The sequence below is a fragment of the Atractosteus spatula genome, chromosome 12, assembly GCF_055471065.1.
Source record: "Atractosteus spatula isolate fAtrSpa1 chromosome 12, fAtrSpa1.hap1, whole genome shotgun sequence".
Lineage (NCBI taxonomy): Eukaryota > Metazoa > Chordata > Actinopteri > Semionotiformes > Lepisosteidae > Atractosteus > Atractosteus spatula.
The window spans coordinates 29,678,826-29,823,004 of NC_142717.1; the positions used below are offsets into that span (position 1 = coordinate 29,678,826).

General features: G+C 37.2%; 3 protein-coding genes across 4 annotated transcripts; 2 read left to right on the plus strand and 1 right to left on the minus strand.

Moving 5' to 3' along the window:
• Window positions 1-893: 893 nt before the first annotated feature.
• LOC148822866 (androgen-dependent TFPI-regulating protein) lies at window positions 894-19,449 on the minus strand. The gene is made up of 6 exons (XM_088929782.1): window positions 19,232-19,449; window positions 15,083-15,214; window positions 11,664-11,765; window positions 6,313-6,428; window positions 5,105-5,256; window positions 894-925 (listed from the first exon to the last, which is right to left on the minus strand). Exons 1-6 carry the CDS (start codon window positions 19,382-19,384, stop codon window positions 894-896), a joined length of 687 nt encoding a protein of 228 aa, XP_088785908.1. The 5' UTR covers window positions 19,385-19,449.
• Window positions 19,450-29,731: 10,282 nt separating this feature from the next.
• hivep1 (HIVEP zinc finger 1) lies at window positions 29,732-112,028 on the plus strand. Of its 2 annotated transcripts, none has more exons than XM_088929255.1 (9): window positions 29,732-29,830; window positions 33,031-33,204; window positions 77,034-77,087; window positions 88,992-95,041; window positions 95,597-95,730; window positions 97,324-97,499; window positions 102,004-102,105; window positions 108,132-108,631; window positions 110,239-112,028. In XM_088929255.1, exons 2-9 carry the CDS (start codon window positions 33,165-33,167, stop codon window positions 111,436-111,438), a joined length of 8,256 nt encoding a protein of 2,751 aa, XP_088785381.1. In that variant the 5' UTR covers window positions 29,732-29,830; window positions 33,031-33,164; the 3' UTR covers window positions 111,439-112,028. The 2 variants fall into 2 exon arrangements, with proteins under 2 accessions (XP_088785381.1, XP_088785382.1); XM_088929256.1 differs by having other exon boundaries at window positions 108,132-108,613.
• A 9,631-nt stretch (window positions 112,029-121,659) lies between these two features.
• edn1 (endothelin 1) lies at window positions 121,660-126,823 on the plus strand. The gene is made up of 5 exons (XM_088929201.1): window positions 121,660-122,070; window positions 122,643-122,790; window positions 123,204-123,359; window positions 123,959-124,066; window positions 124,884-126,823. The coding sequence occupies exons 1-5, from the start codon at window positions 122,010-122,012 to the stop codon at window positions 125,011-125,013; spliced, it is 603 nt and encodes a 200-aa protein (XP_088785327.1). The 5' UTR covers window positions 121,660-122,009; the 3' UTR covers window positions 125,014-126,823.
• Window positions 126,824-144,179: the final 17,356 nt, after the last annotated feature.

The following is a 144,179-nucleotide window of genomic DNA, read 5'->3' on the forward strand; positions in this document are numbered from 1 at the left end:
GACTGATTACACTAGACTGTTACACTAAACTGATACGACAGACTTTACCTGTGTTTGTTAGGAATTTTAATATTATATGGAGTATTTGGTTGATTTTTTTTTTTGGTACAGCCCTGTAGTTTATGCTCTCTGAGCACACACATACTGTAACACAGTTTCACACACAAATATACAAATACATAGTTACACATATGAAGAAATAGAGGTGAGTGGAGAACAAATAGAAGTTTTTTTATATTTTTGCTTTTACTCTTATGCAAGATGAGTATAAAAAGTCTTTCTCCCACTGATACATTTAATATGAGAAATTACTTTTCGAAAAGCAGAGATTTGGAAACCCTATTACACTTAACAGAATCTCAAAGGACATACTAATTACAGTAATCTTTGGTGTTTCACTCTATATCATATGTCGATTAGCTAATCCAGTTTTACAAATAGTATTCCAATTTGGACGACTTGCATCTTTTCATTTATACAAGGAGGAATGTGGGACAGCATGCCTGGTATGTAAAGGGAGTTTATTTCTCATTTTTATAGGCTAGGATTCTCAAAAAACAAAAATGAAACTAATTCCAATATACAGTACAGTACGATGTTTGGACCACAGAGAACACAGAGCCTGGAAATGTGGAGAAATGTAACAAATCTTATTAGTACCAATGTGTTTGATCATTACTGTAAATAACCCGCTTTATAAGCAATGTTCCAGTGTTGCAGCTTGATCTTTGCATTTAGTAGAACCAATGAGAACTGATGAAGGACACATAAAGTGTTTGTGGTACAATGCACCAGGTCTTTTGGAATGATCATGGCTCCCTTGGCAGTACACAGGCCTCTCAGTCTGTACCAGTGACTTCACGGGGCTCTCTCAGAAAGTGTGGAGGAAGCATTCATGTCCTTTTCACCTTGTAATGGGGTTGGCCTGTCCACAAAACAAAATGTCCAAAAATACAGCTTAGTGTTTATTAATTAAATTTACTCTGTTGGTAAAATACAAAAACAAAACCCGCTAGCAATGGCCATAGCTATGAGGAAGCACAGCCTCCAGTCTGTAGTAATCATCTTACACAGCCACTGAGAGCTTTTCCTTGCTGACCAACATTGCAAGTGTCTCCTTAGAAATGTTTACAACAACAACAAAAGATTAAAAACATTAATACAGAGAACATGAGAGTTCAATTGTTCATTATTATTTATTGTATCTGCAATTCTTTTGTAATTTGCCTTGTGCAAATGAGGTTCTTTTCATGAAACGACACCATTAACGAGCAAGATGGCTTTGGAGACCAATTCCTTGGCTTTAAAAGTGTGCTGTTTAAGAGAGTAGACCCACCTACTTTTTTAATGGATGTTTGAAATACAAAGCAAATTACCTTGAGTCAGTTCCATCTCACAACTAGTGTATAGAGAATGTGAGACCTCTCTCATCTGAAATAAAATGTGGAGAGGACCTTTCACGTGTGAATCTGTCATTGTGAATTACTGCTAAGAAGTTATGTGATAATTGCCAGGAATTCTTTTTAGTTGCATATTTGGAGCATAAATCAAATTTCATAAAGGAGCCCTCATTACTGGAACAAAGAAAGAAGTACTATCAACCTGTTTGGCTTCAAATTAAACCCACAGCAATCAGTGAGTGCCTAGCCTTGAACAAGTAATGGATCCTTAATTTTTTAGAATCATCTACCAGAAGAATTAACTGCATTTTTAAAGAGCCATTTGTCATTCAGTAATATAGGTCCTGAGCATAAGACTAAGCATGAGAGAACACTATTATTGAGAAAGTCCACACTGTGTTAAATTACATCACATGGATGACACCAGCATCTTTCTTTTGCCTTTTGTTCAGTTGTTACTGAACTAGTTTTCTTAGCTCTGAAGGTTTTTGCTTGTGATACTTCAAACACCACTCTTGCAGGTGAAATTATGACAGTTGAGTTAGATGGCAAATTCTGCAGCAGATAATGTTACCAAATAGAGGATACCATAGGTCTTGACCCTGACTTGAAACGTGAATAAAAAAGCTTGCGAGCTGTGGTTTGTACCAACTTGCTTTTGTATCTGGTATGAAGAATTAGAAGATCACACCCATCAGGCATAACGTTTGTTATATTCTCTTGTGGAAAACTTATTTGTTCAATCCCAATAATCGCAATAAGGAGGTGAGAGCAAATGCAGCTTTCTTTAATTTGCTAGGAACATACAGTATGTCCACACAACATAACTTTAACATTCTTTTTAAACTTTCCTATAGTCATTTTCCATAAAGTATGGCAAGTTGCCATAACAACACTGAGTTAGTTCTGTTAGGTTTTCTTGTAAATCGTGTAAAGGAGAGGATAAGACTTACAGACCACTGTTGCCTTATAACCAGTAAGTTTTCTTTGAATTTTTCTTTCCTCTTTCTAAAAAAAAGATTTCTTAAAATCTTCTAATGAGTGATTTTAAGATATTTAACCTCATCGAGTTGACATTTTTTGGGGTCTTTCTGTTATTTCTGGTCAACACCAGTTGCAGCAATACTGGGCTTTGTAATTCTAGGCCTGGCACAGTAATGACTGCCATCACTGTCTAAGGGTGGTATAGTGCATTATTCAGCTAGTAATTGACATCTGCTGTAAATTTTCATAAGTCTAACTCGTTTAAATGATCATGTGATGGATGCATTCTTTGCACTTTACTTTCAACCTGCAGTTTGGAAGAACCAGTTGTTAATCAATTTGCTTTTACTTTTTGACCATTGTATGAGCATTTCCTAGTGGAGGGTTGAATGCATACATTGTCTGTTTTTCATAGAAATCTCATCCATTAGATCTTATCTTTGATTTTTCATAACTTAATGAAGCAGAGATTGAACTGAATAAAGGCTGCAATGGCTGAAAAGCTGATTGACAGTTACAATATGGCCTTCTTTTGTGTGGAATACGGATGACAATATTTAGATTTCTTTTAGTCAGAAGGTCAGAAGCTAAGGAAGAAAAAAAAATAACAGTAGCTTATCCGATAAATGCACAGATTGGTGCCAATCATGGAAGTTTACACTCCTGAACACTTAAAAGCTGGACTGTCAATAATTTGTGCTATACAAATCTGTTAGATGTTACTTATCAGTATGACCTGGCTCCTTAATGGAGTCTCAGTTTAGATATGTGGATCAGAGGTTCTGGATTCCATTTCTTCTTAGTGATGGCAGAATGCTCAGCAATAGTTTGGTGCATTTATTTAGTGTGTTCAGCTAAACAGGGACCCATACTTGGAAGAGAGCAGCTTCTGAGTCTTGATTTCTTAAGTGTTGAACATGTACCTGACCCAAAAAAATAAATGCTCTCAAGAAAAACTAGATTCTCAAGGAATTTTCCTCTGTCTTGCAATGCCCTCGGCATCCTCCATCTTCATGATTTTTATCTAATATTACAATATCTCTTTGATAACACATTTGTATCCTGGATAAAAATGGTAAATGACAAGCATCTGAGGAGAAACAGAGTAAAACATGCTAACAGTATCAAACTTCTCAAACTGGTCTGAATCACTAGTAGGACTGCCTTACAACAGATGTTTTTTTATGTATCGGGATTTTAACGTAGGAGGAAACAAAGCTATTGATATACTATTGGAATTGCAAAATATAAGCCACAACACAAACTGAGTTTCTTTTACTATATTGTAAACTATATTGCAGTGTAATTTAAATGAAAGTTGTTTTCTTAAGTGAAGGCAAACACAAACTCCAGTAATAAAAAACTGATCTGCATATGGTCCAATTTTCACATTTTTAAAAGATTGCAATAAGTTTGTCATCAAATATTTGGGCCATTTATTCATGAAATATTGAACAGCAAAATGAAGTAATCAAACTAATCAAGTAACCGTCTGTTGGTTGTATGAGAATATTATATGATTATATACAGTATTATACAAATGGGATGTTTTAATAAACAAACTCATCTTGAAATAGTATTTGATACTTTGATACTTAAATCCTTCTTTTTTCTGGTGATGGCTATTGCTAGGTACAGTTAAAAGGGAAAGGCCATCCCCTTTGATGCAAACAAGCAAAATTATGCACTTAAAGAATATATAATCTTTATTAATTATGGTCCTCTTTATTAAATGTTGTCTACTTTGCCTCATCTGAGTGTGACGCAGTCTGGTTGAGGGTCAGCACCTCCAAATCTGAGGTCGTGGATCTCTTTTGGAAAAGAGTGGCTTGTCCTGTCCAGGTGAGGGGGGCACTGCTGCCCCATGTGGTGGACTTGAAGTACCCCTGGGGTTTTGCTCATAATTGGGGGTAGAGTATTTCACGAGACTGACCAGTGGATTGGTGCATGCTGACAGTGTATTGAAACATGGTGGTGAAGCGGTAGCAGAGCTCTCAGACGAAGCTCTCAGTTTTCCTGTCGATCTACTGTATGTCCCTTCATAATTGGTCACGAGCTTTCAGAAGTGACTGAAAGAATGAGATGATGGGTACAAGCAGCGGAAATGAGGTTTCTCATGGGGCTGCTGGGCTTACTCTCTGTGACAGGGTGAGGAGTGAACAACACCTTATTTTCCATTCATTTTCATTCATAGCTAGTGAGTACAAACGCCTACTTTAGATATGCTAAAAGCCCTTGAGTTATCAAGGAAGTTTGAGTCACTGTCATTATTCCGTACATAAAATAGTCTTTCAGATGAAAGATATGACAAAACAGGTATGCTGGAGGTGTGCCTCCTGTCTTCTGAAATGCCACACAGAAGGAGAATTCAAAGCCAGAATTGTGATTGCAAAGCATATACAGAGGTCATTTTAAATGACAAGGCCTGTGAGTAATTTAAGGTCAGGCTATAAACAATAAGATTTGAAACACAGAACACAGAGCCATCATATTGGCAGGATGTAGACCTTAAAATGTTTTTGTGAGTTTGGTGTTCAAGGAAATCCATTGCTATACCAATAACAGTTTGCCAAATTATTGGTCACCTCCTAATACCACATAAAATATGATTTCATTATTACAATTTAGTGCACAAGAAAAAACAAAAATTAACCTTCCCTTTATGAGATTAAACTACTTATATCTACTATATGTGGAACACAATTACAACTGGAACTTACCCCAGATGTAGCAGTTTAGTGTTTCTCCAAATAGATACAGAGCTTCCACAACGCTCATGTTGAAAAGGAAGAAGTAGGCAAGGCCAGCCGGGGTGAACTTACCAAGGACTGGGTACACCCAAACCCCAACAGTGAGGTATATCCAAATGACCCTGTGAAGGAAGTCAGGAGGGAAGCTGTCTTACCATGACAATGGCTGGAAAGAGCAGAAACAGGTTCACAACTTCTTGTTATTGATTGTCATTGCAATTATTCTTTGGAGAATTTTGTAAACCTAAACTGCAATATTACTGTTCTTGATTATTCCATCCATTCTTTCCCTTACTTTTTCTTCCAATTCAGGGTTGTGGGGGAGACAGAGCCTATTCTGACGAGGAACAGGCATAAAGTGGGGTACACCCCAGATGGGGTGCTAGTCCGTCACAGTGCAGACACACAGACATACTTCTAAATAGACAGACACTCACACCAGGGCTATTTTTACAAGAAGTTAATCAACCCACCAGTATGTTTTTGGACTGTGGGAGGAAACTGAAGCATCTGGAAGAAACCCATACGAACACAAGGAGAACATCCATAGCCACAGTGCCACCATTCTTGATTATTAAACTGTATTTTATTAATATGTGCATGAAATATATTAACATTTACTCAAAAAATCTTAAAACTTCAAAAAGAGTGCAAACACTATAGAAACTGAGCTCAAAATACATAAACGCATTCACAGCATTACAGCATTCACACAGAAATTGCAGCAGTTTAATGTTTTCCATTACACCTCATAGGGTATAAATATAGTTATTTACATTTTACCTTCACCTGGTAGCTATTGATGTTTGTTTGTATGTGAGAGAAGCTGACAAGAGCATGAAACAAAACACCTTAACTGTTAGCCAGCTGACTAGCCCAGAGAAACTCGATTACTGGCTCTGTGAGTGACAGACCACGTCCTGGAGGACAGAGGTCTACTCACTGGCTCTTGATCACTCAAGGTCATGACATCTGTCTGACCATCTGCCGAATGTAATGGTTGTACCACTAGTGTTTCCAAGAAGAAACAAAGCTCACATCAGCAAAGTTTTGGTTGCTGCTTAACAGAAGAGGCGATTTCTTTGAAGATGGGGTGTTCAGCAACGTATTTACTAATGACCCCACTGAAAAGCGATACAGTGTTCATAACATTTACTGAACATCTCCTTATTTCTTACCAGGTCAAGTAGCCCACCCCAATAATTCCAAGAGTAGCTAGTCCATTCTGTTTCTTCGGATAAGCATGAGGATGGAGAACAATTTCAACTGCTAACAGAGGCAGAACAGCTGTGTGCTAAAAAAACACATAGAGAAAACCATGGGTCCCAATGACTTTACAGGAGACAAATTTTCATTAAGCAGCACTTAAAGAAAAGACTCTGTTTCGGGACAGCCTTACTGTTCTCTTGTATTTGTCCTAGATTAAGTTCTCAATTCACTATACTTGGCTCACTCAGATGTATTTCTGAATGTCCTTTATATCTGATGGCTGTTAAAGGATGTACTGTATTTGATTTTGTGCAGTGCGCTCCAGTTTCAGTCCTAGAGGTCAATATGCATTTAGGTTTTCTAAGTCTCTTTAAAGCAGCAGCACCTGCAGAGCCTGAAGAACCAATTGAGCCAATGAAGAGCCAATTTAGGACATTAAGGGTTGAAGTGGAATAGAACTCTGTAGACATGCCAAAACTATGAAATCAGGATTTGACTATTACTGTATGTAGAGAATAAAACTAAATAAATAAACAATTTTAAGATATTTACCCTGAACAACAAATAAATATCATGTGATGGGTCCATAATGGCATGGAGAACACAAGAAAACAAGATGTCAGCATAGTGGTGTCATCATCAAATTTGCTTCCATAAAAACAAAACATATTATATCATGTCATGTCATTTGCCAAACCGCTTTATACCATACAGTGTCGCGGGAAGCTGGAGCCTACCCAGCAAGCAATGAGCTCAAGGCAGGGTACACCCTGGACAGTGCTCCAGTTAATCGAAGGGCAAGTGCAAGCCAATCATACACGGGGACAATTTGGAGGCCACGGTAAAGGTGTAGCGGAGCTAGTTTGGATACGGTGACATAGTTGCCCTCCCTGCGCATAGCAGGGACCTCAGCCGCCTGGGCTGGGGGAGGTCTCCTTTAGCTCATGCGGCTGGTTCCCTGTTGCGTTACGCCGGAGACCCGGGTTCGTGCCCCAGGTGTTGCGGGACGAAACGGGCAGGGTGGAGCAGCGGAGGGCACGAGCCCGTGTGGAACCGCAACGGTCACAAAGGCTGAGGGGGGAAATTTGGCCCGGACACCGAGATAACTCCCTTCTTTTATCATGAAACGCCCAGGGATCTTTAATGACCACTGAGAGTCAGGACCTCGGTTTAACATCTCATCCAAAAGACAGTGTTCCCTACAGTATAGTGTCCCTGCCACTATACTGGGGCATTAGACCCACACAGACCGCAGGGTGGGTGCCCCCCGCTGGTCCCACAAAACATATTATACAATCCCAAAAAAATCTCCCAGCAAAAAACATGTTGCACAGCAATTAATTAGAATAAACTTTCATTTAAAGTGTTTTACGAAACTATACAGTACCTTGTTCAAGGGTATAACATCAGTGTCCCACACGTGACTGAAACTTGTAACCTTCCAGGTAAGCATTTACAGCCCTAACCAGTACTCCACACCACTCCCCTTGATAGGCAGTTCATGGAGTATCCTCTCCAAGATAGAGTTTGTAACGAACGTTCAGGAGGGATAACAACAACCATGTTCAATCAGACTTGGCTGGTAGTAATTAGCAATCGCTCCTGATGTGATTTCCTCTCCTAAAACACTATAAAGACTTACATGATCCCCTTCACTTCCTTGCATACATCTTTTGCAACCCACCTTCACCCCATCTCCACCTTTGCAGCTGCCCCTTAGTCACTCCTCAATCTACATGGTAGTTCAAGCCTCCTCATCCTACAGCCTGGAGTTTAGCCCTCAACCAAGTGGGTTAAGCCAAATTTTCACTAAACGCTCCATAATCCTTTCAGGACACTTTATTCTTGGTTGTTGTTATTCCTAGTGAAATGCACATTTTGAAGAATATGACACAAAAAATGCAAAGCACTGCTGCAGAAAGGCATAGAAGAAATCTAAATGGTAAATCTAGAAACATAGGAGATGTAACAGGATCATGGCATCGAGATTTTCTGATATTAAAGCAGGACCCTCCTGTGGTGTGACTGACAGAGCCCACAAACAGATTTTTTGCAGCCCGGCTACAGTCTGATTACAAAAGATCTGACATGAAAAATCACAAACCCCGTGAGCGGAAGGAGGCTGATGTTAAATTCTAGGAACCTGCAAATATTACTGAAACAAATTGCGAAATGTGGGTGTCAGACAGATGCTTACTGCAGTCCAAATCAAATGCAATCTTTTATTTCTGCTGTAAATACAGATGGTTTTATTCTATGTATGTGTCCATTTTTTTTACTGTTAGCAGAAATATGTATTAGAATCCTTGTATTTTGGTACAGGATTTGAAAGCAGAATGAGGTAGGATTATGTAATGTTTTATCTATCAATTTTCTAACCGCTTTATCCAATACAGGGTCGTGAGGGAGCAGGAACGTATCCCAGCAAGCAATGGGCACAAAGCACAAATACATACACTCACACCAAGGCCAATTTTCCCAGAAGCCAATTAACCCAACAGTCCGGCTTTGGACTGAGAGTGGAAACTGGAGCACCCGAAAGAAACCCAGGCAAACACAGCGAGAACATACAAACTCCATAGATAGCATCCTGGGACTTTAACAAAGGACCACAGCACTGCGAGGCAGCAGTGCTTACATCTGTGCCATGACACTGCCCCTGAACGTCTTTTAATTCTTACAGTAATTTCATAACAGTTCCTGAAACTTTCTCCATAGCAATTATTGTATGTGGTAAATTGTGGCTAAAAAGTGACGCCAATTTTCAAATGCTAAGTTGTAGAGAAAATTACATTTCAATACAGTTGATATCTGTTCAAACACACAGGACAGTACTGCAGTAAGAGTGCAAAGTGATAAGATAATCAGCAGTCAGGAAATGAAACATGTTTTTTAAAAGAGAGCATGCCTCATTGCAGACTAGAAACCCTCTAATTTAACCTTTTGGTAAAGAGCTATTTCCTTAATCTCTAATTTAACCTTTTGGTAACTTCAAAGTTTTCTAAGTCTGTTAGCTGTACTGTATATAACCTCGAAATCTGTAAAAACTCCAGAGTATAAACATAGCTGTACTTGACTTTATTTACTAGTTGTACAGCTAGATCTTGTATATCATAGATATTATCTTACTGATATGCAATATGATTTTTGTTATTTTGCCTTGAACACTCCAGAAGGTATTGAACCTTATTGTTCAGTGTAATCCATTTTTTGTAAAGTGACTACTTAAACAATATTTCTCATATGTGGCAAATAGGTGAGTAAGAAATACAGTTTTACTATTCTTAAATAAGATCTTGCACTAAACCCTTTATCAGGAGACATTTCTGCAAATGAAAATATCACAATAGTCTTTTAGGATGCTATGAATATCCTTGGTCTGTATTGATAAAATGGGAGAAATCCTTTTTTGATAAGAGAATATAGTCCATGCATGGACTGTGTATATGTCTATATTAAAACCTTTGCAATAGGCATATAAATTATTATGAAATGGATCTGCACTGTGGGGAAAAAATCAGAATCATTTCAAAACTCACATTTGCCTTTACCACTCATTTCTGTATTTAGATGATAATTTGTTTCATATTACACACATCTGCCTTATGTTCAGAGCTAGTTCCTGATCCATTTTCTCAAAATGTTTTTGAGAGAAGTGGGACAGTTGGTAGAGGACTGCAAACAACAGCTGATATTAAGCCACCACCCAGCAGGTGGTGCCACTTGTTCCTGTGGGTTCCTGAAGGTCTTGTCCTGACAAGGATGTCTTTGTCAGCTTTGTTGGCCATTACTGTCACTAAAATGTATTTTACTTTCAGTTGCAATGTTCATGGATTCAGAGCTCAGTTAGTGAATTTAATTTTCTTTGTCCTGAGTCTAGATATTCTAAGAATATGAAAAGTGATGTAAAGAAAATAAACACACCATGAGCACATGAACTTAGACCAGGTGAGCAGTATGCAAGAGTGGTTGGGGTTCTGGGCTTATAACTAGAAAGTTGTGTGTGCAAAATGTAAGATGCTTTAGAAAGTAATTATTGATAGAACTTAATAATTATTGATAGAACAAACAAATCCATCATCAGTGACGTTGGACATTTCTTTAATCTATATTTCACTCACAAGCTAAAATATTAGAAATCCCAGTGTACTGCATGATTCACTGATTCCAGCAGTTTTTATTAGAAATGCTATCTGGGACAGTGAACAGAGAATACCTCACATACCTCATGCCAGCCATACATTAAACATACATTCACTACTGCTAATTTTGAATTACTTCACTATAAAATAGCAGATGAAAAATTACTGTGTTTTGGGCATTGATTTCTCTCACTGCTAAAATCTGCTTGTTAACCAAAACATATACAGAGTGTATATACTACACTATGTAGTATAAGATATTCCACAGTGTTTAAGCGTTGTGTAATTAAATATTTACTGTACCTGTTGTCTGCTGTTGTTCAGATGAACCTCTGAGCACATTAATTAAGAAGTGTCCTCAATTGTCCCTAACTATTAGAGGATGGTGTATAAATTAATTATCTGTTTACTCGTCAGCTCCGTTCGTACAGCTTAATTTGTGTTTTTAAGTTGCTTAGGTTGTGATAGTACACTTGTAAGTATAGTGGTTCATACAGCACATACTGTACCTGTGCATAAAGTATTGCACAAACACTACCTCAGAAACTCAAGATTAGGAGAACTACAGTATTTAAGCTGGACCTGTTCTAGAAATTAGAGTTAGGCTGTTGTGTGATCTCGATCATAAATCATGTCCTATGTGTGCTGTCTAACAGTTCAAGACACAATAAAAAAATCAGTTTTATACACTGATCGGCATTTAGACAATATTATTCCAATATTGAATTTTTTATTTCTTTCTCCTGGAGTTATAAAATGTTATGGCATTTTTCAAATTGAAATGCATATCTTGTTTCTCAGTACACACAATAGATTCAGACAAATTAATGCATTTAGTAATATATGATGATTAATGTGGCTTGCATGTCTAATTCAGAAAGATTGATCTATGATGAACAACCTTACCATTTATTTTTAATCTTCACAGAATAGATGACTGATCTGACTGAAATTGAGTGCTGCACCTTCTCCTAATTTTTCATCTGCAGACATTTTTAATAATCATTTTATTTCAATTTAACGTAGAGGGCAAAACAGACAGACAACACTAAAAGGAAAATTAAAGTTTAGGTCATTGAATGATTAAAAACCAGCAGGAGAGAAAATTATATTTTGGCCGCGCTTTTTAAAATGCTGTTATTGTGTGAATATAAAAAATAAAAATTAGGTTGACTTACCATAGCATGGTTAATCCAGGGAGGAAAAAAACCGTCGAGGTTATCGGGGTACACCAGTTGCCGATCATACATAAACATTCCCCAAAAAACCATGACCACAAACTGAAAAGGACATAAAATGCAAATGTTAATAACAGCCTGTATATGGTTCCTAAGTCATTTTTGCCTGTTTACATCTGTAAAATGATAGTCCTTTGATGACTGTTAAACATTAACAAGAAGGCATGTCCAAGCTGAGCTCCTGAGAGCTGGTCTTTCTTCATATTTTCATGGTCTTTTAAAGCAGCAGCAGCTGAAGAACTGGGTGAGACAGTTGAATGTGTCCAGTTAAGCCACTAACCAGCTGATTAACTTCGATAAGGGCTGAGACGGAATGAAAGCCTGCAGACAAACTGATCCTCCAGGACCAGGACTGACTCCCCTGCTCTAGACATACTGATCCTCCAGGACCAGGACTAGACTCTCCTGCGCTAGACACACTGATCCTCCAGGACTGGACTCTCCTGCTCCAGACACACTGATCCTCCAGGACTGGACTTTCCTGCTCCATACACACTGACCCTATAGGACCAGAACTGGAATCCCCTGCTTTAAACCCTTATTAAAAAACACATAACTACTCAAATGGTTGTAGGTGACTGCAAAGCAAGTCTTTGAAAGCAACAAACACTGCAATGTCATTTTATACTTGAGCTTGGTCCCCCTGTTACAAAAGCCTAGGAAATGTATCATTTTTTACTGTATATACAAATCGCATAGCTAGCATCAACCAATTACAGGTACATGCATTATCAGTGAGTGCTGTGGCAGATTGCCCCAGCAAGGAAGGGTAAAAGCTATTGAGGTACAGAAGCAGTTACAATGAGTCAGGCACTAGAGGTCGCAGGCAGAGTGTGCAAAGAGTGTTGCAGGGCTGTCTGGAACTCTAGAGGGAAATTAGCAGTCTCGTAGGTTAATTACATCTGAAAAAGAACGGGAGGCAGGACTCTCTATATGTTTTTTGAATCCATGCAGAGTGATGTACTGTAAGTGTGGGTAGAGCTTGTGTACTTTAGTGCAAGACACAATAAACCAAATTTACAAGAGCAAATTACCTTTATAAGGTCAGGAGCAAGAAAGTCAGCCCTTTGCCTTGGCTGATCCTGCAAGGGATCCTTTATTAAATAGAATAAGAGAACTTGCAACAAAGAGATAGACCCTGAGAAATTGAGCATATTTCAGTACGATGCCACAATACTAAGGCTCTGAATCTTCCACAGTAGAGCCAGTATATCCACAAAGGCTGTACACTGTTCTCTCACACACGTGTAACCAAGAGTAAACATCAATCAGCAAATACAATTATTTTTGCTTCCCTTTATTTTTATTATTTTATGCAGTTACAAAACAATATAAGGGTTAAAGTTTACAGGGACAAATCAATCCTGTATCAGTAATAGAACATTCTCTGCTATACGGAAAAAGTGATGTAGTGAGTGTAGCACAAAACAATTTTTGTTGTGTTGCTGCTGTACGAGGTTATTTCATTTATCAAACCTTGTGTACAGAATCAACCTTCCATACACTTTGTTTTTACAGATTTCCAAAACTAGCAGGGTTTTTGTCACACTTTTACTTTCACTCTTGGGACAAAAACATTTCTTCCTGAGCAATTTTTTTTTCCTTTTTATTACTTGCCAATACCCTTCTTCCTTCTTGAGTATGTTGCCGGTGAACTGCGCAAGACATTTGGAAAAAAATGGATGTGTTGTGGAAGGAGTCCAGACATAAATATTTAGGTAGTTTTTTTTCATTTCCACAGAGCCAAGCATTTCCAAAACTATTAAGCCCACAGTCTGCAGGGAACTGTTGAAGTAAAATGCTTATGTGTTTGTCTTTGATGAATGCACCAAAACAGCTGAAGCACAGTGGAAACAGTGCATAGCTACTGTAATGTTTCTGCAATGCAGCTGCTGAGTGGACAACAATAAACAGAAAGGACATTTCTTTCCAGAATATCTTGGCTCCATCTTGTACAGACACGTTTCAAAATCCTGTTATTATAATTTAAGTTGAAGATGTTCAGTTCATTTGAGGACAACTAAGATGACCTGTTTGTTCCAAACCACAAAATACATTTTATTTTACCAAAATGATTGAGGTCTCTTCCACAAGTGTGAAACACAAAATCAGTTGGACAGCAGTGAAAAAATGGTAGATAGCATCCCAAGCAACTCTCAGATACTGTACCAATAGCTGGATAAAGCTTTTAGTCTGGTTGAAGATATAGTAATATAAGACAAACAGATCTTCAAAGTATAATGGTCGTCAACCAATTCTACTTAAGAAAACAAGATATGTTATTCAGAGGCCATTAAAGAAGCTCTTCCAGCAATCAATCAAAACAGAGCAATTAACTTGAATACAGTTAATATAGCACCTCTTCATAAAAAAGAGAGACAAAAGACCAACATCTTGGTTTTATTATTGTACATGTGAGATATTCCAGGAACATGGAAAATGCTATACTGTTTTCACTTCTGAAAGGGAAAAATCAAAGGAACAACATTGGATTTATGGAGTTGGATTTACCATCAAGAAAGATATAATCAACAACCTTCTTGATTTTCCAGCTGCAATGAATAAATTCCTTTGTTTGTCACTACTCTAGATTCAGAAGGCAAAACCAAGGAAACTATCTATGAAATTCTTCCAGAATATTTTTGGATACTAGAAGGACTACAGATTTATTCTTGGAGACTTCAATTTTAAAGTTGGAAAATAGCTCTGGAATGGAACCATTAGCGAGGAAGGAGTTAGAAATGTAAATTTCCATGACATTTTTCTTTAATTACTCAGAGCATGGATTCATCATTGCTAACACCTTGTTTCACCAAAAAATATGTTCAGAACATTCTGGCAATGTCTACAGTTCCAGCACTTGCACATGATTAATTTCATTGTCTGTAAATGATAATGAAGGATAATGAAGATGCTAACATCATCAAAGTAATAAAAGAAGATGATGACAACTGCTGGAATGATTGCTTTTTTATATGCTTCATTATGACAACTGGCTCTCAAGAATACCTGCAGATGAAGCAATATCCACAAAACCACCAAAGCCAAGGAATTTTGAATCCAACCAAAAGAGCATTCTTCAAAGTCAAAATCACCTGTAAAGCTAGTCTATATGATTACACCTCTCCAGGGTGTGCTTCAACAGAAAGCACAGCTGTAGACCCCTACTCCATGGTCCTGTTTTAAGTAAGCTTACCACTAAAAAGGGGATTATTGTTTTAGTAGTGTGTGCACGGGGTGACGTAAGGGGCCTCTCAAAAAAAACAAATTCATAGGTAGTTGTTTTGGCAATACTCAGTTTCAGTTGTTAAATATACAAAATTCTTTAAAAAGAGTAAGAGGAAAGTCAGTATACTTACTGAGCCCACAGGGAATGCCAGCACAGAGAATAGGAGGTCTTTCCAAAGGTGAAGTTTTTTTGCTTTGCCTTTCATATATGGAAGCTGAAAATCACTCAGGGCTGCCAAGCCAAAGAACACCATCTGTAAAACCTGAAATGCAATCATTTTTTCATAATTGGTCCTAGCCTCTTGCTTGGCAGTAGGACAAACACCACACTAAATTCAGATAACTGGCTTAAAAAAAACATTGTGACTGAGCTATGGTAGACCATGGCTCAATCAAGAGTTGAAAAGGAAAGAGCAAGTAACTCCATGAGCTGTGAGCATCTACTGTAACAGGGCTCAGTGCACAGGGTGAGTTACAGAAGTGATGTCACCCCCCCCCTCCCCCCCACCTTCCCAAAATTTAGACAGTATGAAATGCTGCCAAAGAAGACAACACAGTGTTTTAGCATCATGGAACCTGCAAGTGACCCAGAATCGAATCCTGGCAGCAGCAGGGAGAGCTACAAGCATCACACGACCCTGGAACACTGCAATCAACCCACCCCTATCATACTGTATAAAAATATATATCTACAGGAACTGAATTTGACATATGCTCCTTATGTTTTTCCTCCTCATTTGTCATTTTTATTTTGCATTACAAACTATTTTAACTGTATTATTCAAGATTTGCAGATCTTATTTGCTCATGCGTCGGGAAATGAGAAATGAGAAAAGAAACTTGCTAGGTGGCAGACACAGGAGGTAGCATGTTCATGAACACACTTGTCTGTAGTGGACTCTTTCAGTTTTGATCTGCCTAAGTCTGGCAGGTCCTGATATGCTAACTTTATTACTTAACATTGTGCAGACAGACAAGAAATATTCTTTATTCATGCTTGACTGCATAACACAATGAGTATGTGTAGATCACAAAGGATCATAAAATGCTTTGAATATATCCAGGTGGCAACAGTAGCTATGAATCACTGTGACCATTTACATGTTATGAAAATTTCAAGAACAAATCAACAACATTAAGAGTCAATATGAACATTGTAACATAGTAAAGATTTCTAAAAAACTGAATAATGCAATAATATAACTGAATAAATTATGATGATACGTTTATTTGGAAACATACTTCACTGCCATACTCCACTACATCATTTTTAGAACTCAGGCTCGTTGTAGCTTCAAGCTTACAAATGAATACAAGAGTGCAATCATTGAATTTGAGAAAGCAAATTTGTTTGTTGTCTGACGGAACAGGAATGTGAATATATGTGATTCTATTAATAAAAATGGAGTTACTTACAATGAAGGGCTCAAAATTGATTAATTAAATTGAAGCTATTGTCTTCTTACTTACGAAGTATTAATATTCCACATGATCCTAAATTCTTCAGAATTAACTCATTTTAATGCTAAGATATATAGCATTTGCCTTACCATCCTCCTGGTCACCATTCAATCCATGAGCCTGGAGGCTTCTGTAGGCATTTATCTAGATATTTATCCTTGTTACTGGAATACAGTCAGCTCTTGCAATGGCAAATGGGTAGAAATTCCAAAATAGTTTGAACACATGCTCTTGAACAAAAAATGACATTTTCAACCACAAATAAAGGGATGGAAACAATATTCCTTTTCATCAGATCTGAACTACTATTTAACAGAGCTGTTATTACAATCTTAATAGTAACTGTAACTTTAATAAGCTATTAAACATAATTAGGGATGTAGAGTAGTGGGCTAATATTTTATAGAATGAAATTTCAATGCTGTGTTTTCTTCCATCTTCAGCAGAAAACTTTGTATTTCCATTTTGAGGTATGCACATATGCACACTCGTTCTGAAGAACACATAATTTCTGGTATTGCTGCTGTTCCGCTTACATAATGCTTATATAATATGATGTACTGTATATATACTCAATTATTCTGGAAATTCACATGTATTAGATAATAAATAAGAAAGAAGACATGTTAAAGGTATTCATAAGACAATCACATTCTAATCTTATTATGTTGTAGTCTAATTGGTCATGCTGCAACTTTTGTTTATGCCACAAATTTTATCATGGTAGCTATACCAATACAAGGGAGAACTGACTTGCGGCATGCACAAAATGATTTCTGACACAAATAGAACAGTCTTATTTCTGACTTCAAATAAAGCAGCCAGTCAGTCATGAAGACCAAACATGAGAATGTCAATGTGAGTCCTTTTGCACAGGGTTTGAGAAGCTGAATGTTGTTATGGCAACAGCCTCAGTTATGTAACTCAATATGCAACTGCATGAACAAGCAGCTTGGGCCCTGCCAAACCGTACTTTGATCTGAAACACAGTTTGAGATTTTTTACTTTGTGTCTGTTTATTTAGAAATGGATTACTCTCTCTTTTATAAGTTGGTTTAACCACGGTGCTGCTGGCCATGTTACAGATACCGTATGGGGGTAAGATTTTCACCATGAAACCTGATTTAAAAAATGAAGCGGAAATGGTTTTCCTCATTCATTTCCTGCTTTGTAGTGTAGTCTATTGGCCTTTTCACCCTTTGATACCACTCTATTATAATTGCCAATTGTTATTCATACAATCTGACTACTGCATCCAGCACTGATCTAGATCAAAGGCACTCAGGGGTGTCTTTTCAGACATCAGCTGTCAGGCATTCTTGTCTGCTGATTTTATTGCGAATCCAGAATAGAAATAGCAGTCATAATCCATAATGCTGCACCTCTCAAATAATTTATTATAATACATATCAATTTTCTCCTATAAGCTTATTTATTTTTACATATTGGCTTTCACTTGGCCAAATATTTTGTGCCAAGGATCAAATATTAATGATTTATGCATAGACCTATGTGTCTATCGCAAGAAATGAAATTGAAATAACATTGTTGCTGCTAAGAAGGCATAATCATAATCATGATGTCAATTTTGCTCTGGGCTGCAAAGTCTCAGCCAGTAGTTCAAGACTGGAAGTGACCCGAAGATTACTGCTGCTGGAGTTGTGTCTACAGTATGACCGCACAAAATGACATCCTACCTCACTAGTTCACCATGGGGTTAATACACTTTTCCTCTTTGGCCACTAGCTCTCTAGTGACATCATTAGTCATTCACATCTGTTAATTTTAAAATGGATATTTACTTGGAGTTATAAGTATGGGGATTCACCCAATGGGAAAGGGAAATATTGCTTTTATTGCATGGGAAGGGGGGTCCCTTCAGTTCTTTTTAAATGGATGTGTGAACCATCCCAGTTAACGATGCACATCCTTTAAAACTAAGGATGTACTAAGAAAAACAAAGTCTTAGTATTTGTTATAGGTATACTATAAAATAGAGAAGGGCAGCTCCAATCTCTCAGGTCCTGCAGGTTTTGCATGTACTTCTCAATTAGCAAAACTAATTAAGAAATTAACAAGCACAATTTGGTTATTTATGATTGTATGGGGACTGGAGTTGTTCACTCCTGTTATTTGTTGCCTGAAATGTAACAGCATCCAAATATTACTGAGTAGTGTTTGGTTTATTTCCAAGGAAATTAGATTATGTTTACTAAAATTCTTTTGTTTTGTTTAACACTCCTCATGTTTACTGTTTTACTCTCTTAACAGTCTGTTGTATACATCATATAATCATTAGGTAGTCTTAGATGAAAGCAGCTAAAGAGCTAGGCTTACTGACAGCAAAATGATATCAACAGCTGTCAATTAATGTATTAAATAATTTCAGTTATATTATTAGTAATTTCAGTTTTTTAGGAGCATGTCTTTTATTTTATAGAAAAATAAACCAATACAAGAACATGACATAATATTTTTTCTGTACACTTTCACAGTAAGTGTTCAAGACAGGCTTTTGCCTAATATAAATAGTAAGACAAGTTGTTTCCTATTTTTCATAATTATTGAAGAAATTACAAAAAATGTCAAAAATCAGCTTCAAATGACAGTTTCTGTGTTTAGCTTTTGATAATTCTTTAGTCAGCATCAAGCAAAAAACTCAAACAAAAACTATTAAATTAACCTTTTTAAGGGAAAACTAAAGAAATGACACAGCACTACACTAATCTGATTTAAATTATAAATGTGCATATTTAAACTCTCACGAGAATGTTATTCTGTACATTATAGAATTAATAGAATAAAAGGAAAATGCTCACCAAATTTAGGAAAGTCAGATATTTCCATGGTCCACCGTATACAAAAAGTCCTTGGGGCAGTTCTTTAGGGTCCTTAGAGAGAAGTATTGAAGTTAGGAATGTATACCACACAAAGGTACTAATGTGATAAGTTTTGCTTATAACTGTTCTCATAGTTGCCCCGGTGGTAACTGCTTCTCAGTACTCTTCAGTCAGTTCACTAGTTTCTCTAAATCTACCTAATGTCTGAAGTGTCTCAAATGTTAACATATATCTAAAGTTTAAATAGTAAAAATGGCATGGGGATTCTAATTACAAAACCTGTAGGCAGAGTGTTTTCCTCATAGTACAGCACCAAAGAAAGGCTTCTATTGAACGATTTAAAAAGATCAGGCAAGCTAATTATGGAATTAGCTAAGGAGGTTAGGTAAATACTTGTATATACAATGAAGTCACTGTTTCTTCTTATGTAAATGTCATAATACCATAAATGCCAATGTTATACTGTAACAGCAAAGGATTTTGGGAAAGGAGATGAATGCCATTTTCATTCCTATGATATACAGTAATTATTGCGTAAAGCTCCTTTATTCCACAGAAACACAACACTGAACTTTCAGAATAATTCTACAAAAGCATGATGTAGTGATGGTACACAATTCTGACAAAATTAAACTACATCATGTTTTGAAAGGTGCCAAACATTGCCTCTTTGGCAAGACATAATGTAGCAGTTAAATTGTTATGGTGTAACAGAAGTAATCTCATTTATATATGTTATTTCCAAGAAATGCTGCAAATAGATCTCAGCTTCAGCTTAGTTTAAAATCCTGCATCTGGCACAAGATAATGTAACTGTCTTTTAATTTAAGAGCTGATTATACAGTATTTTAAAAAATGGTAACTTAAAGGTTCACTAATCTTAATTATAAAAGAACCCAGCTGTTATAAAACAAATCCAGAAGACAGAGGGGCACTCAGGACAGTAATTACTGTTCTAGCATCTTGGTACATTAATTCAATAATGGGATTTAATAATAAAGATATGTTCTGCAAGCCTAAAGGCATTATAAACCTGGGCTACAAGCTTTTATCATGTGCAAGCAATAAAACTGAAGTAATATAGAAAATAATACAGCTATCTTATAACATCACAGCACACTGTAAGTACAACATATCTGGTACTACGGTACAGGTATGTGGTTATATAAAGTGAATGAATATCCTGAATGCTGAAATGAATTCCCTGGGAAAATTTGATACACAAGCCTCTTTACAAAAAGAATTGTGTTGTGTTAGATGTAACCAATGTTCTCTCTTTGCTTTAAAACATCAGGGATAATAGATATTTGGAAATACAGTACAAAGCTGGGGGCATAGCACACAACTATAATAAGGAATAAACTGGTCAAATGAGCTCAGGGTCTAAGCATGTGGTCGACTTAAGAGGTCTAAACAGAAGAAATTTTTGTTTGCCTATTTATTATGCTAAATCAGTAGTTTAATTTTAGATAATAACACATACAGCAGAATAACCTATTATCATTAATAATATAATAATAAACTTTATTTTATATAGCGCCTTTAAAGGTGGCTTCTCAAAGCGCTTTACAGGATGACAATAACAATAAATAAGAAGAATACAACAATAAATAAGAAGAATACACAAGATAAGACATAATTACAATATACAATTACAACAATACAACAATAACAAAAGAGGAGACCGTGGATGGTGGTACTAAGAAGAGCAGAGGGGTGAAGAATGGAACCAGTTAAGTAAAGGCTCTTCTGAAAAAAAGGGTTTTGAGTCTGTATTTGAAGGAGTTTAGAGAAGGTGACTCTCTGATATCCTTGGGCAAAGAGTTCCAGAGCTTGGGGGCATAACAGGAGAAGGCCCTGTCACCCATACAATGTAGACGGGCTTGGGGGACAGTAAGGAGGGCAGAATTTGAAGAGCGGAGGTTGCAAGGTGGGGAGTAGGGCGATAATAGTGCAGACAGGTACTGAGTTGCCAAGCCATACAGAGCCTTATAGGTGAGCATGAGGATTTTAAAGTCTGCACGGAATTTGACCGAAAGCCAGTGCAAGGACTCCAGGATAGGAGTAATGTGAACACTTGCACTAGACCTGGTCAGGATTCTGGCTGCTGAATTTTGGACATGCTGCAGTTTGTTCAGAAACTATTATTATTTGTTACATTCACATATCTCTTTTCTGGACACTCCACATGATTTACAGGTAATGGGGGCTCCCCTCCTCCACTTGTGTACAGTATAGAACCTACCTGCATGATGCCAAAGTGTGCTAGTATGCTCACCACACATCAGTTATCACTGGGCAGGAAAACAGAGTGAATGTACGTCTCATCTAAAGGATGGAACCTTTTTTACAGTATACCTGTAGTGTCCCTATCACAATACTGGTACATTTGACCACAGTGTAAGTGCTCCCTATTTGTCCCACTAACACCTCTTACAGCAACAACTTTCCCAGGAGGTCTCTCACCCAGGTACTAGCCAGGCCCACATCTGCTTAGCTTCAGTTGGTTGCTAGTTGAGAGTTGCAGGGTGAAATACAGTACCTGCTGGCATGAACTATCCATTTTAAAAGGAACATGAGAAACTGTGCTTTACAGTATATCTGAAGGAAAGTGGGAGCACCACTGGTGCTGTGTTTTATTTGGACTGGCCTAAAATTTATATTTATATTTAAATATATCAGAAAAACTATTTTCTGATACATTTAAACAAGGCATCACACTGAAGCCATAACATGGACATGAAGCAATATGATTAAGTACAATAAATCATTTTTGTTTTATAGAAAAGTATGCAGTACATACAGTAGTGCAATGGTTTCTGTTCCTTTAGAGAGATCTGTACTTTTTCTCTGGTAGCAATTCATAAAGACAGGTCCATTGGTATTTCTTCCTGCATCCTCATCTCTTGTCTCTAACATGCTGTTCCTTGCAGGCATGATTCTGGAAAATATCAATACTTTGAAAATTACAGGAGGTCATTGTCAAGATACTACAAGGATTTTTGAGCTGTTATACAGTATATCAGATACTGATAACTAAAGACATTTCTCCAGGAATAAAATTTTCAATTGATAAAAAGGCGCTAAAGCACTAAAACACTAAGGAAACATGATGCAGTGACTGAAGTGCATGTTCCTGAACAAGTCCCATCTTTCCCACAGTACTGTGCTTTCCTGCAGTCTATTCTGTAGATTAAATAGAAGTGGAATTGAAAGTGGCTGAAGCAGCATACAGTACAACAGTTAGTTCAGTGCCTTGTTTCTGTAACATACAGTACTTTGCATTAAGAAATCTGCTATTTTCTGCATATTTTATCATTGTTTGTGGGTTTATAGGTTTAAAAGGGGAGTGCCTTGACATTTAGCAAAGTTACCAATAAAATAGCATTGAATTAAAGCAAATAATTTTTTAAAATAAGGTAAGGCTTTCCACATTATCTGAAATATTTGTGGAGAATATTTGGCTTTTTTTATCCAAAAACCATTAATCTTTTATTTTAAAAAAGTTGGGCATAAAAGGAACGTATTACTTAATATAAAGATTTACAAAACATCAGACATATTTCTGTTGAAAGATTATTTTTATTCAAAATACAGACGTGTTTTTGTTCAATAACTATACAAGTTTAAATAAAAAGTTGTTTGAAAGATTTGTAACAATCTAGAAAACATAAGTGTTTTAATTCTGTTTGTTGTTTATGTGGGATCTGTATGGAACTACTTCAATCTACTGCTATGTGGAACAACCAATCCATATTCTTACTTTCTTTGATTTAACTCATTAAAAAACAACCAGATTACTTAACTTTCTGGTGTGGAAGAATATTAAATAATGGACACAGTTTCTTAGTACAGTACATTAGAATTTAGTAGAATTTACAACCATCAATCGAAGTCTATGCCACTTCAAATTGAAGGGTATACCACACTGTGCAAATTTAGTAATTATGTCAGGTAATGCTTTTAGCCTGGATTATTATGTATGGACATAAGTATACAGTATGTTTACTGTGTCATTATTATCATACATAAACTTCGTCAAAGAAATCGAATCACACATGTCGCTGCTCTCTCACTTCCGCTATTATACTATAAATAGCCGTTCTGCTAAGGAGTGTTCTGAGCTACTGCGCGAAAACACTCTGAGCTATTTATGCCTTCGCTATTATTTACCAGCAGCGTGCTAAAGCACTAATTAAAAGAGCAGTGTATCAACACTTTTCCAGTTTGAATGGAAAACTTTTTCATTGATTTTTAAAGACATTACGTGTTAACTAATAAGTGCAAGGATCTAAGTGGAGTATATTATGCTGACTTCCATTTTATAATATACCTAATTCTTCGTAATCTGACCTCAAATCATTCATTAACTTTTGGTGTCTTGCTATGTTTTCTAATTTTATGTACATTTTTTAATATGCAATTCAGCTCCTGCTTTTTAATTATTAAGAAAGCTCCCTAGGCTTCATTATGCATTAGGCTTCTTTATTCTTTCTATAGGACGTCTAATAATTTCACGCAGAACGTAAACAAAAAGTTACATAGAGCTGTCACGCGCCGTACCTCTCGTAAAATACTTCTAATACGCAATAATTAACATGGCAAACCAAAAGGAATTAAGGAGTAATTTTTTTTCTTATTACTAGGTTAATTAGGTAGATTAAATTTGGTAAATATGGACTCAATTGCAGGAACACTAGCAGGTGAGTCTCCAGTGCCAGGGCTGGAATCCGCCCGTTTGTAAAATAAAGTATCTTAACAGAGATGTCAATCAAAATAACGCTGCATCTCTCAGTGACACAGTGGCCACTGGGGTGCTTGTAGACAGGACGTGCTGACTGTGCGGGCTACGCCTCCCGCGTCCCGTCCCGCAGGTGCCACCTGTGGGGGTGTTGAAAGGGGAGTGGCTGGACGGTGGGCGTGTCAGAGGAGTCGGCCTGCGCTTCCGCATTCTCCCACGTGTGTAGTCATGGGTGCTGTGAGTTTAGACGTGAGAAGCGCGTAATAGGCCGTTCCAAATTGGGCGTGTGTGAGTCTGGTGATTTTGCTCTTTAAAAATGCCCCCGCTGAAAAAATTTAAGCCACTCTGGCAAAAAGCACAAGGCATATAGATTTGTAATAACGATGGCAAACCTACATACATGTGAAGGAGTCAGCCCTTTTCACGTTTTAGCCTCGGATGGAATATCAAACCTCAACTCAACAAACAGAAACTTCTACCAAGTAATGCCAGCACTTGAGTAGTCTGGTATTTAGAATCAGGTACATTAGATGTTGGGGCACAATCTCAATTTGGACTTCAAGCTCAACAACTCCCTTCTTAGCTCCTAAGCTCACAGCTGCATTACAGACCATGCTGCAAAAATCTCAAAGCATACAGACACTAAGTTCCGGACACAGAATTAATACAAGTAGCCTCGTTTGTATTCATTAAATGGTTTCTGTTTAAGACTGCAGATTTCTAATTAGATGCCTAGTTCAGCTGAGCCTTTTCAATTTCATATTGCAAATAATCCCCTGAGAATGCCCTTTCTTTCCTTATCTCCAGTAACTCACTCATCCATGAAAGAATTATATTAAATAACTACCATATATCAAATTAAACCAAGTCAGTGTTACAGTGTTAAGGCTGCTCTTAGGATGGAGAATTGTCCCTACTCACTGAATCTCTCCCCCATTTTCCACTTGTACCACAGCTAACAGAATCTTAATGTCCACACATTGGCTCATTGATATTAGTTATGCTTTTGTCTTGACGTCTATTTGCTTTTGTGGTTTAATTCTAAAAATGTAGAATTCTTTGGTCAGTTCTGTAATGTCTCAGATTCCAATGCAACTAATAATCCACATCTGGCTGTTCACATTATGTTATTAGAGGTGACAAGCAAGTACCCTTCCTAGTAAACACAGATATCTATCACTCTTCAAACACATCATTGAACAACACCCTTATTAACTCACATGTTAATACTGTACATTCTGACCCATTTAATGTAATTCCATAAGCCACAGGTCATCAGACTTACTCCTGCAGATCTTCACCCCAGCAGGGTTTGTGGGGTACCCTTAAAATCCTTAGACTTCAGAAAAACAGGCAAAAAAAAAGCCTTGAAATATATTGTCTCTTATATCTGTTATTATTTAGCCTACACATTCTACCTTCAAAAAATGTAAAGTAATTATTCAGGAGTGAAGGTTCAAACTTATTCAAATATCTAAGTAGTTAAGTTACTAATGTCTGTGTTGACCTACGATATGTTATAATTTTTGTAACAAATATATTCAACAAATGTGTATTATGCACACATTTGAGAGGTTTATTTAGAGTTTGATTGTTTTTTTATTATTGCCATTTTGACTTATGTATACGAAATGAGTGATACAGTAAAGGCACAGAAACTGACAGCTGAGTTTACCCGAATAGAATGTAAGATAATTTATCCTTTATTTATGGCAGGGCTACCCTACCTACAGATACATCTGTTTAATGCCAAAACCCTAACCAGCTTATAGCATAGAAGTCACTCAGTTACTGTACAGTATATACAAAAAACTAAAAAGATACATCAGATTTTAAAAAGATTTTATATTGTAATGTTATGCAAAGAAAGTTATTTACAATTAATTTGATTTGTCCTAAAAAAAAACTTCTTCAACAGCATTGTTCAACACACATTAGAGAAATGATTTTGTGCTTGTGGTGCACATAGGGTCTTAGATATAAAGTATAAAGTGTGCAGGGCCTATTAAATCTCTAAAACACAACATGAAAAACTGGATATTACTGTATATACTGAAATCTCTCATGCACTACCTCGATAAAGGACTTACAATATATACATACTGAAATCGCATACCACACTATGAAAACATAAATGATATACTGAAATCACACCCTTAAAATTATATAAGCAATGGATTTTAAAAAATGTACTTTTTTCTTTAAGTCATCAGCAAAAACAATATGATTTTGAATCATGTTCAGAATGAACATGAACAGAATTTAAAAATCACCTATTGAATACAGGTGGGAGAAACTACACAATACAGCAGCACCGTGTAACAGCACAAAAAGAAATTTATGGGATGACCGGGTGTAGCCAGGATGGAGTTGCCTTGAGTGAGTAAGGGTGTCTTTGAATAGCAGATAACAGTGACCCCGGAGACTCATCAGGGCTCCTGTGAAGTCTGCTGCACTGTCAGTCTTCCGTTGGGTACATGTTTGCCTTGAGGGCTGTTAACCTCACAGTGCAGTGGGGGTCTTGAAGGTGGACCTTTGGCAGGAAACATACAGCCACCCTCCTCATCCCTGCTTTGCTGGTATGGGAAGTGAACCAAGCTGTCTGACAGTCAGATTCCCGGATGAGGCAAAACTAAATTCCAACTCTTGGGACAGCTGGATGACTCAAACTTTGGACCAAATTGATACAACTAATCAAAAAGACACCGTCTTCTCTCTAATTGCATTGAAGTAAGTATACCCCAATACTCCTGCTACTACTATCACAATAGAAATGTAGTGGAAAATTGTCCCTTCTGGGATTACAGAAGCCCTTCCTGGCAGGAACAATCCTGACAGATTCTAAGATAAAAGTCTTAATTATATGCTTCAGTCTGCAGCTGCTGACAGAGAATGGCTTTTCTTGGTAAGGTACTCTTTAGTAGAGTACTTGGTACTCTACTTAAAACACTTTGAAGACGTTTCCATAGTTCCTCTTGCGCCTATGCCTTTTGCTAATATAGTATATATTTGTATAATTCTGGCCTGGTAGTTCCTAAAATTGTATTTAAAAGTTATTTAAAACAAGCCTGTTTCAAACATTCTCAGCACAACAACACTCAGAACTAGAAATAAGTATGTTTATTTATTTTATTGCGCTCGTTTTTTTCTTTCTTTTCCACTTAGACACGGTGATGTCATATTGTGTCTAGAACATATAATAAATACACAGCACTAATCAATTTGTAATAAATATATTGATATAATTTAATACATAAATATTTAGTTTTCTGTCTCTTATGTATGATGTGGTTATAGTTTAGCTGCTATAATACTATTTTATTCATTTCATGGTTATTAGTGAATGTGCTTTGAAGAATGAGAAAAGCCAAAGACAGAGTGAAAATATTACAGCTATCATTAACAGGAGCCTTCCATCTTGCTGGAATGTATCTTATAACAGATTCTCTATTTATCTGACTAACACTTTTATCTAGTGAAACTTATATTGGCACCAATGTCCTCAGTTATGTATTTTACCAGAACTATATCTATATCTATATCGTATATATCGCTCAGATTTAGATATTAGATTTGAACTGACAACGTAGCAGTTACAAGGCTAGAACCCTAACCATTGTTCGACTCTGTTGCCTATTTCTTTTTTCATTGTTCGTTTCTAACTGAAATGGTTTCAAAGTTCTGTTTTGAACATGAATATCCAAACCCATCAGGTGTTCTGTTTTTTTTATGTCTGAATAAATAAGCAACACAAGTGCCATCTTAACCACAGCTGAACATGCCTAAGGTGCCCGTGTGAGAGCAGTCACTCCGTGAGCAGTGGGGTGCTGTCAGTCTGCAGTGACACAAACATTTAGGAGCCTGTTAACATTTCCTCTGGAGTGACAGCATCTCTGCAGCACTGTGAAGAACTTGAAGGGTGATTCTGGTCAAGCTCAATACAGAAGATCACTGCGAGAATGCATGACAGTATAAGAAAAACACCAATATCACATTAATGATTTGCATTCCTACAGTAGTGTGCTGCATATAATGTTCCTACATTACGTCCTCTTCATTGTCAGCTAACAAGCGCATTGTTAAGTAACAGAAGGATTCCATGCAAATAAAACTATTAAAAATGGAACTCTAATCCTCACAAATGTTGATCTGCTAAAAGTTCTTTAAACTGACAGAGCTAATAAAATGAGAATTTTACAGAAAGCTTTTTACAGACCATATGTGAACAAAACACACCAAACGCACAGAAAGAGTATTATATTTTCAACCATTGTTTTCACGATAAAAACATCTTTGGACAATACCCAAATATGAAGACAACTTCTGCGTGGAGGTAGAACGTTCACACTGCACTGTTTTCTCCCACCGCTCTAAAACAGACTGATTAGGTTAATTGGTATCTCTGCGTCATTTCCGCGCACTTGTATGAGTGACTATTCACAAATTTAATTCAGATGAACAGCCCCACCGGCATTGAGATCTGTGAAGTTGCTCCCCTACAAACATCACTACCTATGACTCCCACCGCATGTAAGAATGTTAGGAGCAGCTTCGCGGAGCTCTGACTTTGGGGTCTGGTTCTGGAAATCATATTTCTATTTTGCAAGACGTATGATGTTTGCAAAGACAAAGTTATTGGTGACCGCAGATCTATAACAACCTGTATTTTCAACAAAATCATTTAAAAAAACGTGCACATTCGCACGAAATGGAGTTCATTGTCATCATCAAGTCATAATATTAATGTTTATTATCTATGGCAAAATTAAGTTAGTAAAAAACTTTATATCATAATTGCATTTGATGGATTCGTTTTCATTAGATGTACGTAGCGTGCAAAGTGCATTTTTAATATTTACAGTAAGTGTTGATCATTTCAATGTTTAATAAAAATGTGCAGCATTATTCACAAGCGTAATATTTTAAAAATGTATCAGTCATTTAAACTTGGAAGATCCAAGACTGCATGAATCTCGTGAGAATTTGTAGAACAGTAAATACTGTGATTTATATCATTCTCGCAATGCTTTGCAACTCCGTATTTCATGTAAGACGATAATCTTACTACCTTCCTCATTCATGAAAAAAACAGCCGATGTCGTAAAACCAATAAGAGCTTTGCAACCTGACGCTGTAAAATATCCAAGACAAAGCGTGATATCTGACAAACGATGAAAATTAACAAAAAAACAATCTTTGACCTTTGGTTTGGAGCGCACATTAATCTGCTTAATTCATTCTGGTGATCGGTGATGTGTTGTGCAACAGAAGGAAAATGGTTTCTATATCAGAGGATATTTTTAATGAAAGCGAAGTGGAGCGTAACAACGTTGCACAGCAAAGGGTTGGATTAAGGGAGATCTGAATGGGAAAGCCCAGTCTGCAGTGAGGGACACAACGTGACCTGACAACAAGGAACCTCCGGGATAACCGTCAGTGCAAAACTATGTGCAAAAGGGATGCATCGAGGGGGGACGGCGGTACACGACACGGGAGGAAATTCAATAATTTGCGTTCTGAGAAGGCAAACAAAAAAAAATCCCTTGAGTCGAGATGTAACATGGTTTTCAAAAAGAAGGGAAGATGAGTTTACCCAAAGAAGCGCGTCTAAACACTGTTTCAATAAAGTTGTGGTGCGGCCGTCGCGGGCCCCCTCCTTTAGACTTTCTGCAGTTGAGAGGCGGTTACGGGACCCCCGATGACGTCAGTGGGCCTGCCTGTTTCCTGCAATAGAAAGTGAGAGAGGAGGTAAAGGGGAAAGCGGACCTTTCTCAATTTTACCGTAAAGGTTCGCCGTAAAACAAAACAAAGCCCCGAGATTCATAAAGCTCACGCTCGTAAGTATGAATCCTTAAGGTTTGTAAGCGTTGCCATTTTCGTTAAAAGAAGCGCCGTGTTGCGATTCGGATGCGGGGGTGCAGTTTTGGATGCCCGTGCTGTTACAGCGACGCTGTACACAAGGTTCAAGTCGGGCGCAGACGCGCGTCGGGTTTTTTTTTTCTGCTCTGCGAGAAATAACTATCGTGTTTTTGTAACCTTGGGCTAATAGGCATGGCACGATCCGAGACCTGAGCATGCTCGGCTCAGGGGTGCCGTAGGTGGACAGGGGACACGCCGGTAGTGTGCAGCCTAGCGCAGCGCACAGTCCGACAAGGTGCGTTGTTTTGGTGCCGAGACTCCCTGCAGCATTTCCTCCAGCGCAAGGAGGGGGGGGGGGGGGACTTCTGTCTTTAGCCTGTCACGCTGGGTAAACGGGGTGGGCTCAGGCAGAGTTTGGGTTTTTCATTCCGGATGGGGTGCGGGGCAGCCTTGTTGCTGCGAATTGGCGAGCCGTGTCGCGTTTGACGAACTGGGAAGCGCCTGTTCGTAGTCCCTGATACGGAGGGGTTTTCCCCGGCTCCTCCCCTTAACCGCTTTCCGTGCGCGCCTGGTGACATGCACGGAGGACGTCTGCGCTGTGCCCGGCTCTGCGCAGCTCTCCGGGCATGTGGTGGAGAGAGGCGGGGAGGGCAGACTCGTGTGCCCCGGTCATTCAGACACCACGCCAAAACGAGTCTAATTCAACATTAAAAAAAAAGAAAAAAATAACATTGGGCGACTGCTATGCCTCCAGTGTCGCGCACTACCACCCCCCTGTGCGACTGCTGCAGGGGCAGGTGCGTCCTGCACAGCTGCCCCTGTGCCAAAACGGGCTCTGCCCGCCCCCATCGTAGCTCTAGGATTTGGGGGGGGGGGGGGTGGTGGAAATTGCACACAGCGCCGACAAACCGACAAAGGAAGCGCCCCTCTTTCATGTCTTTTCAAAAAATAGAAATACATTTTTTTGTGTGTGTTTTATATCGGTATGTTAAACAGCTGAAAGGAAAATGCCTCATCACTCCAGTCATGTCCATTGCCATAATGGGCTTCCCTTGTTATTGTTGTTTTAGCAGCGGTAGTAGTAGCATCTGCTGTATTAATTCAGTGGGATTATTTTCTAACTGTAGGAGATGCTTTTGCAAAATAAAAGTGAATCAGTGTGAATCAGAATTATTAACGGTTTGCGCAAGTTTAATAACCTCTCTTCACATGCTTTGTTGCTTCAACATTTCTCATTTGGCGTGTGTATTTCGAAAATCATTTAATGTGTTTCTTGCCCTTTATATTTATGAATAAGATATCCGATCACTCCATTTTTCGCTTTGGTGGTTCTGTCAGCGTTCACTCAACATTCAGCTATTTCAATTCGGTTATCAATATTTGTTTTAAAATGAAAGCATTGCAATAAATCATTGCTTTAAAAATAAAAGCATTTCCCAAAATGCCCATTTGTTTTATCTTCCGGTACAATTTTAGTTTACACTGGTAATTTTAGATGGGATGTAATTTTCCATTAAAAACAGTTGCATCTGCTTGTGTTGTTTAGACTTCAACGTTTTCTGTAAAACCCCTGGCCTTCCAGCAGCGCTGTTTCCCTAGTGAAATGATGTCATTGCTGCGGCTTACAAATATTAAAGCAAGCAAAAAAAAAATCTTCTCTCCTGTCTGCCATGTAAACTAAAATTATTTTCAGCTCGCGTTTTATGCATTGGTTTGTTTATGACTATTTTTAGTTTTCAGTTTTATTCGGCTCATTGTCATTCGAGGTTAATGTTCATGGCTCATTCGAAAACTATTAGAAAGGTTGCAAGGAAGCTGGCACAGTTCAGTACTATTGTCTGATGTTTGTACAGACGCTATAAATTGTATCTAAGGAGGGAATAAGAACGGCCCACAATTAAAAGGTTGGAGTTCAGATCCATTGTGTTGCAAAACTGAGTGTATTTTTAGGAGTGTACATTAGGCACAGTAGAAGGTGTGCAGCTTGTAGTAAATACATCAGATTCCTTTAACTGCGGCATTAGTTTTGCAAAAGCTGCATGGGTTAGATTTACAGTATGTCACACACAGGGCGTGTTACTGTATTTGCAATTACTGTATAATGTACTGTAAACTGTACACCCACCCAGCCCCATCTGATAAGAAATTCCCTCATTCTCCCTGCATTCTGTGTAGCCTTGATGCCGTTGCCCATCATTGTTCTTTTAATATTTTATATGAGAGGGCCTGCTTGTATTACCTTTCCTGCCAAGAGATTTTCAGAGGACTACAGAACCTGTTTTTTTTTTCGCTGAGTGCTGAAGTGGGAACACAGGTCAAGACTGAGAGCTTATCTTTCAGACAGTTATAGTAAATGCCCTGTGTAAGTCCCTGCCTAAGTAACAGTTATATAAACACTGGAGTTTCTTGGTTCATTAACGTTTACGAGTCTAGACAAGGTCACTGTAGTTAGCCGCGTTTACTCCAATGCAAATTAAGTCTGCATTGAACACTTCTTGTTTAAAACTGCTGTAAGAAGTGTGTTCTTTCAGTTATTTAGTTATTTTAGGAAGAGCAAACAGGTTTAGTCGACAGGCCTTAATTTAATTCACAGTGGGATCTTCTGTTTGACTGCAGCATTCAATAGATAATGGATTCAATGGATCTCCGTCTCTGCTGCACATGGCTGTGGATGAAAATTTGCACACATATATGCAAATAGTATTGGGACAGAATCATTATTTTCACATGGTGAAGTCACAGGCCCAGCTCTGATTCACATGAAGCATTAGCTCCAGGCCCCATAAAATAAAACCGGTGCAGAAATTTTAATGTTCATGTTTTAAGTGGGAAGAAATAAGAAGACTTAGCTGTGTCTAGGGATTTCATTATTAGGGTTATTTTCTGTGTGAAGAGAATAATGACCTTATGTTACTGGGGCCGCAAAATGAACCAGCTTTTCACTGTGCAAGCTATTAAATCCATACATTAGGGATCTAAATGTCTTCATTTTTGAGTCACCTCAACTATAAAATGGACTGTTTAACCATTTATTTGTTTCTGATCAATGCTGTATGCTTTTGTGCATTTGTACACTTTGGAAAGAACATGTGGCATGTTCTGGTGAAAAAGACCACTACAGGATGAGGGTGTTTCATCGATGAGGTGCTTATCGGATTGCTTCTTCTCTTCCCACCAGACAAGCCGACATTGACCCGACAGTGACCCGGGGCGGCGGGGGAGGTGGGAGCTAGGGGCTTCACTCTTCCTCAGCCGAAAATTCGCAAGCAAGGCAATGACGCACCCGTATCTGCGCCTGTGACCAGAGGAATCATGCCACGAACAAAACAGAATCATCCCAAAAACCTGAAGGGTAAGTGGGTGTCGTACACCTCCTCTACTTATTAAAGGGTCCATTGAATGTTTTCCAGCTGAAAACGTCCAGCGTGCCAGATCTGTCACTCTTTCAGCAACAGCGTTTGAAACTCTGACTGTGCTCAACGTACACATATTCAGATTATTCAAATAATTAAACATAGCAAAGACTGAGCCTACCACAGTTCTGGGTTTCTGGATTAACAATGATTGCAGTGCTGTAACTGGACATTGTATAGATATTTTTTGGATTTGTTTTAAAATGTTGTTTATTTCACGATTCTCGCATCATTGCTTTGAAATATTTAACGTGTACTGTATATGCAAAATTATAACTGACAGCATTAATCTCCTTTTTGTTTTGAGAAGTTGCAACATAGATTTAAATATAAAAAAAAATATTTAAGAACTCATTTACATGCATGAATTTGATGGCCTTTATGTGTGGTTTTGCTTCCACTTTTTTAGTAAGAAAGGAGTGTCATTCGCAGGTCTTATGGTTCTCAAATTAGTTGTTTCAGGAATAACAGTGAATTATGTTGCAGTTTAGCAAAACCTGTACATTTAGAAGGTCAAATTAAGGTCTGCAGTTCTGGAAAATACTCATGTTTTGTTACTGTATTGGGAAAGACAGTTGTACTAATTCTTTGTTCAACTAGTAATAATGAGCTGACAAATGCTAGTTCATGATAGTTAAGTACAGTTTTACCATTAATTAGTGTTACTGCCTCCCTATAAAAGACACTGAGTGAATTGTAATCTTAACAGTGAAATTTATATAGTGTAGAGTAAAAAAATATATCATTCATTGTAATACACTTGGTATAACTTCATTAAACTACTCTAAAAAGAGCTGCTTAATATAATTAAAGAGTTGCAGCTGAAGGGGTGCAACAGTGCATGTTTTCAATAATAACTTTGCAAAGGAGAGTGGAAAAGCTACAGATGGTCCCTGTGGTGTTCCAGCCCGGGTCAGCTGAGAGCCTGCGGAGTGTGTTTTGGTTGTGAAGTTTAGTTGTCCTGTTTGGAATGTTCCATGACGCATTTGCGGACAGGAGGAAGTTGGGAGTCTCCTCTGTTGCAGCACTGGAGGTTCTGTTTACATTCTGACTAACTTGTCTTGTTATTGTCCCACTGCAGTTACTGTACTTCCCCATTTCATTCCTTAACTTACCTTAAAGTGTCCAAAGCATGGAGCGTGACTCCAATTGAGCGTGCGCAGATAAGAATGAGGATTTTATTTTTTTTTGGTAATGCTCTTTTGTTCCAAAATCCAAAGCAGTAATGCCTGCTGATGCAGTGAAGTACAACGACATAGAACATTAACAGAAAATGTGCAGTTTGAAAGCCTATGAAGCATGTGAAAAAAAAAAGTTTTTCTGAAATGTATTCACATTAAGTGTATTCTTTAAACATGCTTTCTTCCTTGTTTAAAAATGCCCAATTCTCAAAACATGTAATTATACACACATATTTAGAAATATTTTACAACCTCAGTATAAAATACTGAAATATACTTGTGCCAAGGATCAAACATGTTGAGTGAAATTAAATCATTTGCTTATTTCAAATACTCTCTGACTTATGCTGGTGTTTGGTTATGCTAATAGAATTTGAGAATATAATGTGTGTTTTGCTGAAATTTACATTATTTTTAATACAGCCTAATGTCTTTACCCAGAAGCTTTCAAAGTTTATACTTTGTTGCTATATATAGAAACAAAAAACAACATTTCAAGCAATACATGATTAAGTACAGTAATTCATGCATGTTAGTGTTTTGCAGTCCATTCTAAGTATCATAGTTGAAATTTAGTAAGACCCTATTACTTGTAACAGGTGCATGGTAAAGGTTCAATAAAACTGGATACTTAATTTTAAAATACAGTATATGTTGAGCAAAGCAGATGATGTATTAAAGCTATACTTTAATATAAGCACATATACAGTACTGTAAATGTTAAAATATCTAAAATTTTCATCATTTATCTATAAGTGCTTAGCTTATTCTTCCCAGTTAAAATGTTGATACTTTCAGTATCTTTTATATTAAGGAGTACTAAGTTTTTTACATTTGTATAGTGTCTTTTATTCTTATGGATCCTTAAGCAGTGGGGTAGAGGAGTAACTTCTTCACCAGCTAAATTAATTAGAAACACGAGGAAGACGAACCTGTAGAAGACCAGAATGGATTTGACTAAGACTGGATCATTTTATTCCTGACACCCATGACCCATAGTGTAAAAAAGTGCATGCAATTGTTAGAATGGCTTGTAGATTAATAAATACATTTTTCAGTTTTATGAAACCTTAGAAAAAACAGAACTAACAATAGTCATACAGACTTTTCTGTACCAAGGAGGCTTTCATCACCATATAAGACAGACACACATCTGGAGTCAAACAGTGGGCACTGGGTACATTTCACCCATAAAACTCAGAAGCCATGTCAGCAACTAAACTTGAAACACAGCAAATGAAACCGTTTATTTTGTGACAGGTTACAACGCAAGCAATGAATGAGCTTTTGAAAAAAAAACCAACACAAATAACACAACAGACTTGCTTTGAAAGGTAAAGAAAGTCCTATTCTAAAATGATAATCACAGGCATTATTAGATAACTGATCAATAAATCATTTTAGGGGAAAACACTATTAACGAAAGCAATGGAAATGTAAAATCTTATAGGATTTTTGACATTAGATGTGTCCCACAAGTAGCAAGGAAGTATAGGGCACATATATAAACACACAGGAGCTTTGCTGTGTTTCTCCATCCTGCTTCTGACAAAGATTTCTAGTTGTTTTTTTTTTCCTGTTGAGCTTAAGAGCTTCAGCCTTTGTCTTGTGTCATGATACAAACTGTGAAATGATGATTTTGTAGAATACACATATTGGCCAACAAAACTGAGCTGAAAGCGCCTCTCTTCTGACAGCACCCTTAACCATTTCAGTCAAGTTGATGTGTACCTACAGTACATTAATGTCAGAAATAAAAATTGTCCCCAGATTTCACCAAAGTGCTTTTCTGACACAGCAACATTTAATGTATACTGTATCTTTTAACATTGATACAATTATCATGTCAAATACTGACATAGTAGTCATGTGAAAATTGCATAAAATATTAAACTTTTCCCATTGACAGGCTTATGTGGTTATTGCCAGCACTTGAGTATGTAAAAGCCATTTACCATCATCATTTTGTAATGAATTACCTTCAGTGTATGCAAATGAAGGAAAGAGGCATTCTGACAATATTGCCTTCTGTAATGGTAATGCAATGATCATGTCAGTAAACCAGTTTAATGAATCAGAAAAAAATAAAACCATGTAACAGTAGCAGCCTTTACTGCTGTTGTAACACAATAGATTTTACAAGTAACCCTCAGTGTACCCACAGCAAGTCAGTGCATCTGAGTACTTAATTCCAAATGTAATTGCTTTGAGACCAGCTTGATGTAATTTAAATCAAGAGGAAATAAACAAAGATACCAGGGAGCTTTTACCTGGGACAACATAATGGCTCATCACCTTGTTGAATGTAACCCAAAGTATGCTCTCCTGAAGGTGGAATCCAAATCTTAACTGGCAAGCTCAAAAGATTAATGACCAATTGGGAATGTTTGCATATTCAGGTTGAGTGAGCTTTTGATGTACTACTCAATTGAGAAGTGACCTTTAAAGTGTAATAAAGGTTGTAATTTTAATGCACAGGCTTTGCAAAAGGCTGGCATGAAGCAGTTGATTAGGGAAGCATAATGCTGATGACGATTGCTGGAAGTTCATTTCGGTCGATACCATTGCTCCCTTGTGCAAACAAGGTATAAAACGGTTCACAGATGATGGGAGGCCATTTGTACTGTTGTAGTTATTTTAAGATTTTTAAGCCAAATTTCGCATTCAGCTGTTTCTCGATGGATGCCTATGAATCGTGGTTCAACCATGATGTAGACATGTGCAACTCCCAGATCCCCTGAGCTGAGCTTTAGTGAGCAGGCTCAGGACCCTGCTACAGAAGCTCATCATCTGGACTCAGGATTCCAGGAAGCCAAAACCCAGGAACTGACCTAATCCATATGTCCAACTGAAAAAAACCCAAGCATTTCTGAAAAGCGTCTCTGTGCCTAGTTTAAAACAATTTCTAAATGTTTATTTTATTAAAATTTTAATGTCTCTGTGTTGCTGAACATAAATATAGCCTACTCTTTTTTGACAAATAATTGCAAAATATCTTACCTGTGTTAAAGCAATATATTTGCCTGTTTCCATGTTTGTATTTGTTTGTATGACCTAAAGTTTGTTCTTGACTTTTATTAACATTTTTCTTGTTTTTAAACTATGCACTATAACGAGGTTTAGTAAATTAAAACAAACTATAAAGACTAAAAACAAACTATATGCACTATAAGGAGCTTTTTTAACTGTCGTATAAGCTTATAATCTAATACTTCAGCATTAAAACCATATTGATTTTAGAAGAAATATATTTCAATGAAAATAATTTAATCTTACAATATTTGTATGCACCTTTAAACCATGAGAACTTCTTGAGTTTAATTTAGCTTTGTTCAGTTTTGTGTTCCAGTCTCTTATTATGGAATATTTTCATGTAGTTTGACAATTAGATATGAGTATATTTATTTGCAAAATTGTTCACAGTGCATTTTATAGTTGTATTATTCCTTTTGCTGTAGCAATTGGACACTTTAAATTCAGTGAATTGTGTATGTATAGAAATTACAAAAAACATGAGAGGAACAATATAGCATCATTTCCTGTATGACAGTGATTCAAAAGTAGCATGCCAGTGATTTGTTTTGTATTAATTTGTTTGCACTTCATATTAAATGTGTCACAAGCACATTGTCAGTGGATCTGTTGGTTTGGTTGTTGATTAGAAAGACAAAATCATAAGGATGAACCCTGAATGTACTTGTAACAGTGAGTAGTCCTTCTTTATTTTCTATAAACAAAACAAAATACTACTTATAACTTTAATCAAACTCACTCTGAAAAATGAATATGTAGCAAATGTTTAGTTTTTCGTCTTCTCTACTGTTCATATTGATATTGGCAGGTGAACTGAAGCACAGTATGCCTTTTGTGTCTTCTCTGAATAAGGCATAATTTGAACCCTGTGCTCCCAGCTGCTTATCTTATCTTTCATAAGCAGGAGAAATTACAGATTCATACAACTCAAGTACCATTTCATTCTCATGCTTGCTTTAGCTTGGGCTCTAGTTAGTGCTTCACCTTCCAAATGGCTTATTTCACCTTTGTTGGAGTGTTTGAATCAAAGCCATTCCTGGATATTTCATAGGGGAAGGAACAGATAAATGCACTGTAGAAACACCTTGCTAATTACTCTTAAAATGGTTTCTAAACATGCAATTTATAAACAGATTTCAGTGTAGATTTTCTACTACTAAGCAGTATAATACAAGCAAATATACATATGAGTCATTCTGTGCATTAATGTGCTTTTGGATTCTGTTATGACGGCTATATTCCATGTTGCCTACAAAATACACTCTACAGTATGTAATAGGAGAGAATACGGTTTCTGATTGGTCAGTCTGGGACCAAACATATTATGTAATCCTCTTGGCATGACGTCATGTATCAAGTTCCATCAAAGTCTTTTGTATTAGGATCTGTTTTATGTGGGATAAAGGGATACTCAGCTATACACTATCCCAGCACAATACACACCCTGTTCTGCATTGTTTCTGCAGTTAAGTAGTATACAATTTTTTCTTTTTATCCAGAGCAGCTTAAATGAATGGAGGAGAGCTTTGCCAAAATACAGAAGTTTATGGATAGTTCCATTTAAGCCATGGTATTCACTTAAGTGTTTCAGCTGAAATAGTGTTATGATTTTTAAATCACACACCTCAGTTCTTGTCTGCCTCTGGTCTTTTCAAAAGCTAGCAAATCAGTGAGAACTACCATTAGTGAGAACTTTGGGGAATACTTCACATATTAAACAGTTAATGTTTGCAGGAGAACAAAACAATATTTAGTTCTAAATATATTATTTTTTTTCTAACATAATGAAATTGCTTAACTGAAAATTGCACCGATCTGTCAGTAACAGGAAAAATGTTGAATTAGAAAAATATTTCCCAAAGGTGCTTATGGTTGCTATCATGATCTATCTGTTTCTGTTGTGACATCAAAATGTTGCAGGAAATTGAATCAAGATAACCAGATAACTGATGAGCTAATCAAAATAATTAATCTTATTTTAGATTAGCTGAGGTTGGAAGAGGACAGACATTATTAATTGTACAATTTAAAATGGCAGCCCATTATTTTTTTTGAATAACAAAACATATTATAACATTTTTCACCAGATTGTGTTAACAGAGCTTTCTAATTGCATATCCTGCAAATCAAGGGGGATTGTATAATATATATGTTCAAGTAAGGTGAATAAATCACTTGAGAAAAATTGGAAAAAACTTTTTGGTATGCTGCTGTTAATATTAATCAAAACTTTTAACAGTAATAACCATATTATGTAAGCATGTATCTGTTATTTTATTGATGTCAGAAAACTGGCATTACCCACACAGCTAGTTTGTAATTGTGCATGTAAAGTATTTGAGCAGAAGTGGGATCACATTTCTCACATTATAGGGAAAAAAATCAACATCAGTCAGAATTCTAAAAAAATAGAATTCTGTCTGATTAAAAAATAAACTCTTGCTTTATTGTAAGCTTTCAAAGTCTGAAAAATTGGGTTTGTATAGTAACTTTTTGACTGCTTGTTCTTTATCAGCATTATTATTTGAATAATAATAAACTATATATACTGTTACTTTATGCTTTCTTTACATTGGTTATGTATGCTTAGAATAAAGGTCATTGGGAGAGCTCATTTTTTAAACACAAAGATTATTATAATAAGAAAATGAAAATGTAATCGCTTCTTTAAAGAAAGCATTTTTAAACTAATAAAGTAACACGGTACTTAACAAGTTATGAGTGAAATTTTGAATGTTGTAGTGCGGTATTTAAAACATAGCCTTCCAAGATGATTCTAATGACTGCTGGATTCCTGAAAGGTGCTAGCAGAATTCCCAATGTTTATCTTGGGAATGAAATGTTGAATGATATGCCAGCTCAGACTACGCTAGGGCTGTTTGTGAACTGTGATCAGACTCTTGCACTCTGGGGCTTACACCTCAGTTTCTTCAGGCTGTGTTTTACACAAGCCCACACTGAGCTGATCTAAATATTTGACTAAGTGAAGTAAAGTAGTTGTGGTGTCAAAGCCTGGAAAACATTCTTAGGAAAACGTCTGAGGAAATCTTAAACATCCAATGTAGCTTCACATTTTCTGAAACATGTTAACTGAGGCCTGTGATTGGCACTGCAAAAACACTTTGCCCATGCAGGTCACACTGGGACTGGACCAGTTCCTGTCAGTACTCCCTGAATTTGTTTTGTTAGTCCATAGCTTTCTTAACTTATGCCTTTTCTTTTTCACAGTGTACTGCACAGATAGAATGTCAGAATATTAACTGCTAGCTTTTGTAATCTTTAACTGGAAGCAAATGAGCATGCATGTCTTCAAATAAAATAGATGGTTAAATTTTCCCCTTAAGGGTTTTTAGAGGAATGACCTTGTCTTATTTCATCCACCAGCTCAGTGCAGCTGTTTCACTGCCTTGGAAGCCATCATGATTTGCTGGAATTCCTGATTTTAAAAAACAGTGCTAGTGACTTAAGATCAGACCTCCCGAATTGTATACAAAGGGGAGTTTGTTTTTATTTATTTATAGACTTAGGTTGTGGAATATCAATGTATTGTAGAAAAACAACATTGTTAAAGGCTATTTCACTTTAACTAAAGGCCAGGACTAATAAATAAAAAGTGGAATGGGAATCTTCAAACACACATACACAATAAGAACATAAGAACTGTTCCAAATGGGACAAGTCCATATAGCTTATCTAGCCCGTTTGGTAGTTAGCAACTAATTGATCTGAGAATCTCATCCAGCCATTTCTTCAAAGAAGCCAACTTATAGGCTTCAACAACATGACCAGGTTGTTTATTCCAGACTCCCACAACTCAAATCACACACATCATTTATACTTGATTCAGGTGATGAAGGTTCAGCTGAGTGCTACAGTATGAAAAGTCTTCCATAAAGAATTTTAGGTTATTTCTAACAGCAGTTTTGAACTAATCTAGTATACTAATATTATTGCTGCAGACAATTTAAACCACAGTAAGTGGGGATCCAGCAACAGTCTTTAATTTTTATCTTAATTGGATCAATTAAACGCTTTTCAAAGGTTTTTGGCTGCTCATGATTTAAGAAGACCCAGGAAACCTTTGGGGATGAAGCTGTGCACCTGGTGTCAAGTGTTGCTTTTTATCTTTGGTTTAGCTCTTAAAAAACTCAAATTTCTCAGATTAAACAAAGGTTGTGGGAAAAAAGAGAAATTCTGTAGTCTTCACTGAAAAATCCAGTTCTGATCCCATTGGGTTGGTATGGCTGAAAATAAAGACAACTTGTAGCCATGCAGTTGTAGTTGAAATCGTAAGGCAGGTGCAATCGAAGAACAGAAGAATAAACCCTGAGACAGATTCACATATTAATACACTCACACCTGAAGATAGCTCAAAGATAGCTCAAGCCAAAATGTGTATCTTCTCTTTAGTGTAGATTTAACTTTTAATTTTTCCTTTGTAGCTAATGCACCATGACACAACTCACTTGCACTTAATTTGCATATTTGTGGTACAGTATAAGAAATACCAACACTGGTATCAGGATACAATAAAAAATCTCTAATTAGTCCCTTACTGCTGTTAAGCTTTCTTGTGCAAATGTAGGATTTACAGTACAATGACATTTCCTGGACAGGCTGCTTGGCAGAAAGAATTAACATTGCAGCTTGAGGAGTTTTACTTGTAGTTTCATGTTATTCACCAAACCTGCATTTCTTGAGAACTGTACTTTGAACCTCAAGCATCTGAAACCAGTATAATAAGCACAAAGGGAACTTCTGTCCCTCGGGCACAACAGCAAAAAGATTTAGCAACAGTAACTACAACAAATTCTAAAACAGAAACTGGTTCAGTAACATCTGTTTATTGGCAAATATTGGAAACTTTCACTTTACATCTATATAAATCTTGTTATCTGACATTTACATAAATGTATATTTATATACTCCCTTGTTATAATGGTCCTTTTCTGTTCTTTACTTCCTGTATAGAGTGAATTGGCATTCTTTGTTTAATGCTCTAATAGTGAAAATTCATAAGCAACGAAACATACTGTATAAATTGATGTGATTATTTCAGTTTCATATTGAAAGATAAAAAAAACATATGCCACAACACTACATTGCACAGTACCGGTCAGGGCATTATAAAAATATATTGCTGGTCTAGAATCAGACCAAAGAGCAACTAGGTATGTCCTGCTTGGAATGACTAAAATAACCTAATCATTTCAGTCTTGAACAGGAAACAATAGAAGACCTGATTCAAGTATGCTAAATCCTTAAAGGTAAATTAAAATAATAGTTCATACATATACTGTATACCTTCTGTGCTTTATTCTTAATTCTCCACATCAGTTCTCAGCATCTATTCTTCAAAGAAACTATTAGCTTGTTGTGAAAGAAAGTCTTTAATCTGGTTGCATTTAGTTATTGTGCATGTTTAGAACAAGTCAGTTCTGACTTTAGGTGTTTAGAATTGTCCAGTGTTATGCCAGCTCTGCTTCCAAGAAAACTACAAAGACTTAATGGTGAGCCGAACTGGCATGTTGAGTTGTAGAGTCATTTTATGTTTCCTTCTTGTTTCTTCATGTCTGCTGTGATATTAATTCTACTTCCTTTTCTTAAGCTAAGTAAAATTATTAAATGATAGCCCACATGGAAATGTAAAGTACATCTAATTGAGGTGGATTCCTTCTTGCAAAGCCGTCGCTTGGTCCGAAGATCCTCTCCAGCCAATGCAGCCAATCTCTGTACCTCTGGAGCTCTGGCCTGAGGTCCCAACTGTCCTCAGTCCAAGAATCTGAACTGATGGGTCTCTATTAAGGTGGTCTCTATTAAGTATGAATACATATTATTTGAAAAAGCAGCAGCAGCAAATGAAACACGTGTAGGCAGTCCTAATTAGTTAATCTGGTGAAGACCTTCATCCTGAGCATGTGGAGATCTCACATCCTGGGAAGTGCTGGGTTAGTTCAGCCAGGAATTCCAGAAGCAGTGCAGCAGAGCAGGGAATTGTTAAAGGATCATGGGGATTATAGTGGGTAGAGGTAGCTGGCTGTTCTTTGCCAGTTTAGAGGATAGAAGTGCCGGTGGCAGACCAGATGGCATTATGCCAGAGTGGTGTACAGTTACTGGAACCTTACTGTAGCTCTGCTGTCTCCGTTGGCATTTATCAAACAGGTAGCCAGTATAAGATTGTGTGGATTTATTGCTACATGGACATTTTAATGTTTCCGAAGAAATTGAAACCAGAGGCCAAAAAAAAAAAGAAAAAGTGCATGAGTGCAAAAAGGACAATGAAACAGGAATACATAATAAGAATTATTTACTGATGGCTTAAACATGCTGTTGCTTTACTTTGGCTCAGCTTCTGCTTAGGACAACATATAAGTGAAACAGTTTCTGTTTATGCACTTGTTACCATTGAATATTTCAGCAGGATCTGGTGGATATTTACAGACCAAGTAACACAAATGGAAAAGCACTATGTGAAATCATATCCATCTTCAGAAAGTTTTTTTTTACTGCAAAGGAAGAAAAGACAATTAAAATGCCATCCAGCTTTTGAATTTGGTTTTCTAACTCACTCTAAAATTATGATGTCATTTTTTCAGATTTTCTTCTGAATCTGTGAATGTATTTTGTAAGTCTCTGCAAACCCTAAAGGCAATTGAGATAATAAGTTAGAATACGTACCGTATAATGTCATTGTTGTTTTTAAGTGGGCTTCTTTGAGTTTACTTTGGATCATCCCGCCAAAATATGTGGATGCACTACTAAATAGTTCAGGCATATTTACTCTGCAGCATTACAATGACACATAACTCAATAAAAACATTTCCAATTTTGTTGGTTCGTGTTCAGAATCGAATTGAAAAAGGAAAGAAATATGAACATCCCACCTCAGTTGTGAATTTATGTTTAGAGCCACTTGGTTAATTAGTGAGCGTTTAACATTTAACTGTAAATTACAGTCATGTGCAGGCAGACATAGAGCCCCTGCCTTTGAAGATCCCTTAGACCCAAATGTGCTTTCTGGAGGAATGCAGCAAGCATCTTCAGGAGAAGACAAGCCCAGTCCTGCAGGCTAATATGCGTCAGTAGATACCACGGAAACTCCTATAACACTCCTGGCGTGGTTGAGATGGGTGTCTTAGGGCAGCTGTAGTTTTAATATGCCATTTCTGTTCTGTTCTTATATTTCTGAAAAGCATAAAACTGAAATGGCTCAAGGTGGGTGAGAGAGCTATTATGAGGTTTGAAAGGGGTCCATTGTGTTTGTAATTGCTAGTATATTGGGATTAGATGTTAATTTTTAAATAGATCACTAAAACTGTTGGATTTCTACGGTGGAAGCTTTTTAAGCTCATAATTGTACGAAGCATCTTCCTCATGCGTTCCAGGGGGTTCCAATCAACAACATGAATGGACAGTTAGTTCTAAATAAATTTGACTTTGTTAAAACCTGATAGGTAATTTTCATTTGTGTTTGTGTCTCTAGCTTTAACAAATGAAAAACAAAGCAGTGTCTGGAATCTTATACAGTACCTGTTAGCACTGAATAGCTCTTGTGCAGAGGCCCTGTCATTCTGCAGCATACTGTGATATACTGTATATGGGAGGATGTTCAAACTGTTTATGAGTCAATGAAAAGTAAGGTGTTGTGAATGGTGGGAATTCCTTGCTTTTATACATGTGATTTGAAAACAACAGGAGAGAGGAACTCTTTCCTGTATTTTGTTTGCTTGAATCTAGAAATGTTTTTTGTGTATTTATGCAGCTTCATGTGCAAGTGGATAAATACTTCTGGAATTTCATCTGAATTTCTGGTGTTGGCAAAGGGTTGTCTCTTTGTGCATGTGTATTAATTGTTCACCACAACTTTAAATGGCAAAGACCACCTTTCAAATGTCCGCAAACACTATGGACAAAGAAGATGGTGTAGAGAACAATATTGTTCATTTGTTTTCACTCTAGTCATTAGGTTCACTCTGATCTCTGTACCTCTGGAGCTCTGGCCTGAGGTCCCACCTGTCCTCAGTCCAAGAGACTGAGCTGATGGGTTGATTGATGGGACAGTGACTACCATCAAGTTCAATCAAACCTCAATATTTTTACTCCAGGCGCCTTTGTAGATTTGCAGATTATGTTCACTTTCAAGATACATACTTTATTCTAAATATAGAATTGTAAGGTGAATTCAGTATATGTGTCAAACCTGAGTAACAATTTTCTTTTTGAAAACAAGAATGAGATCTTATCTTTATTTGGCTTTAGAAAACACGCTTATTTACTGATTTAGTGACTTACGTGGAAAGTATGATCAGTCTGCTGTTGACTGTAGCTCACATGACTTAGGCTTGTTACTAATAGAACTCACATTTGTCCCTTGTACTACCATGAGGTCTGGAAGACCTTCTGAAGCCTTATTATAAAACAGTTCTTTCTCTCCCGGCCATTCATTTTTTGTCTTCATTTGGCTTCCCTCAGTCATGTTTCTCTATACAGTGTTTACAGAGAATTGTTCAAATTTGTGATTTATAAAGAGATACAGTACATGAATCTTGTGAGAAACGGAAAGATATGTAGCGCTAAATTTAATTTGATCAAATTTAATCTAAATTCTGTTTTCATTGCCTATCTCATTGTATCACATGCTAGATTTGCACATCAAGAGGTTTCTCATTACTTTAAGAAAATGGTGAACAAATGTTGCTCTGGATTCTCCTATACATGTTGTAAATCTCATACAGATCAACACTTCATTTTACAGTGTCATTTTTAGTGGTGCCACAGACAGTATATTGGAATATCTGTGTATATTATTTTTGTACGTAAATATAGCAGCTTTTACTTGTTCATAAACATGCAGTTACCTGTAAGTTTATAGTAGTTTCCATACTATGGACTCCGCAGGTTTAAAAAATCTTGTAAGTCAAGCAAAGCTTAAGCAACCGAAAACACCAGGAGAGCTAATGGAAAATGAAGTTTATTGCTGCAGAAATCTTTCCACAGACCTTTTTAGTTCGGTCTTCGGATGTGATTTTTTTTCCCATATCCAGTGTTCGTAAGTGCCAAGAATTCTCCAGTTCAAGAGCCAACCATTTCAGCTCTGGCTGTTTGAACAAGCAGGTTATCTTCTGAGACTCTGTTAATTCCAGATTTTCAGGTTCGTAAAAGTAAAAGCTCTAACTTGCATTTGTCCCTTTGGTTTTTTTCAAAGCATGTTCTTACAGATGCTTCAAGAATTGATTGAGTTGCCTGATTTGCATAGTGTAAAAAGCAGAGAAGCATAGAACAATTTTTAGTGACTAAAGGACAGAAGTTTGGAGAATTTTCAACGTGGCTAATTTAGCTGACAAACCTTACAATAATATTTTGAAGATAAGGTTTACAAATATCACATTACTGAATGTTATGTTAAAGCACCTTTTTATCATAATACGGATGTATAGTCTCAATTTTACAGGTGACTTTAAAAAATATCAGGTTTAAAATCTTTTTATGTATATTGATTGAGCTATAATTTCGTATTTAATACCTGTAATATAAGATGTAATATGTCTTTAGGATTCAGATCCTAAGGAATTGTGCCATGATAAATCATTCAAATGTCATGCTGTTGTTCACTTAAATGTTCTCAGAATTTCCATGTTCATTTTTAGTGTATTAATTATAAAGTGATGATTTAAAACTGGTACTGCAGGTCCATACAATCTTCATTGATGTTGACGTTTTAAAATAAATTTTTAAGGTTGCTTAAGAAAAATTATTTTACTCTGCAATGTTCTTCTGTATGCATTACCTTTGAAATCTTTACTGGAACTAGTTTTCTGGCAATGATGGTAGTTCTAGAGTAAGTGAAATTGTAAGTCTGTGGAGGAATATTTTAAATGTATAACAAACCTTTTGTATATAATACTTTCTATATTAAGTTTTAAAAGAGATTTACAAATGTAAGAACTTATAAAACTAATCATACTGTATATGTTGTTTTCTGTAAGAATAGAAATTCTATATGGTGCCAGATTTAACAGGTAAAATGCACATTGTAAAAGACAGACTTAATCTTATATATCCAACCATCTAGAGATACATGAATGCTGGGTAACAGTTTTAATAAAAAGAAAGGAGGTAATTGCAGAAAAACCTTTTGTTTTTTGGTTCCTTTTAAATCTAGAACTTTCAGAACTTTTCATATATCAAAAAAGAACTTTGAAATAGTTACCTTCCTGTGCCAACCATTAAAAAATGTTAAACATATGAAACAGATAAATATCTATAAACATCTCTAAGCTTTATCAGAAAAAAAGTTTTTAATTATCATTTTCACCACCCGTGCAATTGTTCTATTTCTAAAAAAGTGATTTTCTGTTTCTGTTTCTTTTTCAAAATGAAAATTAAGTAGAAATCATACGTGGCCATGCATGAACGCCTGTAGAGCACAAACCTACTTTATTAGGACATTTCCAGGGTTTGACAGAGGAATTACAGTATGATGGGGTGACATAACCGAATACTGGCAGCATAATGCCGCTTGCAAATGAACCTCAGGGTAGCTGTTGCCACAGTAACCAGCAGCATGAGCCTTTGTCTGCAGGTGGCTTTTCCTATGTCCTGCTGGCTGCAGGACAACTCGAGCGCATGAGAGGAAAATGGGACTGGCAGGAGAGTTTCTGAGATGAGGCACGTGGGATGATGGAAGTCACACAGAGGCACAGAACAGAGAGCAGCAAAAAAAACAGAGGACGCCGGGGTTACACCCCTACTCTTTACGACAAACGCCCTGGGATTTTTAATGACCGCAGAGGGTCAGTTTTTTGTCTCATCCGAAGGACAGTGCCCTTTTATAGTATAGTTTCCCTGTCACTATACTGGGGCATTAGGACCTACATAGACTGCAGGGTGAGCACCCCCTGCTGACCCCACTAACACCTCTTCCAGTAGCAACCTTAGTTTTTCCCAGGAGGTCTCCCATCATGGTACTGACCAGGCTCACACCTGCTGAGCTTCAGTGGGTTACCAGATGTGAGTTGCAGGGTGACATGGCTGCTGTTAAAAAAATAAGTTAAAAAAAGCCAAATCAACCTTTGTAACTACTTGGAATGTGGCACCTGAGCTCTTCATAGTCCTACAAAAGGGGAACTCTCAGTTGTTAGATTAAAGACAACTTTAATACCTGCAGGCGTCTGGCCCTGAGGGACCGGAGGCATAGCTTTCCGCTCTCTAGCTCCAACATACCTTAGGAATGTCTTCAGTGGTATTAAAGCAGTCCACATGAGAACTGAGTCCATTTCCACCTACAAGAACTGTGCCTTGAACTAGAGTGATGCAACTTAATCCACTCCTAGGACATTCTAGTATACTCTTTATGCCTTTAAATGAAAGGTTTACATTGGTAAACCGAAGGCTTCTGATTAAACCACGTTTATTGATTTCATATGTATTATGTATTATTTTTGATGCAGTGAAATGTTAACCAAACTAGCAAGGGAACCATCATCTGTATCTTAAAAACTTTGCACTATCAGTCTTGTTGATGTGCTTATTTCAGTAGTCATTAGTTGAGAAAGACAATGGCTGTATTCTTCTAGAACTGAAAACAGCACAACGCTATCAGACGTCTGCGCTAGATTTCCATTCTCTGGTCATGGCGTATTTTGTTTTATTCATCCTCTTCGACAGGAAAGTGTTAGGCAAACATACAGCTCTGCTGTTGTTTTAGCTGAAGGGCAAATACGTCTTACTGAGCTCTCTATTTCTTATGTCATCTGTCTTTTTCGTGCTCAAGATTGGGGGATTTTTTTTCTAAATGTATAATTTGAAAGAAAAAGAGGGGGCTAACTTAGCCATGTAGTCAAGAGCGCAACCCCTCAACAAAACAACATTTTTAGGCTTTATAATGTTCTGTTTCATCTGAGTTATTTTGAGCACAGCCCTGTGCACCAGACAGCAAGAACTATGGCCGAAGTCTGTGGTACTAAACTGATGAGCAAATGAAGCGTAAAGTAAAAAAAAAACAGAAATGGAAAATGAGTTTCACAAAGAGATTTTTTTCTGTAAGTTAAAATAACAGTAACCATCCAACAGAAACCATAGCAACTGTGAACAACATTCTTCTGTTTGTTTTATATTTTCAGCACTTCCCAATAGTAGGATATTGTAAGAGTTTGAAAATCTTCTCCTAAACAAATTTAACTAACAGAAGAGGGTTTTGGTAAAGCTTGCAATTTGTGCCTCTCTCTCTAAGTGTGGATTATTAAAAGCTTTTGGATTCATTGATTTCAGTCGTTGAAATTTAGTACTTTCTTTAACAGTCAGGAATATTTTCTGAAACTCGGTAAACTGCAATAGCAAATATATTTGTGTGCACCAATTTTAAGATTGTTTTCTGCTAGGGGTCTTCTACTGTTTCTTATAATGTTTTGAGGTAAAATTTCCTGAATACATTTTCTTCTTTTACTACCGCCCTTAGTGTGTAAAAAATAGCTTTGGAAATATTCAGAATATAAATACAAAAAGCTTAATGGTGTCGTCTTCTGTTGTTTACAGTAAAACTATTTTGAACATAGTTCAGCTACATCTACATCTGAAAGATTGTCTTATGAACAAATGAGTTCGTACACTGACTTTCCACTATACAACCTGTTTTATCAGTTCCTCTGTCCAGGTACTTGGCAAGATGTTTCAAAGGATGACAGGCTTAATTATTTTTCTACAGTCATTCTTCTATAATGCTATAGCTTAATGTGTCAGAAATTGCTCTTTTTGTTCGTGATGGGTAATACAAACCTGCTGAGCTTCAGTGCATTTGATAAAATAACGCCACCATTTAGAAAAATGTAACCTTCCTAATCCTTTCCTAATTTTTTTAATCTATCTAATGTGTTGTTGGACGACAGAATTATTTGGTTTACAAATATTACTCAAGAGAGACCATCTTTATAGTCCATAAACATCCAAGAAGAAAAGATTGCACAAATTAGGCTATAGTTGTGTGATTTTTTCCAAGTGAAAATAGATGTTTTCATTGCTTGGGCAATTCAGCAGAATTTGCAGCATTTGCAAAACGGTGAATTACTTGTTAATTCACGTTCGTGTTTTGTTAAATCTACAGTATGTCAGACAAATATTAATGCTATGTAAAGTGAAAGAAGATTTCATGTAAAAGTATATAATTTTATGTCCTGATTAGACTGGTGTCTGTTTTCCAGTGAAGGGACCTACCCTCTGACTTCCTAAAAGCCATCTTAACATATGCCCCTCTGAGTCTGCCATTTACAAGAGAACATCTTCAATTTTCAATGAACTGACGAGAAAATGATAGTATCAAAAACAGAACCGTTTTAATTAAATTGTTTTAGGACAGTTTTTTCCACAGATAAGAAAGAACACCCTTCAGCGCATGAATGCATGTTCCTCTCCAGTCCAATGCCGCAGCCCACTTAGACTTAGTCATCCCTAATTGATCCTATTTATTATCTTCCCGTTGCCTTTAGAGCAGAAGGAGTTGCTTCAGATTTGATAGCTTTACAGTGGTGCATGCCTCAACTTCCGGTTTCAAACGGCCACGCAGGGGATTCTGAAATTCCCCGGTGACCTGGCATTGGGCCAGTCTGTTTTGGCGAGGTTCACTGCTGAGTAAAAATAAAGGCATGAAATAATAAAAATAAAAACGTGTAGGCAGCACACGCTTACTGGAAAAGGTGGACTGTAGCACATGTGCATTTCCTCAACAAATGTCAATTCTCTCATGCAGAAGAATCTTTTTCTTATTTGTTTTTCATCAGAATTGGCCATCCTAAGGCGCTGTCAAGGATAACCTTCCAGGTTTTGGCACAAAGGTTGTTAAGTGAAACTGGAACTAAAAATGCAAAACAACAGTAAAAAGGACAGGAAAATAAAGGGTGTTATATTGTTTGAAAATCAGAGTGTCTAATGTTAATGTTATAGTGATTATTTTAAAAGCAAATTAAATTAACCAGGTATTAAATTGATTACTAATTATATCATTTATACATTTTTATATATTTTAGCATTACTATAATAAATGTTAAATATATACTTTTTTAGCCAAATGGTTGCTGTATAGTTTAAATCTGAAGTGAAAAACAGTGTCATATTATTACATTTTTCTACATTAAACATGCAGTGAAGTCTCACCTGTGGTTTGTCCTCTGAAAGGCTCTGTTAGGAACACAGAATGATTTTTTGTGAGGATTTTGCATTCAGGTTGCAGCCAGGTCTCATTGCAAAGTCAGTGTTCAAGTGTGCTGCTGCAGTTGGTATGGGGCCATTGAGCAGGGGGATTACAAAAGGAATCAAATAAAAAAGTTAAATAAAAAAGGAGTATGATAGTGGTTTATCTCTGAATTGTTCCAGCAAATTCTCTTATTATTTTACCTAAGCATTACTCAACATTTTGATCTACATGTTGAGTATTGCATTGCTCTAAATTTTGAATAAAGAGTATACTGTAGTTCAGCATTAAAATAAGAGTTTACTTATACAGTAATATTTTTTATTTATACTTGAATTTTGTGCAATGCTCCTGATGTAGTGTTTTGCTTTGCGTTCCATATATATGCAGATGAGAAAAAATGAAAATGAATAAGAACATTGATAGTTTTGGAGACAGAAATACGTGAAGGCACTTTGTCTTGGTGATGGTGTCAGGTGTAGGCATGTTAATCACGTTGTTTGACACCCAAACCCTCTTGTTGAAAAACCTGTGCCTCCAACTGTCTGGTCTGAGCACAGCGTTGTGATGCTCCTGGAAAAAATGCTAAGTGAAGCTTCTGCAGGTACAGCAGCTGCACTACTGGAGATCCTTTCTCTTTAAATCTTGTCTGTGTGAAATACAGCAGAGTGTGCGAGGCAGGGAGAAAGCGAGCAAGAGGGGGAGGACAGCTACAACTGCTGACATTTGTAGCCTGCTGGCAGCGTTTCGTGCTCTGTCTGCTTGCGTAACATGTGGGCTGCCTCTACTTTAGCAACTGTTGCCATGGAGAGTTGGCGGGGGTGGATTCTAGGATCCCTACGCGTCTGCGAAAGGGAGTTTGAATTACGTCTGGGAATTGCTCACTGCACATAATTCGCTGTGGCAGGGGCAATTCAGGTGTGCGCCTTAGCGCAGATAACGGGGGATGACCTGTCAGCTGGCTGGTAATCTGACTTGTGAGCTACGCTCTGAAAGAAAGCACAGCAGGTGTGAATCAAATGCAGAAAAGGCTCTCAGCACTCCGTTGCAGCCTGGTTCCCCCCATCGAGTCTGCTGTGCTTCCTCCTAGCATGCTTGCAAAATATGAACTGCTTGGAGGCATGCTGCACACTCTACCTGCACTGATAGGATCAATGTACAAAAGGGATTGATGCATATTTATAGCACCTCTTCGAGTGTGGGAGGCTGAGTACCACAAGTGGGTTGCTAGTTATTTTTTATGTTGACAGAGTTGTAGCTGCATGCTTGGGGTGAATGCATAAGGGTTTAGGACTGCAGTATGCTCCTCTCTTGTTTTGAAAGTTGACAGTCTGAATGCAGACGTCACGAGCTGTCTCTAAATTGCGACCGAAGGATGGAAAGAGAGAGAGTGGATGTTGGTAAACAGCTGCCTTGCATCACTAATATTAAGTTAGGAGAAGAGGTGAGGACTTTCAAGTGCTGGTGTAACCAAGGCTTTGAGGTAAGTCCGCAGTTTTGATACCAAAACCATTTTCTTTGTTCTTTTTTTCCATTTTGGATTATTGCTGTGAAGAATTTCAGCTACACTCTGTTTTTCAGTACAGGGGAATTTAAAGAGTATCACAAAGGTACTCAAACATACTAGTTTTGTTCTTTTTGCCTTCAAAACCTTAAAGCACGGATCCACTACGCATTGTTTTTGAACAGATTCTGTTTATATAGCATTGCAGTGTAAAAGGGGAAATTAAGAAAAATTGTGGTTATGAAAAAAAAACATTAAAACATAAACTCAAACAATAAACTGCTGTATGAATTAAAGATTAAGAGGGTTGCAGTGAAACCCAGAGACTCTCATTGATTGTGAACAAATGCAGCTGGTTTTTTTGTGTGAAATTTGTTCTGGCTCAAGGTAGGTCTTTTTTGTGAAAGGTTATTAGTCTGCAGTCCTGGTGTGTTTCGGAAGTTTGCCTGTCAGGTGAATTTGAAGACCCTTTGCGCAGGAGACAGGGTTTGTAAATGCACTGAGATTGACGTGCTCACAATACAATAGAAAGGGAGTCCTACTTTCAGCCGAAGAAAGGGCTACCCTACATCAGAGTAAGGTGATTAGGCTCTTCCGACATAATTTCAATGAACCAGAAAGGCTTAATGTTTTAATGTAGACAACACAAGTAAAGACTTCCCCTCAGGAAAAGAAAAGCATTTTCTCACATTTCCATATTGCTGCTTAATGATTAGAGTTATTTAAAGCATCTTACAGTATGTTTAACAGCACAGATCACATCTTGATTTGATAAAGTTTGGAATAAATAGGCCATGCATTACATAATATTCTGAATCAAATACTTGTTTGTTAGTTCATACTGTAGCATTCTGCCCATTCACTTGAGGCACGTTGTTTTTTGGCAAAACTTACTTTTAGTACTGTTTGTGAATAGTGAATATTGTCAGCAGTATAATAGAATCCCAGTGGGCAGTGTTAGAACATTAGAATGGTTACAAATGAGAAGCGTCCAGTTGACCAGTCTAGATCCTTTGGAAATGCGTCGTTAATTGATTCAAGGATCTCAACCCGCCGATTCATGAAAAAAACCAGGGCATTAGCTTTAACAACATGACTGGTTCCATTTTTTGGTAAAGGAGGGCAGCACTTTTACATACACTTCCTGTTGTGTTTTCCTCCCTGTTTTTTGTGACTGATAACCTCTTGATTGCTGCATTGCAGCTCAAAACAAAATTCATTTCTGTGGATTTTAAAGATGAGGGTGCTCATATCCATCTTGTTCTACAACATGTAAGAAATAAAGAATAATTAAACAGAAAAGGTGACACCCTATTAAGTGTTGAAATTCCACTCAGTAGAAATGTTATTAAGCTGGGACTGAATTGTTTTTATTTAGAGTTAATTGTCTCATGAAAAAGAAAGATATCATGCTAAGCAGCAGCACGTGAATGAGTTTACCCAATTTATTCATCCTTTACAAGTTAAAGATTGCGTGATAGGTGTACATTAATTCATATACACACATACTCATACAGGAATATGTGTGTTCACAGAAAACAGGTGAAATATATCTAACCGCCATAACATATTAAGCAGTGTGACTGCATTGAATTAACATTTTCTCTAACCTTTTTACATACCACATTTTGTTTTATATTTCTAGAAGTTTCTGTGCCCTACTGATACTTTCTCAGATATGTGTGCTTGTTTATGTATATGCCTATACTGTATGTCGTTTAATTTTATAAAAAATGTTTCATCTTCATTCTGCCTTAGCAGTATTTTTCCAGAATTAATTTTATTATTCTGCTTTATTTAGGAGCACATTTTTCAAGCATTTGGCACAGCTTCATTTTAGTAAGATCGGAACGTTGATGGGGTACAAAATTGCATAGTGGAAAGTAACAAAAAAAAAAGTAAATCAGCATGTTACAATGACTAAAACAAGGTGCAGAAACTCTACTATGAATCAGTCTCCCCAAAAGTACAGTTTACAGTTACTGGAAAAAAAGCAATACTGTACAAGTCACAGGAACTGTAATGATAAGACACTCCAGAGCAGGGTATGTTTAATTCAGCCTTTATTATTTACTGCCTCCACCTCAAATAATATTGCAGTACAGTTGGAGCTATGCTGTAGTAATTGAGTGCAATGTGATTGGAATGTTCTCTTTGAATGCATTAATTAGATGTTGGGTCAGGTGCAATAATGAAGTATATGTCACTGTATGCCCTTTCTGTGAAGAAAACTGATTTTGTCTAAGCTGAGACAGTTGGTCCCAATGGAAAATGTAAAGACTTAAGTAGGCATTATCCTTGCATGCTGTTAACTGTAGTAAATTCTTGTCATTCTCACAGAATTATAGTACAGAATGACTTTTTTTTAAACAAGGACCTATTTGCCTTAATAAAAATACCAATATCCTTGTAAAAAATATTTTTAACCTGATATGTAAATATTTTCACAAACCTATATAAAATATATTAAAAAAACCTTAAACATTACTTGACATATTATAGTTATATTATAACTAATATAAATATAAAATCATTTATTTTTCATATAGTTTAGATGTATGCAAAGTGTTACTTTTTTGTCAGAACATTAACCATTTAACTTTTTTTTTGCTGATACTTAAAAGAATTGTCGGAAATAGAATTTTACTGAATGCTTTAATTCTGATGTTAAAAACGGACAAATGTTCACTGAGTGTTTGACCTAAAACATCTAAATTAAACCAAATGAACTTATTAGCACTTCTTTTATTCAATGCTTAGTGATGCTCATTAACTAACAGGTGGGATGTTACAGATTGAGAACATTAAGGGGATTAAGGAAATAGAATATCTGTGTGCCACTTGATGAACAGATCTTTGTCCGGCTGTAGCTGGGCAGTTGTTCTACAGCATTGCCTTTGGAAATAAAGGATTAGTCCCAAGGTTTGTCAGCATTCTTCTGGTTAGCAGACTTCATGTTATAGGATGCCTGTAATTTTGAGAGCACAATGAAACTGCATATCAAAATAATAATGATGTTGAAAATGGTAAAACTGTTATTGAGCACAATAAATCATTAGATTTTTGAGGATTTGATCTAAGCCACTACTTCTCTTTTAGCATTGCTGTGAAACTGCCTCTGGTCATTTCGAGCGGTTTCAAACCAATAGGCTTCAAGACAAAAGTGCAAATTTGCATTATGAACTGAAAGATCATTCCTTTCCAGTCATACTCAGGAAATGGGTACAAAGAGCACAAATTACGTCATGAGGCGTTTAAACACACCTTTCAATTTGCCTGTCTTGATTGAGGTCACATCATGACATTATGTGAGTTGTATTTCCTCCCATCCCTTAATACATATTTGTATATGTAAACCTTGTGCTCTTTATTGAAAATGCACGATGCCAGATATGCATGAAATTATGAGCCCTCAAACAAGCTTAGATAATGTTATAATTTGCACTGTTTGTATCTGATCTGGCATCACTTTTTCATAACACCAATAATATACTGATTGAAAAATATAGTATAATATTAAGCAGACCAAGTATAATATTAAGCAGACCAAGATATGAGACACGGCAAGGGTTACATATGCACCTCAATTACAATCCCCCCCATTTTCATGTGTAGATTTAATATTACTGATTTACTATTACTACTACTGGGACAGCATCAAACAAAAGGGCAAAATCAAAATATCATCTTCCTAGAAATTACGTCATGTAAGAGTATGTTTAAACACAAAAACTGATTCTGGGTTTGAAACAAACATAATGAGACAGTCCTTCCATCTGCTGCTTGTTGTGTCACTAGAGAGTTCTGAACCTAAATGGTAGGCATATAAGGCAGCAGAAAAGGCCATAACTTCAGCCTACAGTACATGTCTATGAAACCTGGTGGGTTGAAAGCTGACATTATCTAAGTTTTAAATATTCTATTAAATAGATATTTAGTACATAGAAAAAAAGTTTTATATTTGCACATTAAAACATTGATTAAGAAGAAATAGTGTTAAAGATGAAAGCAATGACTTAATTGGACACACATTGATCTTTGGTAAAGCAGTTACTGTAAACACTGAAAAGTGAAACAAGATGAAGCATTGCACATTCACAATCAGAACGCCACACAAAATGGTGTCATATACAAGCTGGGGAAGCTGAGACATGGCATAATACTGTAGTAGCTAGGTCTTGTTCCATCTCTTTAAATAGTTTAATTGTGATGTAATATCGAGTAATATTTTTAAACATAGTAAATCAGAAAGGTGTACATTAATCTGATATTTCACCTGCCTGTCTTACATTCTGAGTGAGTCTGAGCAGTGCTGTTTGCACTGTGTTTTTTCTTCTTTAGGGATTCTAGTCCCCAGAGCCAGTGTACCATTAGCTCAGCTTTTGCGCTTTGGGTTATTTTCAAAAGCAAGCGTATCTGTTTATCTCTCAATCATCAAGTTTCACAAAAGAACACTGCTATTATGCTCCTTTCGCACACCCTTTTGGAGAAACCAGAGTCATGCCTTCAGTGCCGATTCAGGAAGCTCTGGTTTAGCAAATAACAGTAATTTTCCCTTTGGCACGCTTATCAAAACAAAAAAGTCATGGTGCTGACTGACAGCCACCCTGACAATTACTGCTGGCCACACTGGGCATGTGCTGCAGATAATTTGGTGAGCTAATTGCCACTGCCTGGGCAGAGAGGATGTTTGCCCTGATTTCTTGGTTTTGTGATTTAAAAAAACAACAACTTTTGAAGTGCCCCTACACAACAGCAATGGCTTACTGATTGTTTTCCCAGGGAATCAGGTATACCCTTCAAGTGACACGAGTAGGGAGAAATGAAAAAAACAAATCCCTGTCCTCTTTTCTGACGGTGAAGTACTGTACTTGTCAGGTGATTGGAACTGTTGTGCTTTATCAGCCTTTGTAGATCTGTGGAAGGAAATGCCCGTCTTTTAGCGTGACCAAAACAGCACCATATTATTCGTGGCTGATTAGTTTCTAGTTTTAAAGTAAAAAAGAAGGAAACATAGCTTGAAAAAGGAGTTTATATAAACGAATTACATATTTTGGTCAAGTGAGAATGAACACATCCTCTTTTTTTCTTTTTGCTTGCGATTTACTGTATATACAGTATATATACAAAATTAGGATAATTACTTAAATTGTGAATAGTTAGCTCTGATTATTGAATCAATAGAGGAGCATTTAATTGTTTATTGATGTTTTACAGCTCAGGAAAGGGGTCAAAGGAAACCATTTCATTCTGTTGCCTTGTGTTTTCTCAAACAGTTCCAGAGCTGCATCGATAAACCATACTGGCCATTCAGCAGACTAACAAAAACACACTCTTATTTGAGCTTTTCTTCACATCTCAGTTGTATTTCTTTCTGGCATTCTTATCATTATGGTAATTGTAACAGATATAAGAAATGCCTTAGTTGGTACGAAGAAAGCGGCTTGAAAAATCCTTCAGAATGAGAAAGACCGTTGACTCACTGTCACCTTCTCATATCTGTTTCATCTGATAAAAATATTTTGATTATTCTAGAAAGCTTTGCAAACAGTGAAAGCAGTAAAAGCTACCTGGAATCGGCTGCATTTCCCCAGCTTTGCAGGTACATCATGCACATCAATTTGCATGTCTGCCTTACGTGATTCCCATCAGGCTGAGAACACAATAGGACTGAGTGTTTTGGGCACCTTCCACTGAGGATCCCACGGAGACTCTGCGTTGTTGCCTACGCTGCTGTCTTTAAATAAGAGGATCATATTTATAGAACTCATGTTTGTCACAATTTCATTGCTCTTATCTTGTCAGGTCAGTTTACAATGCAGAAGAACACTAAGCTTATTTCCGAGCGGATTTTTACATCACTACAGTCAGCGAAACCCAAATTTGAACTGCATTAACTTTAAAACACTGGAATAAAATAGGCACTCAAAAATAAGCTAATTAGACTTAGTATAATATTTTCTAATTTTAAAATGCTGTTATATAGTGCAGTTTTTGATATATGCTGCTGAAAATATGAAGGTATGGCAGGAAAAGTAGAATTCATTGAAGGTTTGTCAGCATTTTTCATATTTGGTTTGTTTCTCACTGTACTGAGCAGATACAGGCCTTATGCCTATTTCCGGGTCTATAATAGGCCCATATCAGGTAGCTCATTACCAAAACAATAACAACAAAAACAACATTAATAACCTAATATTTGTAATGTAATTCAAAAACTTTGTCACATATCAATTGGTCAAAATGTCAGGAAACTTTTGTTTCTGTTTTCTTTAGCAGAAAACAAGCAGAAGAGCAAAAGGCGGTAGTGGCTGATGTCATTGCTTTTCTGTGGGTCAGGAATTACCCTAATCATATTATACTAAAAGATACTGTTCAGGCTTGGACGTGCTGCTAACTGAAAGGAAATTGGATGTTCCAAGAAGCAAGTGGGCTATTCTTGGCATTGCCTCTTAGTTGAAGGAGGTGTTCCTAGGGTGGATTTGCATATACAGTATGTATACGTCATAGTGATTTTCATACTTGTTCTCCACTAAAGAAAAATGCATTCATAAAGCTTCACAGCTCAAGACATGGTGTGATGTCATTTCAGAAAGTAAAATGAATTAAAACCTTTAAAAAAATATGATGAGCTGCTCTCACCTTTAGCACCTAGGCAACCAATACAGCTGTGGCTTTTGTGAATTTTGGGTTTCAGAAATGACTGTAGCAAGAGGAATGGGTGAATTTGCACAGTTTGAAACAGTTTAAATCACAATATATTCTCAAGTAATAGGTTTATTCCATGCTGAAAAGAGAAGAAAGAAAACACAACGTTTCAGCTGTGGAGCCTTCTTTGGGTGTGGCCTTCTTCTGACACCTGAGGAAGGCTCCACGGCTGAAACATTGTGCTTTCTTTCTTCTCTTTTCAGCATGGAATAAACCTATTACTTGTTCCTGTGCAGCCTACACATGCTGACACAGCTACCCACCTGAACTACAATATATTCTTTTCACATTTCTTTAAGGAACCATCCCAGCTAGTTTTCTACAGTAAGAGTATGCACAAAGCTAGTTATTTGGTATTAAGATCTGGATTTAAATTTATGTTATTTTGTGAGATTTTTTAAATCACTAAATTAGAGCAGTTTTTCTACAATTAAACTTTTGGAATTAGGAGACAGGCACAGCTCTTGATGTGAAGATGGACTTCCTGGTTTTAGTCCTCATTTATCATTTTTTTTATTTCCTCTTGAGTCCTTTTTTTGCTATAGTTCCTGAGGTAGTCTTCTAGTTTGGTTTTGTCACTACCTTTCAACTGCCTTTGTCACCTTTTAGTTCATCTGACCTGACCTTTTTAGAATATTCTTTTAACACTAAGAATTAACACTGCTGTTCTCCTTTGAACTAATTCAGGGAGCCACTGTTGTTTTGTAACATAGACATAAGTATTGGAACAGTGAAGTATAAATTGACATTTTTGCTATATACTCAAGCAATTTGAATTCAAGATGAAAAGATGAATGTGAGACAAAAGTACAGAATGCCACCTTTTATTTCTGGGTATTGCTGAGTTTTATATTTTGAATTAGAATTCCTTGAATATACTACAAAATAGCAATTGTTTACTTTTTCTGTACTAGTACTTAAGGAGGGCACGGTGTATCTTGGTTCACAAATTCAAGGCACAGTCTAGATCGACAAGTTTCTCAGTTGTCTCCTGTACTTTACTCTGCCTCCTCTGCAGAATCCAAACAGCCACAGACAGTGAGAGCCATTGATCATTACAGACTTCATGGCATTTTTCATAAAAGTAGCAGTATTAACCGTATAGCCCTGTCTAAATTCCTCTCTGAGCCTTTACAATCTAAACGTATACTCACTTGGAAAATTATATTTTTTTACTTCTCCACCTGATTTGCAGGGCAGTGAGGCTGCTCTTCAGTGATGGATAAAATGGGTGCCCTCCCATGTGTATAGTGCTTTAAGATAACCCATTTTCCAGATAAATCCATTATCCAAGAAAAGCCCCCTTTTTTGAATCACGTCAGCAAATTCCTTTTTTGGAAAAAATTCAATAACACATTTACAGGTCCTAGATTTTTCCAGTTACTGATGTGAATATAAGTAATACTCAAGAAGCACAAGGATAAAATAAGCAAATTCAAAACCAAGGACGTGCTGGCTGGATGACACCCTGGTCTCTTTGTCTGGGTTCTTTATACATTTTGTTTGGGTAAAGACAGCCTGGGGAGTCCCAATGCAGAGTATGAATGGTGATTCTCCGATAGTTTTGATGGTGGATGGTAACATGTTTGGGGATTTAAAAGCCCCTTCTGTTACGTTGCTTATATAATAGTCACTTAACAAAAGGCTTTGCTGGTGGTAGGGTCAGGACATTTTGGGACTTTTCCCTCATGAGAATCTATGGTTTTTATTTGCTTAGAGTCGCTCTGGTAACTTAAGAGATAGTAGCTGCCCACATACTGTACCTCTCTCTCCCACTTGTTTCTCCTGTTAATAGTGATTCCCCAAAGACTTGACCTAGACTTGACTTACAGTAGGAGCAATCTGTCATCCCACCTAACCAAGTAACATGAAGATGCAGCTCCATACAGAAACATTCTGTGTTGCAATGCAAATTGTTGCAATGCTTATTTGAAAACACTTCGGGATGTCAGCAAAACATTCCTGACAATGTCGTCACAAACAAAATATAAATGCAAAAATGCAGCAATGTTCGCTTGTCAGCTTGGAATTTCGTAACATTCCGAAGAGTTTATGAAACTTGCCCAGGTAACGTCTTCTAATAATAATATACTAATTTAAGTTTCTGAAGTGTTTGCAACTTGGCAGGAATGTTGACTAAAATTACTTAACAATATAAGCAAACTGCATCCTTCCAATAACACTGTAAAACCCTTATAAAAACATTTTCGTCCAGCATAACCAAACCACAACCATCCGACCACATTTGCAAATGTTGTGTTAGCTGGGATGTCATTTCCCCTCAGTATATGGGATAGGGATAGGGATTTCCATAAAAATCCAGTAATCTTTTTCAAATAAAGAAGGTTTGCCTAACATTATGGATTCTAACACAGGATTTATCTTTTTCTACCCTCATGTAAATGTTTCAGCTACTGTAGTTTTTTTCTCTTATGTCATCAACATACTATTACCTTTGTGCCAGCGACTGTGACCTCAGTTAAACACCATGACAATGTCCAGTTACAAACTGCTTGGGCAAGATGTGGTTAAATGTGGAGTCCTCTCGACCACTTCAAATTGCAGAAAAACAAGATTAACATGAAAAAATGAAGCATCATATATTAAATAATAATTTTGGGGATCCATTAGTGTGACAAAGTTGCAGAAAAAAATCTCACCGTTGAATTCTTCATTAGTTAGGATTTAATTTCTGTGCATTGTTGCATGCTGTCGTAAACTTTAATAATATTTAGTTTTAAACAATGAAAAACAATACCAACTCAATTAAGTTAACAGTTATACAAGCATATGTCATTTGAGAATTGGGGTTATTTTGGCATATTTGTTATGTTTTAATTAAACACATAGCTTTATTTTTTAAAATGTATATTGCAATACCTTTAAGGATAACGTTCATACAGTATATGCTGCTGACCTTCACAGCATCCCACTTTTAGATAAAATATTTAATAAATGAATAAGATAAAATTCTCAAAATCACAGATACTCAAAGGTCACACTTTGGGGGGAAAAACGTTTCTGGCAAACAAAAAGGCATTGTTAAGTGTTTGAATTTATGACTGATGGATGGGTTAAATTTAAGATTGTGTCTGGAGCTTGGTTCATGATGTGTTATCATGATTGGTTTGGGAACAGGTGAAACCCATTACAGAGGCTGAAATCCTTTGTTTGTTCCTTATGAGTTTTGGCTTTTGTCTTCCGATAGATTCAGAGCTAAATGTTAAATTATGACAGTCAGTAATATGTATGTAAAAACAATTTGAAATTTAGAGTAAATCTAATGGAAATAATTATGCATTCTTGCTTAATGTAATTGTGATATTTTGGGGGTCTTACAAATTAAATTGCAAAGCATTTGAGTTACATTAAACTTATGTTGATATTAGACATTAATAAAATTGATTTTTTGGGTATTGGTTGCATTTCATGCATCAACAAAGTAGAATCTTATTTTTTATTATTTCATTCTTTATCACATACCCCTGTTAATAAGAAAACTAGTATAAGAAGGCTCAGTCGAAGTCAGAGAAATAAATTAGCAATAAATCCCATAGACATTTTTCTGATTGGCAGTTTCATAAAATGGAAAATGCCAGGAAAGATATCGGTGTCCCTTTATTCAGTGCCTGTCTGCTGTGAACTTATACAATACTGCATTTCCTTTTTCATAAATAATATGTTCAGTGCAGTAATATGTTTGACAAAATATCCCTTTTTTTAAAGCAGCATGATTTTGTTGATCACTGTTTCTTGTGTTTACAAATAATTACTTGTCTGATTTGCAATCAGTTCCATAACTAGTTGTCCCAGAGAGCTAGTTTGGAAGATATTGCACAATCTTTTTTTCTGAGATATTGGCAAGCTCAGTCTTGGCCTGTTTGTAATTTGAATTTATTGCTTCCCACTAACTAATTGTTATGGTATCTGTGCTTTGGTGTGCAGTGCATAATTTAAAAAAATAATCAGTTTGTCAGAGTGATCTTTCATACCTGTATTAGTTAATTGTTCATCTTGTATCTTGTAAATTTAGAGTTTTTGAATACTTTCCCAAAGCCCATTAAATCATGTCTAATGTCTTCTTAAACATGCATATAACAAGGCGAACTCTTTATCTTCTACATATATAGAATATACAAATGAGGCCTGTGTCACAGGTGAGGTGCTATTTTTTATTGTTCTATAAATTTAATGGTTTTACTGAAATAACTTAGTTTTATAGTTACCTGTCATTAAAAATAATTTATTTTGGGAAGACTAACAGTGATAAAAAATATTTTAGTTGGAATTAATTTTAAAGCTGATCAGAATTTTGTACTTCAGGAATGTTCTTAAAGTATGTTTAAGACAATTGATTAATTGTGAGGTATGATTTTTATTCCAAAACTTTGAATTAGTTTTTTCTCACATTTGGGTATTTTTATACCTTGTTAAAATTTCATCTGCAACACTGAGTACCTACAGTACCTGTAGCCTCTGAAACCTTTTCTAGTATCAATTCTCTACTCAGCACTTTCATTTCCTGCAGTAAAAGTTATGTAGAAGCGCTTTGCAGAAGGGTTAACTGTGGCCTTTCACTTATCTACGTGGTAAAGTGTAAAGACTTTGAATAAGAAGATTGTGTACCATTCCTCCTAAATCCACTCACTGCACAATATTCAATCATTCATTTAGCTTGTTCTTAACTAATTGTTCTTCTAATTAACACATTAGCAGAGCCTTCAACATTAATGATTTTTACAGTGGCCCACCCCAGGCAGTTTTGTAATTAAGTGGTATTAATTATTAGAAAAATATTCAAAGTACTGTTATCTCTGGTGGAAAAGTAACCCCCCCCCCTTCTCTTTATCTGAAGTGTGTGCAAATTTTGTTTTCAGCCTGAAACTAATGAGATGTGCTTCCTGTTCAATTCGTTTAACTACTGTTAATGAAACATTTTTGGTCTGTGGATTTAGTTAAGTGAAACTGCTGGGTGAATGCTGCAGTAGTTCAGAAATGTGGTAGGGGAACTTTACACATTGAATTGAGACTGACATTTTGTATATTCTGTGAAGAAGAACAGACTAAATTTAAGTGTGGGAAGAGGGAAAGAATGTTTTGTGGCTGAGTCTTTAGTAAAATGTAGCAAGGACTTTATTTTTATCATGAGTATTTCTTTTATATATTTTTTATATATGTATTTTATTGTATTTAAATACTTTGTGTGTGTAATGTTTCTTTTGCTAAGTAACTAGAGTGTTTTAGAAATAAATAGATTGAGTAATATTATCTCCAGGTTTTTATGTACATCTACCTTTTTCACAGGAATTTGAAGTAGGTTAAATTAAACTCTTCTAAAACCTTTTTTTAAAAAAATTTTGCTTCCCATTTGTGAATGAAACTAGAAAAGCAGAAACTTGATCAATTCCTACTGCATATGAATCTTTCCAGGGGAGGATAGACAATTGAAAGGAAGCGGAATGCGGGGAGCAGTGTGAGACTTCCACGCGTTGGCATTCTGTTAGCATGGCTAGGAGGCAAACGCGGAGGACTGATTTCTCTCAACGGCTTTGATTCGTAACTAGTGGAGGTGGCAGTTTAATGCGGTGGGGAATAGTGGGTGGCACTGGCCCAGTTTAAAGAAAAAGAAATTGAAGGAAAAAGTCAGAGCGACAGAAATGTAATTCACAAACAGAAGCTTGTCAGGGGTGGGGGTTGATAAAACTAGAACACATGCAGGGAAGTTCACAAATCTGGCCAGCAATAGTGGACAAGAGGGGATTTATTTTCTAGGACAAATGTTTTATTGGCATTAAATGAATCAACTGAAAGAAAAGGGATTTATAGTAATATGATCTGAGATTTTATTGAGATTGGTGCATTTAATTTCTGATTCTGTATTGTTGTTGTTATCAAGCAGCAGGTGAAATAAATTGGTGTTTTAGACGTATCCTTCGCAGAATATAAAAATTAATTGAATTTATTATTTTTGGGAATGCCCAATGTTCCTGTCGTGTTTTGAAAGGTTATTTTTGTGTTCTCCTTCTTGAGATGTCCTGAGCTGGGGGGAAAAAGTCCTGAATGATAAACTACAATATAAGCTTCCTTCCTTTTATAGCAATAAGCTAGTTTACTTGACAATGAAAGCATCTTCACAAATAAAAGATAATCCATTCATACCCCTGCAGTTTTTTGTCATTCCTTACATAAAAGTTAATAACAAAAACAAACTCTAAATTAGAGTTCTTTACTGAAGTTGAAGATTTTATCCTAGAATTCAAGTCAAATTAGGTGCAACGTTTGCTGTATTGGGAAACTTTTAATTGTGTAAAAAAACGAGTTATAGTTGTTTGGCATTTCAGTGCTTCCACAGTTTACAGTTACAGTTTGTTTTCAGTGTGTGCATGTGCTTACAGCCTGAGAATATGAACATGAAAATTCAGACAGTCTGGCTTGTTGAACACCCTTGCCAGTATTAAAAGAGTAAATATGTCTTGTTTTACGAAGAGAGTAGAAGAAGAAGATGCTGATAGTTCTGAAGCAGCTTTGCTGAGGCTCTTTCCATGTTGATTTTAATCAGAAACTCACACTCTAACACAACAAAATGGCAACATTTGAAACATCTTCCGTGTAAAACTAGCATTTCTGAACACTGCTAGGCTAAAAAATGTAAGCTTCACCTTCAGTAAGTTTGTGGGTCTAGAGAAATGCTAGTGCAGGTTCGTTGCACCATCAGCTGAAATAACAGAAATAATGTTCCTGTTATTTCATGCATTACAAACCAGTGATGAAGAATTTTTAATTTTTCTGCCTTTTAATTTAACTTTACTTTCTTATATTTGGCTTAGTCTTTATCACACAATCACATTTAAAGATAACTACAAGCCTGTTTTCGAAAATGTAATTCTTTTTAAGAATCTGCTCTTCCCCAAACATTTTGGGGAAATTATATTTATATTTAATATTTAGGATGATTCTACATTGTTTTTAGATTCATGGCTATGTATTTCTAGTATTTTCAGTATTATTGGGTTGGTTTTTGCATAGGTAAACGCTATAGGCAAAACCCTTTTTTAATTAGATCTTATTTTGTCTTTGCAAGACTCAGTAGGGTCTAACTGGGAAAAAAGACTTAAAATTCATTTTTATTTCTGATTTAAGGCTCCTGTAAAACACTTACACTCCAGATTGTCTAGGTCTTCGCATCACCTTGCATTTTGTGTATTGTTGTGCGGTGTCCATCTTCCAATCTTCAGGTACATTTCCTCTTTCTCTGAGTATTTTATGCTTGTCTGGATCTGCAAAGAAGCTAGTGTCCATGCTAGAAGTAAAGTAGAATACTGTTACTTGTACTATATGTATGCGACAATATAGTATATGTACTGTATATGAGAAACCTATGAGAATACTGTGGCAAATACTCATACAACACAAAAAACACATGGACCACATGCTGGGACGTAACACTGGGTCATTAGAGCTTCAGTACGTTCTCAGATTTATGATTGACTTCCAAGAGGTTAGCAAACAGATAGTGAGACAAATGAGGTGATTTAAGGTACTGTATGCCAGACACTGGATATCTTTGGTTCGGTTTTTAAGTGGTCATCATGCATTATTCATCAAAAAGAGTTGCTTTTTCATTAATAATGATAATGATTGTCAGGAGCAGCGGGAATAAGACGTGTGACCGAATGGTATTCAACCCTCAACACTGTACGCTCGCGTTCATCTTCTGTCTCGGCTCCCTGGACGCATGCATCTGTGCCACACTCACACAAGGCAGCTCCCCTGCAGGCTTAATTGTTTGCTTCCAAATGCATCAAGGATCTGTAGAAGGCAGCTTGCTGTGACTTTCTCCCACGCAGTCCTCACCACCCCCTCATCTTTGGCCAGACTTGATGTGACTGGACTTGAAATCCAAATAAAAAAACACAGCCCAACATATGCTTAGATTTCCTGTCATGTATTACTTATGAGCATTTGCTCTCCCCCTTCTTTTCCTATTTATATTACAAGAATAGGAATGGAAGCTGAAAATCCTACTTTTGAGTTTATCTGTTGATATGAGGTGTCCTTTCATTGTTTTTTTTTTTAAACAAGATTTACAAACTCACAATATTGACTAAACTGTCAAAGTATAACAGAAGACTATCCAGACTTGCTCTTGCATTAGACACTTAATTTATTTCCATTCTCCAGCTATAGTATTTCTGCTGTTGTTGCTTTTAGGTACAGATTTGGTTCATTTATTAGCTTAAATCTCATAATATGTTTCTTTGGTAACATGCATGTTAATTATTACAGACCCTGTTTGCATCTAACTTAATTATAAACAAGCCCTAAAAATTGCCATGTTCTATAAACAGGAAAGTATTTTTGCTTGTAGTTCATCACTTTATGTATACAGTGCATATTGCATTTACAGATATAATAATTTTTGCAGTTCTTGGCTAGTTTTTGTAAACTGAAAAAATTAAAAGGTCATTAATGGAACAACCAACTGATCAAGCAAACTTGCAGCAAAATAATTCTGTCAAAGTTATGTTTAAAATGGACATCACTGCATTCTTCCAGCCCACCACTACATAAAGGCAAGGTGCTGTGTTTTGACATAAAAAATGTCATAATGTCATGTCCACCCCTTTGTTTCTGTTACCAAAAACAGAAAAAAAAATGTACATAATGACATCGGCTTTACCTCATTCTAGCCTGATCTCCTGAGATTTCAGAAGCTAAGCAAGGACAAGTCTGGTCTTTACTGGGATGCGAGACCTCTAAGAAAGTGATGTTGGAGGACCAGTTGGTGGCGCTCTTCTATCCATACTAGAATTTCCAAAACAATACCTCAGTATCGTCACAGGGGTCACTGAATATGTGTGTTTATCCTGATGTCCTGGCTATATTCCACCTACTTAATGTTCCCCCTTAATTCAGCTGATGAAGCAGTTTTTCACTTCTCCACCTGATCTGCTGTGTAGTAGGGCTGCTGGTGCAGATTGTTTCAGTTTTAGACCTCTCACCCCATGAGTAACAAAAGGTTAATTGATCACTGTCTGGTTTGTTGTGCTGTTTTGGAAAATGCTTTGGTCCTGCAAAAATTTATAGTGTCCTAAGTATAAAAATCTCTTGTCCACAAATGGCCATATTGAGGTAACAAACAGATCTTGTTTTGCAGTACGCACGTCAACAATATTTTAACCTCGCTGGTGCTGTACAAGGTCCAGTTTATCCAGATGGTCAGACTCACCATGGGCAGTGTGTTCAAAAGATGTAGTATTTAAAGGAGGTCAGATGGCCTTAGCAAATCTCTGCCTGTTTACCAATTTGAACAAGTCATTTTTCATCCTGAACTGTGAAAGTTAAAGTAAAATTCCAAGAGATTTATACACATATGAGGGGTCATCAATAAATAATTCATTTCCTTACAAAAATATTTGTTGAGAGAACATGTGATGGGAGGAGAAAAACTGAGTTTTGTTATGAGTTTACTTTAGTGTTGTTGCACAGTATTCTTCAAAATGAGAAAGCTCTAAAAGCATCTGAAACCTCATCCTTTCTATTAAAATTTTGCACCACAGATATAAAAAAAGACATAAGCTTCAGCTAGCTGTGAATGAGAAATTGTGAGACTACTTGCAGCAGATGTGTTTAACTTTTTACTCTAAAGGTATATAATTAAAAAGGTTACTGCTTTAACAAAGATACTAATTGAACTAATAACCTCTATGAGGGGCTGTCAATGCACAGTATGTTTCTTCCTTTTGGGAGCAGCAGTGTGGAGAAATGGTTAGACCTCTACACTCAGAACTGGAAAGCTGGCGGCTTCAAATCTGAGGTGGAACATTCCTGTTGTACCCTGGAGCCAGGTACTGTACATTTCTTGGACTGCTCTAGTAAAATGCCCAGACATATAAATGGGTACAAATGTATGTTGCTTTGGAAAAACCAAAAGCTTCAACAGAACACATTATAATGAAAGTCACGCTCATGCTATTTTAGCCATGTTTTGTATGTGTCATTTATAATTTGCTTCTGATTATTCATTTTATTACCTTAGCAGAAGTGATGGAAATCAAGTGCAATATAAAGGCCATTGAATTAAGCACAGCAAACAAATGCCGTATAAATATCTTGTAAAGAATAGATCACTTTCTAAAGTGTTTGCTTATTTTATTGATGTTCAGCTTTCTCTATGTTTTTTTATGGTCATACACTAAATTAATAAAATTTAGATTTTTTAGGATTCATTCGCGCATTTGTTTATTTTTTCATGACTTTGGAAAGCTACTTATTCAGTTGCCAGAAACCTGGAATCATCTCAAAATGACAGGGGCAGAACAAGAAGAGCAGCTAGCTGTTACATTTCTCAAAAACAAATCTTGTCTGCTTACATGGGATATTCTATTACTGGGTAGAAACTTTTCCGCTACTCAGTGCCCAACACAAGGGAATAAAAATGGCAGTTCATTCATTTTATTTGAAAAACAACCAACTGTATGACAATTGCCTATTTTTTTTTCTTTTACTACTCATTTACGTTGTCTGCTAATGTTGTGCCCACATGTAAATTCCTCTCTACGCCTTTGGGTGTTGGGCATAACTTTGGACCATCTGTAACATATTCTGTTATAGCTGTGAGGGCATGGAGCACATTTCATGAAAGTCAGTCATGCAAATGGGAGTTCTTCAATAGCAGTCAGTCTTCCTCATGGGGTTAGGGTGGGTTTTAGTTCTAGTGTTAGAGAGACTCAACGACATCAAAAAGGCTATTCAAAATCGGAAAGAGAAGAATTAACAATACTTCAAAAACGACTAACCACTTCCTGTCTTTTTCAGGTAATTCATATGCCATCTCAACTATTTAAACAGAGAAGAAAAATATTGTGAGAATGTGTCTTAAAAACACCTACACATTCCAATGATTTCTTAAAGCAGATTGTTCAGGAAGTGTGAACTGAAAAGAAAATATCTGATCTGAAAGTGGAAGGAAGGTCTAAATTATTTTTTGTGCACTTTTAGTTTTGTGGAATAAGCTTTGGGAGGCAAAGGAAATGTTCTAAATCTTAAAGTACAAGAGGTAATAAGCACTGCCAAAGTAATGGAAAATTTAAAATCATGATCATAATTGACTACTATTAATACTTGACCCTATGATGTTTTGGACATAGTGTAAGTCTGTGTAGACAAACTTTATATTTAATGCCTCATTTGTAGATGGGTTTTAACTGTCCCTCATTATTAAGAGATGTATAATTGTCCGGGTGTAGATGCGTTGACTGCTCTTTGGATGAGATTCATTGTAGTGTTTAAGACTGACACGGACAGATTGCTATTTGACTTAATTTAACCCACACCCGATTCTTTCAGGACCTCAATAATAACAGGTGTAGAATTAAGGTTTGAAAAAAACAGAGAAACTAGTTAAATTCTACTTCCTTATCAAATGAAAAGCGAATCAATTAGTTTCTAGAATAAATGAGATAATCTTAAGTGTGTTTATCTCTTACCTTTCTTCCTGTACTGCATTTAGTAATGGACTGGACCATTTTACAATACAAATACAGAATGTTTATATACTAGGATCTTTAAGTAAGACATACTGTTCAGTTTGGATTTTTTTTCCAAATATGTAGATTACTACTATATATTAAACATACATTTTTTGTATTACACAGATAGAGATTCTCAAAATTCATTAAAAGTGTTGTCCTTTTCAAAACTTTTTTGACTTCTGTGAATCATCGTGGAATACCGGAAGCTACAGAGCTCTTTCTTTTCTTGAAATAATCACATTTAGAATAGCACCAGTCATTTGAAACAGCAAACAGCACAGACAGAAATAGAAGGTGATCTCCAAGAGTTCCATGATACTTCTCTCATGTGCAGAGAAAAAAAGACTCCTGTCTGGTTTCATTCTGTCTTTGTTTTGTGTGAGTGTTCCTGAGCTTGTGTGATTCACACAATCATGCTTTCTGAAACATCAGACTTGTGACATTGCTGTCAGGCCCTGACGAGAATGGCTGGCCTCTTTGGAAAGGTTTGGTAAGGCAACAATAACTTTCTTGATAGGAAAGATGTTTAATTATTCCTCAGATCAGCGTTTTTACATAACCACCACAAATCTGCACAAGTGTATGTTTTAAAATGGATTTACTTTTCAATTTTATTTATTTAAAAATGTTTTTAGGGAATAGACTGAGTAGTTCATAGATTATTAGTTTTGTTTAAAACAGAACTCCAAATGTATATTAATTGGACTAATCATAAAAAATGCCTCTTTTACATTAGTGAGGCTCAAGCATCAAAAGGCTGGTATGAAGGGTACAGTTTTGATGCACACTGTTGTAATACCAGCATAGAGTACACTGACTGCAAATGCCATTCTGATTGCTATGAGAGCCCACGTATTGGCATGATGCCATCTCTTACTTATTTGAGTATAAAGATTTCTACTGTAATCCTCTCTCCCTGGAACCGAAAGTTCTTACCGTTATCTGACTTTCTGTTGGTGCTTTTTATTTTTTCTCTTGGACATTCCCAAAAAGCCAGTGGCCACTCTGTTGGAACAGAGTGTTCAATGTGACATGTTCTCATACAGGTAACCTTTGCGGAGAGAGAAACAGTCAAGAGCTCAAGCCATCAATTTTTTGTTGCAGCTGATCCTTAGAGCTTTTAGTGGTTACACCTACACACTCTTAGTTCAGACTGCAAGTTTGTTGAACAAAGAAAGACTTGGCATGCTGGCAAAAAAGTCATGGAAAATGAAAAAGCATGTTTACTTGGTTATTATAAATGGCATAATAATGGCTGTTATAACATATTTACAGCAGACAAATTGGACTCCCTTCAGATGTTCTAAAACCTCTGTGAAACAAATTATTTCACAATTGGAAGTAGAAACTTATGCCAAACATGGGGGCAAAGTTTCTGTCCTGTTAGGTCATGGGGGTCTTGTGGTTTCCAGTTTAGCTCTTACTTACACTGCCTTATAGTCTGTAATTGGTCTTAAAATAAGAGCAACTAAACAGTTGAAACTTGAAAAACATGCTGAATATAAATCTACAAAGAGAAGTCTCACACACTTCCTGTTTAAAAATGCCCTTTGTTTAAAAAAATGTATATAGAATGCATAAAAATCCCGATGGGATTTGGGTGTCTTCGCAAATTATGTTGCAATGGCAGAGCAATTAAGAGTGATTTCCCAGTGCTTTCCTTATAGGACATGCTTACATTTACGGGTAGGCAGTATTTTCACTAATAATACTTTTTGTGCAGCGCTGCTGAAGGAAATCTCCCTTTCAGAGATGTTGCCTAATGCGCTGGGACTTCCGCTGAAGTGAGTCGCCTCAACCTGCCCTGATTGGCTGGAACTGAATAACATAGTTAAGCCTCCCCGGCTTGTCAGAATAGGGAAACACCAGCAACAGTTGCAGAGCCTGCTCAAGCCTGTTAAATCATTGTCACTCAGGAGGACTCATTGGCTCAGCATGTGATCTAATTCTGGTTTAGTGACGTAAAGCTGAGGCTACACTGCACTGTAACTAAGGCAGAAAAGGAAGACAGTTTCGTTTTCATGACTCTGGATGGTATGCACAAGAGTTGATCTCCTGGCATGGGTAGCCTACGCAGCTTTAATGTGCCAGTGATAATTGTGTAATTTAATCATCCAGTTGAAATATTTGGGTGTAAGAGAACAAAAAAACACAATTTGGGTGTAAGAGAACACATTGTGCTTAATATCCATTTTACTATCTGAGAGCTTTTAAGCATTTTTCTTTGTTCTCGGAGCATTTATATTACTGGACTGTGGTCGCAACAATTCTACCAGTGAATTTTAAATTTTCTGTTGTGTTGTTTTCTGGTGCTAATTCCAACATACTTTACAATAATCACTTATTTAATTGCATTGCATGCGCTGTAGAACATGTATAATTAAATGGTCTGTGATTTAATATGGTATTCTTAACACTATACACAAGCATAAGAGTTATTTTTTATTTTTTAAGTTGCAGTACATGTAGTCTTCCTGTGAAGTAGAATCAGCACAGGTAGCTCCAGTACATGTGTAGCAGTTTTCCCAGGAGGAAGCTGAGCAGTCTCCTGACAGTGAAACAACAGGGTCTCTGCTTCCCCCATTTGCAGCCTCAGTGCACTAGGCCTGACCAGAGACCCTGGCTCTGACAACTGTTGGTTAGTGTGCTTAGTTTCTTTTTTATTGATTATGTAACTTGAAGGGCTTGCAAGGTTGGGATAAATAACTGCAATAAAATGAAGAGGCATCCTTGAGTAGGTTTGTAATGTCTCTCATTTCTGCTTTTGTAGAGGCATAATGGACTCACAGGATACCTTGAAAATCACACTAGCCTTTTTAAAATTGGAGTATTGGTTTTAAAAAGTAGGGACAGTTCAGATTGATGGCTTTTTACATAGTGTGTAGAGCAGCCAGCTGACATTGCGATGTAAGTGTACCTCAACATATGGTTTGTATGTGTGATCAGATTTATTAGCTGTGATGTGGATTTATAGTAGTCCTGCAAGTTTGATACATTTAATTGACTTCCAGGGTGTGTTGTATAATCTAGCATGTGTTTCTAAGGAGTCAATAATATTGTAACAAACACTCCCGATTCAGCGGTGGCTGGTTGGGGAATGACAGGTAGAGATGAGGGTCACTGACAGTTTGATTGCTCTCTTCATTACGGTGGGGCGTGCTAGTCATGGAGCAGGTGAAATAGCTGGGAAAAAGAGAGAAAGACAGCAGGCATCCACTGAACGTAGAGAAAGAGCAGGGATTCTTACCCATTTTTATCTTGGGAAAAGGCAGGAAAGGGATGAAGTTGGGGTAAAAAGGGAGAGCTCATGGGGGCAATCTAACACCAGGGGACATGGGTCATTACCATATAATAATATTAATAGTTACTGTAAGACTTACCGCATTATCTGCTTCCTCTGCCATGTCTTTTTAAAATAACGTTCCTGTAGTTCTGGATTGTCCGTTTAGGTGTTTGAAGGAAGGATGTAGTTAGCATTACCTAATTTCTTCTTTTATTCACCGTGCTATGTTATTATACTTTACACCTTTACACATACTTTAATAAATTGAAGCTATGCAAATAACCTATAAACACCACAAAGTATTTATTCCTACTTAAAAGTCTATTATAAGTATATTCCTACTTAAAAGTATATTATTCCTACTGTGTAAGAAGCACAGGCAGCATTTCTTTTTTTGCGATTACCTGATTAAGAACAATCACTTAAGTGTTTTTCACATCTTGGCTCCCAACTTCAAAATCTGCTGCAACAACGTGGGGAGACTGAGAAAGTGTAAACAGATTCCTCTAGCCCGCCCACTTTCGAGCCGTTTGGCTTTTAATACATCACAGAAAACACAGCCCCATCATCACCGAGAGGCTAGTGCTGACGGGAGGAGAAGCATGTCCCTCGCCAAGGCTGCAGCCAAATTTGAGCCAACGCTAGGAAAATCCCACTTACAGTCCACTAGTGAAATGACCCAGGCTTGAACCCATGACACATGCATTATAGAGCTCCACCTGCACTTGAGCGAGTACCTTTATTGGTTCAGCCACTCAAGGAACTAGTTAGCATTTCTTTTAGACTTTACAGTCTATTGAAGAATTAAACTCTTATACATTCATTGCAAACAAATGGAAAAGTTTTTGAACAAAAATCGATAGACATACTGTAGTTCAACTTTTTTAGATGAGAAGATTAGATTCAGGATAGATGTGAAATAACAGATTTTCATTTCACTGAAGAAGCAACAGATACGGTATGTAGATTTATATTTTACATATACTGTATTCATATACTGGTGAAGGCGGTGTATGAAAATGGCATTATTGAGACAGACAGAATGGGTATAAAAATATTTAGCTACCATGTTTGCTTCTATTCTCTTTACCTCTTTCAGAGAATATGTTTTTTTACCCTTTTTCTTATTTCTTAGTACTGTGATACCAATTCACAAGTACTTCTGGTTTTCATTAGCCTGAATCAACTTAACCAGCCTAACTGAACCCATCAGGGCCTGGATCATACTGCAGGGTTTTAGGTTTTCGTTAAACCTGAAGGTGCTGTCTAACACAAGGATATCTGCCACTAATTTTCCATCAGGTATTCACTTATATATTTATTTTATACTGGTTCATATTAAAATATTTTTTTAATGAAAATATTTTTTCCAGCTGTGTACAGAGCACACAAAGTGTATCTAAACTATGTAGCAGTAACTCTAAATGAGTACAAATCTATATTTCTTTGGACATCAAGAATCTAATAATAAAAATTTATTGTTCTAATGCTATGCTACTCTATATATGGTCATGGAACAAGACTACTGGGCTTTTATTAGCTATCTAAGCACCTGAACTACAGTATTACTTCAGCAGGGATTAGGCTACTCTGAGGATGGAAAAGCAATTGCTCACCACAAAGGGAGCTCTCATTAGATGGGTATTGTGTTCTCCAGAGACTTTTTAAGATTTTTGTTTATTACCTTAGTACTCTTTGTAATAGGATGTACTGCAGGTTCCTTGATTTTCTTATAAAAATTGTAAGGGTGCAAGGTTGTTTTCCTGGGGAACTCAATTAATAAATGGCATTCTTCCTGTCTTGCTTCATTGAGTCTTTCTTATTTCAGTGACTGAGGAGAGGAAGTCCTGTGAACTGATATTTTTTACAAAGCTGTATTTGTATATTACAGATCTTGAATTAACAAAGCTATCCTTAAAACATTTTTTTCTTTTTTATTTTATATTGCACTCTTTATATGTTTGTTCATATATATTTGAAATAATTATGCTGGATTTGAAGATACACAAGACTGAGACAGGGGTTGATCTCAGTTCAGATCATCTACATCTAGGAGAATAAAAGGAATTCCTTCACAACATTACTCATTGATTAATTTAAACGTTACCTCCTCCCACTTTCTCTGATTTGCATGGTGTTCCTAAGGCTTTATATGTAAAAGGTACAAAGACCAAGCTTATTTCATGAGGGCTAAAATTCAAAAGTAATGGAAAAAGCACTAGGCCGTTTGTGTTTTTTTCTAAGCTGAATTACTTGGTTAAGTACCAAGAAAGGTGCCTCGGAAACTGTGGAAGTTCGGATAATTGTAATTTTCCAACGGTTCTTTCTCTGTATTTTTTTCAGATAAGATTGAAGAAGCTCAGAAAGAACTTAAAGATCCCGATGATTCACAAAAAGGTAAAGATTTGTATGATGATTTATAATTACATTTTCCCCTGTTGTGTCTGGGCACAGTTACATACTGTAGATTATCCTCTGATTATCCTTGGTCAACATTTCCACAACAGACTTAGTATTCCAATTTTGCTTTATTGTATATCATTCTTGTTTATATTTTGCAATCCATGAATAACTTGAGACACAAGAGTGACAGACCTGCCATCAAAATGCCATTGTGTGGATTCCTTGCTCATTAAACAGGCTTTCCTAGTGTTGTAAATATATTTTACTTTTTTCAATACGTTTTAAAGATTGAGCCTGGCTTACCATTAAAATATTATATCTTATTTTAATACCAGATGCCCTCCATCCAGGACTTAGACAGAAATGACTGTTAAATTTGAAAAGTTAGTCAATTAGGAATTGAAGTCTAATCTTTGTCTCTAAAGAGATTATGCTGGATTATTAGCGAGTTGGTCTTGCACTCTCAGTTAAGTAATTCATACTCAGACAGCAGAAAAACCAAAACTCTGAAAGTTTTTTTATATACTTATCAATAACCCCTCAAAATACATTAATTTTTTCCCTGTGTGTCTGTCGCCTGGAAACTGATGAAATAAGAAGAATCTGCTGTACACGTATAAATCGAACAATGTTTGTGACAAATTTAAATCTGATGCCAGTATTATGTGTAATCATCAGTTTTGCTTGAGTCATCTTAATTTAACACTGTGTAAAGCTTATTTCCATTTCTAATGAAGTGGTAGACTACAGAGACTCCCATTTCCCCTACTCTGCTATTTTACTTGCAGTAACATTTATAATAAAGTACACCGTACATTCCCTAGTTATATACATAAGCAGAATTAAAAATTATATATTTTAAAAATGAATTGCAAAATGCACTTTTCCATTTTAGGGGTACACATTTTTTTTCAAAGTGGCGAAAATAAGTGACAGAAATGTTACATTCCAGGTTTTTTTCCTTAGGTTCTTTGAAGAAATTTAAATTGTTTGCAGGAACTTTTCAATACCTGCTAGGTTTCATGTTTCTACAATACATTAATTAGTGTGCATTGAGTGTCCGACAATTCAGAGGCAGACATTTACAGCCGCAGCTTCTTCGTTCACACTCATAATGGGAAAGCTGCCCTTCCTGTTTTCATTTTCTTGCCATGTACTAGGTCTCTCATTAATTTTTTGTTGTGAAAGGGTCACATACTTAGGTGATTACATACCACTTTTTTCTGTGGTTTGTTCCTGTTTTTCTGTAAGTCGTTTCCAGCATCACATTAGGAATGACAAAAAAGACTGTCAAATATTGTGTTTAGTCTCAAAATGTTTCTGTCCTTCAGAGATTTTTAATGCTTATGTAGTGCAAACACAATGTTCTGATGAATCTATAACCCAGTTTTACATGAATACAATCGCAGTGCTGAACACAACAGTGTAATGTAGAAAAAGCTATGGTATCCAGAATATTTTAGCACCATGAAATGTAGCGTTATATATTGTAAATTTAAATGAATAATTATATCTGGACATCAGAGGACACCAGAGCACATTTTGTTGTTTTTTGTTGTTCATGCAGTCCAGTTGCTACAGAGGAAGGTTCAGAACCTCTGAGCATCATGACCCTCTCAATAACCTGCCAACTAGCATTGGAGGCTTTGGGAGATCATTAATCTCTGCTCTCAGCTGTGGAGGTGCAAATGTTCAGTTAATGTGCAGGAGTGTGTTGGAAAACAAAGGCCAGCCAGCATGGTCAAGGATAAAACAGTTTGCAGTGCGCTTCACAATCGCGAAAGGCAAATGCTAATTAACAGCGCTGCAGGGAACTGATATTTTCTTCAGGGCTTGACATGACAACCACTTCCCATTCGAGTCAGCAGAGACTGGCTTGGGAAACACCCGCCTGTGGTTTTGTGAGAGTGAAAGCAAAACACAGAAGGAGCAGAGCTTAATCAGAGGAACACCAGATATATTGAATTATAGTTCAGGCTGGAGCTTACACGAGTTATCGCTGAGATGGAGGTACCCAGTGTTATTATGTGATGTCTCTAAGTGTGTAGAAAACAGTCAAGAAGTTAGATTCCAGCTCTTAAACTAAAACAGAATTGCGACAGTCCAGCTGTTTAAAGAAGGGCTATGGCTTTATTGCAGAGGAGGTTCTGGTGAAAAGTTGAGACTGATTGTTCGGTTTTAATTAAACCCTGCTTTCAGATGTCATCAGCAAATTATACTCTTGAAATGAATAGACCATTCTCAAAACATGTCAGTACTCTGCAAGACTTATTCGCATGCTGTTGTATTTGCAAACTATTTGTGAGTAGGATTACTGTGTCCATTTAGACAAGTGCTGAGTAACACTTTATATCCTGAAAATGATTCCTGCTTTTTTATACTTTTATTACAATAATTGTGGAAGCCTTCATTGCATTGTATGTATTTCCCGGCATTATGAAATAAAAGAATCTCACAAGTATGTCCTGTAAATGGCTGAATGGCATTTTAATTTAAGGGGACATTTTGTCACATCGTATTAAAGTAAAGGAAATAGATTAAAATAAAAATGTGAAGTTTAATTTGCTACATTAATTGGGTACTGTGAAGCAGCTACATGTGGTGATATTTAGTTCATTTTAGCCACAGTTCCTCTACTGTACTCATGCACTTACAGATGATTTTTGTTTCCTTCAAACAATTTGGAGTAAAAGCTTTTGTTGTTGGGAATAAACCAGCATTTTGACTTTTTATGTACAGTGCAACAAGCCTGTTAGGCAGCACAATGTAAAAATATGAAAGAATACTGATAGGAATTTCTTTTCAGCCACACTCAATATCACACTATTAGTAGGCTCTTTTTTTGCAAACTGTGTTTTGATGATGATGATGAGATAGTTAAAGAGGTTGGTTTTTAAGCACTGAATCCTAGGCTGTTTGTGTTCAAAGACAAAGTTAAAAAGAGACAACATAAGCTATAGTAACTAGCATGACTCCTGATATACAGCACTGTGGTACACGACAACTAATGCCCAAGTTCAATAATTACAATATACAGCTGATTATTAATGGAATTTACTGACAGTGATGCTGAATAGTGATTTAATGCATCCAAAAAACATCTAACACTAACTTAGCAAATTCCTTAAAACAAACTGCATGTTGGTTCAGTATCATTACCAATAACTTAGAATGCGTTTCCCAGGCCTACTGAGGCAAGACTGAATCTGTCCCCACAAGTGAGACAGACAGTGATTTGTTCAGTGTTATATAGAAGCTATCGAGAAACCAAAAAGGAATCTGAGCATGCACTTACTGTACATATTGTCAACAGCATGTTTTCAGTAATGTAATTTTTGTAATTGTTATGGTAAAAAAAGGAAGGTTCCCACAAACTGTCAAACAATTCCAACAGTAATAATAAGCAGAATAGCTCTCTACTGAACAGTTTCTCTTGCAGCTGCAGCTATCTGAGTACACACTGTCCTAAGCAGCTCTCCCTAATGCACTGTAAAAAGTTGCAGCCTATATTACAAGTGTAGGGTTTCTTTTTCCAAGGGAGTGAAAATATTCCATGTAAATGTGTGCCGGTGATTATATTGATTATATTTCATGATAATCAATATATGCATCTTTGTGTTACATACAGTATTTGCAGAGCTCTTGTTTTGTTATGTTGTTGCACATTTTAATGACAACCAGTGGTCTTACACATGTATGAGTATATCGAGGTCTTCACATACTTGTAAATATCCACACAATGTAAAGTTTAAACCAGTAAGTCATGCCTGAAGATGGGTTGACAGTGAGAAAATGACACAGAGCATTACCAGGAAGCCTTCAGTTCTTAAAATATTCCCCGCTTACGGGCTGATGTCATTGCCAAGTCGTATGACAGTCATTTGACTTGTGCTGTCACATCACGACAGGTGGATTGCATCTAGCTGTGGTTTAAGTGATTTCTTTCCAATGCAAAGTCAGAACTCATGTTTTTGTGTATTTTCTAACATAGAAATGTGCATTATTGTCTAGTCTTTAGACAAGTTTTTCTGTTCCTGCTAAGTATCAAAGTTATGCATAGGTGAAGTTAAACTGAGCCTGATTTGGGGTTTATGTTGTGTAAACATTATTTGATGACCTTGTAAGTCATTTTAGATTGTGCACTCTAAAATTCAATACTTGATAGTTTGACATTTATCAATGCAGTTAAAATTGTAGAGAAAAAGTTTTTTTTATTTTAATTGAAGAATTTGTTAGATACACTTGGGACTCTTGAGTAGCTGTGAAAAGAGATTTGTAGTGGGTTTTGTTTTCTAAAATCAAACTGTTGTATTACTTTATTCTTTGGAACATCCAGGATAGTTTCATTCACTTCCAGATAAGCATCTGTTTTATTTATTGTCTTACAACAAATACAATTATAACTATTTTCCTCACACTTTTCGGAAAACTTTTCAAAAACAGCTGAACTAAGAAGTCCAATGCTTAATGAAGAGCAGCAACAAGTGTTGCTGAGCTCCTGAAAGTCAGAGGGTATAATGTAATTAAAATTGCCATAATATTAACTTGTAAAACTATTACTACAGTAACAGTACAATAATGTGAGTTGAAACTGTAATTAGAAATTGCACATTTTTATTTCATTACAATCCATTAAACTGAGGAAACTATGACCAATACTGACAAATGACTTATGTATTCTAGCCTTGTGAGATCCATGACATGCTGTGATTTGAAGTGTGAGTTATACTATTGCAAACTATTATTTTATTGTTCTTTGTAATTACCATACATTAAAATAGCATCCTGTGTTCTAATCTGTCATAGACAGTATGCTGTAATACATTAGTGTTTGAGAAGGGTTTCAAGTGTTTTGAGACTTTTAGACGGCCATTTTAATAATTTTAACATCCTGTATTATGAAAATTGCAGTATTGAAACGGCTGTCTTGGGGTTGCATCTAAAGTAAATTTTTGGCTTTAAAAATAACCTAAACTCACAGGACAGCAAATCTGCAGCTTTGATGCAAATCCTTTAAGTTACAAATTGCACGTTGTGACTGCTAATGCACTGTTACACTGACCTCCACAATATATGTCCACATGGTAAGTTTGTATGGCAAACACTAATGTATTACAGCCTATATTGTTATAGGCTGTGCAGTATAGTTGTATGTAATTTTTACGGTACATTTTGACTTAACTCTTCTCTGTGTTCAGTATTGTCTCAAGGGACCCTAACTTTGCATAACTTTGAAATAAAAAAAAAAAATCACATGCTTAGTGGTAAAGACAGCTGTTGTGGTAATACAGAAAACAAGTGGTTCACAAAAACAAATCCACACTGAAAAAAGACCCAGACATTTTTTTTTTAGTTTTATGCAATATTGAAAACCTTACAAAAGTCATACTGTCCCTTCTTTTCTTACTCCTTTGTTCTGAAATGAATGATTTCATTTATTTTTTAATATTTCTTAAAATATAACAGACAGATCCCCTTGTGATAAACTGTTAGGCCTACCAATAAAACACAGAATTGCTTTAATAATTCTGTAAGAACCTTTAGCATTCTCATTAAGTTGGGGTATAAGTTTCCACACCACCCTTTTTTAATGCAAATTGCTTTTCAGTCATACTGATGTGATTACTAGTTAGGGAATACAGAGCAACTACTGTATACTGTATATGGACATTACTCTGAATGGCAGCAGCTTTTAATTATACCCAGACCAATTGATTAAAACTTCTGAATGAGAAGATATAGTGAGAAGAAGTATGGAAAACTCATTCAAAACTCATCAAAAAGATTGCAAGGCTCTCAATGCAACAGTTTTTCTCAACCAGAAAGCCTGCAATAGTACAAAGTACTTAAAAATAGCCCCTTAAAAATCTATTTTTGTGTGTTGTCTTAAATGTGTTGGTGATTGTATCTGTGCATTTGCAATATTTAGTGTCATAAATTAAAATGATCTAATTGCAGTGTATAATCTGAGTAATAGTAGTACTTCGATCATGGGTACTAACTGAAATGTTCAAGTGTGCTCAAACTTAGTAAACAGGTACTGTAAATACCTCTCAGGTAATGAAATAACTTTGATTCACATCAATGTATTCTCTATAACAGTGAAAACCTTTTGGCAAAATATCTCAACATCACTAGTATTTATGTTTATCATAAATTAGCAGTGAGCAGACTGAAGATGGATTGGTACAGTATGTTGTTATTGTAGTGGCTGAGATTTCAGGGGTGACTGCACTGTCATGAGCATTGTTCAGTAAAAAGTGTCTCCCAGCACAAAATACACAAATAGCACAAATCTGAGATCTTCTTTTCTGTTCAACAAAAAGGTGCTTATTTACAGTATATCTTGATTATTTTTAAAGGAAGATTTCAATTCAGTTGGCCTTCATTTTACTTTTTAGTCATAACTGTAAGGCATACTTACCTGAAGACCTTTCTTATTGGTTAGTTTTGACACATTACTGTTTATACAGCATATACAGTATGTTCTTACTCTCTGCTAGATGGTAGAAAATGGTAAAAAGCACAACAAATCATTGAAAATTGACCTTCTCTAATAGAGTTTCTAAATAATCTTTTAAAACATAAACATGGAGTAAAGTTGCTTAAGTAGTTCGAGAAGGTACAGTAGCTGCGTCAGCATGCGTAGGCTGCAAAGGAACGAGTAAAGGTTTCGGCTTCAGGTGTGACACCCGAAGAAGGCTCCAGAGCCGAAACGTTGTGTTTCTTTTCTTCTCTTTTCAGCATGGAATAAACCTTTACTTGTTCCGTAATGTTGTTTAGCTGCTTTTCAGTAGATCTTTGCATTAATACTTGCATGCTATATAAATTATAATGCTTAACCATGTTAAAGATACAATGAATATGTTCGTTTTCACACACAGGTTTTCTGATATCAAAATTTTCATGGAACTTGGCGCTTTCACAAAAGTAAACCTTAATGAGAGGTTAAGGTTAAGGCTAACCCTAACCCTAAGCTTAAAGAGAGGGGAAGCCTGCAACCAAATTTAGCCAAACAGAATCATCTTTGTGACACCTTTTAAGAACACTAGGCTTGCTTATATGATGGTCAAACCGTTTAGGAATAGAATGGGAACCCCCATCACATACCATAGTCTGCTTAATTTTAAAGTACTTAAGCAGAAAAACTCTCTTTGCAATGCGTCATTTGTTTATTTACTAGGGGCGAGCAGTATACCCCCCACTGCAGAACATCACCCTGTTCGCCAAGTGAACAACGAGCCTTTGCTTTTCATCATTAATTTTGTGCGTGTGTGCAAGCCCACGTCTTTATTTAAAAAAAAATGAGAGAGAGAGAGACCGAGAGCAGGAGAGAGAATGTGGGTGTTGTAATAATGTGTGGGCTTCAGTAGGTTTAGAGTCAGGCAGCGCAGGAGATTTTCTAGAACGAAAACCATATAGTCATTTTAGCCGAGCAACTGCATTTGTGGATGGTTTGGGAAGGACAGAATGCAAAGGTAATGTTTGCGTGCTTTTGCTGTTACAGTGCTGATGAATGGGTAGACATGCCTGATTAGGGGAATATACTGTTAGTGTAGATTTAGTATCAATAAAGGCAAGATTGTGTTTATTATTTTTTTGTTTGTTATCAGGTTGTTCGATATGCAATTTGCTATACGTGTTTACACTAAAAAAAACTGGTGCTCGTGTTTTTAATCTCTTGGACCTGTTTGTGAGGATGAGTAAGAGCAAGATTTTGTTGAGTAAGAATGAGACTATTGTTAATGAAATGTATTTTGGGCAGTTTACTTGCAGGTCACAGGTGTGAAAGGGAAGATGAGCTGTTGAAATGATTGATAATAATCAAACATCAGCAGTGCTGTACAGAGTGCATGATGGAACTCATTATTTTCAAAAAATATACTTTCCAGATATTGCATCTTATGTAACAAAATCTTACTTTTTGCAAAGCTCAGCAAACTCCACTTGATGGTAAATAGCAACAAAACCAAAATATGTTTGATTTGTCATGAACAGGAGCAGATGTTTTTATTGAAGTTATAGGTTTTTTATTATTTTAATCTTTAGATATTTGTGGCGCATCAATGTAATGCACCTAATGCTACGGATAAGCATTAGTAATAAATTGATATCAATATTGTAAACATTGTGCTGATAGGATGGTGGCATATCTGAGTATTTTAATAATTGAGATTATTATTTGAAGAAAATGGTGGATATGTAATGTTGCGTGCATAAAAATTGCATGCATAACAGCAAATCAATTCTTAATATTAATATAAAAATTGATTATTGTATTGTGTTTCATTTGGTGGCCAAAAACTGTTCTATATGTCTTTTTGTCAGGCATGTCCCTGACTTTGATCTTACTGAATTAGCAGGTATAGTTTTTTCATCCATTTATGTTTAATTTAAAGTGATCAAAATATTAAACCACATACCTCTTTGTAAATTAACAACAAAATACATCTGTGCTCCTCAACTAACCTGTAAAATGTACAGGGTGGAACATTAACATCATTCTCTATATACATTTCTTAACGCAATTATTTTCAGATCCAAACTAACAGTGGTAACCTATGAAAAAGCGATTTGATTGCAGTGTAACTGATAAGACAGTGTATGCTGCATGTTTTAACAAGTGAATGAACTGCTGAAAGAGCCCCTTCTGTAGCATGAGATACAGCAATGTGATGGTTTGGGTTCCATTTTGCTGCTCACTGACCATGACCCCTGTGGTGGACCTGATTTGCCTGGATGTGGGTTTCTGCAGAGCAGAGCACTGAGGCTGGCCAGTCTCCAGTGTCAGTGGAAAGATCACTGGTTCATACTGTGGTGTGCAGTGCACACGGGGAGTTAGCCTGACCGGTCACTCTCAGAGAATTTGTCTGCAGCCCACTCAGATTTAAGACAAGTTGAACAATATTTTGTGATAGTGAAAGAAAATCGCAGTTCCGATTCGGTTTTTTAAACCCCTATTCCATAGTCTTTTTTATAGTGGTACTACTTAAGCAAATGCTTTTATCAAAGCAGTGATCACTCAAAAGGGATATTTGTTTTCATAAATACCATACAGTAATATCTTATGATATGGAAAGAGAAGCTACAGTAATTCTAGAGCATTTTTGTAGTTTAGTGGTTGTAGTATTTGCTTTTTTTATGCCCCACATAAAATCTATAATTCACATGCATCTTCATTACTATGATATTTAGAGAAATATGCTTTCAAATAAAGATTATGTAAATGAAAGAAATTAAATGAGTTGCTTTATTTTCCTTTCTTTTTATGCTTAAAGCATTCAAGAATTTTGTGTAAGCAAAAGTGGAAATAAATAAGGCAGAAAAGCGTATACAGTGTAATTTATTGACAGAGAATATTGAGAATTGAGATCGTATCACTGACAGTACGTGTGATATTTTAAAGGTGAGGAACCTTTCAGAATACAACAGTGACAGTTCTCTATTTTTTCTGATGTGCGTTAATATTTATTGGCAGTTCTGTAGCAACCTGTCTTTTTGCTTTGAATCCAGATGAGGTTCAAAGGGATCTCTTTCAACTGTGACAGCAGTTTGATGGAAAGTGACCACTTCATATTGTCCAGTTGCTTCATTTTATAGTGATTTGGTATTTGGTGTCTAGTAAATGGATCTACATGTTGTTTTCTTTTTACATTCTTATTTGTTATTTGGAACATTGTTCCATACTACCTAATAATACCATAATATTGACACAAGTTAAGTCGGATGTCAAGAATAGAAAGCTGAATGATAAGCAGGTAACTGATGCACCAGTTGTGAAATGCATTGATGAATTCCTGGGTCCTTCATCGTGTGATACTGATATTCTCCATGTAATACTTTCCATCACTCTGTTCTGAAGATGGTTTTTCTGCAGCTGTTTTAGAAGAAAAGAATGAATTACATGGAATATCATAATGCATTAATATAATACAATCTGCAGTATGACACACCAAAAACAAGAAGTGCATGAGATAAAAAATGTAAGCAGGGTCTTTCATTTAAATCCGCTCATGAACATATGCATTGCCCTGCAATTTTGTGAGCTGTGTAATTTGTTTCTTTAGGATGACCTGACAATTTTTAAGATTGGTACATGGTTAGGCTTTAGTAGTGATTTTTGGGTAGCACATTCCCTACGCAGAGATAGATTGTATATCACGCATTACGATTGATGTTGTGTCTCACGATTTTGTGCGTTTAAATTAATTTTTTCTCCTTACAACATCGTGCATGTGCATTATTGATGTATTATAACATGCCGTACTATCTATACTATAGATTCCAATGTAGCACAAAAGAAAAGTTGTTTAGGACTTTACTTTCTAAATCAAAAACTAATTGAACTCCTGGAAAAAAATACTAAAGCTACAATATAAACCATTATTTGTGAAACTGCAGCTCTGTAGTGTATTTAAATGAGTTATCTGATTCTTTGTGATTTAAGCCAGAATAAGAACTGCAGTTTGTAGTCTGACAGTAAAAGCTTGATGTGCAACTTTCACTTCTACGCTTCTAAAAAGGGAAAATATTTGGTTTAATCACCTTAATAGTTACTGCCATTTCAAGTGAGACCTCTAAGGTCTTTGGATAGAAACTTGCCATTGACAAAAGCAAAAAAAGATACAGACATTTGACACTGGAAAACATTCTGCCTTCATGAGTTTTTCTTTTTTGTTACTTTTATGCAGCAAAGTCAAACATGTAAACTAGAAGTATTAGAAATTTTGGTAGCATAATGATGAATTAGTTTAGACATGGTTTTATTATTTTCAAGCTTCAGAGGTGTTTTCTAGCCAACTCATAAGTGAAGATTTAGCTCACTGAGCGTGATAGCTCAGTTCATTTAGATGGAGAGAAATGCTTTTGGGAAGTGTGTGGGTGGTGCAGACGGTATCAAGTCATGTACATACATGCTGAGAGAGATTCAGTTTTTACCGGGGTAGAATGGCATAGGTTTTCTGAACGATACGAAACTACAACTACACTACAGACTGCAACCCCACCTCCTTTTTGAAAACACTGGCATTTCAAAGAGGGTGCAGACATCAGTTGTCATGAAATTTGCACTAAACAAAGATTCTGTTTGTTTCAAAAGCTAAGACTGGGCTTTTTGATTTTTAGGTAAATACTGTAATCTCATGTGGTGCTTCTTTATGTAGAAGTTATTAACCTCTTCATTTTAAGATACTGTTTTTTTTATTTGAAATTATTAAGTGATAATAAAATTATATAATAATATTAAATTATTGAGGCGGGGTTATTACTGGTGAAGCAATGAGTAAAGAATAAAATGAAAATTTACAGAAATCTGTATTTAATAGAAAAACTCCACTTTTACAGTATAGTTCTTTATTGACACAACAGTTATTTTTATACTGTATTTTACAAACTCTTCCAATGCCTTGGTTTAATTTAAAATGTTTACTTGCTGTGTAACCACTATCACTGAAATGGAAGAGTGCTCACAAGATACAGGGGGACTGCAATCTACAAATTTATAACACAAATAAAATTTGTGAAAAGGTGAAAAATATTTTTTCAGCGAATGCATTACTCCTGTCCTTGGGTTTGATGAAATGAGTCTCTTCAAAATCTAATAATGTGACTCAATGTTAAACTACTTTTCAGTTTTTTTTTCTGTTTTAAGTTTGAAAAAATCTGTTACTGTTTTATCTCAAACATCAAACTCAGTATATCAAAGGACTTACAGTATATTAGGCTTGCAGTGCCTTATTTTATTATTTTATTTAAAATAAAATGTCTTCACTAAAGAGAAAAAAATATTTTGCATTTATATGGAGATGACTCTGAAATAATATGGAGGTGACTGCACTAATGTGGAGCTGACTCTGCAGTAATGAGGGGAGTTTCAGTTGTTTCCCCTCCGTTTTGCAGGTACCAATGAAAATTGCAGAAGAGGTACAGATGCTGTTAAAGGTTTGAAACGAAAGAAGGTGGTGACTGAAAACCATCTGAAGAAAATTCCCAAATCGCCGGTGAAGAAACCTTCACAGACAAAAATCTCTGCATCCACAGCAAAGGCAGGCACACCTTCCTCTGCTTTCCCCAGCTCTTTAAATAATTTAAGCACTTCTCCTGCGCAGAATGGAAACCTGGAAGATGACAAACACATGCAGAAACCCCCCCAGAGGAAAGCAGTGAGCAGTGAAGCAGCTTTGAAATCGGACGATGGTGAGGGACTAATGCAGACTGAGGCATCTGTGGGTCAGCAGCAGCCATTTGACCCCTGCCAGGGGCAGGAAGCTGAAGAGCAGCAGCAGGGGGGCAAATCACAATGGCTAGTAACAGATAAACCCTCCTTGCTGCAAGAAGTCACAACCAGACAGCCTCCCACTGCTTCCATGTTAAGTGAAACTTGGAGCTGTAAGTCCACTGGCAGCCCACCTGGCATTTCAAACAGTGCCTCTCCTTCACATGCCAGTGCTTCGCTTGAAGTTTTGTTAAAAGCAATGGAGCCAGACCTCAGCTCATTGACACAGAAGAAAAGCTCCCTTTCCATTGCTCCGACTGGCAATCCTGGACCAATCCAGGCCCAATCCACTGGACAGACCACTGGAATGTCCAGTGTGAATATGAGGGTCCAACAGCTGCCTTCACTGTCACAATCTGAACTTCTTTCGGGACAACATTTGTATTCCAGTATTCCACAGACTGTGCAAATACCGCCAGCTCTAAAAAGTGGGCAAGCACTTAATCAGACAGTGTCTCAGTTGCATTATCAGCACTCTCCAGTTCTTTCAACGGGTGGGCAACAGAATCCCCAGAAAACTGTGCAGGATTTCACGCAGTCAGCTGCCCACCATCAGAAAAGCCAAGAAAAGCATGGCTTTCAACAGTCTTATAATGTAGCACCAATGCCTTCAGTGAATCACGCGCCTGTCCCATCAGGTCCTCAGGCTCTTTCACAGAGTCAGCCAGTGGTCCACACGTGCCAGTCTGCCTCTGCTAGTGTGCCCAGTAATCAAGTCCAAATGGCCACTATTATAAACCCTGCAGTGGAAACAATGTGCAATATCTCTGTAAAGGACCAGAAGCCCAAAAAACAAGGAAAATATGTTTGTGAATACTGTAACCGGGCTTGTGCCAAACCTAGTGTCCTGCTGAAGCACATCCGATCTCACACAGGAGAACGACCCTACCCTTGTGTCACATGTGGGTTTTCCTTTAAGACAAAAAGCAATTTATATAAGCACAAAAAGTCCCATGCGCATGCTATAAAGCTGGGCCTGGTCATACGGCCGGATTCCAATAGTGGGATACTGTCACAAGAGTCTGACAAAGCACTTAGTACACATTCTGACGTGGAGGAAAGTGGAGAAAGCGATGATGAAAGCACAGCTGATGAAAGGAATTTGGACCCAGAATCCTCGCAAAGCAGTCTTACAGCCCTCTCTGAGAGTAGTATGCAGAATTCTAGTTCCACACAAGGTAACCTGTTGGATGAGCCTCTAGCTGCTTATGAGATTGCAAAATCAGGAACCAATCAAAACTCGTCGGAACCCAAAGTAACAGCTGCTTTACCAAAAGTGGTTGTTTACCCGGTGAATGTTTCCCCTTTGCGGGCTGACAGTCCTCGAGTAATGGATTCTGCCCCGGAGCTTTCTACAGCACAGAGGCAAAGAGATTTTCAGACAGCAAGTATAAGGTCAAATGTAATGGTATTGTCTTCTTTAAAGGAAGTTGATGGAAATAGCCTTCAGCAGGAATCTGTAAGTGACGATGAGGACCAGCCCCCTAAGTCTCCCCCAGGAGGAGGGCATGCTCAGTTACAAAGACAGCAAGCAACAGACTTCTCTCAGCAGCAGCAGGGCAAATGCCTGTTAAGCCCACGGAGTTTAGGCAGCACAGATTCTGGTTACTTTTCACGGTCAGAAAGTGCAGATCAAACAATGAGTCCTCCTAGCCCCTTTGTTAAGATCATTTCAGCTGTGGAGATGGATGTCAATAAGAGCCCTTTGACTGGAATACCTTCTGTAGTAATGTCAGCAAACTACGCAGAGAAATTGTCAGCTGTACCAGGCCAGATGCGCCCACCTCTAGAGACAAAATCTCTTGAAGAGCGCATTTCCAAGTTAATATCAGACAATGAAGCACTGGTAGATGATAAACAGTTAGACAGTGTCAAACCAAGACGGACCTCTCTTTCAAGAAGAGGAAGTATAGACTCTCCAAAATCGTACATTTTTAAAGACTCTTTTCAGTTTGACCTTAAACCAATGAGCAGAAGGACAAGCTCAAGCTCTGACATACCAAAGTCTCCTTTTACCCCTACAGATAAATCTAAACAAGTGTTCCTTTTATCAGTCCCTCCTCAATATCCATCCATGGACTGTTTACCAATAACCAGAAGCAATTCCATGCCTGCAACACCTGGATACTCAGCTCTTCCCCCTAACATAGCACCTGCATCCCATCCACCTCGATGTCAGTCGTTTGATGAGAAAATTGGATCCTTTAATGATGATGTATTCCTATCTGGCCCTCCCACCCCAAATCCAGCTGTTCACCCTCGAACGCTAGTAAGACAGACAGCAATTGAAGATTCTTCAACTAGTGAAGGCCATAGCCTTGCTTCAACGAGGTCTGTAGACGAAAGTTACCATGGATCCACCTTGGCAGCAGAAATTATGCCAAGAAGTAAGTCATTTGAACATGGGCCTGGTCCAGAGAAAACTAAAAAGTCTCAGCAGAGCCGAGGGACAATGTATGAGTGTGAAACATGTCGAAACCGGTACAGAAAACTGGAGAACTTTGAAAATCATAAAAAATTCTACTGTTCTGAGTTGCACGGACCAAAAAGCAAGACTGTATCAACCCGCGAGACAGATCAGGATACCATTCCACGCAACACACAGCCCCATGTCTTTCACTACATAGTTACAGGAGCCTCAGGTGTGCTGGAGCAGCCACCTTTAATCAGAAAAAGAAGAAAAATGAAAAGTGTTGGTGATGATGATGAGCAATCCCCAACGGAAACCACAGCTCCTAGCTCTGGAAGTTTTGATTCTGTCTCAAGCCAAATGCTTAAAGATCTTCAGGGTAGAGTTTTCTCCCCGCATACTTCTGTAATGGTAGATCCTAAACCTACTAGTAGCAAAGCACAAACCTCTCAAGTGCAGCTTGTGGCAAGAGGGACAGAAACAGTAGATTCAAGACTGTCTCCTATCAGAGAAGCTCAGATAAGTGTAACCGGTAAAGAAAGAGGAGACTTAAAGAGACAGGGCAGTGGCATTTCAGTAATTCAGCACACTAACTCATTGAGCAGGCCCAGTTCATTTGACAAATCAGAATCTTTTGAAAGAGGTTCGCCTGTTAATTTACAGGAAAAAGAAATCCAGAGTAAAACTAAACCAATGCCTATATCTAGGGTTACTACTGGCAAAGATGGACATCCTGAGTTGGCCCCTATACAGAAACAACCTGTTACTCCAGAAAAGCCAAGGGCTGACCAGCATGATGATCGCATATCAGTTCCTTGTGAGAATGCCGTTCCTGTACAGCAATCAAGACTCGTTCGGCAAAACAACATTCAAGTTCCCGAAATCTTGGTAACAGAGGAGCCCGACAGGGAGCAGGAAAGCCAGGTCAATGAACAAGAAAAGCCTGTAGAAACTTTTAACTGGCCCCAACGCAGTGAAAGTCTTTCAAAATTACCAACAGAAAAGCTCCCACCTAAGAAGAAAAGAATCCGATTAGCTGAAATAGAGCATTCCTCTGGGGAATCCAGTTTTGAATCTACCTTATCGAGGAGCCTAAGCCGGGACAGCAGTTTGTCACGTTGTTCTAGCATATCGGCCTCTTTTGACCGGGAAGAGGTGACAAAGCCAGAGAGCCCACTGAAGACAGAAGGTATTGGAAAGCCCCCTGAATATCAAGGACCACCAGTGGGCTGCAATACTTTGGGAGTCCCTGGTTCACACTCTAGGGAAATGAGACGAGCTGCATCTGAGCAAATCAGTTGCACTCAACCATCAGTGGAGGTTACTTCAGAGTACCGCAGCAAATCCTTTGACTGTGGTAGCATATCACCTACTAGATCTCTGTCACCTATGGAGACAATTTTACCCAAGACTCCTACAGTTACAGGAGTTCAGGTGCCTCTCATTGAAAGAAGAAGGGGACCATTAGTTCGGCAGATGTCTTTAAAAATTGGTCCTGAAACCCAGCAGCAACGAGGAAATCTTCCCATGTCTTTCCAACATGGTTCTTCAGTCAATATGACTCCAGTTCAACAACACAAGCTTCAGGCTGCTAGTAGATCTTCCATGCAACCTATGATGTTGCACTCAGCCAGTCATGGTGACATTTTTCAAAATAAGAGTGAACATTTAGTCCAGAGTGTTAATTTGGGCAGTCAAACAAGCACTCAGCATCCCCCTGTTTATGGGCTTCCACATCCATGGCAACACATCTCCACAGGCCTGAGTGGTCAAAGAGTTCAGCGTTCTTCAGGGCAAATATTAGCTGGCCAAGGCGAAATCCAAAATAATTCTGCTGTTACAGTTGATTTGCAAGAAAAGAAAAACTATGTACCCAAATATCAACTGCAAGTTTCCCCTTTGAAAACAAGCCAGTCATATTTGCTCCCAAGTGCATCAAGTAGTTTACCTGTAATCTCGCTTCCTGTTTCAAATGAAGTTATTACTGTTTCCAAGCCTTCAGATGCAATCCAGAATCTCTATATGGTCCCACAAGTGCAGCAGATTATTGCAACTCCCTCGCCTGGACCGATACAGCCAGTAGCATCCATTGTGTTGCCTGGGACCCTTCAAAACAATGCGTCATCATTCAGCCTAGCAAACATCACCTCTTTGCCTCAGATATTAGTAACCCAAGATCAGGTCAATTCTTCATGTGCAACTGCTTGCAAAGTAAGCACTGCTCCAGTGCATATCACAGATACGGATATTAGAAGTTTGCCACATGTTCAACAAGACAAGCCGCAAGCTTCTGTTAGTCCCCAGGTAAAATATATTCAAGTAATTGAGAATCAAAACCCCATTGGTGAGAGCAGAAACATGTCTACATTAGGTGCCACAAACTGTGTTCAGAAAATACAACCTGTGGGCCTTTATCCTCAACAGGAGCCTACTGCTTCGAGCAAACGCATGCTTTCACCAGCCAACAGCTTAGACATTGCCATGGAGAAGCACCAGAAACGAGCAAAAGATGAACACGGATCTGCATGCTCAACTGATGGCAGATCACTGAACTTCTTAAACACAAGGATGGGAGAGGTGACGAGACAAAGGAAGCTCATGCTGGTTAGACAGGTGTGTACCACCGAACCAGCTGATAGTCCATTAGACTCAGAAAACACCCAGCAGCATCTGGAAAAGCCTGAGATTGAAAAGGTTGTTAACAGCCAAGCATCCAAAACCTGCATACCCAGAGCAACAGAGGCTATAGGAGAAGTCTCAGAAAAAGAAACGCCAGCAGTCTATCCTGTGTCAAATTCTGTGATACGGATGTCCCCAGGGCCACCCGCCTCACCTCAAACTGCCCATTCTGCACTGAAATCTCAAGGCAAGAGTGAGGAAAGATCTTCTGTAAAAACCCAGTTGAGGTCACAGAGTTTTCAAGGTCAGGTTAAACTCGCCTCATCAGTTTCAGTTGTTAACGCAAGGGATAGCCATCGTTTGTCATTTCCCAGCCTGAAGACCACAACAAGTTTCACCTGGTGTTTCCTAATGAAAAGAAAGCCTCTGCATGTCCTTCAGGCTGACCAGCGTATTTCGGCCTATGCCACCTGGTCCATTAGTACAAACAATCCAAATCCACTTGGACTGCCAACAAAAGTGGCTCTGTCGCTTTTCAATTCTAAACAGAAAGCAAAGAAAACACACTACACTCAAGCAATAACCACAAGCTCCAAATCTGACATCTTGGCGTACTCCAGCAAGTTGAAGAACAGCTTACCCAAGGTAATTTGCTAAGTAATACAATTATCTGCATTAAATTTGATTGAATGTAATTATTATTTAATTATAATTGTATGAGTATTGCTGAATATTAGTTTGGTTATATATTATTTAATCATTGAGTTAATACAATTATTAAATATTAAAACTTTAAGAAAGTTTTAATGAAATTTTAGGAAATAATTTAATGCAAGCATATGTATTAATTAATTTGAAATGGTTGCCTGTGGTATTTTTTGCAGATTAAAATGTACTTTTTTATTATATATTATAATCTGCAATTTTAATTAGCACAAAATCCCGCAAGTAACCATAGCAAATGAATTACTGATGTGTGTACTTTATTTTAGCCTGCAATTTATGACTGCTAACATATATGCCTCATTCAGTTTTATTCATTTTTAACCATTTTAAATATTGTCAGAGGAACACATTTGTTCTTATAAACATTACCACAACTCTGTCAATTCAGTACAGAAAATGAAAAATACATAGAAGTTTGGATAATAAATACCTTTCTAAGACTTTCTACGATTCTTAACTTTTTTACCTAAATAGGTTTTAGCCCCTCAGACGTCTTTGCCAAAGGAAAATAACAATAAAGGCAAAGCAGAAAACCAACAGACCAGCGAGTCAGACAAGGAGTCTTCGACGAAAAGTGAGCCAAGACGAGTCAAAATCTTTGATGGAGGGTACGTACTCCGAAAAATACAAGCCAAAATGTGAGAAAAAAACAGAAAGCAAGTGCATAGTTACTTACTACTGAAATATAGAAATGGTTAGATTTGTTTCTTGTGGTAAATTTATAATCTACTTCATTCCATAAGCCTTTTATCATAGCATGTATTGTCAACATTAAAAGTAGGATTGGCATTACTTTATTAAACCAAAAATGTTTAATCAGTCAACAGTAAATATCATGCTTCATGTGGGTATAACATGTAAATAGTACATATTAAACCTTAAAAAATGTTTAAAATCTAGTCAAATCAATTTGTATATGTTTTCTATATATACTGATGGAAAAAAACGCAACACCTCCTCCTCCACACTCTGGCCCTCCCGTCTGTGTGGAACAGGCTGAAGAGTGACTCGTCCATGAAGAGGACCTGATGCCTCTGCTGATGAGTCCATCACAGCCTCTGTCTGGCCCAAGCCAGTCGGGTGTGATGTCTAGGAGGTGTGAGCAGAGGGCCTCTGACAGGTCACCTGGAGACAGCAGCATGGAGCCTCACTGTCCTGTCACTGATGTGGGCATTGTGTCTGTCTGCAGTTTCAGCAGCAGTACATGTGGCAGATCTGAAACGATTCTCTCAGATGGATTAGTCTGATGTTTCGGTCCTGCTCTGGTGTGGTCACTCGAGGGCGACCGGCTCTTGGATGGTCATCTGTCCTGCCAGTCCGCTGAAATCTTCTGTAGTATTCTCATTCCAGAAAATGACGTGTTTCTTTTTACCATCAGTATATACAGTATATAGATTTGTTTTCCACATTCTGAAAGGGGACTCCAGTTAGAAATGTTAATGTTTTGTCTTGCTTTCATGGTGTAGAAATACTGTTTGTTAAAAAAGAAACATTTTTCTTTATGAAATATTTTGTATCATTTCTTCTAATCTGAGGATTTCAGTGCCATTAATACAGCTTATGTAGGTAGGTAGGTTAGGTCCCCTTTTCAGGCCATAAAGGCCCATGGGGGAATGGGATGCAAGGGCCACTATTTTTCTCAACCATCCGACACTGGAGGTGGAGGTGATGTGGTCAGCATCACGCTCCGGCCGGCCTATTACCCCCAGAAGGATTAACCCCCGGTACTCGTTGGGAAAGGGATTTAGAGCAAGCTACATCACTTGCCCCTACCTGGGATTGAACCCAGGACCTTCTGGTCAGGAGCTAGATGAACTGGCCGTCTGAGCAACCACTGCTCCAATATAACAAATACTAAAGACAAAACAGTCTATGTAATCAATACAAGGCCTGGAAGGAAAGAGGAGCACTAAACATCATAGGTCCCAATAATTTCAGACACTACTGAGCAAATTTTAAGTATCTTTCTTGGTAAAGACATTTCTGCATCAAGTGTTTTTTTAATACATTCGAGGTCTGGTGAGAGAGATACACACATGATGCACCTTTATGTACAGTATATGAAAAATTCAAAATATTTAAAAAATAAGATATTTGACCATTTTGAGTTGAAATTTAGGGCTGTCATGTAACTGATTCATTCATGGGTCATCCAGTCCTTTAATGGAAATCTGACTCTGCTCTTGACGTTTCATTCCCAGGTACAAGTCAAATGAGGAGTATGTGTACGTGCGGGGCAGGGGCAGAGGGAAGTACATCTGTGAAGAGTGTGGGATCCGATGTAAGAAGCCCAGCATGCTGAGGAAGCACATTCGAACCCACACAGATGTCCGGCCCTACCACTGCACTTACTGTAACTTTTCCTTCAAAACTAAAGGTGAGGCACTGAAAGCATCGTCCATTAATATAGATTTTGGAATCCTTTTGTTCTGTAAGAGAGAAACATAACTAATGAAAATACTGTATGTGGAGTTTAGTCTACTCTTCCATCACCCAAAGCTTCTACAAATGTTAATGGTAAAATTAACAAGAATCTCATGTGTATGCACACTCTTCCAAAATCCTTTTAAAGAAAAATATATGGTACACAATATATATATATAGGGTATGTTTTCTGTATTAATAAGGTTTATATGGAAGGAGGGCAGAAAAATATTCAATTAAATATAAATAATTTAAAAAGAACTGATCTTCCTTCCATAGTGGCATTTTTTATACAGCAGTACTTTAATTTTCTATAACTTTATAAACATTATTAATAGCATTCTTCATTCTACATAAACATTCAGGTAATACATTATTTAGCAATAATCAGCAGAAACTAAGGAGTATTTTTTACCAATTAAAAGACCAAGAGAACTTACTAAATAATTAGAACTGGGTTTAAAGCTAATAATATATACAATCATTAGTTCTTATTGAACCATTTTGTGTCATATTCACCTTTTTTAAGAATAACTTTATCAGTCTGCTATGTGTCATTTTAAAAATGTGATATAAAACAGTGTTTTGCATGTTTTAGAGCACAGCAAGAATTCTTTATCAAAGTCTTTTTACACCTCTTTCACTGGCCTTTAGGATTCTCTCATTCACTGTGAATATGTCCTCCTCACTTGCACTGTCTAGGGACATAGGGACATTTACCTAATCTATATAAAACTTACCCCTTTGCCACTGTGATATAGGACATTTTGTTTCTTGCTTGATAAGGTTAAGTTACAGTTACTGTAGGTATTTAATAGATGTATTCTACATATCATTATAGAAATTGTATAGAAATAAAAGTGTACTTAATGTAATGAGTATAATACAAAGTACTAAAGTAATAAGTATAATAATGTACATAACTTTACAGTCATGTTTTATTTCAACTAATGCAAATTAGACATAGAAGATTTTAAGTTAATTTTTATTTGAGTTTGAGTACAGTTACATTTTGGTGCTTGTTCACTTTTCTTTTAATGCTCCTAGTTATATACATGTCTATAAATTGTTAAAGAGGTTAAAAATATCAAAGTAATATGAAAGATGTGCTTAAAATATTACCTTATTGACTTTCATGATAGTTATAGTGCAAAAGTGGAAATTCAGTTTAAGCCCCTACAAGCCTGATAAAAACACCACATTTACAAATAGGGGTTTCTGAGAAAGGAAAGCAAGACATATTAACGAGTGGAATATTTGTTTAAGGACTGTAACATAATCAAAAAAAATGAGCCACATAGTCCTTTTCTTAAATCATATTATTTGAAATGGTTTTCTAGAGGAATGAAAATATAAACCTATGCTTCTCAATTTCTTAAAAGGTCAGTGTGACTCAATGAAGGATCACCTCACTGCCCACATACTCTGGGAAATGGAACAGCAAATCAATACTGCCTACATGCCTTCAAAACTTTCTTAGTTACAAAATAAGCTGCTGTGCTACTAAGACATAACAGTTATAAGAAATGTTAATATGTTCTGTGGTTTGGCACACATATACAATATATGCTGCACTGAATACTATACAGAACTGTATGTCCTATATTCAACTGAAAGCATTGCTATGTCTCAGGAGTCCTGAGGACTGTAAAGCAGCATCAAACCAGACCTTTTCCATAGTGTGCTATGCTAATGAGAAAGAAGGCTGCTGTAAGTGATAAGATTTTTTATGCACATACTGTACCTCTGGTGCACCATGGAAGGCAGCAGCAGACCAGGCTAATGTGTCAAGCCACAAAGGTTTTATCTGCCGTTGACAGATTAAAAAATCATCAGCTGTATTTCAGGCAACATGGAGCTTCTGAATCACTATCCATTAATGGTCCCTGTATCTCATGCAGAGCTATGTTAACTGTTGTTGGCTGTGAAGTCCCACAGCTGCAAGAACATCTGTCAGCATTTAGTGGAATGATGTGTGCAGCTCAAGCCACTGCTGGATATGGACACACTTTTCAGGATCTTATCTAACATATCTGTAAGGCGTTACAGTATGTGTAAAGTTTAGATTAAATTGTTCTTTTGGCAGTATTGGATTGTAGCACAAGACAGTGTTTATCCAGAGGATGTGTGTGGAAGTCCACAGGTATATTGATGTAAATCTGTAGCCTAATACAGCCAGTGCCTCTCAGTGTGGACAATAATCAAAGTTTAGAACAGTCTGGTGCTAATTTATTCAGGCAGTTAAGGTGTCTGGCCAACATATTAAAAGTGACACTATAGCAGAGTTAATAGTTATAGTTCTCAGAGTCCAATGTAGGGAATATTTTGTGGAAAAAGAAAATTAGACACACCAGTGCAGAACCTAAAAGTATGTCAGAATGGACCTAACAATACAGTAAAGTACTTGGTAAACACAAATTTCCAATTCACATGGTGTAAATGCCATTATCCAGGAAATCATTAACTGCACAGTTGTGCCTGCAGGTGTGTCCACTGATTTTAAGAACTGCATGTCCAAGTATTTTATGGCAGGTCAGGCAATCCTAAGTCAATGATCACTGCATGTGAATTCACAGATATGGCTATAGCTGTCCCAGAACAATTGACTGTGGAATGTAGAACACCTGGCTTTGGAGTGATGTGTGCTATTGTTTCTAATGGGATACTGCAAGAATGGCAGAAGCCCAGAAAAAGGTTCAGTCCACAAGATATTGCTCCTGTAGTTCAGCATGGCACTGGCTGTGCCTTACAGGTGGACTGAAACTGCTGTTTTCTGTGAAAGGCACTGTTTGCTGGTGAATCATGTCCCTCTCTGGACAAAAAGGTGCAGTTTTATGGTGAGCATCCTGATAAGCTCAGCCAAAATTCTGGGTGTGGTCTGCTTGAAGAACAACACTGAAATGTTTCAGGGGTTGGTAAGATCTTTGTCCTCAATCCTACAGAACATATTTGGGATATGATAGGATAGGAAAATAGGTAGACACAATACAGACAAACTTCTCTTACTGCATTATAAACTCCAGCATTAGGAATACCACACTGTTCCTCTGGCCATCTATTTAAATGTACTAGAAAGTAATTCTAGGACTAGGCCGAGTATAATACACTTTATTTCTCTTATTTTGTCTGCACAAAATCCAAATACAATAATGTGCTGTGAAAACAGACACCTCTCTGCATGTTATAAAATGAAACACAAACCCATCTACAGTATGTGCACTTGTGAGTTTTGGAATTTTCTTTTATCAGTTCATTAATTCTTGTTTCATAAGACTACAGAAATTCAAATGCTTTGTCTGCTTATACAGTATTTTGCATGCTGTCTTCTCCTAGCCTGATGGGCTTTTCATATAGTTAGCCATTTTGATTCTTGGCTGCTACTTTGTCATGTAATTACTGAGCAAGTCATTAATGCATTCCATTGATAGATTGTTTTTCTGTTTTTTTTTACTGAGTTCCCTTCATCTGTATTATATATTGTTGATTGTGGTTCATGCATTTGCAATAAAATGTGCATAGTAATTCCTCTGGTGTTTCCATAGCATGGTGTTAACCCTGGTGCTTACTTTGTAGTGCTGAGTTTTCCACTCCGGATCAAGGGGGGGGGGGGGGGGTACAACAGTTGTGCAGCAATACACAGTAGTACACAAGAGAGCTAACCAGTTTATATAATGGTGTTTGCAGTTACAGCCCCTTGTATGAAGACTGCAAGCCTGTGATGCTTTTAGAGCACCTACATGGTATTCTAAGGAAAATATTCCTCAAAAGCTTGTTTTTATTTATCTCAATTCAGCCAGTATGTTCCTTTCCTTTCACGGTCTGTTTCAAGTTCCTTCTGATGCCTTTGTGCTATAGTTGCTCCTGAAAGGTTATTTCAATACACTTCAAGGTGGATTATTCATCGCACATCCTAATCCACTCTTTCTTTTCAACTTTCAGTTCAAGTAGTAAAAAAGTACCAAGCACACTAACAAAGCAATACCATAAGCTGGAGCATATGTTTAGCACTGTGTTCAGTGCTGCTGATAAATATAGGTGTAAATATTTTTTTCTTACAACAGTAAGAGATCTGCTTTGAAATATAGTATTACAAAGGAAATCAGCAACTTTTTTCACTAATTGAATGATTCTTTTGATTTTTTTCTCATTTTTAAAGTGAGCTTTATTTACATCCACATTTAAGGTCATTAATCACAACACTAACATTTTTTGTTTCTCTACTTTCACTCACCTGTGGGCAATAAGAAATGTTAAGAACAAGGACAAGGACTATCAGCCCAATAGAGCTCATTCTTTTACTACTCAGATGATTCTGTCACAACATGAAGAGTTTTGAAAAGATCCCATGTGTCTCCGCCTTGACAGCATGGGTTGTTAATGTATTCTGTACATTTCGTAATTCCCAAATCTCTTTCATGGCGGTGTCATTTAACTGTGACCTTCTTCTGCCTTCACAGGTAACCTGACCAAGCACATGAAGTCCAAAGCCCATAGCAAGAAATGCATGGAAATGGGTGTTTCTGTGGGTCTCATAGATGATCAAGACGCAGAAGAGTCAGGTAAGCTTTGTCTGCATTCCTGGTTGCCCGTAATTTCTGGCCGGATTCATTGATAAGGGTTATGTTCTCCTGGCGATCAGAATTCAAATTATTGTATCACCAGCCAGTTTTTAGCAGGAGAAGCCCAAGGAGCTGGATTTCTATCTCCGAGGAGCACTTTAAGATTACTCATGCAGGGCTTTCTCAGCTTTTGTCCAATTAGTGATTTCTGCAGATTCCCCTGTGCCCGCAGGCTGGCAGCAGTGTCCGTGAAGGGATGTGCCGCTCCTCCAGTCAGCGTGAATTCTCCAGTCTGGCGGCATGTCAAAAACTCAGTGGGTGGGAGCTCGTGTGTCTCCCCTTCCTGATTCTCCCTGTGCAGGACAGGTGGCATTTCTATGAGCTGTAGCCAAAAGCTACAGAAATAATTACAGGTTCCAAAGTGGGCAGTTATAAAAATGAATAAACAAGTAAAATGTTAAAAAAAGGATCGTAGACATACTGTACATGTGACTGTCATGTGATTTGATCTCTGTTCCCTCGGTGCCAGCTTCACACATGAAATCAGACATTCACATCACCTTTGCTTCATTCAAGTGCTGGAGAAAGATAATTTATAATAATAATGTATTTCTGCCTCCTTTTAAAGTTCATGAACAAACAGTTATTGCCTTATATTAAAAAAAATTCAGCTTCTGGGTCTGCTGGATTGGTTGATTGTAGTGAACTGAGGCTAAAGGGAAAAAAGAGGATGGGATCTTGAGTTTCTAAATCAAGATGTAAGAGAGTAATGAACCAGATATCACATTTCTGTATAAATAAAATTTCCTGAACACCACCGGGTTGAATGTTTGAAAAAATATTTTGTAGTTTTTACTTTTACAAGAAGTTATTTTAAGCACTTAAAAAAAAACATTGTATGGGCAGATAATGAAGGTTACCAGTGAAATGCTGGAACATATTTAGTCAGTTCTATCTTTTTTCTGTGTTTTTTCATGGAGGCAAGAGTTCATTGCATGGCAGCAGCTTGTAAAATGTTCAGGTGTGCCGTAGCGTATTGAACAAGTCTCTGGGTTCATAACTGGTTGGCTGTGGGTTCAAGTTCCCACTGTTGACCTGCTGTTATACTTTTTGTGAGATATTTCACCCCAGTTGCTCCAGTCCACCCAGCTGCTTTATTTGGGGGATAATTTTTCTTGACAGACTGGCACCCCATTCAGGGAGCTGTCAAGTGCTCTCTCTAATCCACCAAATGCCAGGAACAATCAGGATAAGCTGTGACCAATTGGGCTGCTGTGATTCAGATAAGGGAATTACCCACATCTACAGATGCTTACCTTATACTTTGGGTTAACTAGGTCTGTACCTCTGAGGATTAATTTTTTTTTCACTCTTCACATTTAAATGACTTCAGATACATTAACTTGGTTGGCTTGTGCAGTGCCATACAGAACTTTAACAGTTCTGTACAAAGTTAATTGTCAAAATCTCAGAAAGTTTCGTATGAGTCATTATCACTTGCACAGAAGTAAGTCTTCCCTGTAGCACGTTATAATGCCTGTAAAGTTTGATCACTGGGATTTCCTTTATGTGCATAAGTTATAATTTATACCCCTTTAAAATATGTGCCTTTTATGACGGAATGAGAGGTGTAAGTGCGGAAGTTAGTTGATGTTTGATGAAGAGTGTGCACTGTATTTTTTATTATTTTTCACTCCATAAAGATGATGGATGCTTTTCTGCCAGACTTGTAGCCCCTGTCGAGTAGATCAACAAGGATTCGCAATAAAATACCTCAGGGAGTGTGAGTCATCATCGTTCATTTGCGAGACCAAAGCTCTATTTCAAAAACAAGGCGACTCTTTAACCTCTGTGAACCAAGATTGGGTCTGTCTTTACTGAAGAGGAGTGAACTAAGCCAAAAATACCAGGAATAAAAGAATATTTTACTCTATTTCTTTTCTTTTACCTGTTTATTTTCAAAGTGGTTCCAATTGATTATTAGTAATGTTGCATAATCAAATAAGGATTTTTTCATCTATTTGTAATGATTTTTTTGAGAATTGTACTTAAATTGAACATTAACAAACAGTTGTCATGCTATCAAAATCATAAATATCCCTCTGCTGTTTCAAGATGAACCCATACTCATTTTTTTTATATTTTAACCAAAATTAATTTGGGAACCTGTTTTGTTTTTTTTTGCAGCAGATACCTAATTCTGGATTTGCAACCTTGAATAATTTCCATACCAGATATTTTTTCTGTTCTTGTGTCTCAAGCTTGAAAGTGAAATTGAAAATAATAATAAGTTGGAACAACTTGGTGTTTCCTCTATAATACTTTTGGAATGCAAGATGAATGGTAGTGGATGCTTATATAGTGCTAAATGTTGTTTCTTTATGACTCCAATCACATGTGGGTGGTATGCACATAATTTAAAATAGGAAATTACAGCTTCTAATATTAGAAAGTACAGAAGCTTGTGTTTTCTTTGGTTGCAAACGCTCTGGAGTATTTGTTTTTCAGGCTGACAGCAGTATCTTGCTAAATCTGTGGGGATGTGGGTGATGGATCCTTTATTTGCTGTGCATTTCCAGCCCCTACATCAGCTTGCCTTCTAATTAGTTACCTAGAGCCATGCGCCAGTGTTGTGGGCGAGTGACAGGGATGAAAACGGGCCTCATTACACCCACGCTGCTTTCATACAGGAGAGGATGACAAATCGCCTTTGAGAATTCCTCCAGCACTGTAAAAAAAATAGCGAAGGGGGGGGCAGGTGCTGCTGTGTGTGTATGTTTGGTGGGGAGGGGGGGTTAGGATGGTCGTCTTCTGTTCTGCTTCCTGTGAGCTAGCTGGAGAGTGAGCTTCCGAAGCATCTGCAATTACGACTGAACTCAGCCAGTGCTGCCTTGCCACACAAAACGTGCTAATGATAGCATCTCCGTGTGGGCCCTTTCCCACTGCCGGCTTTGATTAGATACGTGAATCATCCCCTTAAAAAAAGCTATTGAAATCGTCAGATTTATTGCCGAAAAATGAAGATCAGGATTGAATACTAATACTGCACTACATGCACTGAACCTATTCCAGCAAGCACTACATTAAGACACAAAAAACCCTTTAGCAATAAAACGGGATCTAGGAGTCAATATAACATTTATTACATTTGTTGCAGATGTCTTCCTATTATCATGTGGTTCATTAAAGCTGTGGAACAACTGTTCTACCTATTTTAAATTATTAAAATGTCTCAGTTTCCTGCTCCTTACGTTTCCCTGAACTGGGAACAACAGTCACCATCAATATTTTTTTTTCTGCACAGATTTGACTGCAACTTTTCTTCCAAAACTCGGTGTAGGTGTGTGCATGGTGATGTCATCTTTTCAGAAAAATAGAAAGCAGTTCTAATTAAGCAGGTTTATTAGATAATCTTTTGACCACTTGCACGTTTTTTGCATTAGCACACTGCAACTAGTCATTTGTTGTCTAATAACTAGTTTCTTTCTTTAAGAGACATTTTGCAAAGGAATGCTACCAGCAGTAAAGTAGTTCATCCAACCTTGGAAGATTGACAGACTGCCATTAAAAGTCGTTAAGATGATAGACATTTTTAGAGTCTTTTGTTGAGGAGGAGGAGTTGGGGACTTAGCAAAACAGTTTTGAACATTAATAGATTCCTATTTTGGTCTTTCTAGAAAGTGTTTGAACATTTTGGTAAAAAATTAGTATATATCGTGTCTTCTCTCTGTTGGTTGAGAGTACTCTCTGCCTGTAAATCAGGAATTATTTTCTGCAGCAGTTATAGAATTTCTGTGGAAATGTGTCCTTAAGGAATGAATCGAATGAGTGATCCTGAATGGATCACTAACATAGAAGCACAAAGGGCAACACTGGAATTGCATTGTTAAAATATGAAATATTTTATATTTAAGATGCCAGCCCCTGTAGATTGATGTAGCCCTTCATTGATTTGGTGAATCCTAAAACTGATTGGCATGAACCCAGTGTTTCAGAATAATGTCTGCAGAAAACATGTTGTGTGCCATGGCCATGTACGTGCAGTACTGTATGCAGATCACTCTTTTCAACCCATGAGGGGGAAGAGCGTCTTTACAGTATTAAGGACACAGGAAGGAATGTGGAACTGTTAGGAGAAAGTAATAAATAGCTATTGAAATTGTGTTCTGTGTGGATTGTAGCACATCTTACAGCCATGTGGTGCCCTGGTGAAAACTTAATAAGTAAAGATTTTTTTTCTCAGGTAGTAAGATTGCCAGAAATAAACAGCTATGCACTGAGTGCTTTGACAAATGCCTTGTATCTCATTATTAGCACTTTGTACAGCTTGTTTCCTCCTGCCTGTGGTCAACTGTACTGTTCATGCTGTGAGAAATGTACCGCTAGTCATTACTTATTACTTTAAGGGCATTAGAAATTTCATTCATTGTTTTCTTGTTCCCTGGCAAACCAATTATGTCACCTATGTGATGCATTGACAGTGCTTTTTTACTGGCCAGGCAAACTCACAGTTGATGTGTTTATGTATATGAGCAGCCTTAATATCCCTGGTAACCTGCTTCTTTTCTTCAGTGTAAGATATTTGCGTAGATTTAAATTTAAATCTAAATAATTTACTCTAAATCTGAAAAAATCGTATTAATGCTTTTCGTGAACTTCCATCTGTTGTAGTGCATGTGTAACACAGGATCAAAGAGATGCACACCCATTCTGATATGAGAAGGTATATATTGTGAACAAGCCACCTACTGTAGGTGAATTAAGATTCTGTTTTTGTCTGACTGGAGTTTAAAACACTGTGAATGGATAAGTACTTTGACTAATGGATGATCCTTCCCACATGTGATCACACACTGTTGGCACAAATCTGTAAAAAAAACAGATTCTGTTGCATCCAGTTGAGTTGGTCAATATGACAAAAAAGGGCATTACTTTAGAAGTTCAGGCAAAATATCCAAGCAGCATTTCAGATGAATTACAAAAAACTGTATGTAGTCTAGGACAGCAGTGATATTACTGATGTGAAGGATTGTTTGTGTCAAAGCTCTGGGATTTAAGACTTATGAAAATATTTTAATTCATGCTTATAAACAGTAATATTTAGGAAAAATGACAGTAAGTGCATAAAGCAATACATTTTTATCTTTATCATTTCAGAGGATCGGCTTTGGGTGAATTGAAGAATTTTATATTAGCACTTAGAAATGTAAAGGGTCTGCCTATTATTACAAAGCACATTGAGACTGTTGTTGAGAGTAAGGATTTCTGATAATTAAATATTGAAACAGTGAACACTAGAGAGAGCTAAACCATGTACTGACTATATGTTCTGTGTTTTAGGGACACACTGTGGTGGTTTTTTTTATAGCCAGATGTGTTTGACGATGTATTTCCCTAGACCGGTAATATATATATATACAGGAACGCACACATACCTGTGTGTATGTGTAAATATAAAAGTTCACATGAACTCTCACTAAATAGGGGCTACTAGTGGTGTTACCACCTCATAACCCGATTTGGTCAGATCTCAGAAGCTCAGCAAGGCTGGGCCTGGTCAGGATCTTTCACTGGTGTTGGTGGACCAGTAGGAGGTAGGCTTTCTCCAGGGACACTGTGCTGTCGTAGGTGCTGTCCTTCAGATAAGACATTAGCCCGAGGTCTGACTACTTGGTCATTAAAGATAACATAGCACTGTTCAAAAGTGTAGGGCTGTTAGTCCCAGTGTCCTGGGTAAATTCCATACTGTTCTTCTACCGTCTGGATTCCTCAGAGCTCCCCTTTAATTCAGCTTGTGTTTTCAAGCACATTCTCGCTTCTCCACCTGGTCTACTGTGCAGTGGGAGTGTTGATACAGAAAGGCGGCTGTGTGTCATCCAGATGGTGCTATGCTTAAGTGGTGGATGAAATGGGTCTCCTCCTGCATGCACAATGCTTTGGGATCTTTTGGGATGAAAAGTTCTATATAACTCCAATTACTTATTTAAAACATCACGATATGACCCTGTTGTCACTGTACCCCGCAGGAGATAAAGGGAGACTGGGATACGAACGCCCAGGCTCAGACGTGGAGGACTCGGATGGCGCGGACGATGACGATAATGACAACGAGGAAGAGGATGAGGAAGACAGCCAAGCAGAGTCGGTGCTGTCTGCCACCCCGTCAGTCACTGCCAGCCCTCAGCATCACCCAGCAGGCAGTAGCCACAGCGAGTTTCCAAGCAGTGCCAGTGCGGACGAGCAGCAGAGGGTGACGAGGAGCCTGGCCAAGCTGGACACCGCTCTTCTGGAGACCCTCCCAAGCGCCTTGCTGGCACAAATGAGTATCTCAGGAGATGCCTTCCCTCTGTCCACTAAAGAAATACAGGCCAGCGCCCCGCACAGGAGCCCTGGCACAGAGACAGAGCCAGACGCAGTGCCGATGCTGAGCCCCAAGTCCCCCTGCCGACAGATGTCAATCGATTACCCGGAGCAGGACGATCCTCTCAGTCCCTCGGCCTCAAACAAGGTCTCGGAGCCGTCAAAGGTTGCCGTTTTGTTTCTGTTGTGTTTTTGACTCATGAACTGACATAGTGACAAAGGCAGGTCTTTTGAGATTGCTGGCACTTAAAAGAAATGAACACCGAGGTAAAAAATCAGGCAATCGGCCAGTTGCCACTTTAATCTAGTCCCTTATTTTTGCGATTAATACAAGCTCAAGCAAAAATGAGGCTGCGCAGGGGTAGTTGTGTTGTTACTTATACAGCACGTGGCTCTTTAGGTTTCCAGAAAAACCCCAAAAATAGAATGTAAGGACACATCTTACAAAAGGTTTTTGCATCTTCTTTATATGCATATATGCACAAGTTTAACAAAGGTTATGGAAGAAATGTTACAGGATTTATTTGTGAATGAACAGAACTCATTGTTGAAGCAAAAATGTATTTGGAAGTTTATTTTTATGCCTCATGTGGCAAAGAGTGGAGCAAATTAAATAGCATGTTGAAAGGCTACAATAGCTATAAAAACATTTTATACACTGCTTTTTGTTGTAGTCTGAGATTATGGTAAAGCATTGATTTGTGGAATAGGTCCAGTTCCTGAAAGGGAAGCATTGGCCAAACATGTAGCTATTGTGAAAGATGGGGTAAAAGAGCAGTACGTGATTTTTAGGATTTTCTTTATCTTAATTAATTTAACATAATTTTAAGGAGTAATTCTTTGACCAAGCTAAACAAAGTCATATAATGGGAGGATTCATGAATTTGAGCTCCAATTATAGAAAAAGAAATATTTATTTATAAGAAGAATCATAAAATGAAACTGAAAGTTTAAGAATTAGCTACATTAAGAACATATGCTGTGTACTTGCAGTTAATAATATTTTGGATGTTAAATATTTGGATTGTGCCAAAGCCAGGTGCTCTGGCACATCACGCTCCTCTTGCTCCAGTGCATAGTCTGCCTGGCCGAAGTACCAGAAGTCCTTAGCTTCTCTTCCTCCATCTGCAGCTTTTGCTTTGTTTGGCACCCTTCATCATGGCATGTTCCAGTCTAGTCTGAAGCTGTCCTCCATCTGCCTTTGTGGGAAAAAACGTATTCTGAAAGGACGCTCAGCCCTTTCCATTGAATTAACATTAACCTTCAAGGAACCCCCCCCCCATTAAAAAAACAGCAACTGAAACATTTTCACTGGACTACACTTTATGACTGTTATGAAAATGTGTCCCATTGCAGACCTGTTTGTTAGAAGGACAGTGATTCCCACTGTGGGAAAAAATTCCATTCTGAACCTTATTCATTTGTTTTTATCTTTTACATCAACAAGAGATTATGCCTTCCAGCTTTAATTGAATACTTAAATTATTTATGGAATTTTAGGAGAAGGTGAACTTCAACACTGTACTTTGGTTGTTGTTACAGTTTCCATAACTGTTAAATAGGTCATTTTAAATAGAATTTCAGTAAAGCTGGAATTCAGCTGTGCTTTCAAGTAAATTTTTTGTTCTTTTTTTTCTTCATGTGCAGAGAATAGGTTGAGTCTATGCATACGTTTTTGCAATTTGGTATTTTTGCTTTTATTAGGAATCTCTCCCTTAGCATTGTTCTAGTTGAACCTAATGTCTTTCTCTGTGTTGTGATCATTCTTTTCAGGTTCACCTGCCAGGGGGCCAGTCCTGTCAGCAGAGTGAAGCTGGGCTGCCGGTTGATCGCAGCACTCAGACCAATTTAGTGCCTGCGTCTGTCTACACGGCGCCGCCACTGCAGCCCCAGTTCCTCCCTCAGAGTCAGATAGAGCCTGCAGCAACACCAACACACTTGTTCAGCCATCTGCCCCTGCACTCCCAGCAGCCCGCCAGAACCCCCTACAGCATGATCCCTGTGGGGGGCATCCAGCTGGTGCCCGCTGGGCTGGCGGCCTACTCCACCTTTGTGCCGATCCAGGCCGGGCCAGTGCAGCTCACCATCCCTGCTGTGAGCGTCATTCACCGCACAGCCAGCCCTCATGGAGAGAAATCCCCTGAAGGAGCGCCATGCGCTGGCAACCCCTTGGCTATGACCGAACAAGTGAACAACGTGCTGCCTTGCATTCCCATCGGACAGGTCAGTGTTACAGGACTGCAAACCCTCAGCACTCAGACTCTCCAGCCCCTTCCGGCTCTGGGCCTAGAGACGCTCAACATTGTGGGCCTGGCAAACTCCAACATTGCCCCCCAGGTGCATCCTCAGAGCCTCACTCTGAACGCATTAGGCTTGCAAGTGCTGGCCGCCAACCCACCAAGCCAGAACTGCCCGAGCCCACAAGCACACATCCCTGGGCTGCAGATCCTGAACATAGCATTGCCCACTCTCATTCCATCGGTCAGTCCGATTGCAGCTGAAGGCCAAGGTGGGGAAGACACTTCCAATGTCAATTCTAAACCCTGTGATGCTACGCTTGCTCAAGGATCCATAATCCCCCCTGGGGATGTTGACATCAACACTGCTGGTCGGGCATTAACCCCACAAACATCCACGAGTATTCAGCTAAGGGATTTAGAAATCACACCCTCAAACAGGCCAGAACTGCCGTCGGGCTCCAGAAGCACTGCAGAGAGCGCAGAGTGTGACGAAGAAGTGGCGTCACGACCCAAGGCTGGCCCAGAAACAGCACCGGTTCAGAGCGCCAGAGGCTCTGCCATTGAGCACTTTGTAAAGGGCAGTGAGGAAGAAGTCTCAAAGCAAGAGGCTTCTCCAGGAGGCTCCTGTGAAGTAAGGCCTCAAGGACGCCCTGGGGCCCCAAGACGTCAGATGACAGTGGAGTACAATGACGTCTCTAGCGATGACGAGGACAGACTCGTAATAGCGACCTGATCGCTTCACGAGAGTTCTTCATTTTATTTTTTGTAATGCTTGTCACTTTGTAAAACTGAAAACACTTAAAAGGTTTGCAATTCTGCAAACACCTCTTTCCTCAAAGCACATTTTCTGACATTTCATATTATACGTGCAATCATAAATAATGACCAATCTTTACCTTGTTCCTTTTTATTTTTCTTGTCAGCTCCAGCCATTTTTTTTTTTGTTTTTTGTACATGTTGTATAGACAATTGTGCCTTTTGGAGTTTCTTGTTTAGGAACCTGTATATAATACAGAGATTACAAATCCAGTAGTTGCTTGTGTTTATTTAGAAAAAACATAAAACAAAAAAACTTTTATTTTCAAAAGTGTTATGTCTGTCATAAATTTCTGAATAATAAAATATATATATATGTTGCACTGATATTGTACATTTCTATGGCTATGGGGCAAATGTTTCTGTGTACAGATGTTGTAGTTCAAACTATTTATTGTAATCCATCTACTGGCCATGAAACATATGTCTATGTTTTTTCCTTGTGTAAGACGGTAGCTTCACATTTCGGTATCTGATGAACTGTATCAGTAAAACTTTGTTTACAGAGGTCAGTGATCGCTATGTCTTTTATTGTATTTTAAGTACTCATCACATGTAAACACAAACTTAAAGCAGTCCAAGACAGTACTCTCATTTTAGATTTTCAAAACACACTGTTACAGAACTTCAGTATTAGAAAGATTACCTCCATTACATATCACATCTGTAGAATACTAGTAATTGTAGTTTCGGGGTAAGATAGGGTAATAGTAACTATGTCAATAAGTAAATATTTTTACTTTTACTTAACAGATAGAAATGATAGAGACTTGAAGGTCCCCCCCAAAAGAAAATATAAAAACCTTTTTGTGATTAATGAGCATTAATTAATGAGATAACTTTTATATGGCGAGTTTAACGCTCCATCAGAGATGTTAAAGGAAGAACTCTTCTGTAACAAAAGACTGGAGAAAAAGTCAAATTGTAATCTTGCACTTCCACTCTCTTATGTATAAATATTTTGACTGCTGAGCCCTCTATGCACACATCTTTTTTCACACTGCTCCCTCCATCCCATCTTCCTCCTTTCTCCTGCCTCCGTGGTTCATTCCTTACAAGTGAGGAGGGGATATAATAGTTCTCAGTTAACACCAAACATCAGAATATTAAGTACATTATCTTTAAAAGTTTGTCTCATCCCATTATTTAGTATTTGACCGCAACAGGAAGATTTTTTTCAATTGAAAAAAAGCATCCTTATATACCCATGTCAAAGGAATGTAGATTCCTTAATAAGAAAGGTTACAATTGAGAGGCGCTTGTTCCATACTCCTACAACTCTTTGGATGAAGATGTGCCTCCTACTTTCAGTCTTAAATTAATTTCCACATACTGTAGTTTCCTTGATTTTTCAGTACATCATCAGTACTCTCATCAGAAGCCCACGTTTGTTGACAATGCAAAGTTGTAGCAGAGTGAACCAGCTGCTAAATAATGCTCCCAAAAGAGTCCTGTGAAAATGTACTGCTACTCTAAGTTAATAGATTTATCTCATTTAGTGGTTCTAAAAGTTTTTACTTCCTTTGCCCATGTGCATTCAGTTCCAGACTGGAGCTGAACTTTTTGATTAGGCCTCTAGCAATGTCCTGTTTGAGATGCCTAGTGCCTGAACTTCAGAGAGGTAAAGTCTCTGGAAAAGTTTTTCTCTCACTACCTGGAGCAGTCCAATCATTTGACCACTTGTCTAGAAACGTACAGTAGTCATACTGTTTGTGGTTGTACACAGCACAGTTTACTTAAATCAAGACTTTAAATATGATTCTACAGGAAAAGGCCGTTTTTACAGTAGATTTTTGCATTAAATTGAACCTCATCTTTTAATTGTTGCACATTGGGATGTTTTTTTTCCTTGCTTTCGTTAGCTAATTCCTACTATAATGCTTTCAAACAGGGATCCCCATTCCTGGTACTAGAGAACCTGTGTCACACATTTTAAGTCTAGCGGAGCCCATAATGCATAGTAATTATGATTAATGCTGAATTCACACATTAATACCTTTAAATGTCTCAATTTAAGGGCAGTGTTAAAATCCCATTCAGTGAATCTGGAGCCTTGTGATCATCTGATGCTCACAAAGCTCAAGTTAACTTCAATAACTAGTTTATTCTATTTTTGTCTATTAGCTGTTTCCTTCTGGGTTGAATGTCTTCCTAATAGGCTTTATTTTTTACTTCATCACATTCTACTGTATGTTCAAGATTTTGCAATGTTTAAAACCACAATGAGAGAATGGTAAGAACTGGAGACCTACCCCACTGGTGTTTCATAGTGAAACACAACACTAATAAGTTCAGGAGACACACTAATGTATTTGTCCTGGAAATTTTCTCCCAGTCATTGGTGAGAAGTTTTTTCTGGAAACTTTTATCAGACCATTACTTGTTTTTTTAATAACATCCAACACAAAAAAGGCTATTACATAATGGACAGTAAAAAAGAGGACAGACAAAGGAAGTACAGTAAGTGAGTAAGAAACCCACAGTACGAACACTGACAGATTTTTACTTGAGGATTATTTTTATTTGAGACAAAACATATGCCGGATGTGGGTGGTCTAGGCACTGATGGCATTCAATACGATTTAAAAGGGGATGCATTTTCATAAAATTCATATGTAGGCCCACACAGCTCATGCTTTATATTAAGTATGACGTTCTACATAATGAAAACTTCAACCCATCTGCCAACAGTTAATAATTGAGAGGAGATGGACAGTAGCTGCTTGCCTAGCTAGCAGCAAAGGTCAGTATTAAAATTACACACAGGATAATGGGAACCAGACCAGGGTGAAAGTCCAGTGGGTAAGGGTGCAAGTATATCGGCTTGTTTTTAACAAGTAGCTCTATCTTTGTCTTCTCCTGTCTATTGTCCTACTCATCCTCCTTCCCTGCACTCTTGATGTGCCACAGTATTGAGCTGACAGTTTTCTAGCAAAGCACAGCAGTATTAATGTCTAATCCTGGAAGGAGAGTGGCTTTAAAAAGAACTATAATTTCAGATACGATGTGACTTGAGTGACGCCTAGAGGTGACTTGTACCTGTGGTGAATTTGTGTGTAGAAATCTTGTTGCTTGGGAACCATGTTCACAAAGCTGATCCCAGGGCAGCAGGCTACACGGATAGTGTTCACATTTCTTTTTTTCCTTCATTGTCAGATGAAATGCCTTCTTAAAACATTATAACAAAAAAAACAGTACATTAAGACAAAAGATGAGTGAATGTTTAATGTGCAGTGGCTTTCAGTCAACTTCAATAAGGAGTGAAGGGCACACTGCTTACTGTCACATGTTTGGAAGTCACTATCAAGAGAGCTTAGTCAAGCTGATATGGAAATATTTGGATTTGGATCCTCATCATAAATTGCTCTACATGGGAGAAGATGGGGAACACCTGATTCCAGCCCTGGAGAAGACTTTGGTACTTTTACATCCAGTGTTGTGGGGACAGACTGCTGATCCCAAAGAGATTAACAGTGACATCGAAGGGTTACAACACCTAAAGAAAGGCAGTTTTGACAAGGCTTTGCTTGTCAATGCCTTACCGTATTTAGAGGTATGTATTAATTAAAGCAACAGCAATAATAAAAAAGCTCATTATTTATTACTTAGCACCTACCACATCCACTTCAGTTTCACTTAATCGGGTTTTCTGAATGGTATTGAATAATGCTATATTCTGCAGCTTCTTTCAGTCTCATATTTCTTAGGATTGTGTCCATTATCATCATCAGCAGCCAATTGTGTCAGCAGTAGACATGGCAGAAGGCAGGACTATATCAAGGCTGGGCTGCCAGTGTGTTGAGGGCACATGCACACAAACAAGGAAAAGTTAGCCATTAATACATTATCACATACTAAGGATGTTAGACATTAACTTAGCCACTTTTTTTTGGACAATGGGAGGAAGCCCAGAGCACTAGGGAAAAACCCATGTGAACACTAGGAGATTCCGCATATTCTATCACCTAGTTTACACCTCCCAGATTGATCCTGCTGCTATTGATTTTTCTATGGAACTTCCAATTGGCAAAAAGCTTTAGATGTTGCTCTAATTTACAGTATATAAAACTTTGTAAAATGACATTGTTCTAAACATTCTTCTAATTATTTAAATTTAGAAACTTCTGTTTTTATTTGCCAATGTCTTTTAAGTGGGAAATTCTGTACACCACAACTCCTGTTTTAACTAATGTATGTCTGGATACCACAACAAGAGCATTCATTACTTGCTTGTGTTAGTTTGTTTAACGTGACTCATGTTAAAATTACACAAAGTTGATACTGGGAGATGATTTGCAAACTGGTGATTATATTGTGGCATTCAACTAAACGTTTTGAGGACACCGATTTCCTTGTCTTTTTTATGTCTCCCATGTACAAATGTATTTTCTTACCTTCTGGCACCGGAAGTTTAAGTGACAAATCCTTCTCAATTGAGTACAGAGCCCATCGCAGATGTTCAAAAAAGTCTTCAGTTTACTGAACGAGTCTGGTGCAGCTCTCCTGATTCACCGTCCTGCACCGGTGACAACGCTTCCTTTCTTCAGGAAGGCCAAAGACAAGATGGGAGAACAGGATTATCCCTGTGAGGTAATTAAGCATCTATTCTTGAAACTGTGAGCCACAGGGCCAAAACCCAAGACTGGCAGGTTTCTCCTAATTCTGCCAACAGATGTGTACTTTTTTACAGGAAGCATTTCATGTTGTTTTATAACTTTCAGCTTTGATTTGCGTATAGTTAAATATTGTATTTTATATACTATATGACATATACTGTACATGTAAATGGTAGATAATAAATAAATACAAAACATTTGGAAAACTTTTGCTTACATTTTGTTCGGTATCAACAAATGTGCTGTGATGGCTTGCAGGCACAGAACAGCAGAAGGCAGTGCACAGAATGTTTATTCTGTTTATTTTCCTCTTGGAAACAACAAATACTTTAGTATTCAGAGTAGCCTAAGATGTACAGTACCTGTAACTTTGTGTTTAAAAACGTTTGTCTTTTTAAAAATTGTAATATTATTGTACAACAGTAATAGTGTGGAATACTATAGACTACTGTGATTTCATGTTACAATAGCAGTATGGAATAGCATAGAATATGGTAATAGTATTTTTATATTATGATTTAAAAGCAATTCATTCAGCTTTGCTAAAATCCACCACAGACATGGCAACCACAAAAGGCATAAACAGGTGTGCACTGGCTCTGGTATTTCCTGTGTCCAACTCACTATGTCCATTTTCCATCAGAAAATCTTTGAGAGTCTGTGGTTAGTTGAAGCTGAGCTGGAGTGGGAACTAGAATCTGTTCCAGTAAAAATTAGAAAGGTAAGTAAGACACACAAGGCTGTGCAATGCCATGATTCATAACTTTAATCAAGGTAATGAGAACACTTCATTGAGCCACATTGTTATCTTATAAGCACCTTCATACAGACAGTACTATTATCCCACTGAGTGTTAGCTGCTGCAGAACACGCAGAAGACAAAACAAACTTAAATTTGAAAACTCAGGTTATTAAAAGAAATAGAAAAGAACCTTCGTTAAACCTAAGGTGTTAAAACTGGCAAATTGCAGTGGGAAAACAGTAGGAAATTATTTTTGGGATGAACCAATACACCAGTTACAGTACCCAGTAGACAAAATACATTCCCCACTATTCTCTTATCTTTCTATTTACAAATAAGATTTGTCATTCAAATGTCATAATGGAATGTGTAACCTGACCATCATTCCATTATGGGGAAATCAGTTTTCAGGACATTGGGCATTTCCCATTACAGGAAAGTTAAAATATCTGGAAGGCTCAACTACTGATGTGTTAGGCTCCTGTGAGCTTCAGGGACAGCTGTAAAAGCACATGCATACTGTATGTCCTACAAGGTTTTGAAATATGTGCAGCCCATCCCACCTTTATAGTACAATGACCTTCAGATGATGGTGTCAGGACTTGAACTTCAATTGATTTTACTAGTTCTCAACTGGATTGAAATCTGGAGCTGGTTCTGGTCAGGGAAGGTGATGGAAGTCTTTCTTACTGTATGTCCCTCAAGTCATACATTGCCTGTCACTCAGAGAGTCTATTCGTCTGACCTGTCATTCCTTGGATTTTGGCCTAATGTGGTATTAGTGAATCAGAATTCACTCTTGTCCTGTTTCTGCTCCTTTTGGAATTGTTGTATGTTGCTTAATATTAGTTTGATTATTTCTCTGTTATTTTAATGGGACTAGAAGGCCTATACAGATTTAAGGTAAGCTTTCCAAATTGCTGCGCATTTCAAGCACAAAAATATAACATGTCTGAAGTCCCAGTGCACTACAAAATCAAGAGGAAAGCTTAATCCTAAGAACACAAGTGGAAACTACATGAATTTGAATTTAAAACTGAGAACGGGAAGCACTTCTTTACAAAAAAGGGTTGTGGGAGTCTGGAACAAGCTATTCAGATGTGCTGCTGAAGCTCATACTCTGGCTTCTATCGAGAAATGGCTGGATGGATCCATACATCTTTAAGCTACAGTCAAAATAGCTAGTCTGTGACCAATTTAATGATTTTTAGATTTGTATGTATTATGTATTGCCATACAGTGCTTGAGGTGAAAAGTATTATCTGAATGGGATCTAATACTGACAATATTTGGTTTGGGGTTAATTCCCAATATTATCGCATTGTAGGAAGAATGGCTTTCTTTGCTGGGAAGGAAGTGTGTGCCCATGCTGCAGTGTCTAAGTGGTCGGGATATTACTACGGGACTACAGGAGCTAAGAGAAGGGTGCCTAAAATACTCTGTAAGTTAAAAAAATAATTCAGCAAACAATTCCATGTTCTCAAGTGTCAAATCACTTCTGTATTCCAGTCTTATACTGTATATATATTAAAATTTCCTCGTATATATTCATCAGCAGTTTTTTTTTTGCAGTACTATCCATAGTGCAGCATAAACACATTTTGATTCAGGACGTTTTACAAGAGTAAATACTGAGAACCTGCCCACAATTTGTCAGAAACTAACATATTTATGTTACAAAAGATGTCCAGCTGTTGCACCTAATGATGAAGCTATAGGTGCGATGCTGTGCAAGTCTGGATTTTGGTGAATTTAGTGTTTTGCCTACTTTTCTGTACAATTTGGTTTTGAGTTCTTTTCTGTATGTAGTCTTGGGAAATATTACCCAATATGTAAATTTTTGGGTGGGAGGAAATTACGATTTCGTCCAAGCATATTTCATTCTAACGTTTATGTCGCATTGAAAAATCATCAAAACGAGCTATTCTGCTTGATACCGAATGTACAGAACAGAACATGTATAGAACATGATAATCGAATGGACAGTTTCTAACCGAGTCCTGGCTGTAGAAACTTGAGCACATGTCAGGGTGGGTGAAATTCATTACGAATCCAGATCGCTATGAATTTAAAGTTGATGGTACGGAACTCTACCTCCAGAGGGGCAAGACACACTCAATTTTGCCTAAAAAACACCCATGGATATCTGTGCAGTAGACACATACTGTATATGAACATTATGTTGGTCCTTAATGTCCAATAACAGTGTAAAAACAGACACCAAAGAAACAATTTTGCGGATTTTTAAGTTCATTCGCGTACACTGCTGCTAAAAATGAAACTTCTTATCTTTTTGATTGACAAAAAAATTCAACATTTTGGTCGTTTTGTGCTCTGAAGGAGGAAACTCTGTGCTTTGAGGACACTCTCCTGTTCATCGTCGCTCACAAAGGGCAAGCGAGCCGCGCTGTGGGTCCCGGAATCCAGCGCTCCGGTCGGACTCACCTGCTTGCTCACGGGCCCGAGGATGTGACGTATAGATTACCGCTATCAAATACCTGAGGTCACCCCTCCAAGCACATCTATCATCTTAAAGGTCCATTTAATATTTAAACAAATTACTTTTACTATTTTACTTCATCAATAAAATAATAAAAATTCGTATCCCTTTTTGTGTCTCTGTGGCATTACAGGGTTTCTTTGACAGTGAATGTAATTGAAAAGGGCAAAGGTTAAATATTATACGTTTCTACCACATTTCACGAATTGAAAGAAACTATTGCTGCGCAGACAATATAATTTATTAATCGATGGCCGATTGAATTACTCATATTTTCCGACGCATTCTGCGATATGTATTAGTCATAGAAACCAGACAGTCTGGATACTAATAAAACAGCAATTAACTGCAGTGCTTTCTGACTGAAGTGAATGGGTATTGACCTTTGTTTGACAGCCTGTCGGGTTAAAGTGTTTAGACAAATTCATTCACTGTAGTCACAGCAGTCTTTTTTAATGATTCGCACATTCTGTCTGGTTTCATTTCCTTAACCTTTTGATTCCACAGCAAAGGAAACTATACTTTTGTATTTTCCTGTCCAACACAAGAGCACATTATTTTATTTAATGTTGTAAATCACCGTGTAGGAATACTAAATGTTGCATAAGTGATAACACCCGTTCAGTCACCGTTTCACTCTAATAAAAATGAAATTGCTTCAAACTTGCGATGTCTAAATTAACCAAGGTCCAGCAGTGCACTGAACAATACACATCGAAGTCATTCGTTCAGATCTTTCCTGTTTCTGGTATAATGCAAATATTTTTTCCCTTTTTTGTGGTCGAAAGATATAATTCATTTGTTTGCATAGTTCTAATTTAGATCTTTCAGTTAATGGTAAATAAATCATTGGTCCTTTTGCGATGATATTGTAAAGACGCAGAAAATATGGTTAATAAATATGGTTACGAAAACATTCACCTCACATATTAAATCATCAAAACATTTTTTAACAATGTAACAGTTCGGAATGCATGGATTTCGTAATTGATATTAAAAATTCAGTGAGATTCCGGTTCTCAGTGCGGCAGTGCCAGTCGGGCCTTCCATTAGCTAGTATAATGTGGATTATGACGCCTCCTAGTGGTGATAAAGTGCAATGAATAACTGTACGTATAGGTGTTACGTAAAAGATTTGTTTTTAAAGGGTAATACTAATTTCAAGAGCGGTAAAGCTTTTCACCAACCAACTATCATTATGCTTCATTTATTGCTAAAGACTTCAATGTCATTATTGATTTATTTATAATACTCTCACCGATAATTCCGTCGAAAATTCAGTGGCACAGAGCGCGAATGGGATCATTTTTAAAGTTATTGATACAGTAGTTTAATCAGAAAGGGTACAATTAAAATTAAAATGAAAAAGTGAAAATGTACCCCTTTTACACCCCATAGCTTTCTTTTAATATTGGAAAGTAACGTTTGGGTAGAAGGGATTAATTTGTAACGTTTAAAAGTTAGGTTTTCTACAAACTTTGTATTTCACTACACAGTGTATTTTTACATATATAACGACACTTCAAACATAACATGATGTGTTATGAAAAAGTAAACTCATAATGAATTATATATTGATAGGCAAAACAGATTCTTCTATTGATAAAATTATTAAACTTTTATTAAATTATTTTTCGTTAGCTAAAAAAAGCTACAGGGAAATCGATGATGCTGTCAAGTCTTTTTAGAGCACAAAATCTCTGATGAATACTGACAAATACTCCTCAGTCGAATGAGAATAGCCAGGACCACAGCATATTTTCTGTTTTGTATAATGAGTAGAAATCGTGTAGAAAGATTCTATTGTACACACATTCGAAACTTCTGTTGTAAACTTCTGTCACGAGTCAAAACACTTTGAACAATTGTCTTGCTTCGCGTCAAGTCCGTCTCACTATACAGGAGTTAAGAACCTTCCATCAAACACGTCTTCGTTTTATCGTCTAAGCCCGTTTAACAAGATTATATCGTTACTCTGAATTCAATTATACGGACGAGTGCCCACGTATTATTTATAATATACAGGTAACTTAAAGGCATTAAATAAAAAACGGCTTTGAATATACTGTAATACAGTGATTTCCCTACAGCTGTTTGTGCTCGTCGGACATGATCATCAAGGTCATTTACAAGCTTCGGCAGACCAAAACTACCGAAACAAATCGTACAGTAGCTGATGTTTCAGTTGCACGCACTCTGCTGTTAGGCATGTGCAAGCGCAGCACCGAAATCTTGGCAAGAGCTTCGCCTCAAACTGCCGCTCGGCGTCTCCATCCCTCTGAAGTCCTCGAAATACTTTTTTTCTTATCTCAGCCTGCACGTTGCTTGTTGGTGACTAATAACAAATAGCATTGTCTCTTAATGAGACGCAAGACAAAGCTGTTTACACACGTCTGAAGGAGGAGGAAAGCAGCGGTGCGGGGGGTGTATATATACACATGTATAAAAAGGAGAAGCGCGCTTAAAAGCAGAATTATTCTCTCAAGACTCCGACTGGAATACACTCGCGCTTGTGAAAGATTGATCTTGCTGTGCAGAAGCATCTTTAATTCCATTTGGCTTGTATTTGACATTCAGTTATTGCAAGGAATACTTATTCGGAGGAAAGTTATTCTATATAAATATTAAAAATGGAATTACACATACTTTTCTCAATGATGTCTTTATTATATTCTGGACTTCTTCAGACAGGTAAGTTGAACGCTTAGGTGTTTTTGTCTTTTTTCACAACTGTCAGGTCTATAGCTATACAGTACATAGGTGCTGTTCTTAAACACCATTAATCTTGGACTTTAATCTTTATAGAAAATAAAGATTGCAAACATGCAAAAAGCATGATTTTGTGCGATTTGTGATCAGAAATTAAATGAGATGCATTGCATTATTTGTTTTTACTTCATGTTTTCAAATTAAAGTACTGTAACAAACAAAAGTGCATATAACAGAAATAGTGTATATACCGTTCGAAATACTTTTTAGGGGGGACCACAATGACAAATGACAGTCTCATTTTCATTCGTGTATTGGGCACACTTTGTTTAAAGCTGCAATGCGACGATATAATACGTTTTGACAAAAATATTGACAAAATTCCATACTGGGACACAAATGCGCAATTAACCAAATCGCAAGTAATTTTTATGAGGAAAAGCTAATTTTCCAGTACCCCCAACAACAACGTATTTTGTTCAGTACTTTTATTTATTTATGTGTAACCAGTATACGTACAGTATGAATATAACCTCTTTTTTTTGTCTTTGCAGTGTCCATGTCTTTAAGCCAAGAAACATCCTCAGTCTCGAGCGCACCTTGGCGTCACATCAGAACGAAAAGGTGCTCATGTTCCACATTTCTGGACAAGGAATGCGTCTACTTCTGTCACCTTGACATTATTTGGATCAACACACCAGAGTAAGAACCTGCCTAAATAATCTCTCTCTACTTATATATTATATAAATAACTGCAGACGTATTTCAATCTTATATGAAAGCAGGTGGAACTGAAGTTAAGCATTCTGTGAAAGGAGAATAACGAGTAGGATCGAATATTTAATCCATCATTTTGACTTGCTTTTTGGATTTCCTAACGTTGGATAGTGAAATTTAAAAAAAAACGATTACTAAACAAGCAAGTGCTTTATCCAGTATAGGCTATTGTAACAACCCATCATAGGACATTTTGCTTCTTGTGTTTCTTGCGCTACGAACCAACCCACAGCGCATCAGGGGAAAATAATTTGCTACAGTTCATGCCATGGTCACATGGAATCTGCATTCCAGAACCTTACTGCCAGAAACCTAATGTAACTTCTTCGTCTTTGCAGACGCACTGTTTCCTACGGGCTAGGAAGCGCTCCGAGAGTGAAGCGCGCTCTCAGGTCTTTTCCGAACGGACTGACGCATGGAGACTCAAGGTGCACATGTGTCAGTAAAGAAGACAAAACGTGCGCGACGTTCTGTCGATCGGAAAATCTACAGAGGCAAGTGACATTTCTGTTATTCGAACTGGGGAGTATTCATGCTTAAATAAAGATTGCACGTCTGATTTCAGTTTTCACTGATCGAGTTATTTTGCGAACGACAGGAGAATATTGTTACTTCTCGTATTAATCGTGACTCTGTACTGTTCAGCTGGGTTCACCATCAACAGCTTTTAAACAACCTAAAAGCAAAATGATTTGCCAGAAAACAGAAGTTGTTTCTCTGGCAGACGTGTTCCCCTTTTCTAGCCTTTAACTTAAAGCTAAGAGAAGCTGTCTCCCCCGAAAAGTTAAAGTTCCAATTTTAACCCTTTTTGAACTTGTTCCCCAAACTCATGGAATGGAAAACGTTACAGATCTACTTCAATCTATATGTGTAATTCTTAGATTTTCTGTATATTCAATATATGGATTTAAAAGCATTCATTGCAATCATTGTGTTTTACGCATTGAATGAGATTTAATTGTATGAGAGGAGTTACTAAGGTGCTACTTGAATTGCTACTACGATTCAAATAACATCAATACAACCAACACTGGGAACAGTGTGAGCTTTTTGTGGATTTCTCGTCTCACATTACGCAAACTTTTATCTCTAGATTGCAAAGCACAGACGTGAAACTACAGGCTGTCTCTGCAGAAGCCCAGGACTGCACAGGGTGGCAGTGCTTATACAATCTGGCAGCAAACAAGAGAAAAATTACAAGGTAAGAAATAGCACAGATTACAACCTCTCAAGACACGTGACCAAGAAAGGCATACTGTAGTATAATCATAACTTCAAAAGGGTAAGATGCACCCTAAATGTGACAGCACATAACATTCTGAAATAGGTATACAGTATATATGCATTGAGAATCACTTTTTTTGTGTCATTGACAAGAACAATGAGACAACAGAATGTGTTTTTCGATCTCTTTCAAGAGACAAATAGATTTCGACATGTACAGTACTCTTTAATTTTCATCCCACATTTTTTAACTAATTGAGTTTCAAGTAGATTCTAAGTGTCTCAAGTAAATTGGGAAGAGGTCAATGCAAGTTTGAAACAGCTATTTAGTAAATCATGGTTTGGAGATGGATGGTGAGTCTCATGGTTTAAGTCTTAATGTGCATAGTATCTTCAATAGTTAATGCCTTTTTAAAAAATATTTCTTGTTTGTTGAAGGATTGACTAAAGGTTTCTTTAACATATTTATGCTCTACTTTCATCCAACCCAAACATAAAAAAGCTTTAATATTTTTTCTTTTGTCCGCTTCGGTCAGTGTGGTTGATGCTTTATTTAAGTGCTTTATTGATCATTTATTTATTCTAATGTGTATTAACTCTAAAATCTTCTAAGTGTTTAAATGTTAGCTTGAAGAGGATGGAAATAACACGGTTATTTTGTAAATTGATGCCAGAACTTCATATATAGAGATGGATGAAGCAGCAGGTTGTTTTCCATCTTTAGAATGTCCTTTAGAATGGAAAGTTTTTTCCACTCAAATCATATAGTCCTTTCACTGTTATTATCTTTCCAGGGGAAGATTTGGTAAAGCAAGGGCCTTGCTTGCCAATGTGAAGCTCAGAGCCAAGCATCTTCTGAAAAAGAAGGAGGAGAGACGAAACCACAAGTCAAAGTTGTGGGAGAGCCTTATGTCAGCATCATAGAACAGAGCCACGTGAGCAAGTTGACAAGGAAGAGTCTAATTTTGCTTTGCTGGAAAAGCTCGTGTTACTGGTGCAGCTCCTACATGGAGCAGAAGCACCGGATTGTGAATTCCCCTTGGCAGAGAACTTTGCCGTGGACAAGTTGGGAGTCTGAAGTCCTCCAGAATCGCTGTGAGCTGGACAAGCGAAATTCCCCTTACTACAGAATCACTTCTGCATCTTTGAGAGTGTCTGCACAAATCAATACAAGCAGCTGACATGCAGAACTACAATGTTTTCACTGGAAGAGCCCTCAAAATATGTGCTGTTTTAGCAAAATGTAGAGATTATACGATTCAAGAAATACAAGCCAAAGGAGATGAAGACTCAGTTGACATTTCTGATGAGAAAACAAATCTACCTCTATCTACATCCCTACAAAGGACTTGTCATGGTAGTTACCTCGGACTCTACTTTGCAAGCCTTTCCACACCCTGCATTTGTTACTGGTAATACGTTTGGACATTTTATTTTACTCTGTGATAATCTCGTGGACCACAATGGAATTTCACATTCTGTGGAAAACATCTCAAGTTCACAGTAACTGTTTACATTGCAGTCTTCAAAGCGTTATCAGCACATTGCAGCTGGAAAGTTTCCATTGTTTGCCTTTTTGCTGACTGAAAAAAAGGTCTATATCCAATATGTGCCTTTCAGAATGGCCTTCCAATAAAACTAGACAATTTACCATCACCTCCCAACATAACGGTGATGTTTAAATATATTGTATGAATATTTAAAAGAGCGGGTGTCCCTAGACTTTTATCAATATTGAATATGGCCCTTAGCACTGTTTACTCATGTTAAATATGCAATCCATACAGGCCACATTGGTCTATGTCTACTGTACTTAATTTCTGTGAAAGGTTGTGATAAATTGCCAGTGCCATGAAAAGGCAGACTCCTTAGGAAATAAATATTTTTTACAAAACTCTGTCCTTTTCTGGTCTTTCAGTCTGCACTTAAAACAGCATGCAAGACTAGGCATGTTATGACCTTTGTGTGCGTGCCTGTTGTTGGCAAAAATATGTTGTTTTTCCTGTCTTTGGACTGGTCAATATTAGCTATAAAAAACAATTCTGTCTTATGTCGGGCATGAAGAGACCTCATTAAGGCTCACACAAGCTCTGGTGCTTAGCTAGGGAGCTGAAAATGAAATGAAATTGCTTTCATTGTGTATTACAAATTGGCATAATGACACAATGCGGAAAGGAGCAGTGTCCCACTCTTTGCCGATAGCTACAAAACGCTTGAAATAAATGAAATGACTCACTTCTAATGAACAGCCTGTTCTGGTCTTGTCATAAGTGTTTTGAAAATGTCCCCACAGTTTAAACTGATTTGAGAGCCTTTTAGAAAAGAAGTTGTGTAGTGTAGTAAATTCCTGACTGAATCTATAGCAGTTAGTCCCGATAACTACAAGAAATAAATAGCTCTATCCAATATATAATAACAGGGTGAGGTTTAAATGATCAACATTCCAACACACTTGCAACATATCACTTCATCTTTTTTAATTGGAGTTCTTTCCCTTTTAATATCGCTCATTAAAGTTTTTGGTATTTTTTAAGTATATATTATTAATTGTAATTTGTGCAGACTTTAGGAGACAAATTAAGATCACAAACATCTAATTTCTGCCTGCCATCTTTAAATCCTTCTAAGTCTCATTTTTTGTCGAGCAGCCCTCAGTTAAATTGAAAATTACACTAGTCCTGGTTAAACTCCTGTTTGAAATGTAATCTTCTGAAAATAAACCAATAAGCAAAAAGAGCAATGTGTACTTTGAACATTATACGGATGAGTAACTACTGTACATGTGAAATAAATACAGCTAACTTCTTGACTCTTTTATCCTTTTGCCAGCTTGATCTGTTGTTGAGATCAAGGGCATTAAGATGGCACACGTTCAGAAAGATCTAAAGTAACAAAGTTCCCCCATGAATGTCCCACTTTACTCTATAACAGGGAGAACCAAAATCCAGTTCAAAGACTTCTAACAAACCCACTATTTTAACTGGTTTATTAAATAATGCAGACAATTAAGTTAGGAATGTCAAACTCCTGTTCTGGAACGTTGCAGTAGGAATAATTTGAGAAAACATTTGCAAAATTATAAAATTGCTTTATGGAACAAATGACACTCTGAAATGATAAACTGTTCCACATCATTAGAAATAAAATATAAAAGGTGAGCTGTCAAACATGCTAAACCACCCTTGCACTATAAAAGCACACTTTAATTTCTTTGTCCTGAGATCCCCTACACATGATTCCAGCTAAAAGCTTTAAAGAAAGAGAAATATTTTGTAAATTTGCTCATCCACATTCATGTTTGGCATAGTGTTATAGCATAGTGGTTAAGCTGTTGGGTTGGTAACTGACAGGTTGTGGATTTAGGTCCCTGCTGCTGATAGTGCTTTTGTAACTTGAATGAGGTACAGTACTTTTCCCCAGCTTTTTACCCCATAATGGACCAGGTAGGGAGTCAGGAGATCCTCATTTGTTGCTGTAGAAACCAGGATGACCTGTTCTGATATGAGATGTACAGTACCTTTTTTTACCCAAACTGACAGTGTACAGAAGGGACCCTCTTACAACTAAGTATGGGTTTGCTTTTAACTTACAGTATGACACACAGTGGGCTAAGGTTTAGAAAAATAGTTGTTATATTTATACCACTAATATTGTCTGTGTAATACACCACTAATATTGCCTTTCTAAATATTCTGTCAACAACTGCTTGAAAGGTTTGCTTGAAATAGACTTGTACTTAGCCAACTTGTTTCTTAAACTTAAATATATTTGCAGTGGGATCTGCTTTCATCAAATTCTGTCAATGCTAAAGACTAAACCAAAGAAAGCATCTAATTCATTTTCTATTGACAACAATCTTCGCATATCTCTAACTATCCTCTTTCGGGGGACAAGAGATCCTTTCTCAGTAGGGCTTCATCTTTGTGACAGTTCCTAAAACACTGGAATCCCCCCAGAGGGCCAGACTGATCTAACCTTTTTATACGACAGGATTCATCTTACAGCACACTTCTGAAATGAGACTCCTTCGGCAACAGTCGAGTACAACCTGGTTATTGACACCATAAACAAAATTAATGCCAAACAGAGCTGGTGGACCATCAGGCAGAATAATTCATTCACCAAGCCAATAACCAAGCACCCAAATTCATTTCTGTCCTCAGGAAACACAGGTCCATCTCACTGTGGGAATGAGGCAGCTAAGGTGAGAATAGCAGCTATTGAAGCCTCTATTGCTTGTATACAGGATCACATGAAGAGTGTTGTCTGTTTATTTAGTGAACTGGTGGAGGGATAAGAGCCAGAGTGTTACAGGAGGTTTACTTTGGTACAATTTAGTATATGAAGAGACTCATGGTAGTAACCGGTGTTGGGCTGATTTAGAACAAGTCTTTGTTTGGAGAGAATGGGTGAGAAGATTTGATTGAATAAAGTCTCAGATGCATGATATTATTTTTTTTTCTTTTGCTGTTGATCATGGTTTTGGAAAATGAGCCACCTGCTTAGGGGGAGGCCTATCACACTCACCCAAAAAGGAGTCAAGCCAGTTCAAAGCTGCACATGAGGGGGTAGCTGATGTTGTGTGGCAGAAAAACCAGTTTATTGCTGAACACTCATGACAGTGAAGTAACACTTCTGTGTACTATACTCTTTCAAAGGATCCACCCACTGACTACCAACATGTGGGAGTTGAGTCTATAATCTTTCTTTGTATTGACAAATAATAATTACCTACTGAAACTAACAGTCTTATTGTTGAACTTTTACAGGCATTTTACTTTTGATTTTCTAAAGACCTGCAACTGCTTAACTATTCATAACCCTACCTTGACAGTTTAATGTGACCTTGAAGAGGGTCTTCCGTCCTGTATATTTAGGATACTATCCATGCTTTCAGCTTTCGGTTGCAAGGTCTAAAGTGTGTCTCCTTAACCATGAACATCACACCCCTCTACACTGGCCCTGCCCAAGAAAACAGCCTCACAGCTTTCAAAAACACAATAAAAGGGTAGTGCTGGACCCCCAAACCTACACTGAGCTGGTTCTCTCCTCAAATCCATTTTCTTTGAATAACATTTTCTATGATAAGTACAGTGGAGTCACCATGGGTTCGTCTTACCTGAAATGTAGGCTTTATTTTGAAATACTGGCTTTTTCTACAGGCTATACACTGATGACTGTGTTGGTCATCTGCATGAGTCTGTGAGCCATTGCAACAAGATGATGTCATGCTAATTGATTTGCAAAGCAGAGAGCGGATGAGATGAGAACTGGATGAGATGAGAAAATTGCTGGGCAGGGCTCCAAGATTATGGCCCACTCTGCTGGGGCTTAATGATAACTATGTAGGCTGTAACTTAAGCATTGCAGTGGAAGTTGGAATGTGTGTAAAGATTTGTCTTTACTATCATCCTATACTGCATGCTGGGATAGGCTCCAGCTCCCCCATGACCTGTATTGGATAAAGCAGTTAGAAAATGGATGGATGGATCATTCAATACTGGGTCTAATATTTTAGAGTGACCAGACAGTGTAAATGTCTAAAAAATGAAGCATTACGTGCTAGGAGAACTTAGTCATATCGCCTATGTTGGAGCACACACAGTATGTACCGTATTATTTTTTCACACCACTCAGCAAGATTGCATAGGATATGATACTGACATAATTTATCTCATTGCTCACTTACAGTCTTTCAACCAATGATGAAACAGCTAGAGGTGTCCTCATCGGACCTAATTGAGAATACTGTGTATAGCTAAATACAAGAAAGATATTGCTCCTCTAGAATCTGTTCAGAAGAAAAAAATCATCCAGGTACAGTACATCCCTAGGCTCAAAGGGAAGTCCTACATTGACAGGCTAAAAGAATTGAACCCTTCTAATCTTGAAAAGAAAAGGCTAAAAGGGATAGATTCATCCATTCATTTCCCTACTGCTTCATCCAATTCAGTCGTTTGAGGGCTAGAGACTATCCCTGTAAACTATCAAGAAAAGCGCTAGTGTAAGCAATTATTATTATTATTATAAACCATGGGCACAGGGAGGGATACACCCTGAATGGGGTGCCAGTCCATCACAGAGCACATGGGAACTGATTCAAAGTTTTCAAAATATTCAAATGCATTAATAAGATCAATCCTACGAACATCTTCGAAATTAACAATGAAACACAAAGTCAAGTGGAAATGATGGGGAAGTGATTTTAAAATTGAAAACAGGAGGTACTTCCTTGCACAAAGGGTTGTGGGAGTATGAAAAAAAACTGCAATCATGTTGTTAAAGCTCAAGCTGCTTTCAAGAAAAAGCTAAACGTGAACCTTGAATCAATTACTGTAGCTTTTGAAGAATCAATTACCTTTTCTAGTTGCAACCATGCATAGAAATAATCTGAGAAAAACTATTCTAAGACTATATGGTGAAAAACAAAATAAATCAATAATCAGAAATTACTCTGATATAATAAATAAAATACTCTTTATACTGTGGTTACAAGTCTTCAATTACGTTAGTTCCTGGTGTATTCACAACATCAGATAAGGTTGTTATACTGTATGTTCTGGTGACAGATGTACTTTGATAATGCCGTGTGTGTGCAAAACAAATGACAACTACTCTTAAGTGTTCACCTTTAACTTATTTCAGACCATGGCAAAGAATCACACTTTCTTGCTTCATCTGTATTTTGACCCACAACAGGCATGAGGAGGCATGGATCTCCTAGAATACGTTTTATTCCATCAATTACCACTCACAACAGGTGAAAAATCAAGCAACTCATTTCATAACTTATGGTATATGTATTTAAACTAGAATTTGGCTCTAATCTGAGTTGCAAATGTCCATCAGAAACAAGCTTGTACTCGTATAGGGAAAGTGCCAGAAGAAAATGCCTGACAGACAGTTTTCTTTGCAAGGTGAGAGAGTAAACCACAGCCAGAGTTACAAAGGTTCAGTGCAACTTTTCTTTTTCATGGGACAATTGCCTCTTTTATTAGCAGCAGGACAAGAATTCAAATGTTTTGATTGCTGAGATAATGAAATGTTAAGTACCACGCCTGACAAGCTCAAAAGTATTTTCTTTGTGATGTCATCCAGGTGTATTTATGATCCAAGAAAGAATTCAAACCATGTAAAGGGCAGAGAAAACCTCACATTCACATTAGAGCTGGCTAGGGTTGACCGTGACAGTGTAATTGTAGGCATCTTAAGCATCTGCAAATTAAGAAGTCTCAGGAGCTGTATGAAGGAACTGTATAGTGTTGTGCAATGCACTAGTTTACAACCTTGAAAACAGTGAAGCTGTCTTTAGAAAAGAGTATTTTTTTTACTAAAAAATGCATCAGTCTCGACGAATTAAGTGACTTACTGTACTGTAGTCAAGGGAACAAATTCATGCTGCTTAATTAAATTGCTTCCTTTTTTAGTTCAAATGGGTAACACGATAATAGGCTTAAAACTTTTTAAAGATATTCATAGGCCTTGAAAGTATTAGTCACAGACCTTTCATTTTGTTCCTGAATTACAAAATAGAAAGATGCAGTGGTAATTTTAATTTACCTGTCTTCCCTGATTTAAGTTTCATTTTTCCCCAGGGCTACTTTTTAAAAGTGGTACGATTTCTTTGAGCTACTGCCTCCTGAAGACATTTAAATTTAAGTGATTTATCTATCATTAAAAGCTAACAGTTGTCATCTCCCTTTTAGGAGTTCATGCACCTAAACACTAATAAGGAGATACTTGTTTTAATCCAGTTGTATTGATAGTTACTGACAGCAAGGCTGTACGTACAAGTACAGGACTTTATTTTTTAAAAAAAACTTCAGTAGATGTGATTAGCACCAAAGAAGTAAAAAAGATTCAAAGAGTAGCCCATATAATTTTTGCATATGCCCTCTTCTCATGACAGTGTTGGAAACGACAGAATTAAAAAAGAAGTTCATGCAGACATACTGTAGTGACCCTAGTACTTTAGTTCTGTTTGCTCTGCTTCCTGTCTAAGCTGTGTTTGTTTCTATTGCTAGGCAGGTGTAGATTAGGGCTTCTTTTCAAGTCTTCAACCTGGGTGTACAATGCTCTAAAGTCAATACTGCTTTTGCATGTAAATAAGGAAGGGGTTTTACAGGGCACTGTGTAATAAGCCTTCTCATACATGTCAATTCCAAACCTTAACTTTATCGCTTTACATTTGGCAAAATACAAAGTAATGATTGATAAGAGAAAGAAACATAAACCTATTTTCCCCCACTCTAAACCAAAGACTTAACTTTTTATTTTGTCAAATTGTTTATGTTTAGATAAAAAATTCAGCATTCTAATATTCCCTGTATAGAACTCAGCTATCTACTTACAGTGATGCAGCATTCTTTTCTCCTTAAAACCAAGTAATACCAAGTAATAACATACATATTAGAATAAAGGCTTTGTGAATATGGACTATCTTTGGAAAGTTTTTTTATCTGTATGATCAAAATGCTGAGACTATTCTTCTTATAGACTTTTTAAAAATATCATTTTGACCTCTTGCTAATGCTGATCAAAGCCATGTATAACTTATAAATCCTTAGAATGTGATCTTGAAATATATTATTATATTCATTTTTCAGAGGTTAGAGAAAAAAAAGTTCAATCAAGGAAAGATTACTGTAATTGAACTGCATAATAAAACTGTGCAATTGATACCCCAACAGCCTGAATAACCAAAAGCAGAAGTATAAAAGTCAGCTGTGTTTGGTCATGTTTAAGCTGAAGCTCAGACATTTGATACAGATTGCCAGGTTGTACAATATTTACCAAAGAAATTCCATCTACAGTAATCTTGGTAGAAGCACAGTACACAGCACTCACCTCATTAATCATGTAGGTAGTGCCAAGATCTAGTTTTTGTAGCACTCCCAGGTCATTGTTACTGTAAGACCTCTGCCAAGTGATAAACAAATGAATAATGTAATTAGTAGTCTATTTGCAATGCTGATACACCATATACCCATTCTATTTTCAATGCATGGCTCCATGTTTCTGCCATGTTTTGACACTGGTCGGATTAATGGGCTGGAGAGGTCTTTGAAAAATAGATTCTCCAAACTTATTCTTTGTTCATACTTTGTTGTCAGGACTGCAAAACAGTTCCTAAAAATATGTGCCAATGGAGCCACTCAGGAATGCACGGCAAACAATTTTCCCGCAAAATATTATTCGACACACCGAACTTTTACTAGATCTACAGGTGGCACAGGTGCATTAGAAGTTAGTGAAACAATTGCTTAATTTAATCTTTTTTACTACTTTACTACTTTAAATCCATTTAATATGGAACACTGGTACAGAATCATGTAACTAAAGGGAAATTTTGGTAGTTAAAAATAAAAATAACCAAATACGTATATGTATAATAACATCTCTGATTGTCATTAACACTGTTAACACTGATGCCCTGTACAAGAGAGGTCAGAGCCGACTCTATTTTCTTAGGCGGCTCAGGTCCTTTGGTGTATGTGGAAGACTGCTACACATTTTTTATGAATCAGTGGTGGCAGCAGCCATCTTCTACACTGTTGTGTGTTGGGGCAGCAGCATCATGGCAAGAGATGTAAATAGGCTCCATAAACTCATCAAGAAGGCTGGCTCTGTATTGGGGCTGAGCCTTGACCCCTTGGAGGTGATAGCGGAGGGGAGAATGCTAGCCAAGCTCACAGCCATCATGAACAACGCCTCTCATCCGCTACATGGGACTGTTATTAGACAGCGGAGAACTTTTAGCAATAGACTGCTCCAGCTAAGGTGTTCAAGGGAACGTTGTCAGGGTGTATAACACTGCCCTAGGCTAGGACTGCTATCCCTTCATCTTCTCATCTGTGGACAGCATGTTGCACTAATGTACTTTTTGGACACTGCATTAATATACTGTTTATACTGTGGTACTTTCAATCTGTATATACCTATACACATTTTGCACATATTTTATTGTTTTACAGTGACAGCATATTTTGCACTCACCTAGCTCTATTTATTTTATTATGTATTGCTGTACTTATTTTACTTTTAAAACTATTCTGATGTCTGTTTTTGCTTGCCTTGGGCTGGGCTGTGGTAACACCTCAATTTCCCTTCGGGATCAATAAAGTCTTATCTATCTATTAATTTATGAATAATAAATAATGAACAATATAATGTATATGTATATGTATAAAACAGGTATTGGTTGCTAAAAATATAAAAAAATAAGGTACTCAATAGTATTCCATCTTCTTCATTTACATTTTCTGCATCAAAGTCTTTTACTTGGTCACTTGCTGTGGTTTATTTGGGAAAGTATTTGTATGCTTTTGGCAAATTCAAAAACAGTTGCAGTTGACAGCTTCATCATTTGCCTAGTATTCAAAATTATAAAATGTATAGCATTATACTGTGGTAGCATGTACTGTATCAGTTTCTGTGTTATTTTTGCTAAATTGGTGCTTACTATTCTTTATCCAAAATGAATTCCCTTTTAGTTTCCAATTGAGAGTTTGTAGTCTTCCCTAGGATAGATTCTATCAGTCTCCTTTCTTCTTGACTGAGGAGATTTAGCTCCTTTGATTTCTGTACATTCAATCACCCTGTGACTGGGAATCATTTTTATTATTCATCTTTGAACTCCGTTTCCATTTCTTTTTGTGGTACAGTGAACAGAAACAAAAAATCTTCTAGATGAGGTTTTATTAGTACTGTATAGTACACTGCATGGTGTAAGCATAACCATTTCAACCATATGAATGTCTCCAGTCTTCCGCTTGACAAACTTGTAATTTTGCTTGGACATGCTCAGTTAATAGCACATTACCTTTGTTAACACCTTTCCTGATCTCATCATACAGTGAGCTGTTTGTGCCCGTGTCTGTATTAAGAGGTATATAGCATGCACCTAGTACTGTATCTTGATAATACTTTGGAATTTTTGTTTTCCTGTTAAATACATATATTTTCTAAACTGGTTACACCTTTCTGCCTCAGGTGCAGGATATTTTTGATCCATGCTCACTATCTAGCCTGAAAAATGAAGATCCATTTAATTATATAGCCGCCTATAGACACTGGCTTTCTAATATGGAATTTTGGATCAAAGCACAATGTAGTGTAAGTAGTATGAATGTGCTGTTGTGTCATCTCACGGTGACCATTTATGAATGATCTAATCATCAGCTGTAGAAGGAACACTCCATAAATTTTAATGTGTTTGTTTCTATTCTCCCCAAAGTTCCTTGGTGGGCATTTGACATGAGATTCAAGCAGTTAACTGCATCAGCGTGTACTGTGTAAAAGTGAACAAGCAAAGGTTAAGTCCATGCTGAAAAGAAAAAAACAATGTTTTGTCTGTCAAGCCTTCTTTAGGTGTGTAACATGAATACTGGGTATGAGATGCCAAGCATACTTTGTCCTCCATCATTAGAAAGTTATTACATGCATTTCTAGTTAGGATGGCAACAACCTGTTCTTCTTTACAACATCTTCTTGTTCTACTTTTAGACTAGAAGAACAAGAAGAATCCCTTCTACAGATGAACCTCTGACAACACTACTGCCTGGATTGACCAGTCAGGAATAACGTTTTCACCTTAAAATCAACGTTAGCAGGTGAAGTGATGTGGCTGCTATTTAGTAGTTACAAGTAATGCATCTCTGTTTAAAAAAAAATGGCAAACTGTTATGGATGCAGCAGAAACAGCTGGTGTTCCCGCAGTTCAATGCCTGCACTTTGCGAAGTGTAGAACAGAAAATAAGATATCATTAAACCAAAGATGTGGCACTGCACTAGCGTATAAAACACAAAGTTTCTAAGTTCGCCCAAGCCCTAGGTGAGCGTTTTTATTCATTTATCATTTTATATTCTCAGTTGATTTGATGCAAAGTCAGAAGATTAAAAATGGATGCGAAGGCACACACCCGATATAATCGCTGCGTAGTTGTGCATCTCTATACGCTCGAGATAGTGACTAATAAAAGCCTTTCGGTTCTGAAGCAGCACTGCCCGTCTGACAATTCTGTCTATGCCTGCTGGGAAGTGTATTGTGGCCGCAACATCTGATATCATGGTAGAAATCTGCAAGAATGTGACTCACAGTGGGTGCAGCAACCGGATTAAGAGTTTCAGGGGTGCTCGGAGGGGATTCCATTAACCTGCGTAGCGTTAATCCGAAAATGAAAAAAAACGCTGGAACCCCTGAGGGTTTGTCAGTGAACTCCATGAAACCTTCCTGTGCTGGGTTACAAAAGGCTCGAGTCTGCTCAGCGAAAGAAAAAAAAAGAATACAGGTTGGAATTGATAGTAAAATGATGCCTCGCCCCGCGCTTCTCTCCACATGCCTGGGAAAGTGCCATTTGTATTGAAAGGACACCTATTTGTACCAGGAATGTTGTAACAGACGTTCTTTTGCCATTCTGGTTTAACATTAAAATCTGGGCACGTGTCATGAATATAACAGGGCCTCTAGTTTCCTGGAACTTGTAACAATTCCCCACATTGGAAGTAAAGAAGCAAAGGTTACTCTTTTCCAACACGGTTTTCGCACAAAATCCCACTCTTTTTTCAAATGTATTTGCTTTTTGTTACTGCCGTGTTGTCAGTATCACTTACCTGAACTACTACCACCCATTTAAAAGGCCTGCAAACAATTATAAGCATCTGAATGACCAATTATTAATTTGATGAAGTAATTGAGAGCTCAGTTGGAGCGAAAAGATGACAAGGGTTAGGGCTAGAGGCTTGAGTATCAATAATTTATACAGTCCATTGTTTGTAAATTAACAAAAGTTGCTTTTCAGAAAGTCAATAAAATAAATATAGAAAATCCATAAGAAGAGTCAAATTATAATTTCTTTGTAATCGTCCATCACCCTCTACGGTCTTTTTTCAAGCTGAGAGTGGATACAAAATGAGTCACCCTTTTGCCAGCAGGATGACGGAGGGGAATCCTGGGCTAGCCAAGGACCTGATGCCTACACTCTGGAATGGAAAGAATGAGGATATTCAGTTTCAATTACAGACATAAACCCTCTGTTTTTCCCCTGTACATTGAAAATAATAAACAAACTACAATATCCATTGCTCACATGCATAACCAAGAAACATCTTGTCATTTGTGGCTTAGAATCCACCATCAGCACACAGCAGCAACCTTTGTACTTTCACAAAACAGATAAACATTGTAACAGAACGTGACAAACGGTTAAGCTGAAGATATGAATGTAAAGGTACAGTACAAACGCAACCACAGAAGTACAGAACAAAAGTACAAAACAAAAGTGGAATGATTAACTCAGGAGTGTGGCACAGTGCCGCACTAGCTGGCATTGCTGCCTCAAAGTGCTGGGTCCCTGGGTTTAATTCCTGGGGTACTATCTACATGGAGTTTGGATGCTCTCCCCATGTTGTCAGGTGAGTGTAGAGTATAGATATTGACAACTCTGCAGGAACAAAAAGCAAATACATTTGAAAACAAAGAGTGGGATGTGTGTTTCGTCCTGGTACTCTGGTTTTAAGCCCACAGTCTTAAGACATGCTGATAGGTCAACTGGCTTCTGGGAAAACTGTCCAGAGTGTGTGTGTACAGTACAGTATGTCTGTGTTTGGGTCTGTTGGCTCACTATGATGGACTGGTGTCCAGACCAGGGTTTATCCTGCCTTGCTCCTGTTGCTTGCCAGGATAGGTTCTGGCTCCCCCTTGATCCTGTATTGGACAAAACAGTTAAAAAATGGATGGATGAATTAATTCAGGAATTATGTAATAAACATACACTGTTAAAAGTCTAATTTGAACCAGGACTTTAACTACACATCATTCTCAGATTCCAGTAATAATCTTAGAAACGTCTAACTGTTAATTGGTTGCCTTTCAGAAATACTTAAATTAAGGTATTTTTGTCTCAGAAATTTGGCAGAAATAATAGCTAGGAATAAATTAACATGATATGATTAGACTTCAGTTTTTATGCATTCTCTATAATCAATAAGCAATATCAGTTGGTTAATGAGTTTAGACTTATTTCATTTTCAGGTGTTCTTCATGTAATCAAAACTTCAGCATTTTTGTGTGACATATAGTACAGCATATACAAATACAACTTTCTCGTCAGCCCTTTGCTGAGGAAAACCCATCTACAAACTACAACGTCGAATAATCAGATGTACAAAGATGTACAGTACCAGCATGGGATCACACTGCATTTGAAGCTTTTTCTTACTGAAACAGAAGCTGCCCTCACTAAACTGAATAGTACTTTGAGTTGCCAGAAATGCAAAATATATTATTTAGTAAGTTTAAAATGTTTCTAAACACTTTTAATTTTTTGGCAATCTGTTATTTTTGCTGGTACAATTGTATCACACTCTCTGTCACTTTTATTATCACTTGCACTTTTATTATTGATGCACCAGCACTGATGTACACTAGTCCTGGAGCCAGAGCTAAGACCTTGTGTCTCAAAACCATTTTTCACATTCAAGAAGGGATTAAAAAAAACTTTAACCAAATGCCATTGAAATTGTAGCTGTGTACAGTATGTTACACAATGCGAGTCACATTTTTCTAGATTTCTCTCCTTTTCCTTATTATTTGTTTTTTTCCTTGACTAGTAGATTATTATGGATCCTCAAAAACGTCAAGCCTATTTGTAATCAATCAAGGACAATACAGGAAAACTAGCATCCAAAAATAAATACAGCATAAAAATATTAGAATTTTGAGACTCCAAATGGTCATGGTCTGCCTGTAAAACAAAAGCATACTTGAAAATTGTGATCCAATTGCAGCTCATCAATTGTCTTCTGCATGAAATGTAGTTTTAGACATTTGAGCATCCTTACATTTGCATAAATGCTCAATTTTATAGACACTGTAAAATTTTAGCAATTTTCTTAATTTGCCATGGTAATATTTCAATATAAGGACAAGGATATTTTTCATATGGGAAGCAAATGACAAGTGTTCATGCTGCACAGAATGGGAACAAATAGCTTTCCACCAGGATTATGAAGCACTTTTCCTACTTTCCTTTCGGTCATTTCATCTAAATCTACAGCGGATTTTTCTCTCCATAAAGATATTCATGCATGGTAACTTGTTTTAAAAATGATCACCAATGTCAGAGTTCAAAAAAGGCCATCTAGACACAAATTAATTCTCACCATATTTCAAGCACACTGGGACATGTGCTTGACAGATGGAATGTATTTTGCAATGCATTGGCTACTGTAACAGCAACTTTCCAAACCTGACTGATTGCCATCTCTTATATAGGCTTCATTCTTAGAGAACACATCTGTCAGTCCCTGCTGATACCTGAGAGGGATAATGGTATTTTCCAGGTGAAAGAGTTTGCGGTTTTGTTTTTTTTGGGATGTCTGGCAGATCTAGCTGCAAGGCTTCTGTTCCTCAGGCTCTGTCCACACTTGACAACCACATGCTTCCCTCCCTGCTGGGAATAGCAGAAAAATCCCAGGTAAGAGGAATGTGATTCGATGCAAACAAAAAGATTTATACATTCTCCCTTGCAAAAAAAATCTTTAAGAAACAAGCTCCTGTTCTTGCCACGAATGGGTGTGCCACATGGGGAGTTGTTCAGTTCAGTCATCGGAATAGCAAGTTATAATAACACCTCTGATCTCATCAACGTGACCCTGGCTTGCAAAGGACAAAAAAATGGTTTTAGAAACCTTTATACCAGAAGGATACTTTAATTCGACCGCTGGACAGACATGAATGTTCTTGCTCTTTTGATTCTTGTGGTAAGAAAGTCAGGACTTCACTTTTTACAGACCACAAACTATGATCAATAGCTACAGGAAAAATGGTGGATATTCAAGCAAAAGCAAAGAAAGAAGAAAACTAACTTTGAGAAAACAACCTGTTCGAAAGTCAAAGGGCAAGTATCTCCTAAGGAGCTCTCAAACAACTTCAGACCTCAGTTTCACAGCAGATCTCACCACAGAACAGGAGTTATCGATATATGTATAGTATATACTGTAACTGTGCTTGGACACTAATTGAAAATTGCTTCTAAGATGAAAAAACTTCCAAAAGCTCTCACTAAACTCACATTATAAAATCATAGAAAGGGCTGTGAAGTTCCAGCAAAGGCATTTGCTCAGTGTAGACTTGGTCCTGCAGTGCAGACATCACAGGCTGGACTTTGTCAGTGAATCTGGGGTTCCCCATTGGGTCTAGGCCTGACTCACCAAGTAACAGAATTCCCCTGTGAATTGTAGTCAGCTGTGAGTTACTGAAGCAGTGTTGTCACCCAGAGCCAAATCTCTCTTCCCTTAGATCTTAATCGTCTGTAGGGCAGGGTGAAACATGCAGCCTGACTGACCATGATACATATAAGTCACTTTTTTATATAAGCACTAATTAGTGAGAGAGTTGGTTGGGCTCATATAAAATGCTGAGTTGCTAGACAGTGCAGGTTTAGGAGGAGAGCCACGTGGCACTGGCACACATGAGGAGTGAGATGGCAGTGAGAGAAATTCATAGCTGGCAATGGAAAAACTACTCAAGGAAGAACAATTTCATTTTTGAAAACTAAAAAGAAACGTATGAAAAAAGGAGCTGTAACTTTTCATCTCCAAGAAAATGTATGTAAGAAGAAAATCAGCGGAGAATATTGTGAAGGGCTTGCAATTACATTTTTGAAATGCTAGCATAAGGTTTGGAGAAAGTTTTGATCTCCAGAAAACCAGCTTTTTATATTGTAGCCTCAATAATATAGGTATTATAAATCCAGTCCTGAACTGAGATAAACAATTAGATCAGTCCTCAAGCTTAAGTTTTCTGACATGCCAGCTAGGTAAATTAATATCTGTAAGTAGTCCCTGTGTGCTTTTGTGTCTGTGTGCATGCCTATGTCCTGTAATGGAATGCTATACATTAGATGCATTCCATGCTATTTGGACAGGCTGTTGGTTGTAATGACCTTCACCAGGAATAAACAACTTTCAGATATTGTATGAATAAATCACTCTACTTTGCATATTCATTTCCAATGAACATCATTAAAATTGATAAAAATTTTAATAAATAAAATTCAATTTTAAATGTAACTATTATCTATTATATTAATTCTTACATTTTGTGCCACTGGAAAGAAAAACCTTCTGGGGATTTACTACATTTACTATTCCAAACATTGTAATTCATATTTACTCATGTTTTATACAGGAAAGTGTATCCTCATCCTACTGTCAAAGGCAGTTTTCTCCATACACAGCATTCCAGTAGGCCCTGATATCTTTAAAGAAAACCTAAACAAAGCTTTTCACACCTGCAATATGTTTAAAAACCTAAAACAAAACAAAGATGGCTGACACAGTGCAATGCCTCTAAGCTCATTTGAGTGAATGTTCATGATGACCCATAAACATAATATCCAGACAACTACATTCAAACACCAGAAGAACAGTTTGTTTCTGTAGCTTAAGAGTAGCTTAAATATTATTGCAAGAGAACAGCAGTGAAGTTATTTACAGTGAATAACATGTATTGTACAGAGTTGTTTAGCTTTACCAGTGGAGTGTGCATCAAAGTCAACAACAGGCTGAAACGTTATGGCTTTTTTTGGCTCTTCTCTGTAAGACAATGGGGATCTGATTTATATATCTGTTATTGACAACTTTCAGAACTGAAAAGTGACTAAGTCTTGGAAACAAGAAATTGCCAAAATTTGAAGACTGTAACTAGATAAGGGTAAATCTTAATAATCGAACTGAAATATACAGAAAGGACAAGATAGAAAAATAATGAGCACACAAAATTAAAGCTGTTTTGGATCTTGGCAAATTCTTAAAATGCTAATTCACATTTGGCCAAAAATAAAACTTAAAAACTGAAAGCAATTTTAAGTGGCATACAATATTGATAACTCTCAGAAGACTTGTTAAATACTAAGGCAGTACTTGAACACAATGCACTAGTCAACTTCCTCCTCAAATTTACTTTCAAGTTTTTTAGAACACCCCCCCACCAAGGGAAATCATTTGTACAGCTCTGCAGCTACAGAAAAACAATTAAGCAGAACAACAATTACTTTGCCACCCAGTTTTACTCCAAGTGTTAATGTGAGGTTAAATTGCGCAGAAAAAAATGCATCGCCACCTGTTTTCTTTGTTGCTGTGAGAAGAGTGACATAAAGCAAAAGACCTTCCTAAAAGTATCCTTTTAACAGAGGTGGTCCCCATTAGCTTTCCTGTACACTATAATCTAGCCATCAGACTGTGGTTGCACGCTACCTGTTTTGGATAATGAGCTGCTACCCTTCTTTTATGAGGGCCATTTGCCCTGCCATTCAAACTCATGTGGGACATTTGGGTAAATATTACACTGCCACAGAACAGGGGATTTGCTTCCTTTATCTCAATGGCCTTTATGTGTCAAGAAGATATACTGTAGCCATTAAACAATCAGATAAAGGAATGCATTCATTCTTAAGTGTGTTAGTCAAATGAATGAACCTTTTAGTTTCTTGAGTGTTAAAAGTGTTAAACTATGAAATATGTACACTGCAGTGCAAAAGCCTTACAATCACAAACTAGCATATGTGATATGAGGAACAATAATTTACTTAAAGCCTCCACTTGTATTTTATACCATTACAACAACTTACAGTAGTTATTAATGCTGCCCACTTTCGCTGATAAGAAGACATGGTTATCATTTATTAATCTTTACATTGCACTGAGCAGAAAAAAACATTCTGCAAAAACTCTTTGATAAGAAATGTTATAGCAGGTAATCATCATATTTACCAATACAATCATACAGTACCTACATTAATTCATTGCCAGGTATTAATTTAATTATTACAGAAACTGGCTAAAATTTTAATAGAAGACCACAGAAGAATTGTGCAGAAGAAGTATAATTATACAGTTCTACTTAAAATGTACGATGTCAAGAATTTTGCCCACAAAAATAAAATGGACAAAAAATACTCTTCCAAAGCTGACAATGTTTTGTGTTTCTTTGAATGCATTATTTAATGCTCTTTCACAATTCCAATTGATCAAGACTTGGTGTCTTGGTCCACAATAAAATTCGCATGTCACTGGTAGCAGTTTTAGGTACTCAAGACATACTGTATACTGTATTTTCAGACTTTTTATGATTAATTTTTGCCGCTTTAACCTTTTGTTTAACAGTGGAAATTAGAATACAATTAATGTTCGAATGCTTTTTAATTACTTTATTTCATACATACAAAAACATCTGATTAAAGTAACCTTAATATAGAAAATAGTCATAACACTAACTTGGCTTCTAATCATTACTCTCACCCTGTTTCATAAGTACTCTGGATATGAACTTTAGAAAATTAACAATGGTTCTGCTTTGTTTTCCCCAAAAAGTTGTCAAAACCTCTTGCTTTTAGCAAAAAGTAAAAAATCAAGTTCCACTTTTCCACTTAGTCTCCTACGCTTTTCTCAGGAAAACTACATCCATATTTCTTTTTCAGCTGTGTGGAGCATTGGTTTGGACTCTGGGATTTTAAAGGGAAAATTGTGGGTTCAGATCCTGGGTGGAACACTGCTGTTGTACTTTGAGCAAATCTCAGATTTCTCTAGGGAATACACATTGAAGCTGCTCTGAATAAAGTGTCATCCAATTAATAATAATAATAAATATCAGTCAATGAATCAATATTAATAATACATTAATAATAGTATGGGTATTCTAACTGTTTTTCTCCAAGGTAAAGTAGTGTAGACAACTAACAACTGAACTGCAACTTACTGTACTGTATATCAGCTCAGCCAGGCTATGGAAACACTTCTGCTGCTTTGAGCTCTCTGACAAGACCAAAATTATGCTGACCAGCTATCTTTATTAACATGGCAAATGTGTCAACTATTGATGGTCATGGAATCAGTCCAAGTACTCAGGTCACTGGCTCTGTGTGGGCCCAGTTTCTTGAATGGGGGTCAGAATACTCGGAGGCTGCTCTGCATTCTGTTTGCAGGCTGTGGAATGAGATTCCAGCTCTTGGAAATCATCCAGAACTTTTAATTGCTGTCTTTATGCTCGAGTTTTTTTTATTCTGTTTAATCTACTGTATTTCTGTATA

Excerpts from the sequence above, each read along its gene's own strand:
- LOC148822866 (XM_088929782.1), bottom strand. The coding sequence starts at position 19,384 with ATGAGAACAGTTATAAGCAAAACTTATCACATTAGTACCTTTGTGTGG. Across the intron at positions 15,215-19,231 it reads ATCTGACTTTCCTAAATTTG|GTTTTACAGATGGTGTTCTT; the intron begins GTGAGCATTTTC and ends ATTGCATTTCAG. Across the intron at positions 926-5,104 it reads ACTAAACTGCTACATCTGGG|GCCAACCCCATTACAAGGTG; the intron begins GTAAGTTCCAGT and ends TTTTGTGGACAG.
- edn1 (XM_088929201.1), top strand. The coding sequence starts at position 122,010 with ATGGAATTACACATACTTTTCTCAATGATGTCTTTATTATATTCTGGA. Across the intron at positions 122,071-122,642 it reads TTCTGGACTTCTTCAGACAG|TGTCCATGTCTTTAAGCCAA; the intron begins GTAAGTTGAACG and ends TTGTCTTTGCAG. Across the intron at positions 122,791-123,203 it reads ATTTGGATCAACACACCAGA|ACGCACTGTTTCCTACGGGC; the intron begins GTAAGAACCTGC and ends TCGTCTTTGCAG.
- hivep1 (XM_088929255.1), top strand. The coding sequence starts at position 33,165 with ATGCCACGAACAAAACAGAATCATCCCAAAAACCTGAAGG. Across the intron at positions 97,500-102,003 it reads CTTTTCCTTCAAAACTAAAG|GTAACCTGACCAAGCACATG; the intron begins GTGAGGCACTGA and ends CTGCCTTCACAG. Across the intron at positions 108,632-110,238 it reads AGGTCTCGGAGCCGTCAAAG|GTTCACCTGCCAGGGGGCCA; the intron begins GTTGCCGTTTTG and ends CATTCTTTTCAG.